At 37.6% G+C, this 144,179-nt stretch overlaps 2 protein-coding genes across 25 annotated transcripts; one reads left to right on the plus strand and one right to left on the minus strand.

Annotated features, from left to right (window-relative positions):
* Positions 1-34,925: 34,925 nt before the first annotated feature.
* PJA2 (praja ring finger ubiquitin ligase 2) lies at positions 34,926-85,864 on the minus strand. 22 transcript variants are annotated; one of them, XM_087885955.1, is made up of 11 exons: positions 85,702-85,857; positions 76,685-76,797; positions 72,989-73,189; positions 70,075-71,122; positions 65,384-65,569; positions 60,613-60,798; positions 59,518-59,629; positions 50,268-50,309; positions 41,934-42,048; positions 41,607-41,728; positions 34,926-39,453 (listed from the first exon to the last, which is right to left on the minus strand). In XM_087885955.1, the coding sequence occupies exons 2-11, from the start codon at positions 76,725-76,727 to the stop codon at positions 39,325-39,327; spliced, it is 2,184 nt and encodes a 727-aa protein (XP_087742081.1). In that variant the 5' UTR covers positions 76,728-76,797; positions 85,702-85,857; the 3' UTR covers positions 34,926-39,324. The 22 variants fall into 22 exon arrangements, with proteins under 22 accessions (XP_087742081.1, XP_087742082.1, XP_034288620.1 ...); XM_087885956.1 differs by lacking the exon at positions 85,702-85,857 and adding an exon at positions 85,544-85,683 and having other exon boundaries at positions 41,607-41,722; XM_034432729.3 differs by lacking the exon at positions 85,702-85,857 and adding an exon at positions 85,544-85,683.
* LOC117674625 (uncharacterized) lies at positions 85,190-108,843 on the plus strand. 3 transcript variants are annotated; one of them, XR_004593917.3, is made up of 4 exons: positions 85,190-85,419; positions 97,092-97,251; positions 105,046-105,118; positions 108,218-108,843. XR_004593917.3 is itself a non-coding variant. In XM_087885971.1 (3 exons), the coding sequence occupies exons 1-3, from the start codon at positions 85,194-85,196 to the stop codon at positions 108,312-108,314; spliced, it is 396 nt and encodes a 131-aa protein (XP_087742097.1). In that variant the 5' UTR covers positions 85,190-85,193; the 3' UTR covers positions 108,315-108,843. The 3 variants fall into 3 exon arrangements, 2 of the variants coding, with proteins under 2 accessions (XP_087742097.1, XP_087742096.1); XM_087885971.1 differs by lacking the exon at positions 97,092-97,251; XM_087885970.1 differs by lacking the exons at positions 97,092-97,251; positions 105,046-105,118; positions 108,218-108,843 and adding exons at positions 93,942-94,088; positions 95,358-97,010.
* Positions 108,844-144,179: the final 35,336 nt, after the last annotated feature.

Consider the following 144,179-nt stretch of genomic DNA (forward strand, 5'->3'; position numbering starts at 1 on the left):
GAAATAATTATTTATACTTCATGCAAGAATTCATATCCAATGTGCTGTTTCTTTTCAGATATGAAAGATTAAAAAAATTATCAAAAAAGAAAAAAAATATTAGGCAGAAGAAGTTAAAAGCAACTGAGGAGAGAAACGGCAAAAACATCTGATCATTATGAGATTTAAGAGAGAAAAATGTAAAGTTGGGGAAAAGGAATCAAATTTCCTTTGGAAAAAAACAACAAATAAAATGGAGAGGTTTGGGATAGGAGGGTTCTGCTGCTTGGTGAAAACATGTGGAAAAAGTATCCTGAAATTGTACTGGGTCACAAACTGAATTAATTTAACAGTGGGACATATCTGCAGAAAATGTAATTTTGGATACGTCAAAAGAAATATACTATCTGGAACAGGTGCAAAGGAGAGAAGCAAGACGATCAGCGGACTGAAAAGCAAATCCTACAAAGAGAGATTGAGGTCAGTGAGAATGTTTAGCCACAAGGAAATATTTGTTTATTAATCTTTATACCCTTGGTGATTATATAACCCCAAAACACGACTTGGGTTGATATGATAATGTACTTCAGATACCTGAAAGACACATAGAAAAACACCACAGTCTTTTCTCTAATCTCCCACGAGACTGGATGAGTGATAGGAAGTGGTAGGAAGTTAAATGTTAGGAAAAGCAGCTTAACAGCAAAAACATTTTTATAGAGATAACCTAGCTGCGCATGCGCGAGATGGCAGTTTCCCGAAGTGCCGGCTGAGATCGGGATGAAAGAGTTACGACAGGAAACCGGGGGAAGGCCATTTTTCCACTCATTGGCCCCCTGCCCGATATGTTGAGCCTTTGACAGTTCAAATGAGCCGTCTCCGACAGAAGACGGCTCTCGGATGACCCAGGGACGGCGATGAGAGGATTGCATCAGCTGGGCACCGTTGGGAGGGCGGCGTCGGCCCTTGCAATCGCGCTGAGGCCGTTGGAGTTTTACCGGCCAGATCGGCGCTATTAAACGCTGCAGACACTCGGCGATTTTACATCTAATCGGGGGAGGCTACAGGCGCTATGGCTGCTGTAAGATCGTTAGCCCCCCCGATGAATCTGCTGAGGTTAAGGCAGCAGGTATTGTGGCAGCCTTGTCGATGGCGGTGAATGTCACACTGGAGATGAGAGGCCGGGAAGATCTGGGCTGTAACTGCCCAGCGAGGACAGGCTATGACTGTGGGGCGGATGGTCCTGAAGAAGATCTGGGGGGCGGGGAGTTGGCCGGAGGGGAAGTGATAATTATCCATCTTGCTCTTCCCTGGGGTCTCTCCCTCCCCCATTTTTTTGTCGCCCCCCCCCCCGGACTGTTGCCTGCCTGGTTCGGCCTGTTTGTTTTACTCATCTTCAGTTGTCTGTTGGGACTTTTGTCATCTCCCCTCTTTGAACTGCTATCTGACTCCTGGCTCCTCTCACACCGTAAAGTGTTACATCTTATCTTTTCACCCCTATTACTGCCTTATTGGTCTCGTTGTATTGGACAGAGTTATGGAGTTACAGACTGATGAACTATGAATCCTGGTGGACTGCTGCTGCATCATGTTCCTAGGAACTGCTCTATGACTCCGCCGGTGGATGTTCCCCACCTAGTCACCGTGAGAGGGTGGCTGCGGCTGATTCCGTGGGACTCATTCGTTGCAGCCTTGGATTCTCCACCGCTGTGAGAGAGCGGTGGTTATGCCGGCCTGGGTTGACTCCTATTTTACCATCATTATCCCTCTTGTTTATCATCTCGGTTTCCTGTTGCTATTTTCCATCCACTTCTCATATTTATTATGGCTTACACTTCGGCGACCCTCCTTGCTCTGTGAGTTGCCCCCCTCTCGCAGACATGGCCTTCGAATTTATCGAAGGCCTACCTCAAGGACGGGTTTTGGAACCCCGAGTGGTGGCATGCTTCTAAGCGTGGTTTGAGGGGTTTTTTAATTAATGTTTTTAATCAAATTTTAAGGGGACCCGGGAGGCGGGTGGTAAGGGTTGAGCCGGGGGCGGCTCCTACGGTTCAGCAATTGGGCCCGTCGGATGGTTGTGGGGGGAGGGAGGGAGGAGGAGGGAACAAAGAGGCTCAGTGGAGAGAGGGTCTTCTAATCCTTGTGACAGTTGGGAGACGCAGAGGTCGGGAGAGGGGGGGGCTAGGAGGGCGCCACCGCTTCGTTCAAGCGGTGGCGCCCTCCTGCCCCCTCAGCTCATCCTGCTCCCCCGACGGCGACAGAGTGCGGAGCCCTGGACTCCGACTGGTGTACTTAAATGCCAGGTCCGTGGTGAACATGACACTCCTCGTCCGAGATCTTATAGATGAGGAGGACATGGACCTGGCTTGTATCACTGAGACCTGGCTGGGGCCGGAGGGCGGTGTCCCTCTCGTGGATTTGTGTCCCCCAGGTTTCTGGATACTACACCAGCCACGACTCCAGGGGAGGGGCGGAGGAGTGGCGGTAGTTATTAAGGAAAGTCTTAGGCCTAGGGAGGTCACTGTTCCTCAGGTTGGCGGGTGTGAATCCCTCCTTTTGAAATGGGACCCTGGAGTTCAGTCTGGGCTGTTGATCACGTACCTCTCCCCCAGCTGCGTGGCCTCAGCCCTGCCTGCACTACTAGATGTCTTAGCCAAATTGACGATGGAACTCCCCAAACTTTTGGTTGTGGGAGATTTCAATCTGCCATCGGCTGGTGAGTTATCTGAGTTGGTGCGGGAGTTCATGACCTCCATGACGGCCATGGACCTGACTCAGATTGTACAGGGCCCAACTCATATTGGAGCTCACACACTTGACCTTATTTTTCTCTCTGGACAGTGGATAAATGATCGTGGGGAGGGGACTCTATTTATTGACCCTCTGTCATGGACCGATCATTCCCTCCTTAGACTCGACTTTTCCTCCGCCATCCCCCATCGCAGGGGTGCGGAACCAGTAAGATGGTTCCGCCCCAGGCGCCTGATGGAACCCGAAAGTTTCCTGATGGAGCTTGGGTCATTTCCCGCCTCCTTAGCCCACGATTCATCTGAGACCCTTGTCGCAGCCTGGGAACAGGCTGCGGTGGGGGCCCTGGATCGAATCGCGCCTTTGCGGCCTCTGATCCGACGCAGATCCCGGGCGGCTCCTTGGTTTACCGCGGAGCTCAGGGAAATGAAGCTTCAGAAAAGACGACTGGAGGGTGGTTGGAGATCCTCCTGATCCGAGTCCGACCGAACACAACTAAGAACCCATATTAGGTCTTATCTTGTGGCGATGGAAGTAGCGAAACGTAACTATTTCGCCACTCTCATTGCATCTGCAGAAAATCGCCCAGCAGCCTTGTTTAGAGTGACCCGCTCCCTCCTTAATCAGGGAGCGAGGGAGGACCCCTTACAGGGCCGTGCTGAGGACTTTGCACAGTTTCTGCAAGATAAAATCACTCAGATTCGGACTGGGTTGGACTCCAACTGGACAGAGTCCGTTGAGGTGACAGGGCCTAGTCTCAGTGGAGACATCTAGGTTGAGTTTGAGCCTGTTTCATTGGATGACGTGGACAGGATTATGAGTAGGCTGGGGTCTTCCAAATGTTTACTGGACCCTTGTCCCTCCTGGCTTGTTTCCGCAGCCAGGGAGGTGACTGGAGACTGGATCCAGGCTATTGTCAACGCTTCACTAAAGGAAGGGGTCTTTCCCGCTGTGCTTAAAGAGGTGGTGGTTCGACCCCTCCTTAAGAAGCCTAACCTGGATCCTGATGTACTTAACAACTACCATCCAGTCTCCAACCTTCGCTTTTTAGCGAAGGTTGTTGAGTCCGTGGTGGCATAGCAATTCCCTCAATTCCTGGAGGAAACTGACTACCTGGATCCTTACCAATCTGGTTTCAGGCGTGGCCACAGCACAGAAACGGCATTGGTCGCCCTAGTAAATGATCTCTGGCGGGCCAGGGATGGGGGTTGCTCCTCCATCCTGGTCCTTCTTGACCTTTCAGCGGCGTTCGATACCATCGACCATGGTATCCTGCTGCAGCAGCTCAGGGGGATAGGGTTAGGAGGCACTGTTTTACAGTGGTTCTCCTCCTATCTCTCGGGCCATCTGCAGTCTGTTTGGGCGGGGGGTCAGGGATCCTCCCAGAGGCCTCTCACTTGTGGGGTGCCTCAGGGCTCGGTTCTCTCTCCTCTGCTCTTTAATATCTATATGAAACTGCTGGGTGAGATCATCCGTGCTTTTGGGGTGAGGTATCATCAATATGCTGATGATACCCAGCTTTACATTTCCACCCCTGACCACCCTAGGGATGACCTTTCCGTGATGTCCCACTGCCTGGAAGCGGTGCGGGTTTGGATGGGGAGGAACAGGCTTAGACTCAACCCTTCCAAGACTGAGTGGCTGTGGATGCCGGCATCCCGGGATCTGGAGGTTCCATCCTTAATGATCAGAGGTGAAACCCTTGCTCCCTCTGATAGGGTCCGCAACTTGGGTGTCCTCCTGGATTCTCGGCTGTCTTTAGATGACCATCTGACGGCCGTAACCAGGGGGGCCTTCGCACAGGTCCATCTTGTGCGCCAGTTGCGCCCGTTCCTAGACCGGGATGCCCTCGCCACGGTCACTCATGCCCTTGTTACCTCTAGGTTGGACTACTGTAACACCCTCTACATGGGGCTGCCCTTGGGATGTGTCTGGAGGCTTCAGCTAGTCCAAAATGCAGCCGCGCGGGTAGTTATGGGGGCGTCTAGATACTCCCGTGTAACACCTCTCCTGCGTGAGCTGCACTGGCTACCGGTGGCACTCCGGATACGTTTCAAGGTGCTGGTGCTCACCTATAAAGCCCTTCATGGCTTAGGCCCGGGGTACTTGCAGGACCATCTCCAGCCGTTCTCCCATCGTCCTGTGCGCTCTCACAGAGTCGTCCTCCTCAGGGTGCCGTCGGCCAAACAATGTCAGCTGACGACCCCCAGGGGGAGGGCATTCTCTGTGGGAGCCCCGACCCTCTGGAATGGATTGCCCACTGAGCTCAGGACAGCCCCCGACCTTCTTTCCTTCCGTCGCGAGCTGAAGACGTGGCTCTTCCGCCAATTAAACTGATCCGTTTGGGGGTACACTGGTATAATTTTAAATTGTTTTTTAATTGGGTTACTGATTTTAATTTGTATTGTATTGTGATTTGTATTGAAGTTGTCATTCTGTAAGCCGCCTTGAGTCCCTAGGGAGAAAGGCGGCATCTAAATCGCAATAAATAAATAAATAAATAAATAAATAAATAAATAAATAAATAGAGGGACCAAGTGCCTTGAGAAGAAGTGGCTGACCTTCACAAGATGTATTTAAGCAGAAGTTGGCACAATGATGTGTTTGGAATATTTTAATTGGATTATTGACCTGTATTAGAATGTGCATTTAGTTGTCTCTTGCAAATCCATGGTCCATCTTTGAATTATGGGTTCTTTTGGAAAAGTAGTTGTTGTTCAGTCATTAAGTCCTGTCTGACCCTTCACAACCCCATGGATCACAGCACACTAGGCTCCACCCCTGTGCTCCACTGTCTCCTGGAGTCTGCCTCCATGTCATCCTTTGCTGTCCTCCTTTCCTTTTTCCTTCAGTGGAAAAGTAGTACTTATTACTAGATAGGCAATTGAACATGGAAATTGTCAAATACAAATGCTTTCTTGGGTGAAGTTTTTCCTCTTTGTTGACAAAGTATAAGTACTCATCCTTGTTGGCCTCCAAAGAATGTTACACCCTCTGCAAATTTTGATCATCTTTGTCAATAAAATTCATACTCTGGATTTTTAAAACATGTTGGACTATAACTCACACCATTCCCAGTAGGGATAGTGTGTGTTGTATCCTTTGTATCTGAAGGACACTTAATTGTGGGAGATGATAACATGTTTAATAGGAAACAGAAGAAAATTCTTGATTCCCAACAAGAATTGCAATGTACTTAAGTATAAAAAAATAATATATTTGTTTTAAGGCTGTACAAGTTTTTCCCACAGCATTATTGAGGTTTAAGTCATGCAATTCAGTGTAAAAAGAAATGTTAATGTAATAGTAGTAGTTGTAATTCAGGCTCTAGGGTTGTGATGGTTTCAATATAAGAGATCATGATAATAAAAGTGGAAGTGTTTATTTGATAAGAAGAGAAGCAGTTGGATTTCATGCTTTGAAGAGGATAGTTACATTATACGTGCCTATATTATCTTCGGTAGTATGGGGACAAACGGGCTGTATTTGTACATAATTAATTTTTCTAAAACACCGAACTGCCTCAAATCCAGAAGAAACTGCATTTTACTACATGAGAGGAGGTATTTTTATTTCCACCTTGCGACATTTCCCTGCCAGCAAATACTTTTCCATTTTTTATTTTTAATCCTTTTAAATGTTCCAACAAGAAAAGATGTAAGTAATAAAGGCATCTGCAATGGCCCCAAAGAATCCCATCATTTAAACAAACTCTTGAGCGTTATTGCTTGCACCATCGGCAAAAAGCTTTTCAGAAGGTTTCTATATGCAGTGCCTAGAATCATCTCTAGCGTAAAATAGCAGCCCTCTGAATTGCTCCAATATATTTGCAGTTTGGCTTTTAAACAGGTTGTTTCCACTCTACACTCAAAATGGAAAACAATCTTGCACATAAAAAAGGGGTCGAGGTTTCGATTGAGCAGCTGTGGCTACCATCTTGATTTTTCTGACCTACTTGAGCCTCTGGCGACTAGTTAGAAATGAAAAGATCCATTGAATCCAGCTATTGGCAATGCCAGCCATGGGATTTTCAATCAAGTCTTAAATCAGTCTTGTATGGCTACCATTTTTCTTATAGAAATTGCTGGAAGATGATTGCTGTTGCTATATTGAACATTAAACGAAGTAATGTATTATGAACCACAACACACATCTGGAATCCCTCTCCCATCCAGGGCACTTCTCTTATGCGGTCTTTTCGCCTTCTTTCACCTTTTTCTTTGATATCATGTGTCTTTTTTTAAACTGAAAGTCAGAATTGTCTTGATTTTACTATTACTTTTCTGAAGTGAAATATAACTGCTTCCTATAAATACTTCCTTGTGCATTCAAAAGAATGTGTTTAAGCATCTCCAGATGATCACAGTTCTCTAGTAGAGGGAAAAGATGAGTTCTGAAGTTCAGAAGCCATCAAAAATTGTGGGTGCATCATTGGGGGCTTTCAGAAAGAGATTGGACAGTCATTTGTCTGAAATGGCTTGAGTGGGAGGTTGGCCTAGAACAGGGGTCTCCAACTTTAAGACTTGTGGACTTCAACTCCCAGAGTTCCCAGAATTCTGGGAGTTGAAGTCCACAAGTCTTAAAGTTGCCAAGGTCGGAGACTCCTGGCCTAGAAGACTTCTAAGGTCTCTTCCTACTCTATTATTTTATGTTCTATGTTCCATTCAAATAAAGACATGCATTCCCTTTTCTGGCATTTCTCCTCAAAGTATGTAAAGTCAACAGCAGAACCAGGATGCATGCTCCTTTGCCTCTTTTGATTCCTCTCTTCTTTCAATTGACCAGAAAACCACTTCTGAGAAGGCGTATAAGGTAGTAGCAATTGGAGACTGGTATTGCTGTACTTGAGGACAATTTTTGCAGTGATTTATACGCTTTCTGTTCAACACTGGTCATTGATACTCTGCTAGATCTCAAATATTGTGCAAGAAGCAATATTCTATTGTATTTGTGCTTCGCTCCAATTCTTAAGTCATAAAACTATCTGTCAAAAAAAAAAAAAAACCACCATTGAATTTGAGAAAGAAAATAGCAAACGGTGTATAAAAATTAAAGCAGGGGTGAAATATTACGGGTGGTTCGCCCGAACTGATAGTGAAAATGCTACTGGTTCGCCCAAACCGGTAGTAAAAAAATGCTTTAAAAAGTAAAAAAAAGTTCCGACGATCGCACGGCACAGCTGATTGTCTGAACTTTTTTTTTTTACTTTTTAAAGCATTTTTTTACTATCTATTGCCCAAACTGGTATTTTTATTTATTTATTATTTATTAGTCCAATTTATATGCCGCTGTTCTCCGTAGACTCAGGGAGGCTTACAATGCATTATAGCGATAGCCTGCATTCTTTTTTGTATATACCTGCTTATTAGGGCTTTCGGGGCCCCCTAAGCGGTGTTGTTCTATATAAAGTTGGCTTATTGCCTCCACAATCCGGGTCCTCAATTTACCTACCTCGAAAGGATGGAAGGCTGAGTCAACCTTGAGCCTGGTGAGATTCGAACTTGCACTAATTGCAGGCAGTTGGCAGCTTAGTGCTAGCACTTAACAGCACTTTAGTCCGCTGCACAACCGAGGTTCTTACTCTTACTTGTGTAAAGTGTGATAGTTTGTTTTTGAGTTCTCTATGAGGTTCCTGTTTGTTGCAGGGGCCATTTTGTGTGAAGTCCAGCTGCTTTTGCATTGTGTGTGAGTCAGTTGTGTAGATTTTGTGTTATTTTTGTGTAAAGTTTGATAGTTGGATTTCCTGGTCACGTGACCACCAAGCCACACCCATCCAGTCACATGACCACCAAGCCACGCCCATAGAACCAGTAGTGAATTTTTTTAAATTTCACCACTGAATTAAAGTCAGAATAATAACCTTTTTTGTATTTCCACAGGCCTACGTCTTTCTATACTGAGAAATGAAAGGGCTTCTATAATCGTTGGCATATTTGCACATGGAATTACATGTCCATCTTAAAGGGGAATGCTTTCACTTTCCAGACAAAGAAAAATCATTTTGCAGCTGCCATCAGTGCTATCAGAGCAGGATGCCCTGGTGTAACAGAAATCAATTGGAACAATGTTAAGAACTCCTCTAAACCAAATCCAGGTTAAAAGAGTACAATCACAATGTCTGGCAAATTTCTGTGCCATTAACGGAAATGTTTGAGACAGAAAGGAAAATAAAGAAACTTTCTATTACAATATTTAAGATTGTTTGAATATATTGTCTTGTACATTATAAATATTTTCTTTATGCTATCGGCTACAGCAGTGGTGGGTTTCTCCCAGTTTGGCCCGGTTCCGCTGAGCTGGTAGCAGTGACGATAAGACATCACCAAACCGGTTCTGCCTCCCTGCCCCCCTGCCCCTCACCCCCCACATTATTCTTACCTTTTATATGGTCCCACCTCCAATCTATTGCTGCCTCCTGAGTCCCAGCTGATGGCTAGAGTGGTAGATTGGTACAGCTCGGTAAGCAGTTAAAAGCCTGGTAGACCAGTACCTCTGCTAAATCCTAAATAATTGTCACATGACCATCAAGCCACGCCCACAGAACCGGTGGTAAAAAAATTTAGAACCCACCCCTGGGCTACAGTGAATTTCTTTCCCAAGTACAGTAATATTAGGCAAATCACTTGCCATTTCATTTGATTCGTGCCCAACTTTACAAAAGTCTTTCATGGCATAAGATCAGGCGCATTGAGATGGATCTGACGAGACTCTCTTGAGATTAACGCAACCAGATTCAATACATATTTAGTCAGAAATAGAGCTGGCTGAACTGAAAGTGCACAGAATTATAGCATTGGGCATTGCCTTAAGAAATTTGGGGGAGGGAAGGTTAAGTAAGAATGAAAATCCAGTGAACTCCGTAAGATTTAACTTCATATACTTGTGCTGAAGGATCTGTTATATCCCCTCAAAAATAAGTCTCCAAGTGTTCAAGATGGCATACTTCCAGATAAGTAGGCTTAAGACTGGATCCAAATCCTATGGTAACTAACTGAAGTGGAAACCTAATTGTATACAGTGAGGAGAGTGTGTTGTGGTTATGTCTGGAAACAAATATACAAAAGACAGAGCTGCATGTTTACAATTTATGATATATTTTTAGGGAGTGCTTTTTTTAAACTACTGAGTTGCAGCAATTATTTCTGAGTAAAAATCAGGGTCATTGTGTAACTATTTACCTACGGTATGTAACTAACAATCTTTCACGGTTTAATGTAATTCTCTTTTATTATCTATTGTTTATTGTCTGAATATTTTAATGCTATATTAGGGCTATTTTAAGTCGGTTGCCTTTGGGTATATTAAATAATTCATTCGCCTTTGAAAAACTGAAAGATTGTTGGAAATAAAATATACAACTCAGAGATATCTCGGTTTCTAACTTTATGTTGCTCTTTGTGTTAGGGTACAAATCCAGTGGCATGGTCTTCAGCACCTTATAACCACAAAGGGGTGATAGGGTGTCAATAGAGAAGGGTTTGGGGTTTTTTTCTGTTTAATCATGTATGATACTCAGAGACTGCCTGGATAAGTTCCTGCAGTTTTTTGGCAAGGTTTTACAGAAGTGGTTTGTCATTGCCTCCATCCAAGGGCTGAGAGAATGTGACTGGCCCAAAGTCACCCAGCTGGCTTTGTGCCCAAGTTGAGACTAGAATTTACAATCTCCTGGTTCCTAACTTGATACTTCCCACTTATTACTACACTTATTACTATACTTATACATTTATTACTATACTCTTCCCACTTATTACTATAACCATCTTGCTAGTATTTTTCAATTTATATTGTTTTTACTTGTTTCCTAGTATGATTTGATAGCTTATTAGTAACCTTGAGTATTACTAAGTGTTGTATCTTTTTATTAAATGAATGAATGAATGAATGAATGAATAAATAAATAAATAAACTTTATTGTCATTTTATGTGTATACACAATATACACATACAACGAAATTTACTTGACACCCAAAGACCAGGTCCCACACACATAATCCCCAAACACACTCCCACCCACCACAATTCCCCCCCCTAAACCACCCAAACATCCACACAACAGACCAAGTAATACTGTCCAACAGCTCACTGATGGTGGCCCTTTAGTTCATTGTTGAGTGCAATTATAACTCTGGGATAAAAACTATTCAGAAAACGTGTGGTCTGAGTTTTAATTGTTCTGTATCTTCTGCCAGAAGGCAACAGTCCAAAAAGATTGTAAGCAGGATGGCAAGAGTCTCTGAGAATGTTATGCAACTTCCTCAAATAGCGAGATTCAAAGATCTTGTCCAGGGCTGGTAGCTGGAGTCCAATAATATTCTGGGCAGTTTTAATGATTCTCTGTAGAGCTTTTTTGTCCACTACAGAGCTGCTTCCATACCATGCAAGAATGTCGTATGTCAGGATACTCTCAATGGTGCTGCAATAGTAGGACGGAAGTAGATGCTGAGATAGATTATTCTCAATGAATGTATTTTATTCTCCTTATGTACACTGAGAGCATATACACCAAAGACAAATTCCTTGTGTGTCCAATCACATTTGGCCAATAAAGAATTATATTCTATTCTATATCTTAACCATGACACCAAACTAGCTGTCATATAGAGAGTTAATGCAAATTAAGAGAATTAATTTATGTCCTCTATCTATCATACTGCCTGCTCTTTATCTAAGGGATTGTGAATATGAAGTCACTTCCTTTCACCTTTTTTTGCCAAGTCCATATGCACAGATGCTTTGGACTCTCCTAGTACATATAGCTACCTGGGTGCTACACTTGGCTTTCAATATCCCCATAATTTACTAATTTGGAAAGCAATACCATTTCTGTTGTAATAACAAATCCTGCTTCATTAATCCTTAACTAAAGTTGGATTCTACTCTCAAGAACAATCATGGGCCCACACCAAAAGTTCCACCTCTGATCCCTTCTAAGTGCCGCTTTTATTATGATGCTGCAAAGCAATGTGGAATTGAGGTAAGCGGACAAAAGAGCCGTTACACTTTTGTAAAAAAGTGTTCTCAACCAGAATTTCCATTGCTAAGTAAGGTGGTTTCGAGTAAATAATACTCAACATTACAAGCTTTTTTGTTATGGTTGTTAAGTGAATCATACAGTTGTTAAGCAAATCTGGGTTCCTCCATTGACTTTGCTTGTCAGAAGCTTAGAAAAATCATAAATGGTGACCGCATGACCCTGGGATGATCTGACTGTTGTAAATAAATGACGGTTGCCAAGCACCCGAGTTTTGGGGACATAACCATGGGGATGCTTTGATGATCATAAGTTCAAGGACCGATTGTAAGTCCCATATTTCAGTACCATTGTAACTTCAAACAATCACTAAATGAATGGTTGTAAGCAGGGGTGAAATGCTCTCGGTTTGGACCGGATCACCCGATCCAGTAGCGATGGCAGCAGATGGTTCGTAGAACCGATAGCAAACATCCCTGCCCCCCCCAATGCCTAGCTGAGCCGCGCAATCATCAGAGGCTTTTTTTATTATTTTTAAAAGCATTTTTTCTACAACCTCTTCGGCCAAAGAGGTTGTAGAAAAAATGCTTTTAAAAGCATTAGAAGAATGCTTTTTTTAGAAGAAAAAAAAGCCTCTGCTGATCAGGCAACTCAGCTGGGATCGTCAGAAGCTTTTACAAGCATTTTTTTTTACAACATCTTCGGCCAAAGAGGTTGTAGAAAAAATGGTTTTAAAAGTTAAAAAAAAAAAGTTGGCAATGCCCACCCAGTCACATTACACCCCCCAAGCCACGCCCACAGAACCGGTAGTAACAAATTTTACATTTCACTACTGGTTGTAAGTCAAGCACTATTTGTATATAACATGAAGTATTTTTGTCACTCTGTATAAAGTAGAACAGCAAATTGTATCCATGCCAGACTTCCTGGGATATATAATAGAATACAGAGTTATTATCATATACAAGTAGTCCTCGACTTACAACATTTCGTCTAGTGACCGTTCGAAGTTACAATGGCACTGAAAAAAGTGACATTAACATTTTTCACACTTACGACCGTTGCAGCATCCCCACGCTCATGTGATTTACATTTGAATGCTGGACACCTGTTCATATTTATGACGGTTGCAGTGTCCTGGGGTCATGTGATCACCTTTTGCGATTTTTTGACAAGCAAAGATGATGAGGAAGACAGATTCACATAACAACCTTGTACTAATTTAACAGCTTTAGTAATTCACTTAACAAATATTGCAAGAAAATGGGTCAAAACTCACTTAACAAATTTCTCACTTAACAACATAAACCTTGGGCTCAATTGTGGTCGTAAGTAGAGGACTACCTGTATAAATATGATATCAAGCTTAGGAATAAGCTAAATGTTCAAATTCTCCTCTTGACTTGGGACATCTAATGAACTCATTTATACAACATATGGTCTTGTTATGCACAGCAGAATTTTGGCGTCCCCATCCTGTGTCCTGTAAAATATTGTTTTTGATGGTTTCCTTTATTTTCATGATGCAGCTGTTAGGCGGTTTAGACTGGGAAGCTTACTGGGTGGACAGAGAAGCCAATTTCTCACTGGGTCATGTTACATTTGAAGGTTCATTTCAAGTTCAAACAAGCAAGCATGTACAAGCAACTGCCCACTGTTTTTTTGATCATTTGGTCTGACAAATGCTCATAGATTTTGTACCTTGAAACTCAGTTTTCTGCTGCCCACCTGCTGTTAAACTCAGTTTGGCTGGAGATCTGATAGTCTACATTGTTTTTGGCTTTGGATTCATTCTGTAGATTCTCCTGAGCCATGAATGATTGGAAGAGTTTGGTTTTACAAGCTTGGCAGTGCCGTTGCCGTATATACTGGGTACATTCTTTGAGTTTTTGTAGAATTATCCAAATGCACCATTGTGTTTCACTGCTATATGCTATACTTTTGGTATAGAGAAATAAAAAACAAGCTTTACTTTACCCAGAGCTGGGAATTCAGCAAATATTCAATTCCAGATTATTTTACTTGTCTAAATTAGAATGCAAATTCTTATTAGAAGGAGATTAATTGTAACTATGGAAGCTCTACGTAACAGAATAACAGAATTGGAAAGGACCTTGGACGTCTTTTAGTCCAACTCTCTGCTCAAGCAAGCAGGAGAGCCTATATCATTCCAGACAAGTGGTTGACCAGTCTCTTCTTAAAAGTCTCCAGTGATGAAGCACCCACAAAGCCATTTTCACTGGTTAATTGTTCTCACTGTTAGGAAATTTATCCTTAATTTTAGGTTGCTTCTCTTCTTGATTAGTTTCCATCCATTGTTTCTTGTCTTGCCTTTTTGTGCTTTGGAAAATAGGTTGAGCCCCTCTTCTTTGTGGCAGCCCCTCAAATATTAGAATATTCCTATCATGTCACCCCAGTCCTTCTTTTCACTAGATTATATACATCCAATTCCTGCAACCATTCTTCATATGTTTTAATTCCCTAATTATCTTTGTTGCTCTTTTCTGCACACTTCCCAGAGTTTCCACATTTTTTTAATAATATGGTGAGCAAAACTGGATGCAGTATTCTAAAAGTGGTCTTACTAAGGCTTTATAAAGTGATACTAATATATTGGATAGTTCCCTATGAAGTTCATAGATTAACTAAACCCTGGATCCTTAGGTTTGCACAATATGTTGAACCATGAACAGTTCATTAACAAATGCTATATTCATGAATCATTTATGTATTTATTTATTTATATCCCACCTTTATTATTTTTACAAATAACTTAAGGTGGCAAGGATGTCTGCTTCCTTTCCCCACAACAACACTCCTTTGAGGTGAGGTGAGCTGACTGGCCCTAGGTCACTCAGCTGGCTTTCATGGATAAGGTGGGATTCGAACTTAAGTTCTCCTGATTTCTAGTCTGGTGCCTTAACCACTAGACCAAGCTAGCTCAAAATAATGGTCAGGTTAACCCAACAGCTTAAAAAAGGAAATAGTTTGGTTGCCTCCTTTTTAATACTAGTTTTATTAAAAATTGCTGTTACAACAATAAAACTAATACAAAGTACAAGCATATATAAAAAAAATAAAAATAGAAGGTGCAGAAAAGAAAAAAGGAAAGTAAAAACAGAAAAATAATAAAGAAAAAATAAGAATGTAGTATATAAAAAGAAAATAAATATATAAAGAAATTATTTTCCTCTTTATCACAACAATGGTAAACAATTTTAGTAATTTATCACCTTCTCTTAAAATACAACAAATACATTTTCTTCCCATATCCCATCTGATATCAACAAAGAAATCCTTTAAAGCCTTATTATGTAGGTCCTGATGTTGACAAAATTCCACTAAGGGTTACCAGAAATAACAACTTATCGATTTTAAGCTTGGCCAAATCAACCAACTTTATATTCCTTCCTTTTACTTATAACAATGGGATATTTAATCAGTCAAATAATGTCCTGGAACTTGATTTCTTTTTATTTTTTCTTTGTCTCTTCTCACAAAATTCTTCAAAGTTTTAACAAAAGTGGATTTCATAATGGGTTTCTTTCTTTTTTCTTTTTAGTGCCTTCAAGTCAGCATTGACTCTTGGCAACTGCCTGGATTAATCCCTGTACTTTCATACTTTCTAGAGCTGAAAGAGACTGGCCCAAAGTCACCCAGGTTTGAAACCAGTGGTGGGATTCAGCCAGTTCGCACCACTTAGGGAGAACTGGTTGTTAATTTTTTGAGCATTTTGGCAAACTGGTTGTTGGAAGAAATAATCGGGGCAGAGAACCGGTTGTTAAATTACTTGAATCCCACCACTGATTAAATCTCACTGTCTCTGGATTCTGGTGCCTTAACCACTATATCACACTGGGTCTCTGTAGCTTTACCCATATCTAAAACAAGATTCCAGTCTGAGAGAGCAAAGCTTCCAGAAATAGAGGAGAAAAACTTCTACATGATAGGTTTCTACTTGTGACTCAAAATAATATAAATATATTGCTTTCCCCATTGCCAGACACTCCATGTATTCTGTTCCAATAGTGGCCACAACTTTCATGTAATTATTATAATTGAATTGGATCTGTATGTAATTACTTGAATTACATTGAATTAAATTACCTTCAAATGTAATTGAAATTGAAGTGAGAGGTTGCCTACAATGATCCAGTGTCTTAATAGCAAAACTCAGATCTGAACCTCCTGTAATTTCTGTCAGACTCTGATTCTCGGTGCTACATCTGCTCATTAGTCCTCCTCTCCAGCATTAACATATTGCTCAACAGGCTCCAGGGCTTCTTCCCAAGAGGATACCCAGGACACAATGCAAGTATTTAAAGGAATGTAATTCTTTGCTAAATTCCAGTGTAAGTGACACTGTGATGAAGGGAAGGGGGAAAAGGAGAGAGAGGAAGAGTTACATAAAATGATATGGGAGGGGGGAGAGATCACTGAGTCATTGTCCATTTCTGTTGAACAGTTAATATCCTAACAAACTGAATCAGAGGATTAGGAACTTTCTGAAGCTGAGTTGAAGAAAATATCAGGAGCTGTAAGGGAAATGAAAAAGAAAAGGATAGATCTGCTTTGCATTGAGAATTCTGCACATATGTGGTGGGATTTCAGTCTTTGGGGGATGTGTGAGCAAATGTGTGTGCATGCCAATTTTGTGTATTATCTACATGGCCAAAGGAAGAAAAAGTTAAATCTGAAGTGGCAATTTCCTTTCATCTTTTTAAGCTTTTCTAAATAAAAACACAGCCTTATCTGCATTGCCAAGTTATTTCATCATATAATGGCCATGAATCATTCCTGGAAAGCAGGAATGGAGACAGTCATCCTCTGTTTGTCTTAAATTCCCCTCCGCCTATGTGTTTCAGCTTATTCCAGCTTGAAAATAATATTTTCCAGAATGTGCCAGCCCAGTTTATCTCCTCTGCTTGTTAATTTTATGTAAATATATCTGCATGTTGATTGGCTGCAGCAGGGGTGTCAAACTCATGTTGTCATGGCAGTGTTGCACGACATTTCATGACTTTTCCCCCCCCTTCACTAAACCATAGTACTACAGCAGCATCAGTGGTAGGTTGCTACCGGTATGCCCCGTATCGGGCGAATTGGTAGCGGCGGTGGTGGGAAGCTCCGCCCACCCACCTAGACGGCAGCGACGGGTTTTGAAACCCGCTTCTGAGCAGCATCATGTTTATGTGTGCTTGACAAATAGATGGTTACTGATTCTAAATTCAACAACAGAACATTTTTAAAAATATTGTTTTTCTTTCACTGGGCTTTTTTGAAGGTCCACTTGTGTGATATATTTATAAAGATATATGTTAGAGTTATTGAAAGTGTGCATGCAAATAATTACATTTAGGATTTCTGCCTTGGATTCCTTTGTAGCTCTGGTGATTCAGAAGTAGATTCTACTGTTTAATGAGACCTGTTCTGACTAACACTCCCTGGCAGTGCCCAAGTTGGGTCTCCAGAACCTTTGATGCAGGTGTAATGTCTGCATCTCCTAATATTTTTTGTGTTCACAGTGCAGCTTTTGAAGCCTAGCTATAGTAGTCATTGCTTGATTATACCCGGGAACCTACAAAAATTCAAAGACCTTATGAAAATTAAATTATCAAGTTAATAAAAGTTTGTGTTTCTCTATTGCAAATCTACTGAGGTCCTTATTTACTAGAATGGGAGACAATCCACTGGCAGTCCACTTCTGTTTCTTGTTTATCCACATATACCACAATTATTAATGGATGAAATACTTGTTTCTACAGATTAAAGTTACAAAATGTTTTACATTTACTTCAGAATTAATTCTAAAACCATTACAAGTAAAGTTAGAGAAGTTAATCACAGAAATACAAGCCCCTTTTCAATGTTATTTGGTATAGATTTCTTGAAAGATGCACTGGAGGTTGACCAAAAGAGAAAGGAGAATGATTTTCTGCTTGTAACAGGCAGAAAAACTGTTCAAGTAGTTCTGAGCAAAATATTTCTTATGGACTGAGCACAAATCAGTTGTGGGACACCCCAAAAAAGTAATGGACACCAATGCAATTTAGATCAAGTTCAATTTTGCTCAGAACAAGAAACCAATTAGTGTAGAAATTACTACTGTTATTTCATGCAACCTTTGCTGTTCACCTTGATTTGTTGATAGTGACCTCACTTTGAGGGTATTGGAACTGGCAACAATTGTCCTATAAAGTAATTCATGTTTTTTGTGCTCCACTAAACTGTGTTCAAAGATGTGCCTGCTTCAAAATTAAATTTTCCACCAGTGATTGGTAAATTCTAAGTTAGAAGTGGTAGACTCAATTCAGTAAATGGTTAAAGCCAATCAGATACTTTTATTGAAATGTGCTTCCTGTTTATATCCTTTCTACACAGCAGTTTGTTTCTGGAACAATATTTGTTGAGCAGGCAAGATTTTTGAATTTTTACTGTATATGTATTATTAACCTATATTACTATTTTATATGGTCAATGTTATTGCTGTGTCTGTATTAAATATATTTCTTTTTTAAAAAAAAATCAATAAGTTTTCAAATTAAAGTGGCACTGCCAAAGTTACTGACATAAGCCCCATGTTTGAATTCATGGAAATGTCCCATCTATATTTTAATTATATGTAATTAACAATATTTATGACTTAAGCAAATGCCAGACCATAACCAGATATATTCCCTCCATTCATTTACCACGCATCACTGATGTATTTAGTGTGGAATTGTTAAATGTAAAACAAACCTCTGGCTATATCCTAATTATTATCGGTAATGACTTACAAATGCTAAACTAGGATGATCAATTTTGCAAGACCTGCTTTGCAAGAACTGGAACTTATTGCTGAAAGGAAATTCCTGGATTTATTTTCTAACCAAATCCCAGTATGGCTTTCAGATTCCCCCTTTCCACTTTTGAATGGTTTGTATACACAATTCAACTAGTTTAACTAATTACAACATTTCAACAGCATTTGTTCTACCAAGCTTGAGAAAAGAACATGTTTAAGTGAACACACCATCTGTTTGTACTGCTTCCCCATCTTAATGTTGTCATTTCACACTTCTTTGATGTACTATCTACATGCATGGGTGCACAATATATGTTAACAGGCAGCCATGCAAACAGATGCTAAGATTTCAACCACACATACCCAAATGCAACAAATTAACATTTATTCTTTCCCTCTCTTTCTCACTCCTTCCCTCCCTCCCTCTCTCTTGTCTCTGAGATCTTAAAAGTACTCTGATAAATTCAGTCATGCTTTAATTTTAAAACTTGGCACCTGGTGTGAAGTTATTAAATATTGAGCTTTTAAAAATCACAATGGAGAGAGATAACTCTGCCACCCATTAGCAGCAGCTGATCCAGCATTAATTGCAAAAATGAATGCTTTCAATGGTTCAATAATCAGGAACCTTCTAAGTTGTAGAACATGAGCAAATATAAATAAAAGGGAATTGGGGGAAGAGGAGAAGAGAATGTTTGTATCAACCAACATACATGCTTGTATTTGACAGCCTTTCCCAGCCTGGCGTCTTCCAGATTCCCATAATTCTCAGCCACCAAATTCAAATGGAATTGGAATTCTGGAAGCAATATCACACTGCATCTAGAGTGCACTTGACTGAGAAAGCTTTCCTGGAGAATTATTCATATGATTAGTGTATTAACACAATTTCTATCCTTATCAAAACATTACAGATTGGATAGTTTGGAAATTATTTTAAATGGACAATTGTAGTATGCACAAAGGTACTACTAACTATTATTAGTAATAGAAAAATGAGATAATTCAAGAAAAAGGATCAGTGGTATAAAGAAATAGTTCAGTCACTATTTTGATAACTTCAAGGTTTGGAGTTAGGACTCCAAAGTGAATTGTGACTGGAGTAAAAAACAAAAAACAAAAATGGATGGACCAAACAATTTAATTTCAATCAACTGAATGTAAATTAAATAATTTGCAGTTAATATAATTCTTTACTATGTATTTTATAATTTTATCTTTCTGTCACATTGCAAATTTTTTGAAAGGACTATGACTATCCCTTGGAAAGGGGATAGCTTTGGAAAGGTATTCATGAAATCCTAGAATTTCAAATTATACGCCTAAGAGGAAGTCCTTAGGCACCACGAAGAAAGAGTTGGAAGATTTCATGGATAATTAATTGTCCTCCCACCACTATCTTCTGGTTTGTTCATGCCTGATACAACTCACACTACCTAAGAAGACTCTTCTGGACACTAATCCAAGTTTGTAGGTTGCAATTCCAAAGCACTTAAGTTCCAATAAAATCTGCTCCAATTTTTCCATTGATCTTCTGATCAGCAAGATCTCAATCATGTATGCCTGAAGCCAAGAAATTCCTAGCAGTATTAAATAAGGAATTATTGGTGAACACCATTAGAAACAATTGGTGAAAAAACATGAAGGTTGAATTTATTGAAGAAAAGCTTGTAAAGATTATCTTTTTTTTAAAAAAAAAAAGTAGAATTCCTCCTTGAAAGGATCTAGAAATTGGGTAGTGCCAAATGCCATTATACAATGCTTATTAAATGCCTGAGTTTTAAAAATTAAATTATGCTAATGTGATGAACAACGTAGATTACTATTCTGGGGGTGGGAGGAAATTTTATAATCTTCATACCATTCAAAAGATGTCTTGCTTGAATGAACACTAATTCATCTTATTTTGTTTTTCAGAGCTTGGCTGCAACATTTTTAGTGGCTTGTCCATGTTTTCTAGTACTGTATATTTAATTTTCTGTGATGGTTGCATTTGGAGATTAATATGCTTAAAACAATGTGTTAGTGTGTCTGAGATTCTGAAAAAGGAAAAAATAAGTATATGGTTTATCATGCTTTTAAATCCAATCTTCACATTCTTTCAAATCCATTAGATTAGAAGGCAATTGTTGAAAGAGCCAGATTTATGATTTAGATAATGCCACCAGATGATTATCTGTGATTATAGCAGAGCTGGTAATAATATTGCTATTCCAACCTGTGGGGGAAGGGACAGAAGGGTTCTGCTGTCATCATTCCAACTTGACTGATAGCCAAGTCACAGGTCATTTAAATTGCCTCAAATTCCTTTCTTTGTCAGCTGTTTTGAATTATACTACCATTTTTTTCATTACTAAGTTGAAAAAATGATTTTCCCATAGAAGAAGGCCAAATATATGCAGTTCTATATGCAGTAAATTTTCTCTCTTGTTTAACCCTTTCTTGTCCAGGGATGAAGAGACACAAATGATTAGGCTCTATTTATCTGACCCTTTTCTGGGGCAGTTTTCTAATATCTCTTCTTTACTATAACTGACTCTCATATGCCCAGCAGAGTAAGTTTTCTACTACAGATCTTCTTAGACGATCATGTAATTGTACATGGTCACATAATCTGCTATAAACTCGTTTTAGAGTCTGCATGTATAGCACACACACATTAAGTCTCCCTCTCCCTCTCTCTTTCTGTCTGTCTGTCTGTCTGTCTCTGTCTCTGTCTCTGTCTCTGTCTCTGTCTCTGTCTCTCTTTCTGTCTGTCTCTCTCTCTCTCTCTGTCTCTGTCTCTGTCTCTCTCTCTCTCTCTCTCTCTGTCTCTCTCTGTCTCTCTCTCTCTCTCTGTCTCTCTCTCTCTCTCGCAATGTGTGTGTGGGGAAAAAGGTACAAGAATTTTAATTTTAATTGTTCTATCTATAGAACTTGCAGGAATACATTCATGATGAAATTCATTATTAATCCTGTACATGTCCAAGCTTCAATCTCTTCAAGAAATGAAATTCAGGGTTTGAGCCTTTGAGCTGGATGTCTTAAGAAATATGTCCAACAACACCCAACAACAGCTATATAACAATAAGCAAAATAAATGGGATCTAAAATCTAATTCTGCCATGAAACAGAAGACAGAAAAAGAATATTCCAAAATGATGGTTGTTAATTGAGTTTTCTAATAATGAACTTTTGTTAACCATAAAGTCAGAAAAATCTGTCAGCAATTTTTCCTAATTAAGGTCATGAGGCATATCTCTTTAATGAGAACTGTCCCCACTCAAATATAGATGACAAAAGTGAAATAACTGTCTTTAGGCAAAAAAAAAAAAAATAGTTTGAAAGAGATCTAAAGTGGATTTTCTAGAAATAAAGTATACTACTTTGCTGGTTCTTTTCTATCATATTTCAAACTGTGTGCGTAGTTTCTTAGCCTTCTAAATATTTTAATTTGATGTGAAACTGGAAATACTGTCAGTACTAAAAGTAACAGCTTATTCTGTGTACATCTATAGACAACATTTCTTCTAAACTCAGAAGATCTCAGCCTGTATCTTCCTGTTTTTTAAGTACAATACAAGTTAGAGATATCTGAATGTTACCAGAACAATAGTGCACAGGGAGAAGTGACAATCCCATCTTAAGAGACCTGATCACTGATCTCTCATATTCTACAAGTGATGTAATTGAAACATCTAAGGACCTTCCTGTGGACAATTGCCTCACTCAGCCTATTGATAGGAAAAACAGATGTGGGTAGAGCTGGTGTTCTCATTAGGTTGAGTGACATGGCTGTCACAGTCAACTATTTTCTAAGTGTTATGAGTGGAGAAGAATATTAGTTATTACAGGATGCCATTACTATTATTTGTCTCGTTATTGTCAGAGATGAAGAAATGTACCTGTCAGATTCTCTGCAACAAGTTTCTAAATAATTTAACTCCTGTTGGCCACTTTACATCTTGGCTGAAGAGAAATATGAAGTAGGAAAAAAAATATGGAGGGTGCTCCAAACAAGGTCTTTGGAATATGATCTTTTAGTCTGAGAGCTCTACACCAAAATAGGTAAAGCCTTCAATCCTAAGAACTTCTTGGTTGCTTGTATGATTTAATTAATTATAGTTGCCCACCTCACATTCATGACTTGCTTACAATTAGCTTACAGTAGTTTACAATTAAAGCAGGAGTGAAATCCAGCAGGTTCTGGAGAACCGGTAACGGAAATTTTTAGTAGTTCCGAGAACCGACAAATACCACCTCTGGCTGGCCTGAATGGGGTGGGAATGGAGATTTTGCAATGTCCTTCCCCCTGGAGTGGGATGGGAATGGAGATTTTGCAGTATCCTTCCCTTGCCACACCCACCAAACCGGGCCCACCAAGTCACACCCACAGAACCGGTAGTAAAAAGAATCTGAATTTCACCACTGAATTAAAGTATAAACAATATCAAACAATAAAAAAATCAACCATGCAAGTAATACAAAATGTTAAAACATTGAAAAAACATATAATGCAATCACAGGGAGAGCCCAATATTTCAAGATGCAGTCATTTTATAGGCTCCACACCACTGTGGTCTCCAGGCCAGATGACAAAGCCAAGTCTTCAGGCCCTTACAAAAGGCCACCAAGATCAGGGTCAACCTGATCTCTAAAGGGAATGATCTTCCATAGGGCAGGAGCAGCAACACCAAATCATGGAGTGCAACCCATGAAAGTATTCATGTGCAGATAAACACATGCCAATTCACATTAGCAGCTTCATGATAGTCTATGAGGGGAGACAGTATATCACCCCTTTCTTTCTGTTGCTGCAATATATTGTTTTGGGAGTGTTGCTAAATCCTTTCTTCCTGTCTGGTGTCTGATGCCCTGTCTCCACAGGATGCTCCAGAATAGCCTGAAAAACAATATGGAGATTGTATCATTTGGAGATCATATCAGGAGAAGGAATGAAAGGAATGAAACATTTTGGAAAATTGACTTATTAACACAGTTTCTGTAATGCCAAAGAAGTTTCTATGATGGGAAATTAGGCGTAATCTATCTTTAAGAATTCATAAAACAAAATTCTGAGTTTCTAGCAATGTTACTCATTTTACTTGTGAAAGATAAAATAAATTGTGAGATTTTATATGTTATAAATAGAGATGTTATCTTCCATGCAGAAATTCATCAAGTATCTATTCTTGTTCGGTTTGAGCAAGTTCTAAACATTTTTAATTTAATTAGGGAGAGTTAAACAATTTTCCTTTTCTAATTGGTAAACCCTCATGGCTTCTACTTTAATGATTCTTGTTCTTCTCCAATCAAATTTGCCAATATTGTGATCAAGAGGCAATTCAAAATGTATGCCAGCCTATCATAGTTAATAGATAAACATCAGATTTTGACAGGATTATTTATTTTCTGAAAAAAAAATTAATAACGTTCATAGGCTATCGTCTTTATTTAGAATATTGCACCTGGTTTGTGAGTACCGGTAAGTCATGGCAGATCGTTTAAACTCAGTTCTCCTTTACTCTTGTTTGACTTGATTTTTGCCACATCAAATGCTAAGAAAAAGCCTTTCAGATAAAAAAAAATTGTATCCCTTTGAGACAACCTCTCTCTCAATTTCTGCCATATCCAGATTCTTGATGAAGATGAAGGAAGATGAGTGGAGCCATGAAGTTTCTAAGCATTTTATGAACAATCTAGTTGTGGTTAGCATTATTGCCTGAATTGCAGAGGGAGGATCAAGGGCCCAAACTCTTACTCTGTTTACTCGGCATCTCTCTTAAGAAGGGTATTTTGAAGGGCATGGTCTGGCTGAGCCTGGGGACATCAGGTTGGGCTCAAAGTTCTCATGAAGGCCCCTCTGTCTTCTCTCCAAAATGAGAACCTGAAAAGAATGCTAGCAACTGGAGGTGAGACATCAGCAGGTTGGCATTTTACTGATTATTACGATGTTTAATTTAAGTATTGCCTTACTTATAATAGAGCTTTTCCCTGAAAAACAGCTTCAGTTACACTGTCTTTTGGTCTGTGCTACAGTGTCACTGTGCTGACTGGTCTTCAGTTTGCTATCAGTAAAACGAATCAATTACTTCCCTCCTCAAGAACATCCAGCTTGATTTGCTGTGCTCCTGGAACAATAAATTACATCTAACTAGTGCTGAATAGTCTCAGCTACACTAGCTATTTAATTCCAGCTATTGAAACTACCAGGGCTTTAAAAAAAAAAAATCCTGATGTTTTCAATAAGAATGCTACTCAATTAAAGTTGCTCAGTTAATTAACTGTCTTGCTCCTAACTCATTAACAGACACACAGCACAAGGGCAAAGAAAACTGGGAGGCAAAGTCACTCTGGTTTTTGAAATTCTACAGGTACATATCTGACACCATGTTCATTTTCATAAATGGACAAAGCTTTATTTAAGTACTTCTCCACCTGTTCACTGAAGTACATATGTCAAGGGAAAAATGCAGCAGCAAAAGAGCAGATCTGCCAGTGAATAAACAATAAAACATATCCAATTTTATTAGAAGCCCATGAATTATGAGATATCTTGGCACTCAAAGGTCTTTTTTCAGCAGGCAATAAAGCAAACCAGGATTTGCCTGGCCCTTTTCTTCATAGCTGGCATTCCATGACCAACCAATTATAGATTGTGGTCAGATTAGCTGTTAGTCAGAGTAAGGTAGCTATGAATTGAAATATATATGGAATAAATTACATTTCTCCCAATGTGCTCTATTGAGTAATGATGGAAATGATTTAACAAGGCAAATTTAGACATTTTCTTTTATTAGAATCTTTACTGCATTTGTCTTCACTGACTGTGACCTTTCCCAGCCAGCTGTTGGCAACATGAATGCTGAACAAGATGGCCACTTAATCTTGTGCCACCATATAAGCAATTCTCATACACATGCTTCACAACTGCCAATATTTTTTAATTGTACACTGCACAGAATTGCTCTAGGTGAGACTCAGTCTCTAAATTTAATAAATAAAATAAAGTGAATAAACGTCAGTTTGAGAAATATCTTTAAGAGGGTAGATGAAACTGTGTGGTGCTTTTCATTTTTCAAGTTTTATTCCTCCAGCCAGCGATGCAATTCTATTGTAGCATAAAGAGCCCCGAAAAGAGTGACAGAGATGATGAGGTGCTCGGAGGCTAAATTCTGATTAAAGGAACATGGTATGATTTGCTTAGAGAAAAGAAGGTTAAAGGAAAACATAATAGCAGTCTTCCAATACATAAGAAGTCCCATGGCAAAGGACATGGATTTATTCCTCTGAACATACAAGAGTAAGACAAAAAGCAATGAGTGGAAGATCCAAACCTTCCTAAGGTTTGTCAGAGCTAATAAGGAATAGAATAGCCTGCTTTTTGAAGTCATGGATGCCCCATCAGTGAACGTTGGACAGTTAATTTCCTAGTACACTATGATTAATTGTGCTGACCATCAAGATCTGTTCCAATCCTATTCTACATTGCTATTTTGCCTTGATTTGATAGAAAGTATCTTAATATCAGATGAACTTGAATAATGACCTTTATCTTCACATTTATAGAGATTATCTCTTCATAGATAACGTAGTGTAGCTGATTACTATTCTATCATTTGGGAGATAAAATACTCATGGCCTGGAATTCTTTTTAAACTCAGCAGGTTTTCCAGTTTCCGAACCATCAAAGTGGCTGCCTAGGGATTATTGATCAGTTTTGTCATTGTAAGATTGTATCAACACCATTTGATTTCTTTTAATAGAATAACTGATGCTCTACAATATATTCTTAAGCAAATGAAAGGAACAAAACTGTATTTGGCATAACTTTCAGAAATGGACAAATAATAAATTCTCTGTGGGGGCACCCGCCCTGTGGAACGAGCTACCTCCTGGAATACGACTGATCCCGGACCTCCGGACCTTCCGTAAGGCCCTGAAGACTTATTTATTCCACCAAGCCGGCCTAACCTAAATAGTTCTTAATTGGGATTTTAAATTTTATAGACTTGGGGGTTTTAAATTGGGAAGCCAATGATTTAATTCTTTTTAATTATCTTAACTTTTGTATTATATGTATTTTTAATTTTGGCTGTTCACCGCCCTGAGTTCCTTCTGGGAGAAGGGCGGCATACAAATTAAATAAATAAATAAATAAATAAATAAATAAATAAATAAATAAATAAATAAATAAATAAATAAATAAATATTTCAGAGATCCCAAGAGCTCTGTCTTACCAGACATCTCAGAATATGTGAACGCTATTCAGGGTTGCCACAGATTTATGGCTGAAAGAAAGAAAATTCCTTTCACATTCCCAAAAAAATATTTTCCTCATATTCACCCATTTGCATTTACTTATTTACATTGCATGTAACACTGCACTCAATTCTATTACATGTTACCAAACTGAAATTAAAGTAGCAGTTACTGCAAAAAAGACAGAATGACCTAAAATACATAGTTGGTAAATTTGCACACAAAAGGTACACTGCATATCCACCTACCCATGGTTTAAGCTAAACATGCACGCAAAGTTCAGCAGACAGTAAAGGTAACCAGGGTTTTCCTGAGCCCTTCCTCCAAAGCTAGTAGGCCAGCAATCTTTTCCCCTCTTTTATACTAGTCCTCTATCCCATATCCCAAACTGGAATAACTGCCTGGATAGGATTTATATATTCACTTATTCAATTTATATAGCTGGCCATCTCACATTTATAATTCTGGATGATTTACAATTAAGACATAAACAGTACTAAAGGAAATAAACATAAAACGGCCATACAAATATTTTTTTTTTGTTTTTATGACCCTGGAATCCCTTTTATTGGGATGGAGTCGGGGTGACTAAATAAAGCTGAGCGATTACTGGCTGGATGCCTTTCCTGACGCCTAGGCAAAGTTTGCAGCAGATACTTTCTCTTTATACAATGATATAGAAACATCTGTCATTGCCTAGGATTGAACTCTTAACCTTCCAAGTGGGAGGTGAGCATCGTCACCTCTAAGCCACTGCGCCAGTTATAAACAGCCATACAAACAATACCAATATCAAAAAAAGAACAGTATAGTCATTTTATGGGCTCCACACCACTCTCTGAATACCAGGCCAGATGGCAAAGCGAAGTCGTCTGTCCCTTCCAGAAGGCTATCAAGGTCAGGACAGCTTGACCTTAAGTGGAATGATCTTCTATAGGAAGGTTGCAGCAGCAGAAAAGATCTGCTTCCTGGATCTCATCAGATGACATTAACTAGTGGATCAGTGGTGGGATTCAAATTTTTTTTACTACCGGTTCTGTGGCTTGGCTTGTTGGGCGTGGCTTGTTGGGCATGGCAGGGGAAGGATATTGTAGAATCTCCATTCCCACCCCATTCCAGGGGAAGGTTACTGCAAAATCCTCATTTCCTCCCAATCAGCTGGGACTTGGGAAGCAGAGAATAGATGGGGCGGAGCCAGTCAGAGGTGGTATTTACCGGTTCTCCGAACTACTCAAAATTTCCACTACCGGTTCTCCAGAACTGATCAGAACCTGTTGAATACCACCTCTGTAGTGGATGGAATCTATATCAAGTGAGAGAGATGGTCCCTCAAATTACCTGGCCTTTTGCCATATAGGCCTTTATAGGTTATCACCAACATCTTAAATTGGTTGGTAATTATCTTTATTTTTTTCTTGTATAATTCAATGGAATCAGATAACATGAAAGCATCTGAAACATTAGGATGGGAATGGTTCTTGAATTTTTTGCCATCTTGCCAGCAATCTATAGACTGGAGAGAGAATTCACCATGTAATGCTAATTGAATAGATCTGAATGCCATCTTATTATGAATCATGATTTTAGAGACTGTTCAGCTTTTTTTACTGTAACTAGAGCGTTAACTTTTTATCTGCAACATGTTAAACTTAACTCTGCTATGGCTTAGTAAATGTCTTCACTACTACTCTACGTTAGCTACCTTCTAAGGTCCTCGAGAATGATAGGAGAATGATAGGTAATATAGCCTGTATTATGAATCCCTTTTCAATGAGATTCTTTAGTTGACCTCAGTGGCCAGAGGTCTGCATACATTTTATTTATCTACTCATTTTTATCGCAGCAATTCAATTTATTTTTTGAATGTTTTGCTCTTAGAGGCCATCTGAAATGTAATAGGAAATAAAACACATTTCTTTCTTTTTTAAAAAAGAAAGATTTCAAATAAATATTTTGATCTCTTTCAATCAGAAACCTATGATTTAAAATGTCTATCTCTGGCTAGTGCGGTGTGATAGAAAATAAATAGCCATTAAAGGAATAACAAAGATAAATATTTTAGATAAATGGAACTAGTGGAGGATAAATGGTGATCATTTAATTATAAATTTGCCTTCTCATAGCAGACAACGTCCCCACATTTAATCCACAAACCCCATCATGCACAGCTAGCATGGTCTGAAGAAAACCTCCAAAACACATTATTTTTTTTTGAAAATTTATGATTAAATATATATTTTAAAAAACAACTTTTCAAACACTGCCTTTAATCTTACCTAGCCTCTTCTTCCTCCCTTCCTCTAGTGTCTCTAATGGCAAAAAGAATTAGAATTGGAATGGAGGACATAGCTTTGTCTATTGCAACCCTTCCTCAGTTAAAAAAATATTAATAAGATACTAGTAGCAAAGCCAGAGGCTACTGATAAAATACATTAATTGGGAACAGTGGAGAAAAAAAGGCCCAGTCAACAGTGCCATGGGAGCAGTAAAAAAAAAGCCAAGCTGGTTGCAACCCATGACTAAAGCCCACTGTTCTATATGTGTCTGTCGACATCAATTCATCTACCAAAATGTAGGGGTATCAGTTGCAACCTTCCACTTGATTTGGGGTTTTTTTGATAGCACGAACCAGTGGTGGATCCTAATATGATACACGTATTAGCCTTTCAACGCCACAAGACTCTAAAGTATGTTTGCATCAAAAGATGAACATGGCTGCCCATTTAGAAATAGCATGAAAAGTGAACATGTATTCTGATAAATGTATATATAATATGGAAATTTATCAACCAGAATTACAAATTCAGATGGGGAAATCATGGTCTTTTGATAAGTTTTCTTTTAGCCAGCAGCTAAAGGTTGGTGAAAAGTGTGAAGCTGAGGCTGTTGGCTATACTTCTATTATTGACTCTTTAACTTTCTCTTTAAGTGAAATTTTTAAAAATGAAACCAATTGGAAGTTTATAACTCTGAAAATCTGCAACTCATTATTTGAAAAACAAAGGCTGCAATCTTCTTCATTTACATCGGAGTAAATCCACACTGAATGCCTGATAGATGCATATTGGATTGCACTGTATGGTCAACTTAAAATGAAATTTGTTTGAAATAGAATGGAGCAAGATTAATGGCAGCCATCTTGAGGCATTAAAGAAATAACCCTTAGATTGTTTAAATTTGAGAAGATCAAACATTTGGATGGATATGAGAGAGAGTGAGAGACAGAGATTGCACTATAGTCTTTCTGGAATCTTTACAATAAAAAGATTGTTTAAAATATGTAAACTCAAGTTTTGTGACAGTACACTATTATCTGCAGTACTTTGAAGCATTTTAGGAAGGCGTGGGGGATAAGTCAGGAGGAGGGAAGGGGAGAGGAGAAGAAAGGAAGCTAATACACACCTGTCAGTCGTACTAGGTGGACCAGGCTAGGAAATCAATTCCAAAGGAAGGGTAAAACTATCTTTATTGAGATTGGCTATAAAAATAGAATATTGCAAGTCTGATTGCTGGACTTCCTCCCCTTACTTATATATCTGTGAATAAGGGAGTTGGCTGTCTGAGTCTCTTCTAATATTATCTGCCTGTTGTGGATTTAAGATATGCTTCATCCCTTATTGCTAATAGAGCTTGCATACTCCCATCAAAGTTTTCTTCCTCTCTACACTTGATGAAGGTCGAAGGGCTGAACTGAGACTAGCCAAGAGGGCAACAGATTGGTAGATTAGGGTACTTGAAATGCTGTTTGCTATGAGTAAGGCAGGGGTGTAGGCCACTGTTAACTGTTAAGGATAGGATGCTATTGTTTCTGCTGCTGCTGAAGGCCAAGGAGACTCATGGAAATTGGAAGAAGCAAAGCTGGTGTCACTGGATGGGGGTAATCCCAGCAATAAGCCTGTTGACTCTTGTTACAATCATGCTGTTGTTGAGACTGCTATAACTGTGGCTGTAGGAAGAAACTATCCCTTTATAGTAAAAAGAAAAACAAAGCTACTGTCTGTTGTTGCTGTCCACTATTCATAAAGGCCAGTGGAAAGTATGGTTGTAATTAGACAGAGTATTATTTTTGGTCATGGCAGACTGATTGGCTTCCCTGGAGTGAGAAGGGAAGAGAGTCATCCTTAATGTGATACCTTAAAGGGAGTAGGATGTGGTGGTTAAAGCAATTATATTATTATATTATATATTATATTATTAAAGAGCTGTGGGGGCACAGGGGTTAGAATGCAGTACTGCAGGCTACTTCTGCTGACTGCCGGCTGCCGGCTGCCAGCAGTTGGGCAGTTCAAGTCTCACCAACTCAAGGTTGACTCAGTCCTCCATCCCTCCAAGGTCGGTAAAATGAGGACCCAGATTATTGGGGGCAATATGCTGATTCTGTAAACCACTTAGAGAAGGCTGTAAAAGCACTGTGAACTGGTACAGTATATAAGTCTAAGTGCTATTGCTATACAATGCTCCAGGAGATTGGGAACTTCTTGCTGCAGTCTGGGCTGCAGTCATTCCAAGTAGCTTTATTTATTTGCAGAAAAACCACAGCTATTAGAATTAGATGTCAGTGCTATTTTCCAATTAATCAAATGAACCACACAGCAAAAAAGCATTATAGAGGAAAATTAAACAAGACTTCTAATTAGAAGGCTATAGAAATAGTTACAGAATTATTATAATATAATATAATATAATATAATATAATATAATATAATATAATATAATATAATATAATATAATATAATATAATATAATATAATATAGCCAGATTATCCTGGTGAAAAAAAAAAGATCTGGGTCCCCTGAAGGTTTCCTGGATACACAAACAAACAAATAAACACAGTTACTTTTGGGGAGACTCTGATGATCCTAATTTCTCACTCTTGATTGGTCTATAGGTCAAAGTGCCATGTAATTTTTTTATTTTTCAAAATTCTACGGAAGTACTGTCCATACTTGGCATCTAACATTCTATTAGAAGTTATTTTCTTGTGGCTTAAATCTTCATTCTGGAATGAGAGAGAATGGGCCTTGATCAAGTTTTAATATAATCCAGTTTCAGGACAACTATATCCCCAACAAAAGAATAACACCAACTCCGTAATTTTTTCTCTCATCATTTTAATTGTCTTTTCCCTTAACCCTAACCCTAAACCTTTTCCAATTTGTCTGAAGTAGGATGTAGGCCAGGCCAGGAAACAAAATACGAAGTGTGATCTGACAAATACAAAATAACATTGAATTATTCTTTCCAAAATGTTGAAATGTATGCTTGTTGCTTCAGCCTAGCAATGCATTTACCTTTTTTTTGTAGCCACACCACCCTGATCTTATATGTAAACTGCAATCAGCTATTACTCCATTATTTTTTCGACAAATGCTATAACCAAACCAGGAATATTACACCCTATACAGTACTGTGCAAAAGTGTTAGGCAGTTGTGTAAAAATACTGTAAATTAAGAATGCTTTCAGAAATAGAAGTGTTAATAGTTTATTTTTTTTATCAGTTTTACAAAATGAAAAGTAAATGAACAGAAGAGAAATCCAAATCCAGTCAATATTTGGCCTTCAAAACAGCATCAATTCTTACACTTGCAGAAAGTCAGGTTTTGTAGGAGGAGAGACAGATGTACAATTAACCAATTATACCAAGCAGGTGCTAATAATCATCAATTTCATATGAGAGTTGAAACACAATCATTAACTGAAACAGAAACAGCTGTTTAGGAGGCTTAAAACTGGGCGAGGAACAGTCAAACTCTGCTACTAAGGTGAAATACAGGTCATATATCATGGCAAAACTGAGCAGAGGAACAAGACAAAAGTAATTTTGGTTTCTCCCAGGCAAAGATTTCAAAGCATAAGGGTTTCAAGATGTGCTGTTCAAGCTCTTTTGAAGAAGCACAAAATAACAGGCAATGTTGAGGACCGTAGACCAGGGCTGTCAAACTCACGGCCCATGGGCCGGATGCGTCACTCACTGGTCACTCCCATGCCCAGTTTAGTGAAGGGGAAAAAAAGGCATGATACATCATGTGATGACGCAAGTTTGACACCCCTGCCATAGACACAGTGGTTGGCCAAAGAAATGTAATGCAGCAGATGAAAGACATCTCATGAAGATGTCCGGTAGTGCTATCAGCACAAAACTGGCCACAATCAGGTACACCCATCTACTATCTGGAGAAGGACTGACCAGAAGTAGACTTCATGGAATAATTGCAGCCAAAAAGCCACACTTCCAATGTGGAAACAAAGCTAAGTGACTTAACTATGCATGAAAACATAGGAACGGAGGTGCAGAAAAATGGTAGCAGGTGCTCTGGATTGATGAGTCAAAATTTAAAATATTTGGCTGTTAACAAGAGGCAGTTTGTTTGCTGAATGGCTGGACAGCAATAGAATAATAAGGCAATGGCAAAGCATGGTGGAGGTTCCTTGCAAGTTTGGGGCAGCATTTCTGCAAATGGAGTTGGAGATTTGGTCAAGATTAATGGTGTCCTCAATGCTGAGAAACATAGGCAGATACTTATCATTGTGCCATACCACTGGGGAGGTGTGTGATTGCCCTAGTAGTGGGTTTCAATTTTCTTCGCTACTGGTTCGTTATTAGGCGCACACAGCGCTTCTACACATGCGCAGAAGCGTCTGCACATGTGCAGAGCATTTTTGATGATGTCTGGGCAGGTGGGTGGAGCCTCCTGCCCCCGCCGCTACCGGTTCACCCAAATTGGGGCGAACCGGTAGCAACCCACTACTAGATTGCCCCCAAACACACAGCCAATGACATTAAGAACTATCTTCAGTGTAAAGAAGGACAAGAAGTCCTGGGAGTGATGGTTTGGTCCCCACAGATCCCTGATTTCAACATCATCAAGTCTGTTTGGAATTACATGAAGGGACAAAAGGATTTGAGTCAGCCTACATCCACAGATGATCTGTGGTTAGTTCTCCAAGATGTTTGGAACAACCTTGCCAAGTTCCTTCAAAAATTGTGTGCAAGTATACTTAGAAGAATAGATACAGTTTAGAAGGCACAGGGTGGTCACACTAAATATTGATTTGATTTGGATTTCTCTTCTGTTCGTTTACTTTCCATTTTGTTAATTGATAAAAATAAACTACTAACACTTTTATTTTTGAAAGCATTCTTAATTTTTGCACAGTATATATATATATATATATATGTAGCATTTTTTATTTCTTAAGTGAGTTTGCACTTATCTCTGCTAAATTTCATTCTGCTACTTCTAGCCTATTTTGTATGTCAATATCATTTTGAATTTTATACGTCAGTATCATTTTAAATTTTGTAGCTATCTTGCAAAGTTATTGCAAAGTTATTACCATGGTGATCCTAGCTAATGTTGTAATGGGACCTGTCACTCATGTAGATGCTTAACTAGAAGCCTTCAAGCTGGAGCTTAGATGTGTTCACAGATCTTGAATTAAGGACTGACAGGATGCAGTGAAATTATCTTGGAACAGGATTGAAGTCTTGCTCAATTTTTCTTATTGACCTAGTTTCTGCAGCATCAGAGTTATAATAAGAATGAATCTACTTTCAACAGAGATTGTAAATGTGTATTTTATAGGATCTAATGGAATCTGTAGCCAGGAATCCTACCTGTATGGTTTCATTATATACATTCTGGGATACTTTTACAGGGCTAGAATGGAACTGAAGAAGCCACATTTTATGTGGAGGGCTTGTTACCTTCTGAAGTGATAGACATTGTCTTGTAGAGCTGATGGCTTGGATCCTAATGTGAAGTGAAAAGGAGGAGCTTCATCTCCTTTTCTAGCTGTTCCCATGCACTAGTCTGCTGCTGTTGCTAAAGATTCCTGTGCACATGGACCAGTGGTGGGTTGCCCCTGGCTCAGACTGGTTCGCAAGAACCAGTAGTAAAACCGGCAGGAGGCCCCGCCCACCGCCCGGATGTCATCATCAGCCATCTGTGCATGCGCACGTGCGATCCTGTTGCGAACCGGTAGTAAAGGTAAGTAGAACCCACCCGACATGGACGTGTATATTTATATATTTATAAGCCAAAGAGATGGATCTTTGAAATGCAGTGCAATGTAAACCACAGCTAATTTGTACTCTGTTAATTTTGCACTTTGGGAATAGAAATATTAAGGGAAACTATTTCAGATTCACTTTCTACATTAACAAGCAATAGGAAGAATTAAGTCAGAGAAATATTAATATTCAAACAAACAATTTATTTATTTATTTTTTACACACAACCAGAAAGCATGGAGAAAGGAGTTCAATTTTACAGAGAAAGTTAATTTAGTTTACATGCTCACATCATAGCACAAGGTTGTGCAACTTTTTAAAGCTAGGGAAGTAATTCCAAGAGGCTTATATCCTTCTAAGAGCTTAAAGGGATTGTAGCTAAAGATTGATGTAACTAGAATGGAGGCGTGTACTAGGATTGAAAGGGTGAAACTGGTATCATCTTGCAGGAGCACATGGTATCTGTTGTGCTCAGTTGTTCTTTATCTTAATTTGAGGAAAGCTATCATTTAAAACATGGGTCCCCAAACTTGGCCGCTTTAAGACTTGTGGACTTCAACTCCCAGAATTCTCCAGCCAGCTATGCTGGGAATTGAAACCCACAAGTCTTAAAGCGGCCAAGTTTGAAGACCTCTGATTTAAAAGGTCTCTATTGGGCCTTTAGCCTACACAAAATCTGAGGCACCTGTTCAAACAATAAAACCCATGTGGCATCCTGGTTAAATTGGTCTAATCAAGTCCAACCTTAGCTATGAAGGCCCAATAGGTGACCTTGGGCCCACCATCTCCCTTAGCCTAACATGTTTTGCAAGTTTGCAGAATGCTTATACATGTCATTTTTAGCTTGTAACGGAAAGGTGGGCTATACATCTGGTAACAATAGAAATACACCCACAATATAATCAACTCTACCCACTGTAGGTGTCCTACTTAATATTTCTAATCCTAAGGACAGAAAAGGCTAAAAGAAAATTCTCAAATTCAAATTTGGATGAAATGACACTCTAGTGAAATATTAAAGCTGTGAACGAGAGTTTTACAGGCCAAGAAAAAATTGATTTCTAATGAAAGGGGGTCAAAGTTTTAGAGACAACAGAGGAAAGGCAGTTTACCTACGGCTGAAGCAGCATGCCAAAGGATTTCTGTAGAGGAAAATGCTGCTTGCAGTATTTGGGACTTACTTCAATATTTATAAAAGGCAACATGTTAAGTTTATATAGACATCATCCAAAAGGCTATTATCCAGAAAGTAAGTTTTCTAGGAAATAAAACTGATGGTAGCATTAGGACAAAACAAGAAAAAGCTAATCTAATACTAGAGCCACACAAGCCCAAATAATTTAGATTTAGAAATAGTGAATAGTTCCTATTGGTCCAAATCAGCTCTTGGATTGGTGGACTCATTATTTGCCTGCTAAAAGCTATTTCCCTGAGCACTCAACATCTAGTAGATGCATTATTTTTCAACAGAACTTTCAGCACCCCAATTCAAATGGTTGAAATCTTGATAGTACAGAACCTTTCTTCTATCAATGGAGAGAATTACAAACTTTTCTTCTCTATGTACAGTAGCTTCTGGTTGTAAATGGTTAGGATTGGTTGAGAGTTGCAGCCATTTTATTGAGATGAAATCTCCGGATGGACAAGAGGAACCCAAAATTTATGGCTACTAACCCTGCTTTTTTGCTTTCTAACACTATTGACTTTATTTACTTCGGTTACATTGCATATACCATGTTTTCGCGAAAAAAAGACCCTGTCTTATATTTTTTTGAACCCTGAAATAAGCGCTTGGCCTTATTGCCGTGCACTCAAAAGCCCGATTGGGCTTATTATCAGGGGATGTCTTATTTGGGGGAAAACAGGGTGTGTGTATACAGTGTAGCCAGATTTTACCTACGTAAACTAAGTTGTTCTACAGCCCTGGTTCTGTGAAATCTCATTCACAAGTTTCTGGGCCTTTTTTCTGCTGACAAACTACAACTCTGTGTTGCTCTCTGGGAGACTCAGATAGCTATTTCTGCCTTTTAAGGCGTCATCGGTGAGCCACACCCACTTCTCAGATATCCTCCCTGTAAAGGTAGGATATCTTAAAAGGCAGAAATATATATATATATCTCCCTGTTTGTATGACCAGACAAGAATATAAAATTTGTTCCCATATTCTCATGGCAATCATTACCTAAGATTCTGTTTCTGTTTCTATAGATACAGTACTGGTTGAATGGATGTTCAGATGCAAAAATGCAGGGTGGAAAATTAACATAAATGACACAGTAACTTGTGTACTCTGTTTACTGAGTTTTCCATAAGATTAATAGCTCGTCACAGGTGCTAGGATCAGTCTTTGTATTTATTTCCTATGAAGTTTAAAGAAAGCTGTTTTTTGCTTCTTTCGAGTTCAACTTACAGACTTTACGTCCTCAAATTGAAAGAAACATTACAACATGGAATCTGCTGTATGCTTACTCGTCAGTTTACAGGTAATTACAACTTAATTAACCATTGTCATAATATTGTTTAAAGGTACTTCTTTAAACATTGGAATCTGTAAGATGTTAAAGCAATAAAGCACGTAAGCCTGCTTAGTAATAGCAATAGCACTTAGACTTGTGAGGGTATCCTAATGAAGATAGAAAGAGCAGAATGTAGTTCTCTGCAGCTTTATTTCTTCAATACGGAAGATATGTGAGCTGTATGATCATATATTTTAATCATATCCCTAGTTTATATACTTGTACAAAAAGTCACACAGTTGCAATACAGTTTAATTGCAGAATGCCTGTTTATTTGGGAAGTCTATGAAATTTAATTTTCACGAAGCATCTTTTATATTGCTGAGAATAGAAAATGCCCAATGTTTGTCATCATAGATTTATGTCACCAAGAAGCCAGGGGAACTTAGCCTTCTGTGGCTAAAAACGGAATTCATCTTAATGTCCACTATGCTAAAGTTTGTTTTTCTGCACCAAATAGTCTATGAATTTTTACCTGGTCTTTTTAGAAAAGATGAAAGAAAACATCTTGTAACTAGGCAACTGAGAACATAATTTCCTTTTCCTTTAGTCCTGAAAAAATTGTAAGGTTGTCTCTTCAGCAATGCAAGAATGGGAGTGCAATAATGCTCTGGAAGTCTTAATAATAATTAGTCTATTCCATTTTGAAACAGAGCCCAACTGTTTTTCTCTTCTACCCTAGAAATTGTTAGCTGATAGCCTTGTGGGTAAAACACTGGATTATTCCCTCACTGATTTCCACCCCCATAATCCTTCACTGTGCTTGTTTTATTGCAAAATGTATTTTTCCTGGAAAAAAATGGAAAATAGATTCTAAATACAGTGAAGAAGAAAAAAATGTAGTCATTAAATAGACTCTTTTTCTATAAAGGCTCAATCCAGCTAATATTAAATTAATTGAAAAAGACCTGCGTAGGACCTTTGAAAGCATATCTTATGGCACTGTACAATAAAATAACCTATACCCTATCTCCATTTAATGTATGCTATATCTCTATTTAATTATTAAGAAACTAATTTCTAACACTCAAAAACTTTTGTTTTGATTAATCTCTCTGTAATATATAGTAGTGAATACAGTTAATAGGTTATTTCAGTATTTTACTGAAATGAACTGCAGTTTCACTCAAAACAATATTATAAGGAGGCAGAGACTAAATACATTAAGAAAATGCAATGCGAGGCTATTTTGGTGTTCTAATAACAGCTCACCTGATTTCCATTGTGTATCAGTATTATATGGATATTACAGCTTTGCAATACTTGTACTTATGAAAATGTGCCTATCCTGATTTCAACTCCTGTCGCTCCAATGAAAGGCTGTTGCTGATTCTTCTAATATCAAGTCATTTAGCTCTATAATCCTTCTATAATTCTATTGCTTTTTCCTCAATTCTTATAACGGGAATGTGAAAGTGCAGATTTTGAACTGTGTAAAATAATCCAAATTAAACCTATTTTGTACTAGTCACAAAAGCTCTCATGCACACAGAGGTCATGATGAAATCACAGGGTAATTCTTTGATTATATGCTGTTTATTTTCAGTGAAACCAAAGTATGCTACTGATGTTATCACAGAACATCTTCACATTTGATGCAAATATGAAAGAGTTATATACAAAGTAATTAAGTGGCACTATTTTAAAAGAAATAACCCCAGCCTCTAAAATTATATTATGTAAAACATATCATATGCATAACTTGTGTAAGCTCCAACTGCACTGCAGCTGCATTACTTTGAATATAAGTGCCACATTAATGATCATTTTTCAAGACAAACTGAATAATTACCATTAGACATTAGTTAAGAGCAATAGGTTTATCGCAGAAAACTAGTGCAACCTTTTTGTTTTTCAGTCTGTTATTCTTACTTTAATTCTAAACCATTTCGTAAGCTGTATATTCTTGCAAAATGTGTGTGTTGGAATTTCTACATGTTTTTGTGTATGTGTGTACAGTATGCCACATACACAGGCGCACATACAAAACCAATTTCATGTTATCATTAAATAAAAGAACTTTACAGTACAATGTGATGGGCTAAATTCTTGTTCAGGTATTCCTTTATTGTGTTCCCGAGGCACTCTGGACTGAAGGAGTAGAATCCTGATCGGGCAAGAAGGTGAATATGGGAGCGGATGACTCTGAGAGCCCAGGAGGAAGCACATGGCGGCACACAGGACATGTTCCAGACTAGGCAAGAGAAAACACCACCGTGTAAGTACAATTCAGGTCAGGAATTCAAGAGTAGCCAAATGTACAGCCTCAAATATATTTAGGGAAGGACTGCAAATTAAAGAAAGAAAGAAAGAAAAAAAAAAGCTAAAAAGACCAAGATTCATCTTTATGTTGCCTCCTTTAAAAGGCTCATGTCAGCTTCATAGTGGTTTCTATGGTATAAATAAATATTATTTTTGATAAAGGTATTAATTTTAATTACACACAAGAGAATATGTTCATGAGAGATGGTTGTTCAATCACGAAGCCATGACCGACTCTTCGTGACCCCATGGAATATGCCAGACTCCCCTGTCCTCCATTGTCTTCTGGAGTTTGCACAAATTCATGCTCATTGCATCAATGACACTAACCGTCTCATCTTCTGCCATCCCCTTCTCCTTTTGCTTTCAATGTTACATGATATCGTTAGGTATTTTAATAAGGTGTTTAGTATTAGACATTACATAAGATTCATGTTTTTAAAATAGATCATATATTATCCTAGGAAGCAGGCAAATATATTTAAATTAAATTGAGATATTTTCTGATCAAATGGCAATCTCAATGTGACACCTAATTCATTTCCCCCTAGCTTTTTACACACACATACACACATCAGAAGTGCTGTGAGATCTGGAAGGGACTGTAAATTCTCTACATTGGGTAACTATCAATTTGAAACTGTTAACTAGGTAGTGTGAGTGTTCTTAACAGTATTCACCTCGCTTATTAGGACATATGAAGATGTATTTAATTGCCTGGTACTTAGTGGAAATTATATTTCCGGTCTCTTTCATAGTGATCCATAGCATGGAATCTTAAACCTTTGAGAAATAATTTAACTCTTCAAGGATACTGCTTTGATCATATAACTCATTTTGCAAAGCATCATTTCAAATGCTTTGCCCAAGCCTAGAAAACATTACATTTATTTTTTTTTAAATTTTATTTATTTGTATCCTGCTTTACTACTTTTACAAATAACTCAAGGCAGCAAACATTTCTAACACACCTTTCTGCTCCTTTTTTTACCCACAATGGCAACCTTGTGAGATATCATACTAATACAGCTAATCATCATTATGCACATCAATATACAGTGCTACTGTTGGTGTGTTTCCAACCAAGACTGAACTAAAGTAAGTCACTGATCTTAAACAGCAAAATCAATGGGCATTTCTTAGTGCCTGGTATACAGATCTAAAAGAGATAATCTGGATTCAGATCAACCCTAACAAGACTCAATGGCTGTGTGTTTTCCCCCCTCTCCCCCTACCTAGTGATTTGCCATCTTAAACTTTGCCTGGAATTACAATTACACTCCACCAGTAGTCGGAGATGGTGCACAATCTGAAGATTCTCCTGGGCTTAATTGTGGCTAGGAGAGCCTTTGCTCAAATACATGTATCAGTTGTGTCCTTTCCTAGATCAGGAGACCTTGCTCAAGGTCACTCATGCCTTAGTCAACTGGACTACTGCAAATGCTGCATGTGGCGATGTCCTTGAAAGCATTTAGAAGATACAGATGCTCCAAAATGCAGTTGTTTGGGCAGTAGTGATCATATCATAGTAAGCTCAGGTAACACCATCCCTTGATGAACTGCACTGGCTTCCGGTAATCTTCTGAACGTAATTCCTAATTAGATGGGGTAGGAATGCAACAAATTCCCTTATGAAATGGTCACCTGTGGAACCTTGAAAGCATGTCTTGTCTGTCATAGTGCCTATCTTATGGAACAGCCCACCTTAGAGATATGGATGGCTCCAACCCTGTTGGCCTTCCAGAAAACAGTTCTTCAAAAAGATCTGGCTTTTGCCAAGGTACTGGGACCAGGATATGGATGGGATCAGCTTACTACGCTTGATTGATGAATACAAGTTTTATCAGAGTCTCAACATTATTGTTGTTTGTATAAAATATTTTTGTTCTGCATTTTTTATTATTGCTGGCCAAAAGTTTCTTGTGATAGGTGGGTGGCCACAGAAAATAGATAGATATAGACAGAGACAGAGACAAAGAGAGCGAGAGAGCGAGAGAAGATAGACAATGATAGAGATATAGACTTTTTTTAAAAAAAAAAAAAACTAGTTTTAAAGCAGCATGAGAGTATAACATAATTACACACCTTTTGTAACCAAAGTGTTATGCATGTCACGTGAAAGAAGTGGCGACATGGAAGCTCTGTTACAATTTCTTCTTTGATGTACTCACTACAGCAAATAGCACAACACTGCTCTTGCCCTACAGCTTAGGAAAACAATGTGCATATTAGTATACAAATGTAAAACTAGGTTATTAAAAATTATGGTGAAATAGTTATATTAATAAATTAAAATAGTTTTGAAAATAGTCACATTCGACCAAATTAAGTTGCAAAAGATAATAACATATCATATTATTAGATCATATAAAGTTACTTGACCAAAACAGTGGGCATGGAATTTATCCTTACCGTTGTGATCTTCTGTAATAATAATTTGGGGCAGACAATCTATGCTCTCTTTACTAGCTGGTGGATGAGCCTGCTCAACATCAATTGCAAGAGACTCTAGATGTGCCAGAGCGGTCTAGAAAAATACATGAAAAGAAACAAGCACATAATTATATATACATGTAAGTATGTGTCTCTGTGCAATCACTGTGTAGGATTCAGTATATAAACTGTAAATTAGATATAAATTAATTACTTCTATTTTTCAGAAATAAAGGCCATATTAATATACATGACATTAACCAAATTCTATAGTAAAAATTAATTAAATTATGAGAAATTATAATATAAACCTTGTTAATTAACTTGAGTGTATTTTATTAAGGTAGGTAACTGTCTATTCCAATTTCAATTGCTTTAGTAACAGTGTGACATTGTCATGAGTTATGACATTTTTTTCAATTACTTGTAGTTGTAACTTGAAATTGGACCATAAAAATAGTGGCTTCAATAATCTAACACTAAGGAAGTATATATAAATAATGTCATCTTTTGAAATGCCACACACAGAGACATTTCTCTTTCAGTTTTCTTCATTTTTAAGCAACAACCGTCTCTCCTAATGCATGCTTTATTGCTCATTAAGTCAAATCTTTATTTCAGTCATTGATCAATGTAAGTATTATTCAGGAGAAAAGCACAGTCCACCACACATGCTTATATGAAGTAGTTAAGCAGCCACTACTATCTAGTTCGTAACTTTCTAAAAAATCTTATCACCACCAAGCTGATAGCCAAGACAAACCTATGTAGAATAATTGCCTATGATATAAAGAGCAGTTCCATATATTTGGGATTGAACACCCCTTTTCTCAAATTGCAAACATAATTTCCATACTAGTTAGAATTGTGGAATTCCAGTTCAATGTATTTGGAAGACAGCAAGTTGGAAAAGGCTCATTTTTCATCTTGTTTCCATTTGTTATATGTTTTTAATTTATCAGACCCCAAATTTATACGGTATGAAAAGATTGCCAAGTTTGGTGAACAAATGCCAAATTTCATATTCAATAATGGATCAGAAAGCCTAGGGAATGGCTAGTACATTTATTTTATGTCCCTGAGAAGATACTGGGAAGATATTCTATCCATTAATTACAAAGCACTTTGCAGTTCTTAAGAATATATACATCAGGGGTCTCCAAACTTGGCAAGTTTAAGACTTGTGGACTTCAATTCCCAGAATTCCTCAGTTGGCTATATCAAGCCAAATTCTAAAGTTTTTGTTCTTAGAAAGTTTGAAACCAATTCTGACAATATAATTATCTGTGCTTCCATAAAGTCCATTTATTCATTTACATCCTTTCACAGAATTGACATTTTTACATCACTTGTGTCAATGGCATAAGTATGTCCATTACATAATAGCCTTCATAACGTCATTGAGATAAATTTCAATTTAATGGCTCTTTGGATTTAACAGACATCCTTTCCTCTAGTCTGTTAATTCAAGATTTTACAGTATTTCATTGAAGTTGTTCATACATATAGCAGAATCTCACTTTGCTGGGTCACTAACAATAAAGTACATTATTGTAATTATCTATGCATTTAATAAAACATTCTTTACCTATCTAATGAAAGTCCGTTCATACGGACATTTTCAAAGTTCAGATAACTATTAATCAAGTAAGAAAGTTACTAGATGAATTCATTTAGCTTGTGTGAATCCAGAATGAAACACTTTATGCTCCTCAATTCATAATACTAGTTGGTTACCACTGCACAGAAAAATTTCAACTGATAAATTCCACTATTGGCAGTTTATAAACATGATTGTTTACAACAAAAGCAACACATTCAAAACCAGCATAGCATAGTACATAAGATGACTAGGATAGCAGCTTCTGTTTAAAAAAGCAATGAAATAAAAATAACATTTACCATGGAGTCTTAATATACATATATCATTTTCCTCTTTGCCTGTGCACACAGCAAATGAACTAATAATCAAATAAAAAGCAAGAGCTAGTATTCCCAAGGGTCTACCTGTGCATTGTAAAACTAAGAAACCATCATATAACTAATCCAGTGGTGGGATTCAAAATTTTTTACTACCGATTCTGTGGGTATGGCTTGGTGGGCATGGCATGGCTTGGTGGACATGGCAGGGGAAGGATACTGCAAAATCCCCATTCCCTCCCCACTCCGGGAAAGAATACTGCAAAATCCCCATTTCCTCCCGATGAGCTGGGACTTGGGAGACAGAGAATAGATGGGGGCGGGGCCAGTCAGAGGTGATATTTATTGGTTCTCCGAACTACTCAAACTTTCCGCTACCAGTTCTCCAGAACTGGTCAGAACCTGCTGAATACCACTTCTGAACTAATCTAATAAAATAAGTTTGAATATTGTTCAGAGTGAGAAAGTACACACTTTGAAAATGTAATCTTCTAAGCACTTTTGAATTACATTTTCTTAAACTTTATGACAAGTATAATAAATTAAAACTAAGCTATACTGTAACATTTACATTCAATATGGTTCTGTAGTTAGTATATGGCAAACTTTCTGAGAAAAAATCACAACCCAATCCAACAGTGTTAGATGGTAACACTGTTACTTCATTGCTAAGATGATTAATTAAATCTTTGATATTATGCTTTCATATGTTGCACAGTAAGAATTTAAACAGTGCCATGTATCGCTTTTATATAGTTGGGCCAATGTTTCTGTTTCCAATTAGACATGCCTTGTTTTCAATTGCCTGATTCTTCTGCCTTCTGCACAAAATGAAAAGAAACTGATGAATATTTAAACGCCCTTGTGCACACAACATTGATGTAGACACAATCATGGGAAAGTGAATACATGAAAAGAATTGATAAATTATTTGTAGTTCAATTATATATATATATTTGTATGTTATCTGAAGGTCAGAATTAATTCCAAATTAATACACCTTTCTAAAGTCATTTCTAACAATGCAAGCTATAGAAACTGCGGTTGTCAGAATGCACAGAAAACTGATCTATAAACCAGTATTTCCAAAATGTGATCTTTGACCCAGTACCAGTTTTTGTGAAAAAAAAATGCTACTTCTTAGGAAATATACAGATACTCATTTTCTTTCTACTCTGAAGAGCTGCAAACTTGCCAATATTCTGTTCATAAGAGAGTAAAGTAACCATTGCTTTGAAAATTTCCAACTAGTAATCAGGCCACTTAAACCTGAAAAGAATTAACTTTATGGATACACAAAAAGCTGACTGTCAATTTGTACATGAACTAACAATCCTACCCCCTCAATCTGAAACAACTGATAAAAGAAACTATGGATAATGAGAACTACCTGTGCATCTTTTGAAGTGAACTAATAGGATGCTTCCCTAAAAATAATCAAGTACCTTTAGGTATGATTCACTAAGAGCTATTGAAGAATTATTTTCTACTTTTAAATAATTACACTTACTAATGTATTCTTCTAATAAAAAAATATTTTGGTTACATATGAACTTTCCAACCAATAGCCAAGACAACTGATCTATTTCCTATTGGCAAAAAGTTAATTTATTAGATATGGTTTCAAAGGCTTTATTCAAAAAACATCTGAGGACATTTTGGGACATCAGTGATTTTATTATTCAAAGCAATATTGACTGGAAAGATGTCTTGGAGCAAGCAGTTGTGGGATGTGAGCAATGGCAGAGTATTATACTGGGCTTACTTTGTAGAATGTGTGCAGTAGTGCTAGACTGTTCAAGACTGTATTGAAGTGTATACATTCTATAATTTATACTTCAAATTATATTATTATTGTTGTTATCATCATCATCTCAGGCAAAAAAGAGAAATGTATATGAGTATCTCTTTATACTTCATGGCTCGATGGCTATCAAAAGAAAGACATGTTTTTGAAATTAAAGATGAATTTTTGTTCTTCCTTGAGTGACATCTTCTATGATGTGAGGGTGTAAGGGTCTCTTCCCTGCCGCCTTGAAGGAGGCGGTGGTGAGGCCTCTCCTCAAGAAGCCTTCCCTGGACCCGGCAGTGTTGGCTAATTATTGTCAGGTCTCCAACTTTCGCTTTGTTGCGAAGGTTGTTGAGAGTGTGGTAGCGCGACAGCTCCCTCAGTACCTGGATGAATCAGCTTATCTAGATCCATTCCAGTCGGGCTTCAGGCCTGGGTACAGCACAGATACGGCATTGGTCGCATTGGTCGATGATCTCTGGAAGGCTCAGGACAGGGGTTGCTCCTCTGCCCTGGTCCTATTAGACCTCTCAGCGGCTTCTGATACCATCGATCATGGTATTATGCTGCACCAGTTGGAAGAGTTAGGGGTGGGGGGCACCATGTTGCGGTGGTTCTCCTCCTTTCTCTCTGACCGGTCGCAGTCTGTGTTGACAGGGGGGCAGAGGTCGACCCCAAGGCCCCTTGTATGTGGGGTGGTCTGTCCTCTCACTCCTTCTGTTCAACATTTATGTGAAGTCGCTAGGTGAGATCATCCGTGGTTTCGGGGTGAAGTACCATCAGTACGCTGATGACACTCAGGATCTCCACCCCGGATCACCCCAATGATGCCCTTGAAGTGATGTCCCGGTGCCTGGAGGCTGTACGGATCTGGATGGGGAGAAACAGACTCAGGCTCAACCCATCCAAGACCGAATGGCTGTGGTTTCCGACATCCCGATATAGTCAGTTGGTGCATCACTAACTTTGAGGGCGAGTCGTTGGCCCCCATGGAGAGGGCTCGCAACTTGGGTGTCCTCCTGGACTCACGGCTGTCTTTAGAAGAGCATTTGATGGCTGTGGCCGGGAGGACTTTTTATCAGGTTCGCCTGATCCGCCAGTTGCGTCCCTTTCTGGATCGGGACTCGTTACGCATGGTCACTCATGCCCTTGTCACTTCCCGCTTTGACTACTGTAATGGTTTCTACATGGGGCTCCCCTTGAGGAGCACCCGGAGGCTCCAACTGGTCCAGAATGCGGCCACGCAGGTGGTTATGGGAGCGACGTAGCGCTCCCATGTGACTCCCCTCCTGCGCGAGCTGCACTGGCTCCCGATGGTCTTTCGGGTGCGCTTCAAGGTTCTGGTTACCACTTTTAGAGTGCTCCATGGCTTAGGACCTGGGTACCTACGAGACCGCCTTCTGCCACCAATAGCCTCTCACCGACCAGTATGCTCCCATAGAGAGGGTCTTCTCAGAGTGCCGTCGGTCAAACAATGTCGACTGGCGGCCCCCAGGGGGAAAGCCTTCTATGTGGGGGCACCTGCCATCTGGAATGAGCTCCCCCCGGAGATACGGAGGATCCCGGATCTGCGCACTTTCCGCCGCACCCTCAAAACATTTTTATTCCAGCAGGCTGGTCTGGCCTAACCTCCCTTTTTAATTGCTTTTAAATTGGTTTTATAATTGGGGTGTTTTAAATCTGGTCAAAGTATTTAATGTATTTTAAATGGTTTTTAATGTTTGTATTATGTATATTTTACTTTTTGGCTGTTCACTGCCCTGAGTCCTTCGGGAGTAGGGCGGTATATAAATTTAATTATAAATAAATAAATAAATAAATAAATAAATAAATAAATAAATAAATAAATATAAACAATGCTAATTTAAACTTAGAGAGAAGTCTCATGAGTTTGGTTAACAATAGTGATTTATTTGTTGACATATTTTGGCTTTTAAGTTAACTACCAGTGATGGGCTGGAACTGGTTTAACAACTGATTCGGTGAGCGAAGAAGTCACCTGTGCCACCTGAATCAGCTGAGCCAGAAAGAAGGAAATATAGGACAGGATAGGGCAGGGGCAGGTGGGTGAGGCCATCTGATCGTTGGAACTACCGGTTCGCCTGAACCAGTCCAAACCGGCTGAATCCAACCCCTGGATATTTTAATGGATACTGGTAGTCCTTGATAAATGATCATTCGTTCCGTGATTGCTGAAAAGTACAAGAGCCTGAACAAAGATGACTTAGGGTGGCTATAGTTGGGTGGTCACAGCATTCTTGTAGAGTGATCACACGCTCGGTACTTGGCAACAAGCTCACAATTATGACACTGCAGTGACTGTGTCCTGAAATCATGTGATCACTATTTGCAACCTTCACTGCCTGTATCTGACAAGCAAAGCCTGTGGGGAAGGAGGCAGGAGGTTGTAAATGCCAATCACAGGGTCTTGAGATGCTGTGCTAATGCAGGATTCATAGTCTTGTATAGTTACAGCAGCAACTGCGACTTCCATAACAGTTGTTGTAAGTGGGCATAGTCATGTGATGTGCTTTATGCATCACTTGGCAACAGAGTTGCCAGTTCCAATTACCATTGCTAAGTGAAGAGTTCGATTTAATATATGCTGATATCCGTAGCCTTTAAACTAGAATATAGTAGTATTACTGCTGAAAGGGAAAATACCCCCCTGCTGTGACGTCAAGGAGATCAGATAACTTTCTAATTGAGCCTAAAGTAGGGGGCTTTTTTTGATCACTTGCATACCACTGAAAAAATGAAAGTTTAAATTATATGCGAATTGGGAAAACTAAAAATCAGCTAAGTTAAAGTGCCCATCCAAATATGATAGATAGATCCCTAGTGGCTCAGTCGTTAAACTGCAGTATTGCAGGCAAACTACCCACGGTCTGGAGTTCAGTCCTGATAGTGCTCAAGACTGACTCAGCCTTCCGTCCTTGGGAGGTTGGTAAAATGAGGACCCAGATTGTTTGGGGCTCTATGCAAATAATGCTTATCTTAGTATTTGGTTTTGCCTTGTTGCAGCAAACAGCAAATAGCCTGCTTTACATTTTCGTTTTCAGCATAGCTTGATTAGCACAAGAAAAAAAAAAATCTGCTCCCAGCAATTTACCTCCTTGCAGCAAGCAGCAGAGGCCCGGGCAAAACAGCTGAGAGCAAAACAGCTGAGAGCTGGGAGGCCGATCCAATCAACTTGTTCTAATTAGGCTGTGCTGAAGCTGAAATGAGCTGTTTCTTCTTGCTGCAAGGAGGTAAATTGCTGGGAGGTAGAGGCCAAAGGGTGGGGGCCAGTGGTGGGCGGGGCTACATTTGGTGTTTAAAACGCACCTAAATTTTCACTCCCCTTTAAGGGGAAAAAAGGTGCGTCTTATACTCCGAAAAATATGGTACATTGTAAACTGCCCAGAGAGTGCAATATTGGGGCAGTATATAAACCTAAATGCTATTATTAGTTGTAAGGAAATGTTAAGATACAAAGCATACCTTGATATCTTAACATTTTACTTAAAGTAACTTAAAGTTATCATCATAGCACTATAACATAAGGCTAAAAATGTACTTAGTGGCATTCTTATGCTAATCACCTCTCTAAATAATATAGATCTATGTAGCAGTAATACAGAAAGTAGTAAAGCATACAAAAATCCCATTTATGAAATGATATGAAATAATCTCCCTAAATTTTCCTCTTGTTCCAAGCCACTGAAAGCCTCCTCGCAGAGTTCTGTGGCCTTAAAATGCACAGCAATTTCATATTTTAATGCTAAATTGGATTAAGATAAAATAAGTGGAAAATCATTGTAGATAACAGTTATTACAGGTGGTAGGCAAAGCATCAGGACTTCACTCCTAATCCTTCGATATTGATGTAGCTAACGTATCATTAACGGCAGAAGCCAAAATGATGTTGTTGCTGGGGTTGTTGGTTTTTTGGTTTTTTTTTTTTTTTTTTTGCTAATTTCTATATTAATTCTACATGAATGAAATCAAACTGTCAAAATCAGTCAGTCTCCTTCTCCATTTGTAAAATTCAGGTATACTTGTCCTAGATGCTATTATCATTACAATGTGCAGAGTTTTAAAGTATGAATACACAGTTACTGTTTCTAAAGCAGTTTTATTAAAGTATAGTTCTTATGGAAAGGGTGTATTTTCAGTTGAGGTTCTAAACCTTTCTTAAACATATAGAAATTGGTTGCTTCTGGTGGATAGTCTGAAGTAAAACCAAAACAATATCTGTCTGGATTTTTGTTGAAGGTACATCTAATACGATTTCCAATATATATACAAGCAGAATCGTAGCAAAGATAGAACTGAGATAGCTTAAATAACTGCAAGAATCAATACCAATAACATGTACTAATTACTTCATGGTACTAACATTTCAAACTATGTCATTTTAAAGAAATTAGAATGTTTGGAATTCCAAAACCTCCATGCAAAAATTTCCTGCGGTGCAATGCATTTTAAGAGATCACTGCTACACACTCACACATAAGTGACTTACTCAACCACAAAAATAAATACAAATAAAATGCTGCCTACCTCTCAATTTAAGTATATTATCTACATGTGGAATGTAGGCAATCAGAAATTGCAAGTACCTGTAGACGCTGATAAGTCATTTCCATGAACATGCTTGTTACCTGAATTTGAAAAGATTCAGGTTAGTGAAGGGAGGAGCACAACTTTCTTAAAAATTGTACCCCACGCCTAACTATAGAATTTTACTTATGAAAATTAGAAAATACTTTTGCTTTGGGATTAGCACAATTGAAGGGATCTACCCGCGCCCCTCCCCCCCCAACTAAATAAAAGCTTACATTTAAATGGACAATTGTTTTGTATCTGCTGGTAATCTATTTTAGGTTGTTTGCTTCAAATTATAACTTCCAAGTATTAGGTTTAGCTAGAGGTGTTTTTATTGTCACTACCAGAGTACAGATATATTAAAACTATCAAAACTAATAATGTTCATATATAAGGTTCTTCAAACATTTTCCGATCAATGAAATCTGGAGAGAAAATTCAAAGCACGTCTAATATGACTTAATACAGAGAAAATCTCAAATTACAGACGATGCAGTTGAGTCTTTTTTTCATCTACCCTTGTATTTCATCTTCCTAAGATTTCTTACCATTTGTCAAAATTTACATAATTATTTGAAACTTCAAAAATCCATCCAATTCAAGATGCCAAGTACACTTTACTAAGCTGGACATGATGCCAAGATAGTTATTTAAATTTACAAGGGCAGTATAAAAGACAAAATGCATTAACTATGGGAATTTTCCTCATGTCGTGAATTGCTGCCTTGGCTTCTTGGTGTTTTTTCTCAACAAATAACAATTTCTATGCATTTCAGTTAGTGTTAATGATATACTGCATGGGTGTCAAACTCGATCGCATCACGTGATGTATTGCAATATTTTTTGCCTTTTTGGAGCTAGGGTAGGTGTGGCCTGCACATGACGCATCCAGTCCATGGGCATCCAGTTTGACACCCCTGATATACAGCATCTTATACCTTACTCTCAGTCATAAGAAGAGAGGAACAATCTTATTATAAAGTCGACTGATTCACTTAACGTATCACAAGCAACTATTGAAATGTTGAAAGCTAGTTATGAAAGATTATGCTATTTCATAATTTTACAATATAGCAAACAAGCATAATTATTATTTTTCATAGAATAGATTTATAGCAGCAGTTTATTTGGCTATAATTAATTTTTATTTTTTAGCTATAACTATAAATACTTTATTGAAAATCTCTTAATATGGATTCAAGTTGCTTAAAGCAGTATCTTGAGAAATGATAATAATGAGAAAATAATATTTGACTAGCAGTTTTACATTACACTGGTGTTTGGCAATATGTCGATGAAGATTCGCAGTAGCTGTCTGGAAGCCGAGTCATGGCAACTAAGAAACTACTCGAAGAAGCAGTGAAAATTTTTTCAAACCACAAAAGAAAACAAGTTCAGTTGCCATGACTCAACTTCTTTAACATAGTCTTTAGCGGGATGGCCCCTCTGTCTCAAAGAAACCAGTTCCCCCTCGGCCTGTTGTGTTCTGGAGTCGTCCTTGAACCTAGCTCTGAGGCCCTCCAGAAACAGTCCAACATTGGTCAATTCCTGGGCATGGTTGCTATAGAGATCCGCTACCCAGTCTGCCGCTTCTCCCGTCAAGACGGTAATGATGGCAACCACAATTGCCCATTGGGACGGGTAGAAATGACCGTAGAGGTCCATATAGCTAATAGCCTGACTTAGGACACTTAGATGTGTAATGTTGGTTTAATCCTGTTAGCTCTGAAAACGCTGCAGTTGTAGCGATGTAAAATTGGTGCTACGAGCGTGTGGCTTGTATTGTATTTATTCACCCTGCGCCTATCAGCTGTGGGGTGTAGCCCACACCCCGCCCCGACAACACCTTTGATCAGTGAATCAGCAAACGAATCGGCGGGCGAGGAAACAGGTGAGGAATCAGCGCCTTTCTCGAAACGTCCCGTCACAGGAACACTGATCATCTGCTAGCAGAAACGCCCCCTCGGCGTTTCTGTCCTTCAAGCTGTCTCCAAGACAGCTTGAAGGAGACAGCTTGAAGGAGCCGTGAAACTCCTGGCCCCGACGCACCCCACCCCCACACCCGACCGCCTACCCCAGTGTTATCACCACCACCACCCCATGTGCTTGTATGTGCCGTAGTGAAGCATCCATCTGCCGACCACCCCTCCAATGTTAGCTACGGAATGGGAAGCTCGTCAGAGGTAGAATGCCAGGTGGGATGGTGAGTCTGTTCACGCCCCAGCCTTGTGGTGTCAAGTGTGCTGGTGGGCTCGATACCATGTTACATTGGTGCTGTGTTTTCCTACCGAAATTAAGCCACATACATCAAACATACAAAGTATTTTCAAAGAATGTACACTTTTTTAATGTATAGACTCATGCATCACTTGGTTCAAATGTTGTACAGTATTGCTTTTCACAAAGCTCAGGAAGCTCAAAATCTCCTAAAAGCAATTATTACTATTAGCAATTAACAATGGTTTCTCTATATAAAAGATCTAAAGTGTGGTAAGGAATAGGAATCCATTTTAATGTAAGACATAGAAGGAGTCTTTGGCAACAGATTAAACAGAATGGCTTTTTTTTTAATTCAACTGAAATAGATAATCCATTTACTAATAAGATGACCTACTTTAAAACAACTGAAGTACTGTGCTGGGATAATGCTAAGATGGTTTTAAAATGTTTTTTACTGCCTAGCATTATACACTAGAATAAAATATTTAATTTTATTTAACTGTACTTAGAAAAAAGGGATTGCAATTATTAAACTGTAAAATCTATTAAAATAGAAAAATAATTTATGTGTATTTATTTAGGGATTTAAAATATTGTGTTTCCTGTATATTTCAAGTTACGTTTAACTTAGGAGCGAAAAAGATGCCAGTTTTTTTAAATCACTATTTAAAAAAGCCCAGAGAAGAATTACCATATTTTTCAGAATGTAAAGATGCACTTTTTCCCTCTATAAGAGGGTGGAAATGTTGGTGCGTCTTATACACCGAATACAGACATTTTTGGCCTCCAAAGCTCCGCCCTGCTTGTCCCATTTTTGTGAAAAATGGGCTCGTTTTTCACAAAAACAGGGTGCGCAGGGGGTTTGGGAGGCCTGCAGAGTGCTCCTGGAGGTTGGGGAGGGCAAAAATGCCTCCATTTTTGTGAAAAACAGAGCCATTTTTCCAAAAATGGGGGTGTTTTTGCCCTCCGCCAGCCCCCAGGAGCACTCTGCAGGCCTCCCAAACCCTCTGCATAACCTGTTTTTCACAAAAACGGGTGAAAAAACGGGGCGCACAGAGTGTTTGGGAGGCCTGCAGAGTGCTCCTGGGGCCCGATGAGAGCAAAAATCTCTTTTCTTACTTACCTCTTTGAAATCTTGGTGCGTCTTATAGTCCGAAAAATACGGTAGCAAGATTTTGAAACAACCGCAAGTCCAATGCCAGAACATGACAAGTGTCAGAGCTTATCAACATTGTCAGCAAATTGCTGTTGCTATTAACATCTTTGCTATTAACATGATTGCAATGGTAATGAAGAAGCATCTTGACAATAAAACTGATCAGAGATGGCATCTGCTTCTTTGACATTTTAAATACTTTGGAAGCTCTTAATATGAACACTGGAGGCATGTGTGGTAGAGTTTTAAAGACCTTTAAACTGTCATTAAGTAATAGAAAGCAAACATGATGCCAATGCTCTGAATAACTCATATTTTTATTTATATTCTGACCATTTTTCTGATGGTTTATAAAAATGTCCATATTTAGAATTTATATATTTAAGCACACATACAATCATTTTCAGAAGATCCAGATGTGACATCTTTCTATTTATACGTATATTCAGATTCTAAAATTGCAGTTGGGAAAGCATTCAAATGTCAGCATAAGTTGACTTAAAATAAAAGTATTTATTGCGAAAAATACAGGCAGCATGGGAAAAAGTTAGCACTATACTATATACAATTTTGTATTTTACAATGGAAAAAATATTTGCATTTGTTAAAATCAGTTAAGCTTTTTTTTTTAGTGAAAATATGTTGGCATTGAAAGTTTTCAGAATTGCTCACTTCTATTTGTCCACTAAAACAAAACAAAAATTTATGGGAATATTATAAAGTAACTTTTTATTTGCTAAGTATTCAGTGACAAACTTTGATCTATAATTTAAATTACTCATGATCAATGTTATTCTAAGAATAATCTTCAGAAACCATATTATTTATATACTACTAGAACACTTACGTCTAATACTTTGTAATCTTCAATTGAACAAAATGCTGCATCGTAAGGCAAAATTTTGCCAACAAAGATCTCTCAAATGGGCTAATTTGCAGAATGCTGGGAACTAATACTCCCAAAGGAATTAAATTTGGGAAACTGTTTTGCTTCTGTTCAGATGGCTTTCATACTGTCATGATCAGCCACAATAACATGAACCTCATTTTCAATGTTTCCTGTCACCTTTTCACAAGTCAGTGGGGAGCCCACAAGGAGCTGATATGATTGCCAATGATCCTTGCCACCTTCCCACTATTAAAGTCTTTATTGGTGGGAAACACGCAGAGAGAAACTCAATGGAGAAATGGTGCACCCTCCACCAGTCCCTCTGTACTTGCACTACACTGGCCAGTTGCATACTTCCTTACTTCCACCCATACCTGTCAGCAGCCACATATCTGCCTGAAAGGAAGGGAAGAACAGGGAGGAAGGAACGGTGGGAGGGAAGGAAGAGGAAGGGAAGAAGGGGAGGGAAGCAGGGAAGAAAAAAAGGGAGGAAAGTGGAAAGGAGGGATGAAGGAGAAAAGAAGAAGAGGAAAATGGAGGGAGGGAGGAAAGGAAGGAAGGGAAGGAAGGGAAGGGAAGGGAAGGGAAGGGAAGGGAAGGGAGGAAGGAAGGAAGGAAGGAAGGAAGGAAGGAAGGAAGGAAGGAAGGAAGGAAGGAAGGAAGGAAGGAAGGAAAATTTCTGATGTTCAGAATCAGCTTCCCACAATGAAACTCAGTGGGGAAACCAACAGAAATTTGGAAGTTGCTCATATTCCCGTGATCTTTTGCCTTTTTTCTATTTATGTAAGGAAATATCTCTGAAACAGGTCATGGTTGTCTAGTATTTCAATAATATTTAATAACTTTATTGCCTTTCAGTTAATCTCCCCAAATAATATTGAAATATAAAATAAATAAGAAATGTTATGAAAATAACACGTGACAAATGCTGATGCTAAGTACTGTATTCAAACTTTACACAAAGACAAAGAATTACTGGAAGACAACGAAACCTACACCTCAGTAAATACCAACCAATGCAGAAATCAGGCAATCGATCAAGATCTCACTCAACAACTTAACAAAGATTAAATCACGAAAGAAAAACAGTGGTGAATGAAAAGCAGTGTATCCATCCTTCCATGCTTCTATGGATTTCTCAAAATATACAAGTCCCACATACCTCTTTAACCAATTTTATCATTACCAGGGACCCCAACATACAACATATGAAATAATCTCCTTAAATTTTCTTTAGGGAGGAAGAAACACAGCCATACAAGAAAGAAACATAACATAAAAGATAGTCAAAGAACTTACAAAAAAGTTTGGACATCCCACAGAGGGGAGTCAATATTCTATTAAATCCCCATTACAATGCTTACACAGAAACCAAATACTTAGAAAAATATGAAATAGGCTTTCATTTGATGTCACAGTATTTTTACATCCATAGATCCAGAACTAGCAAAAGAATCCATGGCATTGGTACTACACAACATAGTCGACCTAGCCAAATTCACTAAGATCGAAATACCTGTTTCCCTACCTACTTTCTGTTTAAAAACTAATGCTCTGCAGCAACCCAGTACACTAGGAAAAGGAAACGGACCATCTACACAATGTTTTCCAACAAAACAGATATCCACACAACTTTATCAGAAAGTGCCTTACCACTATAGCACAACCAATACAAACTATGAAAAACCTATCACTGCCATACATCACAAATATCTCAAAAATAATCAACAGAGTTACAACCACATAGTATCACCATAGCACACAAACCAACTGAAGTCCTTCAATGCATCTTAACCAGAAAATCTAATAGCACAGAAGAAAAACATAAGTCATCTACAACATACAGTGTAAGGTCTATAACAGCTACTATGTAGGACAGATAGTTAGAATACTAGCAGAGTGCATCCATGAACACCAAATAGCAGTCAAAAGATACAATAAAAACTCCTTAATCCTACAACATATTGACAGACCAGTCATAGTTTCAACTGGAAAACTGAGCATCCTAGACCAAACTAAATCCAAAAATGCTAGGAAATTCCTGGAAGCTTGGCATTCAGACACATCAGCCATCCTCTCCAGCAACCTATACTCAGATAAACAGGGATTAACACCAGACCACCAATCAAGCAGAAAACAATAACCTAATCAAAGAACTATCAAGGAGAAAACCATACACCCATAATACTGGCAGAACAAGCTGCTATATATAAACAAGGAGCAAACCCTGTATTAATTAGTACAGATGATATTACCTAGTCGGGTAATGAAATGTCTGTCAGCAAGCAACCAAACTGTAGACCTCAAAGCTCAATCCTGAATTATATATATTCTCTTCTATTGGAAATAACCCATGCACATAGGTTTCTCTGTTTGCAGCAGAAAACCAGAGACCCTGATTTATGCTTTTACAGGCTTGCCCTGCTGAAGTTAATTCTTCGCGCGTACTCACATTTTTGGTTCTGGGCGAACTGGTTGTTACAACCGGCAGCAGCCCAACCCTGGGTTCTCCTTCTGAGTTCTGCAGGAGGATTCTTGGTCAATTAAGATGAGCTCAAATAGCTTATAACAGGCTAGTGAATTTTAATATCCTTTAACTTTTTACTCCCCCTTAGGCAGAGAAATATAGCTCCCTTTTAGATTCTGGCACAACTGCTAATTTCATAGATGAGACTACAGTGCATCATATTAAATTATCTACCCAGTTATTAGAAAACCTCATGCCAATTGAAACAATTGATAGGCCATCACTTGGAATTGGTCCTATCTTATAAAGTACAACTCCTCTGCAACTAAGAATAAATGATTGTACAACATTCTTGTCACTATATTCATATCTTTCTTAAATTACACATTCCAATAATTCTAGGCACATAATTCCTAATTCATAGGTCCACTGGAAGCAAGGGAAGAAAGATCTATTTTCCATGTCTAAAATATCAATCCCACTATTTGTAAGCATCCCTCTTCCCCTCTCCCTCCTGCACTGCTACCTGCATCTCTTTCCCTGCAAAAAAAGTACACTGATTTTGCTGATGCTCTGAAGAAAGAGGAAGCAGTTAATTTGCCTCTTCATTTAACTTGTACCATCAACTCGAAGCTCCCAGCCCAGCTCACAGGCAAAAGGCAACATTCCATATATATTCAAAAGTTTGCTATTTTAAATGAGTTTCCAGACTACAATTTGAAGGAAGTTTTCATTTATCCTTCTTTCTACGCACCCCCATTTATTTTGTACCAAAGAAAAATAATTCCTGACAGCAGTATGCAATTGTTTCTGATGTTTTATTTTTTGATGTGCCGTGTAGAGTGCTGTTTTGTAACAATTCTGCATTTTGTTCTTGTCTATTTTGCTGTATTTAGTTTTTTATATTTTTCATTATTTTGTCAGCTGCCAATAGTCAATTGGAGTTGGGCAACTTAAAAATCAAATTAACAAACAAGTAAATAACACTACAGGCTTCCTAACTCTGTAACCATTACAAAACAAAATCTACTGCCTCTTATTTCAGATCTGATGAACAGTCTTCACTCACCTAATTGGACTTATGAAGCACTTACAATTAGATCAAAATGAATGTGGATTCTGAATATAATAGTGTCTGATACTAAGTCCAGCAAATTTGAGTACATAATATGAATTGGTTCATTGTCCAACTGTCTTCTTCAGGTTCATGAAAAACACACTTTTCAATATTTTGCATAAGTGGTAGTGCACCTGAGTAACATTCTGATTCCTTCTCAGAAGACCACCATTGCATGAGACTCGCAGTAGAACTGTCTTGGAGCAAATATATGAACACAACTTTTTGGCGGAGTTGGAAAAATATGTTTTTAATTTTCCCCAACAGGAGTATTTGGATTACTTGCCTTGTTCATTTTATTTTTTTCCCAATTGAATGGAACTGTTATTTTTTTTAAATAAAAAGCTTCTGGCTGCAAAAGTAGCTTTTAGCAAGGGAGACATTTTTTTAGAGGATGCAAACCATCCAATACAGGTACATGCATGTTGCAAAAACTTGCAGCACATTTACAAATTCATAAAGTTAAGACCTTCAGTCCACATTAGATTCAATTTTTAGAACACCTATACACTTGACTCATAAAACAGTCAGGTGCATCGTTATCATTATATTTTTATATATGCCTCCTATTTCCCTACCCAAAAAATCCTGTGAGATAGATTGGGATGAGAGAAAGTAACTGGTCCAAAGTCACCCAGCCAGTTTTCATGCCTAAGGGGCACATAGGCTGTTAGTTTGTAGGCCAGCACCTTCACTACTATACCAAACTAACATTCTATGTAACCTTAAATATCTTTGCCTGCCACTCCTTACCATAATTTTGAAGCCATGCTCCCCTCTCCCCCTTCCCAGCCAGAAAGCTAGAGAATGCAATCTTTATGAATGATACTAAACTTTTCCAGCCTTCAAGGATGGTTCATGACTAATTATTCCTGAGTTTCTTATAACTTCAAATGGCTGTTAAGTGACTGGTAAGTCAAAGGCTATCTACAGCGTTCATCTACTGCAAGTAGAATGACTTGTCTTGCCAATTGGCCATGGAATATTCTCTTAGTTATATCTGATTCATTTCATAAATCCTGGAGTCTGTAGATACATGTGTCAACAGCTGTCTTCCTAAATTATTTTCAACAGAGGAATGGCTATATGTGTCATCTATTGGGGTATGCATGAAGGCTAAAAAGGTATGGCAACATTATCACAACACTGAATGGTACTACAGATATTATCAGCATGCAGCATAGTGACTGGTAAATAGTAACTGAATTTTAAGGAGGAAACATAAATACCATCAATATTGCAGTTACTTTTTCTGTGGTAATTGTGGTACAGTGATTAGATAAAAAGATATATTGCATTATTATTAGATATATTACATTACACACATAAAAAAAAATCTAAATCCACAGTGGAAGTTAGTGATAAACAGTCTTAACCCATGTTTTTTCTTCACCTTATCTAATCTTAAAATTTACCTCCATAGCCTGTGCCAATCGTTCTTCCAAGGCCATATAAGTAAGGAACTGGGGATCCACATACGAAATTGCTTGAGCAACCCCAAGACCATCCCCAAATTCATCAAGTAGCCTATAGGAAAATATAGCATTATTTTTTAATCTCTAAATAGGGATGAAAACATGTGCAACGATGCTTAAAAGTTTGTTTCTGAATAAATATGATCTTACATATATGAAAAAATACAATTTCTGCTATTTCATATTCAGATATGAAAATAAATAGAATGTTAGCTGTTTAATGAGGCTACTTCTAGAATTTCAGGACACAGCTTTGCCAGGAAAACCCGTTTATCCCCATGTGAGATAAGATCCAACATATGAGTTCAGTTCTTCAGACTGGAATGACATGGAGACATAGCAAAATAATATTTTCTTATTTTGTCTCTCCCACCTCTTTCAGCATTCTAATTTTGTAACTTTTTCAACTTACTCAGAGCTCTCTCAAACCATTAAGCATTTGATCTATGTAAAGCAGGGGTGTCAAACTCGATTTCATTGAGGGCCACATCAGGGTTATGTTTGACCTCGGGGGGGCTGGGGTGGAGAGGCCAGGGTGGGAGTGGCCAACTTGACGTCACTCACCAGGGGTGCCTGTGGTGGCCTGAGTGCTCTGTCAGCAAAAACAGCCCTCCCTAGCTCTGTTTTCACTGGCAGAGGGTTGCAGGAGGCTGTGGCAGCTGAAAATGGAGCTTGAGAGCCTGTTTTCGCTGACAGAAGCACTGCAGGCCAGTCCTTTACTGTTTCTAGAGCAGCCCCGTGGGCCAGATTTAATCACCCCGCGGGCCGGATCTGGCCACTGGGCCTTGAGTTTGACATCCCCGGTTTAAAGGATGACAATTAGGGAGCAAATGGCAACTACTATTAAGTCCAGTTTGATTCTGATGGCCACCATTGTCATATATTTCTGATACATTAACCAGAAGCTCTTACACCTATCATGGACCAAGGGTTTCATTATGCAATTCTATTTCAAATAAAATATAAAACAGATTATGTTCCCAATCACCATTTACCTAGTTTAAAGTACCAAAGATAACAGAAGCATCTACCAACCTCCATTCAACATCTAGGTCTTCACTCATACTGGAATCATCTTCTAGATTGTTGTTCCCATCTAACATAAAAAAGCCAGGATGTACAAAATGGCTAGCTTGATCATTTTCTTCATCACTGCTACTTTCAATTTCTTCATGGTACTGCAACCAAGGAATCTCTCCGTCCTCTAGAGAGGTCTGTTCCCTTTATATAAAAATGAGAAAAGCTATACAAAATATAGCAAATACGAAATTTAAACTACATGTAACCAAATAGTATAGAAAGTACAGAAGCCTTTATTTATGCTGAGTACTAACAGTCAAATACCTGCAATCTATTTTCAACAGACATCACTTTAAAAATAATAGCACAGTTCAACAGCATAGCTAAAATGCGATGCTTTATGAACCATATTTATATGTGACATGTATATAGATATATATTATCTTAAGATACATAACAGCATACAGCATAGCAATAATCTAAAATGTTTATTATGTATTTTTTTAAAAAAAAACATATTGTTTTTGCTATGATATTAAGAGAATGCAAGACAGTAATTTTATTCTGGTGGGAATTGAAGAAAGAAATACATTTTATTTCTATGGCTGCCCATCTCAGATACATAACTCTGGACAACTAACAGTTCACAACAACAACAAGCCAAAAATCCATGTAATAAAACAATGTTATGGTTAAAAACAGCCAAAATACTAATAGCTTAATGAAAAGAAGGACTAGGGGAGACATGATAGCAGTGTTCCAATATCTCAGGGGCTGCCACAAAGAAGAGGGAGTCAAGCTATTCTCCAAAACACCTGAGGGTAGGACAAGAAGCAATGGGTGGAAACTAATCAAGGAGAGAAGCAACTTAGAAATAAGGAGAAATTTCCTGACAGTTAGAACAATTAAACAGTGGAACAATTTGCCTCCAGAAGTTGTGAATTCTCCAACACTGGCAGTTTTAAGAAGAGGTTGGACAACCATTTGTCTGAAATGGTATAGGGTTTCCTGCCTAAGCAGGGGGTTGGACTAGAAGACCTCCAAGGTCCCTCCCAACTCTGTTATTCTATTCTAAAACATCTATCTTTTTATGTAGTTAAATTAGTCCAGTACAAAAAGAAACCAAACTATGGAAGTCATAGATGCTTAATACTGTTAAGAATTGGATGTCTAATTAAATTCTAGAGCTTTCTTGCTGATAATTTTTTATCTCAGAAAGAAAAAAGAAACAATGGTGCCTTAGGTTTTGGATTGGAGATATTTTGGTTAGGATTACCTGGATAGAATTTCAAAAGAAAAGAATTCATTACAGGTGGAAGATTTTGAGAATTAGTATTGGATAATACCTCCATTTAAATCTGAAAAAAATGGAAACTACTATAACTGCATAATGAGCTGAAATTTTAAAATGATATATAGGAGAAAGAAGGATGCACATAAAATCAAGTTTTGAGTGTGACACAACAACCTGAATTTTTATGTACAGTACCAGAAGCTCAAACAAAGCTGAAGCCTGCAAAAAAATATTAAGAAAACAAGGATTAAGTAGATTTGCTGCTTGAGAAAGCGAAACATCAATTTGTAAGCAAAAGGCTGAAACGATCATTTTCTATTTTGCAAGATAAAACCTTTTACTACTTTTACTTTCTCACGTTTCTGAATCCTTTTGAATAATATTTGTATAAATATGATCTAAAATCTTGTTTTCTACAAAAATCCTAAAACTAGATAAAGAGAACCTATTTATACAAATGAGTGAAAAAGTATACATGTTCATTCTTTTCTGGAGAAAATGATCCAAAACTAAGTCTAAAAAACTTTAATCAATTTGAGATTTTATTTTGATAAATCTGCAGATTTTTCCTATTTTTGTATCTGAATGTAATATAACATTTGATGAAATAATTAAATAATCTGTATTATTATTCTAAATATGACTTTGCACTATTGCCAAATATTGTAAGCAAGATAGTAACATTAAAAATAAGATCACTATTTTTCAACTGTTTTAGACTTTAGCATTTTGAACTAGGAGTCTTAACTTCTCTGGTAGGAAATATGCACTCCAACCTAGAGAGACAAAGATAATCTGATTCTAATTAAATTTCCCCTAAAAAGATTCACACCATAAACATGCTTACTATCTGTGTTCCCATAAATGATTTTTCATATTTGCTCTATTCATTAAGGTTTATATTCTTTAAGAGCAACAAAAATTAAATCATTAAGAGAAATCATTGACTTTAGTAACACCATATAATAAACATGTTACTATATGATTAAAGTCTTGTCAGTTATAGGCAGCTGTAAGCAGACTAATTAAGATCACAAAAATGACTTGTTAAGTTGCAGTTAGCACTTTTTAAGGAAGTGCTGCACTGCAGAGAAAAACCGCTCAGAAAGAGATTGTTTGTTTAGGCAATCTCTTCACTCTGTGAGGGGAAGATTAAAAAAAAATGGGCCAGGCACAAAAGAACAACGCCAATAGTTTGCAATAGCAAATATGTGATGGAAAGAGAGATGTTGCAAACGTACTAAATGTGGGCATTGATTGCAAAGTTACAATTTCATCTTTAAAACTCCAAATATTTGCTGACTATGTGAGGCTATGTGAGGTCTGCCTGGAATAATGTGATGTTTCAAAATGCATATGAAGCAATTCCCTTCGTTTTACCCAAAACAGGAATGCAGGTTTCTCCTTTTTTCTTATTTTCTAAAGTGTTTAAATGCTTTAAAAATACTGTGCTGCTTGCTATTTTGGCATTTCTGACAGTAATACAAATGGCAAAAAAACATATATTACCAGAAAGGAAAAGCAAGACAGTAGTATATATATATATATATATTACAGAACTCCTTGTTAATTATTAAGGAATAAAACAAGAGTATAATATATTGTAAAAATGTATTTTATGGAAGCCTAAATCTTTGTGTGGTGGTGATTCTCTTATGACTTATTCCTTCAGTTACACTTGCCATTTTGTAAACCAGTCTCATTTCATGTAGTGATGGGCCTAGTGATAAGTTACAGATACAACCCTATGTATCTTCACAACCCATACAAGTTATATTACTAGAAGAATTCCTTATTAGATAGCATTAATTACATATAAAGACCTAAAAAAATATAAAACTTATTGATACCATAAACCAGTTTTAATGAGCACGTAGTTAGTTATTCTAGAGTCAGTTGTAGCGAAATAGATTCAGTTTGATGTGCTTCCTTATGCCCGTGCACAGCTCCTCCTTTTAGCTTTTTTTAGAATCTTTTTAGATTTTAGATTTATATTTTTAGCTTTTCATATGTAATAACTTATTCTGATGTATTTTTCTGCTTTTTAGCTGTATCCCACCCTCTTATCCTTGTCTTTGCCTGTAATAAAAATATTTGATTTGATTAGTGCACAAAAGGATTTGCCCTTTTATTCCATGGCTGTTAAGCTTAATGAAAAGTCTTTAAAAAGGGACGTTATCTAAGGCTTTTTGAAAAATCTAAGCAGACGGTTCCTATTGGGTCATCCTTCCACATGCTTATTAACACCCTCAAAAACCTCTGTTCAATTAATTAGATAAGACTTTCCCTTAGAAAACCCACGTTGGGTATTCTTGAACAAGTCTCCAAAAGTTTGGTAATTTTATCTTTAATAGCGATTTCCACTAACTTCCTTAGAACAGATGTTAAACTGACAAGCCTATAATCCAGTGGTGAAATCCAAATTGTTTTACTACTGGTTCTATGGGCGTGGCTTGGTGGGCGTGGTGTGGCTTGGTGGGCGTGGCAGAGGAAGGATACTGCAAAATCTCCATTCCTACCCCACTCTGGAGCCAGCCAGAGGTGGTATTTGCTGGTTCTCTGAACTACTCAAAATTTCCGCTATCGGTTCTCCGAACTGCTCAAAATTTCCGCTACTGGTTCTCCAGAACCTGCTGGATTTCACCCCTGCTATAATCCCCTTCATCTCCCTGTGAGGCATTCTTAAAAATAAAGAGTTACATAAGCTAACTTTCCAGTCCTTCACGCAAGTATTGTAAGACAGGTTGCATATTTTAGTTAGGAGGTCTACAATTTCAACTTTAAACCCCTTAATAATCCCTGGGTGGATGCCATTCAGGCCTGGTCATTTGTTAATGTTCAATTTGTCAATAAGTCTAGCACTTCTGTTATCACCAGTATGGCTCAATTCATCTGATTCTTTTCCTGAAAACAGAAACTCGGGTTCAGGAAAGAGATTGTGCAAAAAGCACCCTTCTGAGGCTGTCATAACTTGAATGGTGGTAATTGTTTGTAAGTTGCGGACTACCTATGCAAGTTATATATTTATTTAAATTTAATATATGTTTAGCCTGTTTAAATATATTTTGAAAATTCTATTTTAAGTTTTTGTTATGTTAGGGATTTTTAAAGAATATTTTAAATTTGAATTTTAGTCCTTCTTCTCACTCAAGGATTCTGTGATTCTATTGCTGTTGCTAAGGACAGGAAGATCAGCAGCTAGCTCAAGTCAGAAAAGCATTCCAAAACTGTATCAAACACATCTTCCCCCAAAAATCTCACATGCAACTCCTTAATCCATACACCTCCCTTTATGATCAATTTCCACCCAATTTCTGTTTCTCCTTTGCTCTCAGTAACATTGTATATATACAGTATAATATAATGCAGTAGTACACAATATAAACATATGTGTATGTAAATTTTCTACATTGTGTGTAGATTATATAGTGCATACGGTATGGCATAGTTTTTTGTTTTTTAAAAAAGCACTTCGTTATTAGAATGACATACCGTGATTGGAAACCAAATTCATTATGTTCCTCTTCCACACCACTGCTATCACTCTGCTCTTCAGGTTCCTGTTCCTCTTTGCCTGGAAGTGTCTCCCAGCTTTCATCACTGGAGGACTGATCTTTCACAGTCACAGAAAAATAAGAAGGCAGGGATGCCGACCATTCACCATCACTGCATTCTGAGCTGCAATTTGAGAGAGTCCAGTTGCACTTAAAGATTGATAGAGTTAATAGTTGCCATGATTCAATCAAGCTGAGCATAAAATGGAAAAGATCTAAAAGGATGTCTAGTTTCCCCTTTGGATATGAACATGCTCAAGTTTGGATGATTCTGTCCATAAGTCTAGGGGATCATTCCCTAGACTATCATACTATGAAAAAAAAAATCCCTTAAGAATTCTCCCAGGTGAGATCGAAAGAAAAAGCTACTACTTCTTTCATCCTGAAATCCTAATCTTATCTCTTACTAAAGAAATAAAATACAATATTTGTAATCTGAAGGAGCACCAAGAAAATTAGGATCTATTTTATTAAAAATCCCCTCTTGGGTACTAGACTTTAGATTCCTCAGCAGCATCAGACTAGAACAGGCCTGATGCAAAGAAAAATAATACTTTCTTTGAGCTAATTTCTGATATGAAAATGTGTATTTAATAATACAGGACTAGCAATAAACACCTTTTAAACTTCTAATAAACATGCTGAGAACATGATGAAACAATTTGATGGACATTCATATATTATTCTCTTTTTCTTCTTACACATACCTAAATTTTAAACAGAAATTATAAATAGATAATAAATGAATAAGCAGTTGGTAGCTTGGTGGAATCAAATTTGCTAAACATAATTTGCTCCTATAAACATCAAGATTATCAACCATATCACAAGGCGCTAGATACAGAATAGAAATTGCCGAATATTTTAAAGCTTTTATTTTTATATATAAATTATGGTCTTTGTACTATTTTTCATTTATCCCTTGTCCTCAACATTACATAATCCCAGTTCTGAACTATTTGCTAACAGGACACCCCTGTAAAATTCCAGTACGTTCTAATTACATTTAAAATCCAAAGCCTTTTCCTAATGATATTGGACAGCAATGCCTGTAAGCACTAAGGGAATGATTAACCGCAAACTTGGAATGCTGCCAGTTTTAAGATGTATTATGAATACTTCCATTATTTTCTATTTTTCTTGTTAAATAACTTATATCACAAAGTAGATTTAATATGCAAAATAAAAGAGATATAAATCTAATATAATAATATGAACAGAAAAATAGCATTGGTCTTTGTGACAGGTTTTTGTTTTAAAAAAATCTTGAAAATTTCATTTTCATTCAAATCTAGGTAATATTTTTACTATAAAATATTTTTGCCATCCTAGAATTATGAAACTAAAGCCTTCCTATTTAAATACTAAAATGGTAGACATAATTTCAGAATATTTTTGTTTGTGTTCCAAATCTACTATCTCCTTACTTTAGGTATATATTGTACAAACAAATCTACAGTTGCAAGAAAAAGTATGTGACCCCCTTGGGATTATGTGGAGTTTTGCATGAATTGGTCATAAAATGTGCTGTGAACTTCATCTAAGTCACAACAACAGAAAAACACAGTCTGCTTAAAATAATACTACACAAACATTAGATGTTGCCATGGTTTAATTGAACATAACATATAAACATTCACAGTGCAGGGAGGAAAAAGTATGTGAGCCCCTAGCCTAATGACTTCTCCAAGAGATAATTGGAGCCAGGAGTGAGCCAACCTTGACTCCAATCAGTGTGATGATATTGGATGTGTTGCTGACAGCTGTCCTGCCCTTTAAAAACACACACCTGTTTTGGGTTTACTGGTTTCAAGAAGCACTATCTGATGTGAACCATGCCTCGCAGAAAAGAGCTCTCAGAAGACCTACGATCAAGAATTGTTGACTTGCATGAAGCTGGAAAGGGTTACAAAAGTATCTCCAAAAGCCTTGATGTTCATGTGTCCACGGTAAGACAGACTGTCTACAAATGGAGAAAGTTTAGCACTGTTGCTACTCTCCCTAGGCGTGGTCGTCCTGTAAAAATGACTGCAAGCGGACAGCGCAGAATGCTTCATGAGGTAAAGAAGAATCCTAGAGTGTCAGCTAAAGACCTACACAAATCTCTGGCACATGCTAACATTTTTGTTGACACATCTACAATAAGGAAAACATTAAACAAGAATGGAGTACATGGGAGGACACCACGGAGGAAGCCATTGCTGTCCAAAAAAAATATTGCAGCACGTTTGAAGTTTGCAAAAGAGCACCTGGATGTTCCACAGCACTACTGGCAAAATATACTGTGGACAGATGAAACCAAAATTGAGTTGTTTGGGAAGAACACACAACACTATGTGTGGAGAAAAAAAGGCACAGCACACCATCATCAAAACCTCATCCCCACTGTAAAACAGGGCGGAGGGAGCATCATGGTTTGGGGCTGCTTTGCTGCCTCGGGGCCTGGACGGATTGTTGTCATTGATGGGAAAATGAATTCCAGAGTTTATCAAGACATTTTGCAGGAAAACGTACGAGCATCTGTCCGCCAACTGAAGCTCCACAGAGGATGGGTGATGCAACAGGACAATGACCCAAAGCATACAAGTAATTCAACAAAAAAATGGCTTCAACAGCACAAAATACGCCTTCTGGAGTGGCCCAGTCAGAGTCCTGACCTCAACCTGATTGAAATGCTATGGCATGACCTTAAGAGAGCGATTCACACCAGACATCCCAAGAATATTGTTACACTGAAACAGTTTTGTGAAGAGGAGTGGTCCAAAATTACTCTAGATCATTGTACAGGTCTGATCTGCAACTACAGGAAACGTTTGGTTGAGGTTATTGCTGCCAAAGAAGGGTCAACCAGTTATTAAGTCCAAAGGTTCACATACTTTTTCCTCCCTGCACTGTGCATGTTTACATGTTATGTTCAATTAAACCATGGCAACATCTAATGTTTGGGTAGTATTATTTTAAGCAGACTGTGTTTTTCTATTGTTGTGACTTAGATGAAGTTCAGAGCACATTTTATGACCAATTCATGCAAAACTTCACGTAATCCCAAGGGGTTCACATACTTGTTTCTTGCAACTGTAAATCAGTTTGAGACTTCCAAAAATCCTCAGCCTCCATCTTAAGTCTTCCAAAATTTTCTTTTTATTATTTATTTGAAAGTATGTTTCATCTTCGAGAGACCCCAATGGCATATTCCTCACCCCCAAGGAAAGCAAGGCAATCACCTGGGAGAAAGGTTGGAGTAATGTTTTAATGTTAGGTTAATGTTTCTTTCTTTGGAAGCCAGGTTCAAGGTAAGCATTTCTCAATTCTTCAACACAGATTTAAAGGAGGAGGAACATTTCTGGCAGATTTATATTTGACAGAGATATAGTGAAAAATAAGGAAATGCTTTCAAATATTCAGAAAAAATATTGTAAACTCTGATGTATTCCATTCACCCCCAAAAATCTTCCTAATTTATTAGGAAGTATAATCCTTTAATAGTGATTATGTATCATGAACCTTCCCTGCAACTTAGGTTTCAGAAGTAGTTTTGGCAGATGGAACATTTTAGTTTGAACATATTAGTGCTACCACAGGTTGTATAGTTTTGTATAATCTTCAGCTTAATCAAACCTAAGAAGTGCATTAACACTGCATTTACGCAGTTAAAAGCAAATAGAACACAATGGAAAGTCTTGAAGCATAGAACTAATTAAATAAAGGGGTGGTAATTGTTTACCTTGTACTTGCTCTGGAGAGTTTCCCAACCCTTTGGACCAACTTTTGAAGGTCTGAGAATTAAGAGGAAAACTCTCTTTGATCGTATGAAATCGGATATTACCTATGCATTTAATCATGTCTTACACTTTTCAGTTCTTCACTGCTCTGTATTTTTTTAGCTAACTACAGAGACAGTACTGCACATAGGCAACTTTCTATCAGATCCCAATATATCTTATAAAATTGTTAAATGCTCTTAGGATGTTTAGACAATACCACTGAAGAAAACATAAAGTATGTTTATGCTATTTTGTTGTTAATATTCGATTCAGAGATTACTGAGCAGAATTCTTATGTAACAGTTGTCTTCTTACTTGTTCCCTCAAAAAACATTTCAAAAGACTAATGGATTTGCTATAATCTTAAAAACTAGCCACACTAGTTTATACAGGGACATAGGATTGTAAGGAGTTTGGTGGGATTTCTCTGAACACATTTGAGTGTTTATCTATTCCAGTAAGATGATTTGGGATCCAAACCATGTTGTTGTAGAAGTCACCGCAGTATTCTTCTTGGTAAAATAAATTTATTTCCAAAAACAAAAGTACCGCAAACCATATTTTTGTATAGTTTCTCAAAATATTTATTTGCTTATTGATAGAAAAAATTAGATGAATACATTTAGCTGAAACTAAATGGATTGTGATATTTAAAGGTACAGTGCCTGATCCAGCCACTTGTAAGTACAACACACAATTGGAAGAAATACACTGTTCAGATATCACTATGATATCTGAAAAGGAATTATAACACTGCAACATTGAGGATTCAGGAATTTTTTGGTCAATTTTACATGTACACATATTAACCAAAAATAATCAAATATTTGGAAAATGTAAAATTAAACTTCTTTAAAAAACTTACCTGTCATCTTCATCTTTGTTGGAACTAGATAGATTTCTACCACAATCTTCAAATTCGTCCCAAAAAGCACTATCATCTATTTTACTTTTTTCTTGAAGACTTGTATTTTGTTTCCTTGGTTCATTTTTTCCTTTCTTTTCAGCCAATTCATACTCTTTGGGGTCAAAAATCATATTAGATTTTTTTTCTTTATTATGCTTTGAGGTAATTTCAGCATTGCATTGATGGTCATTCACATTATCAGTCCACATTTTACTACTTCTCTTTTCTTCCTCTTCATTCATTACAGACTGTTTTTTATCAATCTCGCTAACAGGATTCTGTTTTCTAACTTTGGGTCTTACTACCAATTCAGCCGAATTCTCTTGGTCCACCTTCATGCTTGTAGTACTCAGTGCATTACAAATTCCTACATGTGTTCTAATTGTAGGCTCAGCTGTACTACTGTTTCTCTGTTCTAAATCATAAGTAGAAACAAGGTTATTTTTTGCTAAAGTTTCTTCATTAGATAGTTTTGAAAGTGACTTATTTTGATAAACAGTATCTGATTCTATGCTAGAAAGTCTTCTAAAAGGCACCAGTCTAAGATCTTCAAAACTTTTACTTATGGTATGACTGAAACTAGGCAGATGTGACTGCAGATCACTGAAGGAGTCCATATCTTTTTCTAACCTGGAAAGCATATTGTCCAGTTTTTCTTGAAATAGTCCTGTTTCTTCTTTAGCTAATGTGATAGCACTTTGGAAGCCATCTTCCTCTCCATCACTGCTGTCTGGTTCATAAGAGTCAATGTTTACAAAGGCAATTCCATTCTGGCCGTGAAGATTATTGCACTCTTCAGAAGTAGACTCCACACTGTCATTAGAACTCTCATTGTTGGCAACATTTTGGTGATCACACAAATTGTAGCATGTTGGAGAAAACATGGAAGTATCTATGTTGATAGCGTGGCTAGAATCAGCTTCACAAACAGGTTCTTCTGATCCAACATTTGGTAATAATGATGCATCTACCAATGGAGAACATACTGGAACATGTGGATTGGAACCTTTATATAGAATTATAAAGATACATTGGAAGGATAAGACCAGTTATTGATTATATAGTAAAACAGATATGATAAAATCAGTAATTAAAGATGTATCAATCTACAGCTGCTTTTTTAACTAACTAGCAAAGTGGTATAGACCCAAGTATAAATCATTTATACTGTATATAAATAAATATATACAGTAAGTCATTTAGAAAAAGTGGTTAGATATAAAAGTAACTAAGATATTTCTCATTTTTGGAAGAAAATCTATTCGCAATAATTTGTAATACTACCTCATCTTTCAATACTACATCAATAAAGTTACTAATATGCCATGTATTGGCATGATTCCAATGGAAAATTAATTTTAAAAACTTTTGGTTTGTTGTGAATAATCAAACACATTGGTGGATACAGTTCCATTGTTCCAATTAGTCATATCTTGCCAGCAAAAATGACTAAGTAAATCGGGGATCTTCCCTCCATTTTGTTCAGGGATACATAAAAAGAAAAATGTTCAGCTTGTTAACTTGTTCAACGAAATATATTAGAATTATAGAACAAAGAATGACTTCATAGGATCAGATATAGCACTAAAGAAATAGTCACCTCAAGATGAGATGGGTGGCAAACAAATCAATAAATAAATAACAATAAAGATTTTTTTTAAAAAAAACCAAAAAAGAGGCATAAAGAGCAGATGCTAGCAATAAAACTGCATTCACTACCATGCTTAACTATAAACCAGCATTTTGACTTCTCTCTACGGCTGAATCAGGCTACGTATTTAAAAAATGAAATTATATAATTAGTTGTAGCATGCTATATATTTCCAGATCATTATATAGTATTAATTTGCTGCCTTCATTATGAATAATCTTTTTCTGAAAATCTTATGCAACTGCCCACTAATTTTCTTATAGATTAGGAATAGGGTATTTTATCATTACTATTAAACAGAATCACCCCAAATATATAGTATTTCATTTAACATGGTACAAGTAGTGTCACTACTTTGTGAACAGTTGTTTCATTGACTGATTTTATTTGATTCTAGATTTGCTTTCTCTTTCCCTTTATCAAACTTCCTCTTTAATGTTTCTCATTTAGAAAAAAAATTATGATCGAGTTTGAAAAATTTAGTTAATGATATTCGCTTCTGATTATTATTCTAATGGTACACATAATATCCTTTTCACATTCTATGTGTTGTGAGTCAGTTTGGTAAAGTAATATTATATAAATGTGTTAAATAAATAAAAGGCCATCTTACGTAATATTGCCTCTATGACTGCAGTAATATAATTGAGGGATATTATTTTGTACAATTTGATTGAAGAAAACTTCTAATAGTTCTTAGAAATTTAAAATGCAAGCAGATTTAGCAAAACCAATCACAGAAATTTGATAGTATTCCACATGGAAAGAACCAGTCATATAATGTTAATAATTTTGAAAGGCAAACTAACATAAACTATACCAATTAAAGCAACTCAGAAAATAATAATGAATTAGAAATTGCAAGTATGGTAGATAATAGCATAACTATGGATACCCCAAAATATTAATATTCAAAGATATGATCTTTGAATGTATAACAAAAGAAAATGAGCACCGATGACCTACTTTTATCATCTATTTTATATAAGTCAGGCTGACTAAAATTAAATAATGCAAACCTGGGAGCAGACTTGGATTACACATAATAACTACATATTATTCAAATAAGGTTCAGATATATGTTATAGATAAAAAAGATCAATACGATATATCCAAATTATGTTAAGTTCACAACATCCTAGCTTTTTGTACAATGTTTGCCCAAAGTAGAAAGTTTTCTCTGAATCAAATAATAATAATTTTTAATTATGTGACACACACACAATAAATTTTCTTTGAGAACACTGTCTAGTTCTAATCCTTCACATTCTTCTGTGTGTTGGTTTGAATATCTTTCTTGATTCATCAGAGATGGTCTAAAACTGACATAGGCATGTCTTCTTCCATATCTTCTCCCTGTAATAGTTTGATAGCCTCCTGCTGGTTTTGGCCATGTGGGTTTTCCAGCTTCCTGACCCATCACTGCAAGAGAGGGGGAGAGGGGAAAAGAGGAAAATGTAATTCTAAATATGATAGAACATAGTTTTAATTAATTAAATTTTAATTTTAATACTAAACATATTTGTGGTATAAATATAAATGCTAACAAAAGAATATCAATTAGCATGAAAGCAAAGAATCAATTAGCACAATTATTCTAGGGACAGTAATATAGGATTCATGTATATCAGAGATGACAAACTCAATTTTATTGAGGGCCGCATCAGGGTTGTTTGACCTCAGGGGGCTGGGATGAGCATCGCCAGGGTGGGCATGGCCAGCTCAAAGTCACTCGTGTTGGGGGCTCCTATGGTGGTCTGAGTGTTCTGCCAGCAAAAACGGGCTCCCGAGCTCCATTTTCACCTGTGGCTGCCTCCTACAACCCTCTGCCAGCGAAAACAGAGCTTGGGAGGGCTGCCTGCAGCCCTCATGAGCTCTGTTTTCATTGGCAGAGGCACCACAGGCTAGTCCTTCACTGTTTTCAGGGCATCCCTGCGGGCCAAATCTAAACACCCCCACAGGCCGGATCCGGCCCCTGGAGTTTGACACCCCTGATGTATATCATAATATTGGTGAACGCCCTTGGCACAATGTAAAGGATTTCTAATTTTTAATATTTTAATATATAAAGTATGCTTTTTAAAAAAAATTAGGGGAGCCGGAAAGCAGAATAAGAACTGTCAAACAAATCACTCTTCACTTTTCAAATTCTAATTAGTTCTCTTAGTACTAAGCAATCTTCCATTAGAGAAACAATGACTCAGCTAGAGGCGATTGCAATATCTTCTAGCTTTAACCATATTAGACTTTATAAAAGAAAAGGGAGAAATGGGGAAGTAAAGAAAGTGTTTGCATGTGTGTGCGTCTCTTTATAAATCTGGGAGCTATGGGAAATAAAATGAAGAGACCTGAAAGTTGGGGACATAGCAAGGGAGTAGGTATACAAAAGTTCCAAACTGAACTAGATAAGTGAATTATTTTATAAATCCATACCAGGCAGATACTAAGCATAAACTTAGTTTATTTATGTAGTTTATATCTGTCTCAATTAGCGAATGGTTTAGAATTCATTTGCAGTATCATAGGAAGATTTTCAATATTGTTATAAAACTGAGTTTTGGTATTGCCCATTTTGTTAAAGACTTACCATTTTGTGATACTATACAGTGACTTAAACATTTTCATAGTGTATATTAAATAAAATCTTATCATACAAATCTTATACAGAATATTTAATGAAAGATTTTGCTCATGTTCTTCAAAATGTTCAACTATCTTTTGGGAGGAAAAATCACTTAATTTCTCAAAATGTTCCATAACTATATTTGGAATAATGGGAAAGAACCTGACTAAATAAATAAATAAAGTTAAAAACTGTTTTGTATTCTGAAGGTCAATAACTGTCTTTTTTTATATTTGTAGATTTATAGACCATTTTTCCTTCAGGATCCCAAGGATAACCTATATAGTATTTCCACTGGGTTTTTTAAAAAAAAATAATCATGTAAGATATGTTGGGTTGGGAGATAATATTTTTCAAGACATCATTGAAACTATAACTAGGTATGAATCTGCTCTTCCCTAGTCCTAATTTATTACCATAATCACCATGCCAGTTACTTATCTTTTAGCTTCATTATAATGTCTTCTTAAAACTGGTATTTTGCATGTCACCATTCCCAACATAAAAATATTTTTGCATACTATAGGCATTCTGATGGTAAACATTTGTAATAGAATGTATAAAACCATTCACAAAATCCAGCAAGTCCACTAAAAAAATTAGGGTTGAAAAGATGAAATATGAGTATGTTTGTCTTGAAAAATTAAATGTATAGGTCAATTTCACTTTAAAACATTTGAGTAGCATTATATAAATTATAATTTAAAACTCAAATTGTATTCCAGCAGATGCATCAAAACTCTTGAGATACAGAGGATGAGGCTAGTTGCCTTTAATCAATATAAAGCTTCAGAACTTAACTGATATCTGACATCAGAAATGGAAGAAGTTAACTCTTCTTCCAACACTTAAATAATAGAGATAAATAATTCTAAAATTAAGAATTTTTTGGGGGAAAAACTATGTGTGTAATGAAACACACGTAAAACACAGGAGGATCAACACAAATAAAAATATTTACTTCAGTATTTAGTTCCTTCTGCAAGTTATCGTTCTTCCAAATTCACATTGTTTGTGTGAAGTTATACCTACTCCAAATTGGATTGGATGGTCTATCACAGGGGTGTCAAACTCACATTGTCATGGCGGCATCACGTGACGTATCAGAACTTTTTCCCCCTTCACTAAACCAGCCGGGGGCGGGGCCAGTATGTGACTCATCTGGCCCGCGCGGCCGCAAGTTTGACACCCCTGGTCTATCACATCTGAATGAAAATTTAATTCATAATTTTTCTAATTCTTTCACCTTTTATTGTTGAAATGAGAATGAACCCTATGATATGGAATTTTGGGCAGGACATTGAAGATTTCAATAGGAGTATTTGTATCTTCTTTGCAGGAATTGAAACTACGTTCGTTTAAAAGGAAAATAAAAGAGTCGCAACTAGCAAATGTATCCAGCTACATATTAAGATGAAGTCTAAATATAATCTTGCTAGTTGAATGAAAAAATTTAATAAGCATATTCTCTTTGACTATACAGTTTTAATCTATTATATTTAATCTATATCATGTTAATGCTAGTAATATGATTTCTTCATCTATAATTCAATATATAATATACATTGGATTTATATTCAACCAAATATACATATGTATACATGTCTGTTTCCTTAGTATACACCTATAATGCCATTATATATATTTCTATCAAAAGTAAATCTTACTGATTTCAGCTGAAGTGCTATAAAACATTGCCAACATAACATAAACATAACATAAAACCTTGCCAACATTTGCTTAATACGCTTTAATTTCTGTCCACATACTCCACTTTACATTACAATTATAGTAGTGGGATGTGGAATTACAACTGAAACAAAAATATACTTTGAGTAACAACATCTAGATCCCACCTGTCCAATAATTTAACAATTTATGATGTATAAACTAATTTTTTAGGTTTAGATAAATTGAACAGTTCAAATGCCCAATGTTTATCAAGGCACGTTTCATGCTCATATTTAATTTGCAGTCATTATCTTTTTTACATCTTGATTCACATCACAATGCCAAATCTGGGGTTCTATGATTACTCCCAATCCGTTGCATCTCTGAATAAGATTGTCCATACACTGCCGCTAAAGAGGTTTTCTGAACTTTGATTTAACATTAACCAAAGATAGCCAAAGAACAGAGGAAGAAAGAGTCCTCTCAAAACAAAATCTATGTAAACTCATGATGTGTTTTTAATAGTTTTCTCTGCAACATCTGAACTGTCCTTTATATGTAGAAAGTTGTTCCTGAGTTCCATGTATATTTTCATCAAAGTCTGATTATTTCAGAATACCTACAATTCAGAAGGGTCCTGTAAGAAAGTACTTCAGTCTGAGCCATATTTTCCCAGTATGTCTCTTTCTGCCATCTGTCTGTCCATCTGATCTATCATTTTATTTGTCCATGAAACCTGTATGATGCCAATCACATTATTTTAATTAGCACCTTTTAAACAAAGTTTAAAAGTACTTTTAAAAAAAAGTGCCTAAAAGAAATGGTACATTGCAATTAAGTTGTCCATTGCTTTTTATAAGGTTATTTCTTCTACAGAAATCTAAAAAAGATACTGACCATATGGAAGCCAGAATGGTAAGTATGTCATCAGAACATTTCCAATGATTATAGAACCATCCATATGAAATTCAATTTGTTTGGTTTTAAAAATGTATGGACTTATTGCCCATAGATTAATAACATCCATTCCTAAAGAATGCAATGACTTGGGTTGTAAACTGAATATTCAACAAAGTAGGCTGTTCTATAAAGGTAAATGATGAATTAAATTCTGTTACTTATATGCGCGATCATATAAAATTACTTAATAAATAAATAATAGTAAATCAACTTTATTGTGATGACAATGGAATAAGCTCAATATAAACAATCAAAGGAATACTGCCCAGAAATATTAAATATTAATATTAAGTATTAATATTAACCTTCAAGCTATCTAGATATTCATATTAAATATAATTTGTAGTTTTAAAAGTAATAAAATAAGATTAATTACACTTTAGTCAAGCACCTTAAATCATGTTTCAGATCACATGAAATTTGCCATTAGCTATTACTTCAAGCTATCTAGGTATTCATATTAAGCATAATTTGTATTTTTAAAATTAGTAAAATAAGACTAATCACACTTTAGTCAAGTAAAAAAATATTGTTATTTCTTGTTACTTCTTATACTGAGAATTGTAAGAGGACCAAAATACTATATAGTTTAATATTTGAAATCTACCCTTTCCAGTCCGTACAGTGGAACAATCACATATTCCTAGTCAAGCAGACATGGAGTTTCATACTGAGGCACTCAAATATGCTAGTTTTGAAGATTAGGCTCAGGATTATTTAAAACAGTTGAGCAATAAATAATCAGCAAACTACAAACTACAGTTAACATGCTGTCTTGGATTAGCATAAATAAAGAGGGCATTTCTATCTTTTAAAGCAACAGCCTATCTTGGTGCCATAACACCAGGGGTGAAATGCTACCCGTTCGCACCAGTTCGGGCGAACCAGTAGTGGCGGTAGCGCGTGGTTCAGTGAACCGGTAGCGGTGGCAGTGCGAAGCTCCGCCACTCACTCGGATGTTGTTACTTCCACAATCGCATGTGAAACACACACACAGAGCGCACATTTCCGAACCGGTAGGGAAAGTAAGTAGATTTCACCCCTGCATAACACATATAATTAAAGAGAGCTTCGGTTTAGAAAATGTATAGATACTATATGAAAAACATTCTGGTTAGTCCAGATTTTCTGTGGGCTCCTCCCTTCCTGTAAAGCAGATGGCAGAGATTTTTTTTTTCTGTATGTTCCCATGTCCTTGCCTTCATCTTATCTCCAGTCCATGAATAAAACAGTCTTATAGTAAAACCTTCCTTAAATGTATTTTGTTTTCCCTCTTAAGGTGGTACCATCCAGAGACATCTTTGTGATGTGTAAAATCTATAATGTTTTGTTACTCATCACCTTAGAGGCTGGAATGACTTGAAACAGAGCCAAGAAAGGCAAGATAGAGAATGGGAATAGTAGGGAATGAGACTAGAAAAATTTATTCCAGTATGGCCTTCTGCTGACTGAAAATTGGGGGAAGGGAAGGAATAGTACTATAACTCTAATACTATAATTCAGTGATGAGATCTATGCTTGAAAAATAAGGAATTGCTTTTTTGCCAAAAATATGATAGATTTTTTTGCATATAATTTCTTAGAGTTTAGTTCCCTAGGATTTGCTAGTTTATGGCCTTTGAGCTACTAAAAGCACACCTTAGAATAAATGAACAACAGTCAGCAAGCAGACTATTTGTTTCCAGCTGATTAGTTAGTGCTTTATTGGAGGATGAAAAAATTGCTCCAGATTACACTAATTTCCCTCTGCAATCCACTTTCATGTGACTTTTATAAACCAGGGATACAATGGCATCTGGTAAGTTTTCCATCACCCGAAAATGGTTATTTAACAGTAGCAAAAACAAAATACTTTTATTTACTGAAATTATGGTGAAATGTATACCATTTCAGATTAACAGGATGAACCCTTATTTTTTAAAAAAATTGAGAATATTCTGGCTCTGATCTCTTTGGTCAGAATGCAGAAGCAAATTAATTGTAAATATGCATTTTGCATTAGTTGAAAAATGTTGGATTTTAATTTTTAAAAAGATAGCTGGGAAAGCTTGAAATTTCACCCTCAAACTACATGCAGTTCTCACAATGAATGCACCAGGAGAGAGGATTGTGTTCTAATTCAGCATTTCCTAACCAGCTGATTTACAGATATACTGTGAATACAACCATAGAATTCCCAGCATATCAATTGTCTGATAACTCAAGTTACAATATACCTACAGGGTATTTCAAGATTACTGTCTAATCTAATCATTACATCCTAGAAATCTTGTATCTGCAAAGACTGTTCACCTTAGTAGGCCATTGATCAATAGTATAGCATACTATTAACTTTGACAATATCCTATTTTGATAATACCCAGTACTTACATTCTTAGTACATACATATTTTTCTAATCCTCAGGACCTTAAATACTGACTTAATCACACTGAAAGCCTGGTAGTAATGAACCATTTTTGTTTGCCTTATCTGGGAATTATTAGGAATCTGATGAATCTGCTTGATCCAGGTGATAAGATTTGGAATACATATAAAGTTTCTATTATGGACAACATGCATTAGAATCATCATTTGCAAATGCTCCTATATTCATTACTTGAGACACCTTCTTGTAGCAATATATCTATACTACATTGATGTAGTTACCTTTTGATAGTAGAATACAATCAGCCTTAAAAGAGATGAGAAAAATGATCCTAGCCCAACATCTAATAAACGATTCTTCCCACTACAACTAAAAAAAAGCAATAAAGAACAACTCTTGTGGCTATAAAGTTATAAGATCTGTCTCCTGTTAGTTTTTTATTTTAATGAAGGCAAAAGGACATGTTCTAATATCATGCAACAAGTATGTTTTGCCTGTATTATTTCTCCTAGGAAATTTGATTGTCTCTTGTAACTCTTACTGAGGAAATAACCCACCACACCATTCCCTTTCAGGATAAACAATATTATGCAAAGTACAGAGAAGTGGAGAGATATAATGGACAAAGAAAATTAAAGGCAAAAAATGATTTTTAAAAAAGTAATACAGATTTGTTATTTTGTACCAACACTTTTCAATATACCTCCCCATGCTTCTCTATCCTTGCAAAGCATTCTAGTTTCCACCATATCCATGTACTGTTTTATACATTGTCTTTTGTTCTTAAAATTTCTAATTCTCTCTTTCTGAAGAACCAACTCCATTCAAGGTTCCATGTCTTTCTGACTTTAATGGAAGTTCTCCAGCTAGATTCTTAGTACAGTTCAGCCAGCTAAAATAAATTCTGTTGAACCATAGGTGTTCTTGTATATTCAAAGGATGGGTAGACAATGTATATCATCGATAGTATATTATATATAAGTGCATGTTTTCTACAACAAAAAAATTTAATGCCTTAAATTGAGTTAGTATCTCTTAATATGTGATATACCTTTGTTAATTAAAACTATATAAACAAATAATGTGCATACCGTATGTTTTGGAGTATAAGACGCACCTTAGTTTTTGGGGAGGAAAATGGGGGGGGGGGGAATTCTGCCTACCAGGTATTCATCTGGCTCGCGTCCTTAGCCTGGTCAGCTTCAGCACATTAATTTGTTCGCTGGTTTTGAGGTTGGGGCTTGTTGGGGCTAAAAAACAGCTTCTAAAGCACAGCTGATCGTTGGAGGGAGCAGCAATTAGAAAAGCAGGCAAAGTGCGGAAGATCACTTCACTCGCAAGCAGTGTGTTGGGGCTGAAAAACAGCTTCAAAAGCACTGCTGATCATCAGAGGGAGCTCCAGTGACTAAAGCAGGCAAAGCGCGGAAGGGGTAAGAGAAGGCAGCAGCTGTTCCAGGTAGCCATTTTGGGCACCATGCATCGCGTTTTCAGCCTCCAAACGTATCGTATTTTCAGGCGGTGATGTGCTTTGGCGATCCCCGCAGTCTTGAGGGGCTCTCAAACGGAGCATTTGGAGTCTGAAAACATGATACGCAGAGCCCAAAAACACAAGCCATTATCAGTGGCAACCTCTGCAGCCAGGAAGAGGACACACAGAGGCCAAAGGGTGGGGGCCAGCAGGTGGGCGGGGTTACATTCACAGTATAAAATGTATAAGATGCACCCAAATTTTCAGCCTCTTTTAGGAGGGAAAAAAGTGCATCTTATACTCCGAAAAATATGGTAGTTATAGTTTCAAATACTTTCAATATAGTTGCAAATATTTTCAATAGATCAAAATAGATAAATTGAAGCGTTTTGTTATGAAAAAATGTACACGGACTGCATGACAAGAACATTCCAGGAATCATAGAGTACTTATTTACTGCAATTTCCCATTCTGCATAAACTTCAGGAAAAACCACAGCAGTGTTTTTTTTAATTAAAGTAATTCTAATGTCAGACTTATTAACACCATATCTGAGCTATTCTTCTAGCCTGCCAGGTGGTGCTAAATATTACTTCCTCCTTGTGGCACTTTCCTGCCAATTCAGGAGCCAATGCAATTCTATTTCTTCAGTATCTTTAAAACCTTTAAACAGTTTTCCCTTGTACTATTTAAGAGAAAAACACAGCTGACATATGGAGGACTGAAAGCTAAGTAAATAAATGCACACCAATATCAATGTTATTCCCTCTTACTATATTTGGTAGTCTTTCACCATATTCTCACTGTACTGATAGGACTATTCTATTGGTGGTTTAAAAAAAAACCCTCAAACTTGGAACATTAGGCCAACCCATTCTCATATTTATATCATCTCAAAAGTATTGTGAATTACCTCCACTGATCATAATATGCAGTTTTTGAGGGAAGATCCTTCCTTGCCCATTCTATGGAAGCTAAGCTACTTCAACTCTATCTTACCAGGTTTGCTTTCATTCATTTTGTCCCATTACTGATAAAGGTAGTCTTTCACCCTGCTTTACAATACATCCGGTCCTTGCTTAATGACTACTTGTTCAGGTATATTTGAAATTGTGACAGTATTGAATAAGCGGTATTTATGTCTGCTCCTCAAAAGTTCTGGCTGTTGCAACATCCCTGTAATTACATAGCTCCAACCTTTACTGGTTTCCTACAAAGTCAATTGTGAAATTGACAGGAAATTGCAAATGGTGACTTTGTGACATCCTCGCTAAACGACATCATGAAATTCGCTTAAAAAGGTACACTTTTAAAATAAATCCTTTCAATAAACAAATAAAATTTATAACCACCATTTATTTTTCTTTTTATAGCTAATTTTCTATCATTAGGACTTTGCTTTTGAATCAGGGGTTCCAAAAATGTAATTAACAGGTTCTGCAGCCTGAAAGAGTTGAAAAATCATACTTTCAAGCTCGTATAAATGACTAACTCTTTTTTTCTACTTTTTTCTCTGTAAATCTTTTAGAACTTTACTTTAAAAGTAAGTTTTCTTTCTGAGGCATTTCTGTAAAGAAAATCTCTTAACAAATTTGTGAATCTGTTCATCTGTTTTCTTTTAAGATAATATTTTTCTTATATTAGTAATCAATTGTAAGAAACTCTTATACCTTATTTTACACCGCTTAAAACTATTGGAACATTGATACTGAATTACGGTATACAATATTTCATTGTTGCCAGCTGAAAAGTGAAATGCTCTTATAACTACAGCATCAGCCATTTTGAGATAACTATTTCTATTACATTGCTCTGCCTCCAGGCAATTTCATTTTTATTTCTATAAAAAATATTGTACACAACACACAAATGCATCTTAACTTTAAATCACCACATAAGAAGTGCCTAACATCTTATCCTGATATTCATTACTTATTATGCATTAATTCATTTTGTAATATTTCATTGATTCAGATTACATGCTATTAGGTCCAATACAGACCTATTGCCTTCCTCCATCCTCTCACATTAAAATTTCTCATGAGTTCTTCTTTTTCTAACCACTCAGTTTTACAGCCTCAGCATAATCATTTACATATCTGTGTTTCAATACGGATTTTATACAATATATGAAATTATTCCTGATACAACAATTATATAATTATTTATTTATTTTGCATATTTTCTGTATATTATAAATATCAAGCCAGTCATGACTTGGATCAGCGGGTACTGTTTTCCAATAATTACCAAGCAAAAGAGGATATATTATTTACTAAACCTGTGCAAGCACAAAACAGCTTCATGTACTTTTACCCACATGTGGACATATCAGAATTGGGAGACCTTACCTTCATTTTAACTTTGGCAAAAGAAGAATAGGTTTAACACTCTGAACATAGATCTTAGAATGTAACAATAATTGACTTCAATAAAACCTACTACATATTAACTGGCCATCATATAGCACTTTTTACTATTAAAACATTTAATGTGAGTGCATTAAAAAGGTAAATGTAAAGGTTTCCCCTATCCAGTCGTGTCCAACTCTAGGGAGAAGTGCTCGCTATAAGGGGTGGTGCTCATCTCCATTTTTTAGCTGAGGAACCTAGGATTGTCCAAAGACATTTCTGTGATCATTTGTCCAGCATGATTATACACGGAGGTGCACTGAATGCTGTTATCTTCCCACCTAAGTGGTGGTACCTATTTATCTATTCGCATTTGCGTGTTTTCAAACTGCTAGATGGGCAGGAGCTGGGGCAAGGATGGGAGCTCACCCCATCATGCAGTGCTCGGGTCTCAAACCTGGACTGTCAGCTTTCCAGCTGACAAGCTTAGTCTATAACCATTGAGCCCTCGCTCTCCTGAGTGTATTAAATGCAGGGATAAACTCTGGACATTATAAATCAACATATAAAAATGCATCTTCAATTAAGACATTTTAAAAATTATGAAGAACCCACTTTCCATTTATTAAAAGTGTACAACTTTTAGAAGGTATTGCAATTAATCAAAATCAAATGAATGTATAAATACAAATAAGCTTTCTCATTTTTATTTTAACCAATACACTAAACCTTTACCCATATGTTTAAGTTCAGTACTTTTTCTTATTTTCAGCTAAGGAAAAAAAAATGTCACTTGCACTTTTCTGAGATAGCGCCTAGCTTTAAACATCTTCAATTCTGGTTCATGGATGACATAAGTCATCACTTGCTTGCCACATAGAAACATTTTTATAAAAGAACATAACCTTTTCTGACAATATATTAGATCTCACAGCTTGTTGGTAAGAGTGAAAATAAAATGTTTAGCAAGACTTAGAATAAAAGACTTAGAATATGAAATACTAGTTAATGGCTAGTTTTGGTCAAGAGGTAAAATGATATACAGGGAACAAATATGGACTAGGAAAATAGAATCATTCCGTGTACATTCTGCTCAAATGTGTAAAGCTTTATGAATGCATACATGATGCAAGCCAAAGTGCATAAGAAATATCTATCCTACATACAGGCAACAGGAAGGACTCACTGGAGAAGAGCCTAATGCTGGGAAAGATTGAGGGCAAAAGAAGAAAGGGATGACAGAGAACGAGGTGGCTGGATGAAGTCACTGAAGCAGTAGGCATGAGCTTAAATGGACTCCAGAGAATGGTAGAGGACAGGAAGGCCTGGAGGAATGTTGTCCATGGAGTCGCGATAGGTCGGACATGACTTCGCAACTAACAATAACAATATACAGGCACAAGATGTAAAAGGCGTGGGGGGGGGGGGGGAATGATTCAGAACTGTTTGATTAGCAGGAGTTAATATGCACAAAACAGATGTGATGGGGCCAGTCTTTTTTCCATTTACCCAAAAGTTTTAGCCATCTCTTGATACGAATGATCTGGTATCAAATTAGAGAAAACATTCTGATATGAAAAAAAAAACCCACAGTAAAGATACTGTACACATGTCTGTCCCAATTAAAGAGTCAGATAAAAGAGAAAAAACAGATTTATGCCCCTCCAGGCCGCTTAAAACAATCCCCTCCCCCCCCCCGCCTATCTAGTTTCTGGTGTACTATAAGCAAACACTTTCAATGCGGAAGAGAGCCCACTGAGTTGATTCTGACCTAAGGTGACCAATTGAGAAGACGTCTCCGATCTCCCCAACCCAGCACTGGAAACAGTCCAAGCCTGGCAAAGCTGTCAAGTGAAAACCTCAGCCCACCACATTCTCCCCGTTGACCCGAATAAAGGCTCTTTTCAGAAGCGAGGCCAGGATTCAGCTCTTCAGGTCCTCCAGCCTCCCTCCCACCCCCTCCATCTCCCCTGCCTGCCAGAATAGGATGCCAGTATCGCGCGACCCTGTCACCGCGCCCTCCCGGCGCCGTCAGCCGCTTCCTCCCCTCAGCTCAAGCGATCCTGAGGATCAGCCTCAGAATAACGCAGGGCGCCAGGCCAATCCGAACCCGCTCTCGGGCTGCGGCGACCCAGATCAGGCAAAGGGGAAAGCCGGCCTGGAAGGCGCGGCCTGCTTTCCCTCCTCCAACACAGGCCGCAACGCCGAGACAGGTAGGTGGCGGAGGACCAACCCGCGCCCCCGCCTTCTTCCCACCCTCCCCATGGACACAAGCATCTCCGGCCCGTCCGTCTTCCAGCCTTCGGCGGCCCCCAAACACCGGACGCAGCCACTTACCCGCTTCCCAAGCCAAAGGCCGAGAGGGCACCACCAGCGGCAGTCGCAACATACACACACACGCACGCACATACACACACAGACGGTCTGGGGATTGAAAGCTACCCGAGCCAATCCCGCCCGCGGCCTGGGCAACGCCAACCAATCCTGGCTCTCACCTAGCCGACAGGGGCCAATCGAGGAGGAACATAAGACAGAGATTGGATGGAACAGGCCGGCTCTTTGTGGGCTGGGGTGGTGGGGGGTTTGGTTTGCGGATGTCTGTCCCCACCGCCTTTCCCGGGCCCTCGCCGCATCTGCGACTCCGCCTATTCGGAGCGATGCACAGCCGCGTCCCGTCCTCTCCTCTTGGTAGAGCGCGGAATTGTCCCCTCGCCTTCCCATCTCCTCCCCACCCCCCGGGACGCCTGGAGAGGATGGGCGGCTTGCTGTCATCTCAGCCAGAATCTTAGAACCGAAAGGGGCCATTTTGGCCAGTCCCTGCGAAATGCAGCTTAAATGCAGCTTAAAAGAAAGCCCGCTGTCCTGCAGTGATAAACCCGCCAGCTGCCTAAGAGGTAACTGGCTCCACTGTCAAGATCCGCATTAGGAAGTTTGTCTTGGTATCCAATCGGAGTCCGACTTCTTATAAATATTGATAATAATAATAAAAAAATCAACTATTCCGTGTCCAGCTCTCTGGGAGATAAAGAACTTGTACTCGATCTGTGTGATTCTTCTTCAGGTATTCGGGGAGCGCTGCTTTCTTTCCCCTCCGTGTTCTCAATCAGGCCATCTCGACCAATAGAGTTTTCATTGTCCAGCAGCAAATTCTCCGGGGATTCAGGCAGGATTTTTTCCGATGCCTTCGTGTCAAATCAGCAGAAACAAATCTTTATGCAAAAGGCAATAACATATCACAGGAATCCACTGCTACAAATCAGGCGTAGATTATTCTTGAATATTTTGGCCAGCCTCCACTCCTCATGCCCCAAATGTTTAATGTCTTGATAATTTCCACATCTTGGTGTATAATGAGGAATACATGCAATGTTATGCAACTATCAGCCTACTGAACAGTCCTGTCGATTTAAGTCGCAAATGTGGCAAAAATAAAACAAGTCCAAGCCGCATAACTGAAAAGTTCTAATTCGTTATTTTTTTTTTCCTAACAGCAAGGTAATTTCATCCAAGTTTTTAAAATGTCCAGTACACATGAATATGTTTTCATATAGATAGTTTGTGAGTGATGATGTTTCTTTAAATATGTCAGTGATCAAATAAGTCTTAATTTCAAAATCAGGCAGCTTTACAAGTCAGTGGTGAAGAAACTTAAAAGAATATTTCCTTCCCTTAACACCTAATTTAGCTTACAGTAAGAGTGCATAGTCAGGAAGAATCACTTTATACTGATTAATTTTCTGCCTGTAACTGGGACATCTGAAATAGACACAGTGGCTTTGAAAATATAAAATACATACAAGGTTGAGAGGCATTTTACTTCTGGTGTAAAATAATGGCAATTAGAAAACTGATCAATTCACCGCATCATGGAAAAACAAGTATCACCCAGATGCTACTAAGGGATATTTAAATTGCCTTGTAGTAGGTTAAATTATTTAATCATTGAAATTCTCTGGTCAATATTGTTTTAACATTAGTACTTGCAATCTGAGGTTTGTTTTATTAGAGATTCAAAGATCTCACTGCAGACCTACATGCAAAACAATTTTAGTCTATAACTAAGCTATAAATAAAGCTATAAAATATATGATGGTATTGCAGCAATACCGTAAAATTTTTTTGCTACTGCATTTACTTTGTTTTCATAACATCTACATAAGTAAGAGAATAACAAATATAGTTTTTGTTTAGTTCAGATACAGTATGTAGAATTAGAAGAAGGCATAAAAATAAGATAAGAAACGTCTCGTTCCCATTTTTTTGCAGCTGAATGCTATTTATCAAATTTATAATAAAATTGAAGCCTTTGATTCAGGTTCACTTCTGGTAATTCATGAATGCCAGTGGTGGGTTACCCCCGGTTCGCACCGGTTCTATAGAACCGGTAGTAAAACCGGTGGGAGGCTCCGCCCACTGACCCCAATGTCATCAGAATGCTTCTGCGCATGCGCAGAAGAGCATGCAAGCGAAGCGAGGGTGCATGCGTGGCCCCGTTGCAAACTGGTAGTAAACGTAAGTAGAACCCACCCCTGGTGTATACAATCATAGAGTTTTCTTGGCAATAATGTAGAAATGGTTTGCCAGTCAACCTTACAGTCCTGGTATTCCCAAGAGTTGTTTCATTCAGCTACTAAACTGATTTGATCCCATTTCAGACATTTTTACATGACCATCTAATTGGGCAGAGAAATAGCTTGTGTTTCAGGAAGACATAAATGGATGAATTTGTTAACCCTAACCCACCATGAAAGCAACCTCATCTTTTCCTGTTCCAGTTTTAAGGTGATGTTTCCTGCCTTTAGCCAATAGAAACCTAGCTATTTGGAAAATTTGTATGTAATGCCTTGAGGTAAAATTAGGAATGAGAACCTGCCCTGCTTTTATTGGCTTCCTAAGATTGCTGCGGGCATATATATACCTCTCAATCTCTGGTTAGTATTTCCCAGATTCATATACCTTTGTGCAGGTGTGGGGGAAAAGGAAGAAGTTTTTTTACCTCTTTACTCATCAACATCCCTAATAAAGTTGCCCTATCCACTCTTAGCACTGCTAGATGCATCAAAAACTTGCAACACCAAGTCTTAACGCTGTCAGTTCTCTGATCCCAGTCAACTGGGCAGACTAGAGTTAGAAGTTAATGTTGCCGGATTGTGCAAATGGGTCAGTGGTTGAAAATGCATTGGAGCATACAGCTGATTATATAAGCATCAACATGAATATTAGCATTAAGCTTTTCCCCATATATTATATGAGGAAAGATGCATAGAATAAATCTAATGGCAAAGAAAAACATTTGGATTAAATTTTAAAATACACATTTTAATTTTAAGAGGTCTTTAAAAATGAAGGCAAAGGAAAGGCATACATGAATACATTTATAATCACCTTATTTATCAAAAAAGTGAATTTTCACATATTTAAACACAAGAGCATAGAAAGAAGTGGTTACTTAATTAGGGAATCCCTGCATTTTCTGACAATTTAATTAGTAGTTGCTGATTGTAGAAAATTTGAGAAATGCTGGGCTATGGTAAAACTCATATTACTTACCCTTAGGATGGGTATGTATAACCTGATGCCCAAGGCCACTAGTGCTCTTAAAAACCCTGGGGGTTTTAAACGTTTTTAAATGTTGCCACCAATTTAAATACATGGGGTATAACATTTTAATGACATTTGATTGAATTATTATTTTGGACTATTTGTACTTTGTGGGACATTCACATCATTATCAAGTATTTCAAGAAGAGTCTTCCTCAAGCACATATTTTACATTTCAGTTCCAAAAATGTGCAGCCACAGAAGAAAAAGATTTGAAAGCTGGAAATGAGTAGCTCTATCCTGATCGTAGCAACTCTTGAATTGTAATTAACTTTCAGAGAAAGAAAAGAGAGAGAGAAAAGGAGGGGGGAAAGAGAGGGAGAGAGAGGTGAGTTGGTGAAAGGCAAAATGATAGGCAAAAAAGTCTGAAATCACAAGTCCAAGAAAACAGCAAATATGTGAATATAATTTTAACCATTACACTATGACATCATATCAGTTTTAATTCTGTTTGTGAGATGAACAAATACCTTAATCAAAAATTGACCAAATAAAACAAACGCTAGTACTAATATGTCAAAACAGAAAAAAATTGGATGCGGGTTACAGAAAAATTGAATTATAGGCAATTTTTTTGCTTGGAGATCAATATAAAAAAAAATAAAATGGTATTTGTTAATATGTCTGCTTTATAAATATACCCGAATAGCCAAAGTCTTAGAAATCCAAATCATGTCTAGTCTTCAAAAATATCTGTCTTTTAGAAAAATAAGTATATTCTTTTGAATCACTCCTTTTATATCTCCATGCATCAACAAGCGCCAAATAATCAATTAAATTAAAGTCTTTTGTATTTTTTCCTTCTTTTCTATCTTTATTTTTTTCCTCTTGCACCTTTTGCTTTTTTGTTTTTTTTTCTTTACTTTTTATTAGTTTGTGTTAGTTTTTAATATCCTTGTTTAAAAGTTTTAATAAAATTATGTATATAAAGATGCACAAATATATGCATGAATTTTAAGTATGTTAAAAACAAAAATAATTACCTGTGGTCACAAATGTTTTATTTAAAAGAACTCCGAAACACATAAAAGTTACCTATGCAAAGTAATTTCTAAAATACTAGATAAATGGATATCCTACTAATTATAAAGGTAAAGGTTCCCCTCACACATATGTGCTAGTCGTTCCTGACTCTAGGGGGCAGTGTTAATCTCCGTTTCAAAGCTGAAGAGCTAGCGCTGTCCGAAGACATCTCTGTGGTCATGTGCTGGCATAACTAAACACCAAAGGCACACAGAACGCTGTTACCTTCCCACCAAAGGTCCCTATTTTTCTACTTGCATTTTTTACGTGCTTTCGAACTGCTAGGTTGGCAGAAGCTGGGACAAGTGACAGGAGCTCACCCCGTTACACAGCACTAGGGATTTGAACTGCTGAACTGCCGATTTTTTGATCGACAAGCTCAGCATCTTAGCCACTAAGCCACAGCATCCCTCTTGAGCCACGGTGTCCCTCTATTTATAGCTACCCTCAAAACTATAATAGCTTTAATAACTCAGACAAGTTTAAAAATAAAATACAGGAATTAACAAAACATCCAGTAAACTATAAGGTAATTTATGTATAGAAAACCAACTAAATGTATAAATGAAATGTGTATAGAAGTGTAGGAAGTTAGCACCCACCCCTTTCCTAGAGGAATGAAATATTTTGGGAAATATTAAAAAGGCAGAATATTATGTTTCCTGGATGAGAAATGGAGAAGCATGTTTTAAAGATGAAGCAGCTCCCATCTTCCTGCCCCCACCCTTTGTCAATGGGCCAGAGGCAGAAACTCAATCTTTGTCAATGGACCATCATCTGCAACACAATAGGACCCATCTAGCAACAGAAACTAACACAATAGGATCCATCTAGCAACAGAAACTCACCGCATGGCACCTGGGAAGATTACATCAGCCAGCACGGCTAGCTAAGACCCCCACCCCCTGGGAGTCTGACAACCAATCAGGATACTCTTTCTGGGCCCCAGGAAGTTCAAAGCCAAAGAGGGCATAAAACCCTGGGACACACTGTGTCTCACCCCTTTTCTGTTCAGGAACTCAAACCATATGATCCTATCCACCATTAAACCATCTTTCCAAACAGTCTCCATCTTTCCAGTGTCTTTTTCCCCACTTGGAACTGAACCCAGAAGGATATTTCTTCCTACAGAAGATAATGTAAAACATCAGACAAGCTTAACTTGTCTGATGTTTTATTGTTGGTGCTCTATAAATTTTGCACTGGCTCCAAAAGGAAATATCCATGTCATAGCAACCAAACACTCTGACAGGCCTTCAGGCCTTATTATCTTTCTCAATATTGTTTTTGGAAGTAAGTAAGGTTGGAAAGTACTCAAAGTGCCAAATAATGGTGCTTTTATATCTTGAAAATTATGGGATTACAATTTTGACAGGGCCACACTGCTCTTCCACAGTCCTCATACTATCTTGTATTCTTTTGAAAACCATGTTGTCTTACTCTGGAAACCCTTTGTATTTGGAAAACCTTCCAAATGTCTTGGCCTACAGTTAGATCTCAAGCCAAGGTTGCAATTATAATGTTAATATCTTACAAAGAAGAATTGAGCAATGAATACAAAGAAAAATGTCAAATGGCCCGGAAGGTTTGAAGAGAGGAACACATGATCAGATAGCAAAAGTAAAATGGATAATGGCTAATAAGTTATTAACTATAGCAAGGCCTTTGAATATGTCAATCATGTTAGTATGTGGAATATATTAAAATTAATGGGTGTGCTACAATACCTGATTATTCCTCTGAGGAGCCTTTATAATGGGCAAGGAACTACTATAAGAACTGAAAGGGAGAAAAAGAGTGCTTCAGAATAAAAAAAAGACAATGATGTATATTGTTCCCATATCTTTTTAATTTAAATAGAGAATATATAAGAATGGCAGGATTTGAAAGGATAATAGATGGAAACAAATTTAGGGATTGAAATGCTAACAGTTTGAGATAAGATGTCACTTTTTTGTTGAATATAAAAGATTTAGGAGAGCTCATTATGAAAAAAAATTCTGGGTCACTGTTAAATGGTAAAAATATCAACTAGCATGCTTGGAGATTTACAGTTGTTAGTTGAAAAGTATAAACTATATATAATTTTGTTTTCTTGAATTCAACAAAAATGAATATGAACAGCATGCTGGAGAAATAAAAGGAAATTAATTTTAGAGAGAAACGTTCTGACAAACATACAAAATATTGAAATATACAAAATGTTCAAAATATTGAACATACAAAATATTGACAGGACTGAAGGCCTGTCAGGATGTTTGTATGATATAAAACTCAGAATATTTATTTATTTTATTTTATTTTATTTTATTTTATTTTATTTTATTGATTGATTGATTGATTGATTGATTGATTGAATTTGTATACTGCCCTATTCCCGAAGGACTCAGGGTGGTGAACAGCCATAGAATAAAACATATAAATACAAAATTTAAAATAGATTAAAACGAATTAAATAATTTGGCTGAACAAATTTAAAACCCCAATAATTTAAAACCAGATTTAAAATTTCCATTTAAAAAGGGGAAAGACTTAGGTCAGGCCGGGTTGATGAAATAGGAAAGTCTTGAGCGCGCGACGGAAGGTATGCAGATCTGGGATCCTCCGTATCTTCGGGGGGAGCTCGTTCCAGATAGTAGGTGCCCCCACAGAGAAGGCTCTCCCCCTGGGGGCCGCCAGTCGACATTGTTTGGCCGATGGCACTCAGAGGAGCCCCTCTCTATGGGAGTGTACTGGTCGGTGGGAGGCTATTGGTAGAAGCAGGCGGTCCCGTAAATAACCAGGTCCTAAGCCATGGAGCGCTCTAAAGGTGATAACCAAAACCTTGAAGTGCACTCGGAAGACCACCGGGAGCCAGTGCAGCTCGTGCAGGAGAGGTGTTACATGGGAGTGCCACGTCGCTCCCGTCACCACTCGCGCGGCCGCACTCTGCGCCAGTTGGAGCCTCCGAGTGCTCCTCAAGGGGAGCCCCATGTAGAGAGGGTTACAATAGTCCAGACGGGAGGTGATGAGGTCATGAGTGACCGTGCGTAAGGAGTCCCGATCTAGAAAGGGACGCAACTGGCGAATCAGGCGAACCTGATGAAAAATCCTCCCGGTCACGGCCGTCAAGTGCTCTTCTAAAGACAGCCGTGAGTCCAGGAGGACACCCAAGTTGCGAGTCCTTTCCGTGGGGGCCAATGATTCGCCCCCAATAGTCAGCGATGGCACCAGCTGACTATATTGGGACATCGGAAACCACAGCCACTCGGTCTTGGATAGGTTGAGCCTGAGCCTGTTTCTCCCCATCCAGATCCGTACGGTCTCCAGGCACCGGGACATTACTTCAAGGGCATCGTTGGGGTGGTCTGGGGTGGAGATGTACAGCTGGGTGTCGTCAGCGTACTGATGGTACTCCACCCCAAAATCACCGATGATCTCGCCCAGCGGCTTTACATAAATGTTGAACAAAAGGGGCGAGAGGACCGATCCTTGTGGCATCCCACATATAAGGGGCCTCGGGGTCGACCTCTGCCCCCCCGTCAACACAGACTGCGACCGGTCGGAGAGAAAGGAGGAGAACCACCATAGTACCGTGCCTCCCACCCCCAACTCTTCCAACCGGTGCAGCATGATACCATGGTCGATGGTATCAAAAGCCGCTGAGAGATCTAACAGGACCAGGACAGGATCAAATATTTATTTAATCCAACAGAAACCTTGTTGGAGCTGATGTCTAGCAAAATAAAAAATAATTCATAATGGAGATAGCTGGCAATGCATGTCTAGTGCAACTTTGGAAGTTAAAACAAAAATATTATTATAATCAGTGGTGGGATTCAAGTAATTTAACAACCGGTTCTCTACCCTAATGATTTCTTCTAACAACCAGTTTGCCAAACTGCTCAGAAAGTTAACAACCGGTTCTCCCGAAGTGGTGCGAACTGGCTGAATTCCACCACTGATTATAATGTCTGAAACTATAACAATACTTTTCCCCAACAGCAGAAAAATGCTTGAAATAAGGGCCCAGAATGTACATACTTGCTGGCAAACATCTATTATGACCTCTGGTCCACAAATTCCTTACTGCAACTGCTAAAAATTAAATCTTATTTTGGTTCCTTCTTAGGTTTCCATAGGCAGAGGAGATTTCCTGCTCACAGTGCTTTGCAAACCCAATTCAAAGCCTATGCCATTATCCATATTGCTGTAATTCTAGCCATTTTCCTATGTTGGAAAATTTCCTGTTGGAAGCAGCTTGACAGGCAACGAGCAGGTGAAGTTATCTTCTGAAGGGGGATGAAAAAGCTTAACTGGGGAAGTTTTCTTACTTTTAATAAATAAGTACTTACTAATAAATAAGTATTTACTTTTACTAAATAAATCCAGGGCTGTTGTACAATAACTTACACCAGTGATTTGCACACCTCAGTAAGTATGAGAAGAACAGGAAGCATATTTTCTTTCACAATTGGTTGCCTTAGAGCAACATCCTGCTGTGCAACTTTCCCAAGGCACAGAAGCTATACTTGGGCAAAATAATTGGCAATTTGATCCTTGTCATTTTCAGAAATCTGCTCAGAACTGTTTAATAAGGACTTTGTGAGTTGGAATAGCAAATAGGAATATTGTGCCAGTTTGATAATGTGATCCAACTAAGATTTCTCCCTCGGCTGCTCTCAGGGTTTTTTGTTTTCTCTCTTGAAATACCCTTTACTGAAAATGATATGAGGGAATCTATGTTAAAAAGAACAATGGAATAATGTAGTCCAATAAAATAGTATTCTTCTACCATCACACTTGTGGTTAGTTATTATTTACATAAAAAATAATTTGTTTACATGTAGCCTCCAAGCACATGACACCTTATTGAATGGCATTGACTCATCTGTACCAATTCTAAATAGAATTACTTCTATTACTTGATGCTTCAAGTAAAAAATATATTATTAAAAATTAGTAAAATTAGTAATATATTAGTAAAAAAATATATTAATAATATTATAATTATAGAGGCAAATGAGGGAATTTAATAGATTACATTTTCAAATAAGTAGCTTATATTGATTTTTTTCAAAACATTTCTAGACTGATGCTGCCAAATGAAAATATGCAATAAACCTTTGAGCTAGATGGCCCCAGAAGGAAAGCAGATTTACATCCTTCTGAGAAATGATTTTTGTTAAGTGTGTAAACCTCATGATGTACTGCTAAAAGGGCTTGGGCAAATATATGTCCATTGCTGGAGAAAAGTGATTTAAAGAGTCATTTATTTTCATTTTCTCTTTCAAATGTTTCCCCTTTATTTTCAGATTAATTGCTGCTCCTCCATATGTATTTGTTTACTAAAACCGTAAAGATATAATTGACTCGATCTGCATATTGAGTTAAAGAAAGAATGTGCAAATCCTAGCAGCTTGTAGGTCACATAGACTTAGCATGATATGTAAAGAATACATTCAGAAAGTAGGTGGAACCAAGTCTCATTCCGAAGGAGACTTTTAATTATGAAGGTTTAAAGTACTCATTTTCTCTTTTCACTCAGTCAAAGAATGCCAGACCCTTCCCTTCCCCACATTTACTACGGCTTCAAGTTTGATATATGATGCCTAGGCATGGAACAACAGCTTCATCTAAGCAAACTTACAGTGCTTGAGAACAGAGTGTGACCAAGGGATTCCTTATCAGCTTAAAATCCAAGCCTCTCAAGAGAAGGGGGAGAAAGATATTTGCCTGGACTTGCTGAACTGGTTCTCCTTGCTGTTGGTGGGAACTCTTTGCCTTAGGACAAAGCAGAAAGAGATGTAGCTGGTAGAGGTGAAAGGAAGCAAATAACTTGAGAGCAGAAAGAAGGAAGAAAGGGATTTTATGGTAAGATGTAGATAAAATGTAAGTTGAAAACAGTCACATGGTCTTCAGGAGAAATAGAGAACAAAGTAATGTTCAACTGGCTGGAAAAGCAAGCTGGGGGGAAATTTTTCATCTTGACATTAAAGTGAAAGTTCTAGGTCAGGATCTGTACTGATTTCATTGTTTTCAGGTTTGCTAGTGTTGAAAGAAATATCCTTCTGGGTTCAGTTCCAAGTGGGGCAAAAGACACTGGAAACATGGTGGCTGCTTGGAAAGATGGTTTTAATGGTGGACAGGATCACATGGCTTCCTGAGCTCCTGAGTAGAAAAGGGCAGAGATGCTGAGAGTGCCTTGGTTTTATGCCCTCTCTTGAGCCCCACCTTAGAATTTCCTGTTCCTGTACAAGAAATGTATCCCATTGGCCATCAGACTCCCAGGGTCTTAGCTAACTTTGTAGGCTGTCTGCCTCCCAGGTGCCATGTGTGAGTTTCTGTTGCTAGATGGGTAGAGGGCTAATCCTATCTTTGTTATGTAGAATGGACTGGCTCAGGCCTTAATGGCCCATTAATAAAGGTGGGGGCAGTTTCTGTCTCCCTTTTAGGGGGAAATATTCTGTCCTTTTAATATTTCCTAAAATATTTCATTTTCTAGGAGAGGGGTGGGTTTTAACTTCCAAAACTAGTCTGCTCCGTGAGTTCTGATATTTGGAAAGTGTCTGTTAATTATCTCACTTGCCTTTAGTATCAGAAGTTAGTTGTCTATTGTAAATTCCATACTTATAGATTCCATCAAGCTATTTGAGCTGCAGCTTCCACTCATCTTTTCGTTCTGTGAGAAACTGATGTTTGAGATGCCATTTGTATTTTATCAGTGCTAAATACTTTATTCTGTCCAATTTGTAATTGGGCATTTGGCTACACAAATTAAACAAAACTTTTTTTTAGCTTTTTAAAAATTATATTGTTGTAAATCTTAATACATTACACTGTTTCAATATGACAGTATTTGTAAAGTATTGACTGAAGTGTTAATACTTTAGTGTTAGATAGCTTAGACTGTTGAGAATAAAAAGAAAGAAATATTCACACTATATTAATTACAATTGAGGCTGTCAGTGTTAATGAGTGTAAGATTATTTGGCATTTCCATCCAAAATTGAATGTAACATTTTAAAAAATCTGGTGAAGATTGCATTAAAATATTTGTGGTGCAATAAAGGTTTCAGCATTAAGCTAATTACTTAGTATTAAAATCCCCATTACTTTGTGTATTGTTTTATACATGTTAATAAGAAAAAGAAGATATGTTGTGCAAATTTCACAATAAATATTCAAAAATAAAGAAAAATATGCTAATTTCTAATAAATTTTGCTTATTTCTAATAAAACTTAAATCATAAGAGTGCTTTTGTTCTAATCTCTTCAATAGGAGGCAGAACTGCTGTTCTCTAGCCACATGCTCAAAACTATTAAGTGCCAAGAGGTTATGCTAGAGTGGGTTGTTACCATGTTATTTTCAACCCAAGTGTATGGATGAATAAGCCTTATCTCTTTTACAAGCTTGAAGGATGAGGAAGAGCCTGGTCAAGGTATGTCTTTCCTCCAAGAAGATGGTGGTGACAAGTGGGAAATTACTATATGACTCATAACCCAAAGCTGTGCCATATACCTGAACAGGAAGAAGATGAGGTCAAAGACCATGTCCAAAAGGATTAGGACTTGCCCAGCTGCAATAACCTCATTCCCTATACTTCCTTAATTCTCTTTAAAACACACACACCAGAAGTAAAATATTTTCTCTCTGTTGTTTGAATAGTCTGAATCTGTAGAAGAGAAGATGTAGTTTTATGATCCTATGGTATGCTTAACCATAGAATTCTTTTACATCGAAATTTTAATTTGTTTTAAATTATTGGGATTTTTTAATTGTCTTGGGCGAAATTATTTAATTTAGTTTTAATTATATCTTTTAGCTTTTGTATTTATGTATTTTATTTTGTGCCTGTTCACCGCCCTGAGTCCTTCGGGAGTAGGGTGGTATACAAATCTAATAAAAGAAAGAAAGAAAGAAATCATCGACTAGAGCAAATTTGGCTGGGGTTTCATAAATTGCTAAGCCAGACTTGAACCAGCTACTAACTAATATGCAAATATCTATGGAAGAACATTATGTATCTGGAATACATGAATGTGCTTTGGCACCGGTTATATGAAAATGAGACCTGTGTATTAGAAGAAACATACAAATAAGCCAAATATAGAGGGAATGGGTTACTTCAGAATAAGTGATGTAAAATAAGAGATAGGGTCAAGAATGAACAGGTGCTGAATGAATCTGGATTGAAAACAAAAGTGAGTTAACACATTAAATACATTGAAGCTGCTTAATCACAGAAAATGAATATAGATGAAGTTGTAAAACACTCATGAAGGAAGAATGAGCAGGCTGGGTGCAAGGGGAAGAATGAAAACAAATGAGTTGGCTCAGATGATGAAAGTTTTCATCTCCCATTTTTCTGAAGATTCTAGTACAAAAGACAATATTTTGAAGTGCATAAGGAGGTGAAAGAGTCAAAGATATTTGCAAGAAGAAAAGTTTAGAGAGCTGTAATCACTGGTATTGCTGTACACTCGAAAACACTGTACATTTAATTTACTATTTCTTACTTTTTTTGTGTGCTTTGCATAACTCTATTTACTGCAAAAGGGAACATTATCTTATTTCTTTTTAAGAATTGGAAACAAAAGCATTTTTCTATGGGAAGGATTCTTTGTAATTAATTCCAAACTCTTATTTCAAATTTATTTGGACTCAATCCATTTGTAACTTTCTAAAATCAAAGTTTTAATCACCTTTTACTGTTTATTCCAGAAAAAAAAAACACCTTAATTTCTTAAACTTGTATTTAAAACTCCCTTTGCTAAGGATTGAAGGAAATTTACCCAATGCTGTAAAACTTGTTTGATTCCAAAGTTCCTAACAGCTAAAAATAAGTTAACATGTAATTTCTGAAAGTGATTAGAAAAGGAAATAGGTGCATCCAGTGTCCTTTTAAAGACACCAACCTTGTTTGGGCAGAAATGCTATACATTCCTCTCTCAGAGCTCTAAACCCACCCGAAATCATTGTCTTGCAGACTCCTCAGAAAAGCAATTGCTTGGAGCACTTGTGGCCAATCTCAAGTACTCACTTTGTCCAGAGAGGAATTACAAAGAGCTGATTTACTTGCTGACCCACCACAATGATTTTGTGGAGCTATTGTCAGTTCACCATTTCTTCCCTGGAAGTAGCTGCAAAAGGGAACACAAATGTATGCTTCTGTGTATAAATCCACATGCTGAATACCAAACATTATTAACCTACTGTATATTCTAACTTTTCCTGAGAATTAGTATAAACAAGTATAGTAAAGGTCCTACAAATATTTCTGTGGCATGGAGGATTTAGAAACGAGCAATTTTCTGCAACAGAAGCTTTAATAATTTATATATTTAACAGTACTGAGGTGTTTCCATAGCAGCAACATTTTCATTAATACTGAATGTGAGAATAAGGTGCCATAAAAATTGCCTACTGATAGCCTAATATGAATATTTATGCTATCTTTTTAAATATATAAGCAATAGGAAACTTGAACACATGCAAAAAATAACCACCGTTTTAGATTGGTATCCTATTAAGACAGGCAAGCCAGTATGCTAATCGGTTTAAGTTAACTGCAAGCTCAATTATATAACAACGTTATTACTGGCAAAAATTGTAATATATCTTAGAACCATATATGTTTGAATAACCATACTACAGAGAATGACAGTGATGTAAATTGTTTATAAAGCTAAGATGAATATATCATTTAAAAACACAATTATACACTTCGGGGTTTCAAGCATGTGAGAGAATCTTTGGTTATTGACTCTGCTTATTCCAAAATCCATACTAGAATAAATTTTTTTCAGGCCAATCTGTGATCATAAAATATTATACAAGCTTACAGATGCTCTGGAACTTAGTGTAAGCATACTGGCAACAAAGAAAAAAGAGGGCAAGGAGGACAAAGTTGGAACTGATAGCCAAGCCATAGGGTTATAATTAGACTGTGGAGGAGGCTGCAGATAGATCAATTAGAGTTTTTAGTTGTTATGCTAGAGAAATAAACAGTCTTGTATTTTTTAAAAAAAATATTCAGAACTGAACCATTTCCTTTTTAAAGTTAAATATAGAGTTAGTTTCTTTGAATTGAAACTATACTGATTTTATTTTCACCTGAGATTACTTTGAATAATGATTTACTACAGTGATTCTCAACCTTTTCTTCACCAAGGACTCCCTTTAAATACCTTTTGTGGCCATGGACCCTGGCCATGGACCCCCAAGACTTAACTCTATATTTAAAACAGGGATGAAATCTAGCAGGTTCTGACAGGTTCTGGAGAACCGGTAGTGGAAATTTTGAGCAGTTCAGAGAACCTGTAGCGGAAATTTTGAGTAGTTTGGAGAACTGGCAAATACCACTTCTGACTGGCCCCAGAGTAGGGTGGGAATGGAGCAGTGGTGAAATTTAAAATTTGTTACTACAGGTTCTGTGGGCGTGGCTTGGTGGGGGGGGAAATGTGACTGGATGGGCGTGGCCAATTTTTTTTTTACTTTTAAAAGCATTTTTTCAGCGAATAGGTTGTAAAAAAATGCTTTCAAAAGCCTCTGATGATCCCAACTGAGTTGCCTGATCAGCAGAGGCTTTTTTTCTTTTAAAAGCCTCTGCCGATCAGGCAACTCAGCTGGGATCGTCAGAGGCTTTTAAAAGAAAAAAAGTCTCTGCCGATCAGGCGACTCAGCTGGGATCGTCAGAGGCTTTTAAAAGAAAAAAAGTCTCTGCCGATCAGGCAACTCAGCTGGGATCGTCAGAGGCTTTTAAAAGAAAAAAAGTCTCTGCTGATCAGGCGACTCAGCTGGGATCGTCAGAGGCTTTTAAAAGCCTCTGACGATCCCAGCTGAGCCGCATGATCATCAGAGGATTTTTTTTTACTTTTAAAAGCATTTTTTCTGCTGAAGAGATTGTAGAAAAAATGCTTTTAAAAATTAAAAAAAAAGCCTCTGGTGATCACACGGCTCAACTGGGCATGGGGGGGGAAGGGGCAGGGATTTTTGCTACCGGTTCTCCGAACCACCCGCCTCCATCGCTACTGGATCAGGTGATCCAGTCCGAACCGGGAGCATTTCACCCCTGGAATTGAGATTTTGCAATATCCTTTCCCCAGGAGTGGGAAGGGAATGGGGATTTTGCAGTACCCTTCTCCTGGAGTGTGGTGGGAATGGAGATTTTGCAGTATCCTTCCCCTGCCACACCCACCAAGCCACACCACACCCACCAAGCCACGCCCACAGAAGCAGTAGTAAAAAAATTTGGATTTCGCCACTGATTTAAATCATAGCATTTCCTGAAGCCTTCACAGAACACACACACCCCATAATGACATTGCATTCCCCCCCCCAAGGGTCTGCGGACCGCAGGTTGAGAACCACTGGTTTACTAGGTTAAAAAAAGATAGAACAAGGTAAAGTAGTTTTATGTAGGACCTGGAAGAAATGTCATCATCATCAATTCACTCATGTCCGATCCTCAGTACTCTCCATGCCGTCTATCGTGTACTGCCTCTTTCAGATCTGCCATGGTCATCCTAGTGTCATCCTTTGTAGTGTTTAGCCAAGAGGTAGCAGGGTGGCCCCTTCCCTTTTTTTCTCTCACCATTCCCAGCATGATTAATTTTTTAAATGAGTCAGCTCTCATGACATGCCCAAAATATGATAGCCTTTGCTTAGGAGAAAATGTACCCTCAAAGAAAAAGCATCACAACTTTACACATTTTAAATTCCTTTTTCCCATAATGTATCAGAGCATTTTCTTTCCTGGAGTATAAAATCCAGTGCCAAACTGCTAAATTCAGTCTTTTCTAAAGCAAAAGCAAAAGTATCAGTAATGCCATTGAAAAATCTCCATTAGAACATATTAGAAAATAGATGTACAGAGCTGAAAATAGTTGATTCTCATGTGTTTGCTTATTTGCTTATTTAAGTTAGCTAAAACTGAAATACTTCCTGTCCTTGGGAATCTAATGAAAGACTCATTGTTTTGTTGCTTGTTTTAGGAGTCTGGTCATTTTTAATAGGCTATGCTTGGCTATTTCTAAATAAATAAATTACAAAGACACTGTAAATCAAGTTTATGGGAACTTTTCCATAATAGGAAGCTGGAAGAATATTTGTTTGAGTTTTGTTGGGAGAGCTAATTAAGAGTTTCAAGAAGATCAGTAATAGTATGTAAGGCAGGGCTTCCCACACTGTGAGGTGTACCTCTCTTGGGGACGTGTGAATAACCTTTTAGCTGTACATTGTTACAATAAATCCACCTTTGCCAGAGTCATTGAATTGCTTTCATTGTTCATTTGTGTTCGTTTTGGTGTTTGGACATTTTAGGGGAAGGTGTGTACATTAAGATTACAAGAAAGGGAAGTGTGATGGCAAAAAGTTTAGAAAACCCTGATGTAAGGTACATCAGATAAGCTTATTTCTCCTCCTCTCTATAATTCTTATTCCACTTTCTCTACAATCCTTTCTTTATAATTATGTCTGCTGCAGTAAATCAAAAGAATTGATTAGATTTCCAAGATGATTGAAATGATAACATATTTTGCACAACCAGTTTAAGGTTATAGGTTCAGTAGCTTCACACTGCAGAAGTTGAAAAAGCAAAGAAAGAAAGAAAGGCTTTGATTAATTTGTCATGTATACAGTGAGAGTCCTCAATTAGCTGAATTGCTAAAGTCTGAGAATACAGTCCAGGGTTTTATTACAAAACATTGTGGAGCATAACTAAGAATCATAATCACTGTTGTTTGGCTAACAATCAAATCCACCAAACAGAACAAAAAGCAGCAAGTCTCTGACAACATCACTGCCTAAATATTGGCAAACAAAAGGATCACAGTACATTAAAAGGATGTTAAATATAGTGATCAGTTATTTCATGGTAGTTATTTTGAGACGGCAATTAATTCTTAGGCTAATGATTATGAATCACCTAATTGTAATGGGCCTTGATTCATTCTCTTCTCTACTAAAATAATAAAAGAATGCCATCCATTTCTGCTTTGAAAATTCATCATTTGAAGATAGGCATACAAGGATAGATAAACTTACAGAAGTTTTAAGTGAATTCAGTGAACTGTTCACTAAAATACAGAGCTTTATTAGCAAGCATTGCTGAAAATGCTTGGTGAATTTCCACTGGTGCTTACGAATCTTTATTAAAATCCCTGAAATACTTATACTATCATCTGATGCACCATGCAACCACTGAAATTGAATCAGCATTTAGTATAGTCCAATAGTGCCTACTAATTTCCAGTGGTCAGTATAGATCAATTTTCCCCTTTCATTTCATGCATAATCTATACCAGGGATGTCAAACTCGATTTCATTGAGGGCTGCATCAGAGTTGTGTTTTAACTCCAGGGCGGGATGGGTATGGCCAACACGTCACTCGTGTCGGGGATGCCTGTGGTAGTCCGAGCACTCTGCCAGTGAAAATGGAGCTCAAGAGGGCTGCACACAGCCCTCCCCAGCTCTATTTTCGCTGGCAGAGGCACCATGGGCCAGTCCACTGTTCCCAGGACAGCCCCGCAGGCCAGATCTAAGCATCCCGTGGGCCGGATCAGCCTTGAGTTTGACACCCCTGATCTATACAGACTAGGTACATTCAGGAACACAGTAATTCCTGTCACATCTGAAAGTTCATCTGATATTTTTTCTATCTTGGGCTCAATCTATATTGCTTCTTCTGTGGTTAAAAGGCAAATAAAGGCTGCTTGGGAAGAAGGATGGACAGAAACACAAAGTTGGGAGTGTTGGAATCAACTTGGCGGGCTCATCATGAATGGCCAAATTAGAGAATACACAAATGCAGGTGCTTCTCGGGATGATGGCGCAGCGAACAAAAGCCTGCCATCTCTTTTATTAGTTATCAAAATACAGCGTCATCAGAAGGCGTTATTATGGCTACACATCTCATATTACATACAAGAGATAGAAAAACATCCATAAATTCTCCAAATATAAGTTTCACATTCTTACCAATTACTGAAAATCACATGATTTCTAGGAAAGCGATACTTGAGGTGTGAAAAACAAAACTTAACTTTAGCTATATGGTACCAGTTACTACCAGGCGAGAGGCCCATCTCCTGCTATCTGATTACCTCACTTTTCAGGAATGTTCCGCCAAGAGATGTCTCGTATCTTTTCAAATACAGTCTATGTTCTTAACAAAGAGAGAACAAAATAGGGCCCTTTAGAGAGTATCCAGCTGAACCCGCATTCCCACAGGGAGAATGTCACCACCATTGTCAGAGGGAAGGAGCTCCAACCCCTTTCTCCAAAGCTATCCCACTTGCTTTTGCATTTTAAATCAAATATCAATAGAAGAGAATATTTGTACCTCGGGGTTAAGCTGTGGGGTCCTTGGTCCTCTCTGAGCTTGGTGGTTTTCTTGTGGACGTTTCATTACCAGACTAGGTAACATCATCAGAGCATCGAGGAGCCCATATAAACCAAATATAACATTTAGCACAGTAGTAATTTTCCTATCCCCTTTTTTCTCTAAATATTAAATACCCACTTTATTCTACCCAGCTACCTGGTTAGCCACCATCTCAGACAAAAAGAAACCAGATGAAAAAGAGGCAATGAATAAAGAATTTACAACTAAGTCATTGATATAATTTCTCAGTCTCTCATTATTTCTCAATTTATCTCACCTTCTCACTAACAGATGGGCAAAACTTACCAAAAGGTTTGGGAGAGAGACTAATACATTTGATAAGATTCATTCCTTTCATAAACTCCTAGTGATATTTTAGCATAGTAAGACTGTTTATGAATAAGTTGCAAAACAATGCAGTCAAATTTAAAACATGCTATATGGTGTAAATCGGCAACTGAGGTAATTAGAAATGTGGTGATATTTTCCTGTGAAATGTGTTCCTGTATAAACAAAATTGGGTTCACATATCTATCATCTCGCTCATTAATTAAACATAAGGGACTTCAGGCACTTTTTCCTGCCACTTTTATAAACATCATGGCCAACAATAAACATCATGAGCTCAATAAACATTTCAGTGACTGAATTCACATATTGTTTTCAGCCAAGGATTGCCTAATCATCTTTTACTGAATAAACCACAACGTTATTCATTATACTCAGCCAATCACATTTGACTAGATTTGAATATATGTTACGTAGATTCAAGGATCAAGCCCAATAACTCATAGAAGTCATTCCTTTTCTAATAAATATATTTATTGTTTCTATTAAACATCTTAACAGGTATCATGACAGGAGAGAGAGCAAGGGATGAAGGAGCGGGATGGGGCTTATATACTAAGGAGGCGGAGCAAAGGTAAGGAGGAGTTATGAGGGGGTGGTTATTGGAAAAGGGAATTAATATTTACATCCTTTTGATATATACATCAATCAATCACAGGATTAGTCATTTACATGTGACAATATACTAGATGTAAATCAGCAAGCAACATTGTAATTTTGTAAAATATATAGAAATGAAAGATGGGAAAACAAAAATCTGTATTTATCTCTATTTCTCTAATGCAATTTATCCTTTGATATTACTTCAAATATGATTCAGTAAAGATTGCTTATTGTGCAAATTTGCATTTACTAAAGTATTGAAATTAATAGCATTATTTTTTTTAGTAGCCTTTGGAAGCACTACTCAACGCACTGTTGTTTAGACAATATCACTCAGTGGAAATCTACCTTGTGTTCTTGAAAACAAAGTGCTATTCATTGCATGCAATAACATTTTGCAGTCTGGCTACATTATACATGATTTGAAGTATTGATAAAGAATGCAAATTACTGCTCTTTTAGGAAGAACCAGAGCAAGAAAATTGCAGGTAGTCCTCAACTCAGCAGCTCATTCATACTTACGAAGGCTGCAGTGTCCCGGGAGGGATGGGGGGTGGGGGGTCATGTGATCACCTTTTGTGACCTTCTGACAAAGTTAATGGGGAAGCCAGACTTATTTAACAACTGTGTTACTAACTTAACAACTACAATGATTCACTTAATAACTGTTGTAAAGTGGGGCTAAACTCACATAACAAATGTCTCACTTAGTAACATAAATTTTGGGCTCAATTGTGGGTGTAAGCTGAGGACTACTTGTATAGTGAAAAAGTATTGAAATGGAAGTGATTGCCACATGACTGTCAGTTTGGTCTGTCTAGTAAGAAAGGGAATGATTCTGCATACTAATGCAGAATCAATATTCAGTGCGTAGCCTCCCTTTCATTGGAAATATGGACCAATGTGGAAAAACATGGCATGAACCAAATCCAAAACACACAAAAAGTACAGAGGGTGAAACCATCACACAGAACAGATTCTGTCCGTACCATTAAAAAACTGCAGCGGAGACATTGTGAGCTCATAGAGCAGGGTATAATATGCCATCTGTTGTGTAGGTGGGTAAGTGGGTAGGGAGCTTCTCCAACTAAAAATCCTTTTAACTCTGGGAGTTACCCGTTAACTTGGTGCTTGCAATTTTATGCATAGTTTGCAGTAGCTTCACAGAATTGTTGCTTCTGTTGAAAAAGTAATCAGAAGCTTATAATATTCTTCACATTCATTGTGTGTGAACAAAGAGTTTGTAGAAAGAAGAACAAACATTAATTAGTTTTTGGAAAACAAGCCAGCATGCTATAATGGATGGTGCAAAAGCTCTATATGCTGGCATATTTATACGGCGATTCCATTTTCTTTGCCAAAGAAAAATGACTAATTTGTGTTGTCATTTCTTATTTGTGGTCCTTCTTAGCTTTGTAACACAGTTCAAGAGTCCCTTGAATTCGTGATAAAGCCAAAGGCAGTTATTTCGTTTAATAGTTTTAATGCTCAAGCTAGTTTCAGCAAATCAGGTTTTATTTCTTTATCTGCAAGCTTCAAAAATGGATGGAATTAAAATAAACATGAAGAAAGAATAGCTAACAGTATTTCTTGGCATGACTACTCAGAGGACTTCCTACTGAATTAAGCGGGGCTTTCTCATAAATAAATGCAAATGGAGTATTAGACTTATTATTTAGCCCATTGGAAGATACTTTATTGAAACCTATTCCTCTTTCAGAACCTCAGATCAGTCTAAATAGCTAAATGTGATTTCGGTCAACTGAAACCTAAGCCAGACTTGTATCCAATAAATTATGCATCTAACATCTTGCATTGAATACTCAATACAATAGTCATAATGTGTGGTTATCAAATTATATTCATGGGGAAAAGTACATTCTATCATACAGTATTGAATTTGCAAAGAACTCTTCTGGTCTTGAAACATCTGAAAAGCTGTAATATTTTACCTGTGTTGATTCAGTGCAATATAATTTTGTTACACAAAAGAATGCTGTCATGGCTAAGCATGTAAGAATATATGTTTCATGGGTTTGTTTACTTCCCATTAACAAACCCTATTATCTGTCATGGTTGGTTTCTAGTCTGATATAGGGAACTGATCCAAATAGCAAATTGCAAGTTTTCTCCATTATGAATAAAAAGAACTGCTTCTCCACTGGAAGAAATAAAACAACATTTCCCCTATAGTACATTGGTTCTAAATGAGAAATAGTGAGGTTTCATCATATCATTTTGTGGTACCGAAATGCGGACTGTTCTAATAGCTCTGAGAATAAAATTGAAAGTTGAATTGAACATGATGGAAACAAGAGAAATAATTTACCATAGAACGAACAAAAATAATGGGTACATTCCATACACTGTTTTTAAAGTATGAGAATGTGCTTGGATCCCAAATAACTAAAGATACGGTGTTTTAAGAGAAAACATTATATGCTGTCAAAATTGGAACTGCTAGCAGTATTCACAGCCCAATTTTCAAGATGGGTCCATTAGTTGGGTTTTGGCAAGTACCATTGGAAAAACAAAGAACATGTTTATGTAAGTTTAGTTGGTAAACATTTGGAGCATATTGCTTGGGTTGGCCTGGCCCTGGAAGTGTTTTGTCACACCATGCAAAAGCAGATGGAAAGCACTGTAGGGATTAAATATACACTTATATCAATCTCTACAGAACAACACAATCATTGATTAAAACTAATAGTAGGAAAAGTAAGATCCTTATAATTCAACAAAAACAAATCTTTCAAAGTTCAAGAAATGCAGTGTCTTGGAAAAATATTAATGAAATGTACTAAAAGTAAAACGATAGCAGTTCAGAGGAAATTAGGAACGATAAATTATGTCTCAGAATTGATCTCCAACCTAACTGTCTATGCCACTAATCTGAGGCCATTACTGTGCAGAGTCACAGTCTGGCACTGGACTGTAGAACATGACAAGAAGTTAAATTACATTAAAAATACTCAGTAAAGCAACCAGTGTACAGTGTTTTGTTCCACCTAAAAGAAGTAGACCATCTTCAGATGCATCCCCTAACAGCTTGTATTCTATTTTATTTCAGGAACATGACCTATTTTGGGTGCCAGGTGCATATACAGCATGTGCATTATCCCTCACAGAGTAAATTTGCAGAGTTAGAAAAGGAAATTATAGTATAATTGTTGAAAACAATGTTGAAAGGGGGATACTTCACAGAAGGAAAGCTGGATAATAAGAAGCACTTTAATCCTGAACGTTGCATAAATGCCATGAAGCTAAGCCATTCCAAGAGTCATTCCATGAGGAAAAAAAAAAGACTTGCTGGGGTTACTGCTTTAAATCTGTGAACAATTGTTCTTTGTTGGTATAAATGTGTGTACAATCAGAATTACAGAATGCAAGAGTTGAAAAAGCTGTAGAAAATCATTCTACATGTAAGCATATACAGTATAGAATGTTTGGGAGAAATGCAACTTTTTATGATTTTGTAGATATAAATATTGTAGATCATCATCACTGGATAAATAGAAATGCCAAGGAATAATGCATTCATAGTTTTTAATGTATCTTCCATTGATATTTTACCCTTATCAGTACATATTGCTTGATTGCTATGTAATGAATGTAATCTTTTTCAAAGATGTACATCTCTTGCTACATTTCAAGGTTTGGAATATTAGAATAATAAAAAACAATATGAATGATAAAGAACAAAAGCCGATGGAGGTATCTTTGCTTTTTAAAAAAATTCTGATTACCAAACTTGTTGGTGAATAATGTAGTGGCCTAGTGGTGAAGATGCTTGCTTCCCACTCAGAAGGTTGAGAGTTCAATCCTACATAGCGGCAGATGTTTCTCTCCTAGGGTACTAAGAAAAAGAATCTTCTGCAAACTCCACATAGGCATCAAGAAGGGCATCCAGTCAGTAAACGCTCAGCCCCATCCAGTTGTTTCTAGTTGCCTCTACCCCAAAAATAGGGACTACAGGGTCATTAAAAGGGAGTGTTAAGGATTTTTAAAAATCAAACTTCTTGGCAGAGGAAGTATTATATTAGTGAAATGTGTCCTAAATATATCATAGTATTTTCATCAATATTTTGGAACAGTGAGCTGGCTTTAAACCTAAATAGAATGCTCCCTTTTAAGTATATATTACGTCAGTTGTGAATTCCAGAGTTAACTTTCATCCCTCTCCCTATGCACTTAGCCATTCTGTCCTAAAATATGTGAGAATCAAAATGGGTTGAGGGCTGAAAATATTGAAGAGAGTTGAGGTCATCAAGTAGGTCATTCCTAAAAAGGGCATCACCTGCTGAGATGAAGTAATGCAAGGTTGCAAGATCATACTTATTCCACTGAGTTACCAATGGCAGAATTACAATAGAATGCAGCATGCCAACTTTTATTTCTGAGTTTTGTGCTCTTGTCCTCTTTTGGAAACGGTGTTCTTGGCATCTGGCTGCATCCCATGACGGGAGTCCAGAAGGTCAATGGACATGTGGTGAAAAGACCAAGAATTGAATAAAGTGGAGAAGGCAATAAACTGTCAAGAGCTGAGTTAGTATAAATAGCTTTCTTGGAAAAAAGGGAAAGATACTAAAGCCAGTATTTTATTGCTAACTTTTTGATTTAGGTTCGTATTTTTATATGTAGACAAAACTTTAAAACAGCCTGAAATCCTTTCAGTGGAGAATTAGGACTTAGAAGTCCATTGCCAAGCAAATAGGGGTGCTTGCAGGAAATATCACTCTTCATGTTAAACATGAGTCTCAATTATTGCATACACATAAATTGAGATGGGGCTTCAATCATTACTTGCTCCTGCCATTTTGAAGCTGGCTGCTTCAAAGTGTGCCTCTGATAGGAACCAGACCTTAAATTCCCCTTTCAACCATTATAATGTATTCTTTCAGGTTTCTGTTTTATTGACTCTTTCATCCCTACAGAAATCTGGATTGATGGGAATCATCTACATGTACTGTATTTCTCCAAAAAGACGACCCACCTTGAAAAGAAGCCCTATCATGTTTTTGAGTGCATGTGATCAAATTAAGCCCTACCCACAAAATTAGCCCTAATTAAGACCCCACCCATCCCATGGTGCAGGGGATGGGGCGAGGCACACAGGTAAAAAATGAGCTAGGTGGGGATGCCCTACTTACCAGGCCTCGCAGACCCCGACACCTGTTACATCGGCTACAGAAGGCTTTCCGGAAGGTATCTGAAGGCGAAACGGAGGCTGGGGCAATGCATGCGAGTGGCAGCAAGCGGCTGCAGAAGAAGTGGGCTAGCAGCGGGCTCCTGCTGGGTGGGGCTGTCAGTGCCACTGCTGCAAGGTGAGTCAATAATCAGAACCCTCCAAAAAGAAGGCCTAGCTGTTTTTTCTGGGGTCAAAAGAAAATAAGACCAGGCCTTCTTTTGGGAGAAACACGGTATAGTTTGCAAACTTCTAAAACAGCCTCCTTTTCTTGGCAATGCACTTGGAGTTGTGATAAAACAAAGAAATATTGGGGCCAGATTTTTGTCTTAGAATCATCAAATCATAAGCCTGGAAGAGAACTTGGAGGTCTTCTAGTTTTCTCAAGTACCTTATACTATCCCAGACAAATGGTTATCCAGTCTGTCCTTGAAAACCTCCAGCTATGGAGCACCCACAACTCTAGAAAACAACCGTTGACTAATTGTTCTCATTGCCAGGAAATTTCTCCTTAGTTCTCTCTTTAATGAGCTTCTACCCATTGCTTCTTGTCCTGCCCTCAGGTGCTTTGGAGATTAAGTCAACCCACTCTTCTCTATGACAGTCCCTCAAGTATTGGAAGACAGCTACCAATCCTTCTCTTTGATAGGCTAGACATACTTAGATCCCTTAACTGTTCATCATATATCTATGGAGATACTCAGTTATCCAGGTCATGGTTGTCCCATGAGGCAACCATGACCAAGAGGCAACTGGACTTTCTGGTTTTTCTTTGAAGACATCTTGTTTATCATACACAAAGCTTCTTCAGCTTCACGATGAGAAGCAAAACATCTTCAAAGAAAAACTAGAAAATCCAGTTGCCTCTTGAAAAAACACCTTTGGGATGTTCAGCATATGGTTTAGCCTCCAGACCTTCAGCCTTATTATCTTTGTTGCTCTTCTCTGCACACTTTCTAGGGTTTCAGCAGGAAATGGGTTGTATCTATTAGAAATGTAAAGCAAAACTTGAGGTTGCAATTATATTTATATTATACTACACCAAAAACATTTAGAAGTCAATTTCCTTTTTCTTTTGCATTCTTTTCCTCTTTCTGATCTTTATTGCCATTTGTACAATAAACTCTAATAAAACCTTTTTTCAAAATTGCTAATACACTGGGCAATTTTATGACATATTTTAATAAGTGTTCATATGTTTCTTTCTAGGTCAATAAAACCCCAGTGAGTATAATTTTAACCCCATCTGCAATTTCCTAACACACATACACTCTGTCAGTCTCCCCAGAATTGTCATAGGAAGGCTGAGAAGGATTGGAAACTAAATCCTGTTCCCCTTCTCAGTTGGTACTCTGGTTGAAATCCCCTCTCCCCCTCCCACATGGAAATTAGCTGCTTTCCCCAGTATGAGACACTTTTTAAAAATTTGAATTGCTTGAATGTTGGGAATGATGCCATGAGAGTAAATATTGACTGGAGGTCATTTATGGCCAATTCCGAATTAAAAGAAGGCTGTTCAGTTGTTCTTAAGTCATTAGATGTCTAGTGTGGTTGAGGTCAGTTCCATGTTACTATCTTGTTTTTCAAGAATATATGATTGTCTTCTGCTGTGGGTCTGTGTGTATGTAACCATTTGAGTATATTTTAATATAAAATACAGAATGGTGTTTTCAATTTGAAAAAAAAATCATATAATAGAAACTTTTCATTTTTCCATAAACTATAGCTAAAGTTTGAGATTTTAAAAAGACTCTTCTTCCTTTATCTGGCAATCATGAAAGCAATCTGATAGTTGATCCCATCTGCTATAAAGAAGCTTGACAAGAATGATACCAATTATGACTAATCATGTCAAAAAGCTAACTGGAGGGAGGAAAGAACTCAAATGAATATGAGAAGTGATTAGATTTTATAACAAGACTGTAATAATTGTAAAGACTATAACAATGACTGCAATATGGCAATTTTGGGAGAGGCTGGTGATAAAGAGATTATGTGCTCAGTGTTTAGCTATGATAGCTATAATTCCCTGTGATGGAGAGCTCTGAGACCATTTAATAGCCTCTGGCCCAGCCAAAGTTCCTACAGCAAATGCAGAGAAAGGCTGAATGTTGATGGCATACATTGTTTGACTATGCAGGGGAAAAAAATAGGAGAGAGGTCAGTAGCATTCCTTTCTCTGATTCTCCCAAGTTCTACCAGAATAAAAGTCATTGTAGAAAATAAATGCTGGTGTAATTGTGAATATTATACATATTAATTTATAAAATTATTTTTTTATTTCAGGACACAATTTCATAATTCATTCTATTGTTTGCATTGTGTATTATCTTGCTACATGATACATTAAGTATTATTGTACGTGACAGAATAGAGGAGCAAAGCACTTTGTACCATCCTGTCATGTAGTTTCCCAAACAGACTGTACATGTAGTTGATATGCTTGGTCTAGGAAAATATTAGGGATGTCTGTGGTTTTCACAGAGAAAGAACTTCTCATGTTGGGTGTATAAAAAGCTGAAATGTGTCAAAGATCTAGCAAAGAAATAGAACTGCCATTAAGACTTCTTGAGAAAGTTAGATTTAACAGTTTGGGTTGCTGAAGAATTGCCGATTCCACAGCAGACTGAAGGCCACTGATGAATTCTGGAGTGATGGAAAAAATACCAGAGATGAAGGATCATGCCTATCCTTCCTCTAGGGAGGAAGAAGATCAAAGCAAGACTCGAGAAAATCTGCTAACTATGAGAGATTCCCAGATAAGGATAATGTCCTGTCCCAGGTATGACACACACTCACAGATCCACAAAGGAGTATATTTCAAAGGCTTTACTTGATTTGAATCATTACAGTAGCATGTAGATTCCAAACAGTTCCAAATCCTTTGAAAACTTTCAAGCAAAGTCCCAGTAAGCCAGGGGTGTCAAACTAGTGACCCACGGGTTGAATGCAGGCCACACCCACCCTGGCTCCGCAAAGGCAAAAAAGTCACAATATGTCACATGACATTACATGACGTGATCAAGTTTGACACCAGTGCAGTAAGCAAAAGTTCCAAAAAGCAGGTAGAAGCATCATTAGTCTAGTGATTGTAGAGTCATTGTATGTCATCAGCTAATTCAGGTTCAAAATCACTGAGTTTTCACAGGCAGATTTTTCAGGGCACAAAGAAACAGCATATCCAGCAAGTAGATTAATTGTTCCTAACAAGGTAATCTGAGGTAACATACTGATCCTTCAGTTCTTCAGAGTGAGAGCTAGCTGTGACAGATAATTAATACGCTTGATCAAACTCTTAGATGGAAATTTGTCCATAGCCACACCTGTGCTGTGTTATAAAGTAAATAAATTGACATGGTAGTAAAACATTACTTCTGTAGAAAGAGAGAGACTTTAAACTAGGAAGGAAATCAATCTATAAATCAAGTTGGGTCATTCCAACCTCTATTTTGAAGTCTTGGCTGGCTGGAAGGGAAATGTACTAATTTGCTTAAGGTACTTATTTGAATTGCACTCTCCTGTTTTTGAGTTAAGTCATGAATAATAACAATTTCATATGAAAGGCTTTGTTTGCTAGAATTGGTGTGGTTGAATTCTGAAGATTCGGTTGCTGGGCATGTTACAGTTACAGATGAGAGCTGAGCACTGGGTAGCAAACAAAGGTGAATAAGCAGCCCTAAAAAGGGCACAGCAGGTCCTTCAATCAAAAGTACCAACTCTCCCTGAACAGAAAAAGCCACAACACAAGGCATTTGGAAAGTCAAGCTATGATGAATTATCATTGAATGGATTAGTGTCCACTTATAATCATCTAACTAGGCTGCGGAAAACAAAAGTAGATGGAGAAAAGGATATATGTGCTTTGAAGGGGGGGGGAACCCCTCAAAAAGTGTTTTGTACTATGTACTATTAAATTCTGAGAATAGACAATGAAAAATAGGCATCAGAGGTGACAAATAAACTTGCAGAACCCCAACCAAAACATGCTTGTGTTGTGCAATATTAAAAATATCTGATCACGTTGCTTTTGAAGGTTATATATATTATTTTACATAAATTGGCTTTCTTCCCAAGTCCTTTTTCAAGATATTTATTGTTGCTTCTTGTATTCCCATATAACAGCTTTCTCTGCTATCCTCCAGATATATTAGACTTCTATTTCAATGAGCCAGCATGAATGATACTTTAGGGAGTCACTAACGGGTACATTTTTATCTGGAAGCAAAGGGCCCTCAATATGATTTCAAAGCAATATGTGAAAAATGTTCATGTTTTCCTATGCTGTACTTCCAGTATATGAAATTTATCAACAAATGAAGGAATTCTTCATAGCAGGGCAGCTAAGAAAATTATGATACAGGCTTGTTCTGAAGTGTTATTATAGATTTTTTGTTAAGGGTTGAAGTGATTTGTTTAACAGTAAGTAAAAGAGGACTTCCAAGCCACTTGGTCAAAAATTTTTGGGGATGCATTCATCTATAACTGGGGCTTATGCAGCCACCCCAAATTAAATAAAATAATTAGAGGCCAGTGCAACATTATTTGGTCACATGGTCAGTCCAGGAACTCTGTAAGAAGGGTTCAAACAATATATGTCTCTAACTTTATATTTAAATTTATATGTATTTATATTCTTACAAATTACAATTCTTACAAATTGATATATGTAGCAGTGGTAAAATGTAAAATTTGTTACTATGGGTTCTGTGACCGTGGCTTGGTGGGGAGGGTAATATGACTGAGTGGGCATGGCCAACTTTTTTTTTTTTTTTACTTTTAAAACCATTTTTTCTACAACCTCTTCAAGAGGTTGAAAAGGTTGTAAAACAAATGCTTTTAAAGCCTCTGATGATACCAGCTGATTTGCCTGATCAGCAGCAGCTTTTTTTTTTAAAGCCTCTGACGATCCCAGCTGACTTACCTGATCAGCAGAGGCTTTTTTTCTCCTTTAAAACCATTTTTTCTATAACCTCTTTGGCCGAAGAGGTTGTAGAAAAAATGCTTTTAAAAGCCTCTGATGATCCCAGCTGAGCCGCGCGATCATCAGAGGCTTTTTTTTTTACTTTTAAAAGTATTTTTTTGGCCAAGAGGCTGTAGAAAAAATGTTTTCAAAAATTAAAAAAAAAGCCTCTGATGATTGCGTGGCTCAGCGGGGCAATGCCCCCCCCCCGGAAGGAATTTTGTTACCAGTTCTCCGAACCACCCGCCTCCATCGCTACCAGATCAAGCGATCCGGTCCAAACCGGCAGCATTTCACCCCTGATATGTAGTTAAATTATTAGCAACTGCTCCTTATCTGTTAGAAGTGCCAATTTTAAAGAGATATGGAGAGTACAGGTAGTCCTCGACTTACCACAGTTCATTTAGTGACTGTTTAAAGTTACAATGGCACTGAAAAAAGTGACTTATGGCTGTTTTTCACACTGACGATCTTTGTATCATCCCCATGGTCATATGATCAAAGTTCAGAAGCTTGGCAACTGACTCATATTTATAGTGGCTACACTGCCTTGGGGTCATGTGATCACTTTCTGCAAACTTCTGACAAGCCCAATTAATGGGGAAACCAGATTCACTTAACAACCATGTTATTAACATAACAAGTGCAATGATTCACTTAACAACTGTGGCAAGAAAGGTCATAAAACTCACTTAACAATGGTTTCACTTAGCAACAGAAATTTTGAGATCAGTTGTGGTTGTAAATTGAGGACTGTATCAGGCAGTGGCACACAAACATAACCAAGATACATCTTGACAACATTTATCAGAGGGGGTAAAAATCTGCAAAATGGTAGGTTTGGTGCCATAGTCCAAGTACCATCCCTTTTGTATTTGCATGTATATGGAAGTTAAAAGCTGAGAAATCTAAGAAAGGAAAATAGCAGGAAGAGGGGAGAAAGTTAAGCTGTAAAATGTCTGAGAGGAGAGAAAATGGAAGGAGGAGGAACAAGAGGGAGCCACATCTCACTCTGAGGAGAGGAGGAAACATGCAATATTCCATGGATTCTTTCTTTCCATTGGATTTCTTCAGACTAGACCAGTATTTTTCACACTTGGCAACTTTCAGATGAGTGGACCAACTTCTAGAATTCTCCAGTCTGTAGAAGGAATTCTGGGAATTGAAGTCCAGCCATCTTAAAGTTGCCAAGTTTGAAAAACACTAGACTAGCAAATGAGAAAACTAAAGCTACCATCAGTCCCTGGCCAAGTAGATATCTAGACAACAAATGACTTACTGTTCAAAGCTTTGCCTTTTCTGGAAATGAGCTCTTCTGTCCATCTGATTATAATAAATGGAAATCCCTCTTACCTAAATAGCTAAGCAGAAGGAGAAGTGGAAATGATCAGGAAGCCAATGTTAACTTGTGAAGTTGAATAGGAGCCTAATTTTCTTTATACATTGGCTACACATATTGCCTATAAAGCGATAGGTACAGTATTATCTAAGAATACCTAAGGGCCCTTGTGGGGCAGTTACGTTCTTTGAAATAAAAAAAAATAACCCAAAGGCTGGCACTTTGCATTGCAGTATGCCAAAAGTACCGGGTTATTAATTTAATTAAAAGGATTTTAACAAACAGAATAATGTGGAACAGGAAAGTTGGCAGATGTTGTGAAGTCTCAAGGCTCATTTAAATAACCTCAGGATGGGGACATGTGAATCTCAGGAAATATCATTCCGATGATGATTTACAGTATTAAATTTGTATCCCAACCAACTCTCACCAGCTCAGGGGCTATGGGGGAGAAGGCCTGCTTCATTCAATCTCATTATTCCAAGTGCCATGTAAATAACTAATAACAATGTTATTAATATTCTTCCGCTTTCTATAAATGAGTTATTGGCTAGGAGCCATAGCTCATGCCTCCAAAACTTAAAAACATATGGAACTTTTCTGTTGCTGTTCCTATCCTTTGGAGCATCTCAGTCCCCTGAGATTCAGTTAACTCCAATGCTGTCTCCTTTTGGAAGGCATTAAAGACTTTTTTTTCCTCCCCTCAAGCACTGGGTCTGAAAATGGTCTGATGTGCTGGAGTAGGATATGTATGTATGTGCTTATTTGTGATGTTTATGTGTTTTTATGTTGCTCCTTTTGATTCTGCTTTTAATATTTTATTTCATTATGTCGTTTTTCTTTATTATTCCATTATTGATGCCACCCTGGGTTGTATAATAAGTAGGGCAGCTATATAAATTGATTAAATAAATGGTAAATAAACTCTGAGAAAAGCAATAACCTTGGATTATACAAACTGAATAGCAAATGCATGAGTTGAAAGCCAGGAAGCATAATTGGATGAATCAGGTTCATTTTATAATATTTTGCAAATATTTTTAAAGAACTTTCTCAGAATTTTTTTTAACTCAGTTAAAGAAACTCAGTTCATCCAAACTATGAAGCTACCAGCTACATTAAACCAGTGGTGGGTTGCCCCCGGTTTGGACCGGTTCTTGTAAACTGGTAGTAAAACCAGCGGGAGGCCACATCCACTGCCCCAGATGTTGTCATCGGCTATCTGCGCATGCGCAGAGGTAAGGCACATGTGCGAGCAATGCAAGCACGTGAATCTGATCCCATTGCAAACCGGTAGTAAAGGTAAGTAGAACCCACCTCTGATTAAAGCTGGATAAACAGACCAAAACTATATTGTATATGCAATCCAATATTTCTCAAAATTACCTTGGCATTGTCCACATAGTAAGGTTCATCCCCACACAATAAAGGATCTCAATACTTGTCAAGATTTCAATATTAACTCTTAAGTGCAAAGATTACCATAAACTGAATTCTGAAGTTCCTTATTTTACCCAATGACTGTAGCTGTAATAAAGGCCTAATTATATGTCTAAAAGTATGAAAAGTTAAACTCAACTTTTCCATCTTTGGCAATTTTTGCAATTCAAAAGCCACAGGCGATTTTGCTGAATAATTGTTTTCAGTACTCTACATGTGATAGAATAAACAAAGCGGCGAAGGGTAATTACTTTTCTGCTCTTATCGTGTCGGCAGATAATCGCCCAGCTGCCTTGTTTAGGGTTACCCGTTCCCTTCTCCATCTGGGAGCGCGGGAAGATCCCTTGCAAGGACGTGCTGAAGTTTTTGTGCATTATCTGCACGATAAAGTCGCTCAAATTCGGGAAGACTTGGACTCTGACTGAGTGGGTACAGGCGGGTTGTCCGAGGTGTGTCTTGAGAATGTTATCTGGGATGAGTTTGACCCTGAGGACGTGGACAGGATGCTGGGGAGGTTGAACACAACCACATGTTTATTGGACCCGTGTCCTCCTGGTTGGTGCTGGCTACCCGGGAGGTTACACGAGGCTGGCTCCAGAGGATTATAAATGCTTCCTTGAGTGAGGGTTTCTTGCCTCCCACCTTGAAAGAGGCGGTGGTGAGGCCCCTCCTCAAGAAGCCCTCTCTGGACCCAGCTGTTTTGGCAAACTATCGTCCAGTTTCCAACCTTCACTTTCTGGCGAAGGTTGTAGAGAGTGTGGTGGCACGACAGCTCCTGCAGTACCTGGATGAAACCGTCTATCTGGATCCATTCCAGTCCAGCTTCAGGCCCGGGTACTGCACGGAAACGGCATTGGTCGCGTTGGTCGATGATCTCTGGAGGGCTCGGGACAGGGGTTGCTCCTCTGTTCTGGTCCTATTAGACCTCTCAGCGGCTTTTGATACCATCGACCATGGTATCATGCTGCGCCGGCTGGAGGAGTTGGGAATGGGAGGCACTGGTTTACGGTGGTTCTCCTCCTATCTCTCTGACCGGTCGCAGTCCGTGTTGGCTGGAGGACAGAGGTCGACCTCAAGGCATCTGGTTTGTGGGGTGCCACAAGGGTCAGTCCTCTCGCCTCTCCTGTTCAACATTTATGTGAAGCCACTGGGCGAGATCATCCGTGGTTTTGGGGTGCAGTGCCATCTGTACCCTGATGATACTCAGCTGTACATCTTCACCCCAGACCACCCCAACGATGCCCTTGAAGTGATGTCCCGGTGCCTGGAGGCCCTGCAGGTCTGGATGGGGAAGAACAGGCTCCGACTCAACCCCTCCAAGACTGAGTGGCTGTGGTTGCCGGCATCCCGATATAGTCAGCTGGTGCCATCACTGACTATTGGGGGCGAGACATTGGCCCCCATGGAGAGGGCGCGTAACTTGGGTGTCCTCCTAGATGCACGACTGTCTTTAAAAGAGCATATGACGGCCATGGCCAGGGGGGCTTTCTATCAGGTTCGCTTGATATGCCAGTTGCGCCCCTTTCTGGATCGGGACTCCTTATGCACAGTCACTCATGCCCTCGTTACTTCCCACCTGGACTATGCAACGCTCTCTACATGGGGCTCCCCTTGAGGAGCACTCGGAGGCTCCAACTGGTGCAGAATGTAGCCGCGCAGGTACTTATGGGGGCGACATGGTGCTCCCACGTGACACCTCTGCTGCGCGAGCTGCATTGGCTTCCAGTGGTCTTCCGGGTGCGCTTCAAGGTATTGGTTCTCATCTTCAAAGCGCTCCATGGCTTAGGGCTCGGTTATTTACGAGACCACCTTCTGCCACCGATAACCTCCCACCAGCCAATACACTTCCACAGAGAGGGCCTCCTCAGGGTGCCATCGGTCAGGCAATGTTGGCTGGCGACCCCCCGGGGAAGAGCCTTCTCTGTGGGTGCACCTGCCCTCTGGAATGAGCTACCCCCAGGGATATGACTGATCCCAGACCTCTGGACCTTCCACCGGGCTCTGAAGACTTTTTTATTTCAGCAAGCCGGGCTGGGTTAAAAAATTTTAATTGGTGAATTTTATGGGTAAGGGGTTTTAAATTGGGGGAAGCCAAAGATAAATTTAATTTTGTTTTATAGTGTTTTAATGTTTATATTGTATGTTTTTTAATTTTGGTTGTTCACCGCCCTGAGTCCTTCAGGAGAGGGGGCGGTATAAAATAAATAAATAAATAAATAAATAAATAAATAAATAAATAAATAAATAAATAAATAAATAAATATCTCTCAAAATGTTAGCAAAATTTAAAATTAAATTCAACTTAACCTCATTTATCTTATCACATTACTCAAAGGAATTCTGACAATCTGTCTCCATTTTCTTTCATTTACATCAGCATGGGATAAGTTTAGAATTACCAATTAAGAAAGCTGTCTGGGAATTCTCATACCAAGATGAACAATTCTCATAGCCTCACATCAAGATAAACAAAGAACATAGTCTAACTTCCCAATCCTTAATATATCCCTAAACTGTTGCCATGCTTCAGTGGTTTTGAATCTGATTTATTTCAATTTATAGAATAACAATGTAGGATACCAAACATATGCATTAATGAAATGGAAAAGAGGAATAAAAATCTCTGGTCTATCTCTAAACATACAATATTAATGACATAGAATAAATTTATGCTCTGCCTTCTCCATTGTAATTCCATTCATGTTTTTAGAATTTCTAATTATACACCAAGAGGTTCTAAAGCCACATTAAAAAGAATGGAAGAAATGGGCCATTCTTGGTATGATTTGGACATAAATATTAGCAAGGACGAAGAGCACTGTTAATAAATCACCTGTGATGTAGGTGTTGATTGGAACCTATTAATCAAAAATATAAAAGATTAGGAAAAATCAAAATAAGCCAAAACCTACTCACAAAACTTTACACCTTCCCCCCCCAAAAATTCAAAAACTTTCTGAAAGAAATGATGGGTGCTGAATACCGTATTTTGTGTTAGAGCAAGAACATCATTTAAAAATCTTATACTATCAGATTTTTGGCACTCCTCTTTAAATTCAGTTGGAACTGAATGCACAACAGTTGGAAGAACAAACTGTAATCTATGGTCCAAAGTACTCTTAAAAACATTTTCATTTCTGAAAGAAACAGGTCTGTAATCAAAATACTTTCCCAGTTCATGAATGATATAATAGTTGCTCCATTAAAACTAAAAAAAGAGTATTTGAAAAAGTATCATTGTGAACCTAGGTGGCAGCAAACAGGAGACTTTGTCTGAATTCAAAGCTAAGCAGGATGGGTTTGACTAGCACTCGGATGAGAGATAACTAGGCTTTACCAGAGAAGACTGAAAAGTTGAAACACATCTGGGATGAAGGCAATGGCAAATCGTTTCCATGCTATTGATAAGAAAATGATGTTAAAATGTTCATGGAACAACTAAAATTGAAGCTAAAATTGAAGAACAAATAGCAAAGCAGCCCTATACACACGCACACATGGGGAGAGAGAGAGAGAGAGAGAGAATACCTAATGTACTAATTCATTGGAAAACAATCAGTATGGAAAACTATGTTCCCCCCAACCTCATAGTTTTAATAAAATAGAATTGAATAGAATTTTTTTATTGTCCAAGTGTGATTGGGCACACAAGGAATTTGTCTTTGGTGCATATGCTCTCAGTGTACTTAAAAGGAAAAAAAAGGAAAAAGGAAAGAAATACATTCATCAAGAATCATAAAATACAGTGATAGTCATAGGTTACTAATAAGCAATCAAATCATACTAGGAAACAAAAAGAACAATATAAATCGTAAAAATTACAAGCAACATGGTTATAGTCATGAGAGGGAGGAGATAGGTCAGTGTTGCAATCAACCATGGTATGCTTCTTGGTCATCTCTGGGAATTGGAGATGGGCAACATGGACTTATGCTTGTTCTCCTCCTTCCTCCACAGCTAGTCCCGGTTGGTATTGATGTGGGGAAAGGTCCAGCTGGTGACTCCTCTTTTATGGAATGCCACAGGGCGGAGTAACCACTCACTGAAGTTCCTTGCCAAGCAAGAGAGAGGTAGTCTTAATTGAAGATAGCTGGCTGCACTCAGATTTAAAATGCAGTCCTGACCGATGATTCTCTGTTGGAAACAGCCAGTGGTGGGATTCAAGCAATTTAACAACCGGTTCTCTGCCCTAATGATTTCTTCCAACAACCAATTTGCCAAACTGCTCAGAAAGTTAACAATCGGTTCTCCCAAAGTGGTGCGAACTGGCTGAATTCCACCACTGGAAACAGCTGTATTTGCTTTAGAAAATTAGTCATTAGTAGGACAATATGAGATGTTGGTCACCAAATTGGGTAAATGTTTAAAAGCAGCCTTTTCTATCTGATACAACTTCTTCAACAATATGTTAAGTCATCTAAGTAACAGTAGATTTTCTAAATACTGTAGCATAAAAACACATCCCTGTATTGTAACAAAGGCCAGTAAAATACTCAGCTGTCTTATTAAACTTGATGATGAATTGAGATGACCTTCTCTTTTATATCCCCCTATTCATGGAAAGTGCAGATTATAAATGTACATCTTCTTTTATCTTCCCTTGCCTTTTTTGATGATGGCTTTCTCTTTTTCAATGCATCAGTGACCACCCTAAAAGTCAACCAGAGTAGTAAACATTCTCTCTTAGCACAGCAAATTAACATGATGAACAATAGCCTCATTCTAAAGTTGTTACTGTGATAGACAGAAAGATTACATATTTTCAAAGAGATAGAGTTTAATTATCTAGCAAAGCTTTCAAAGAGAAAGTGTTTACAACATTTTATCTTTTATGCAAGGGATTTATTAGAGTCACATGATTAAAACGATCTGAACCCATTATTTTATTTCTACTGTCACTAGTGATATTATTTAGATGGATGCCTAAAGAGTAAGAATATGTGTGTGAACATTTGCAACTCAATTCTAAATATATTTATGCTCACTCAAAACTAACTTTCACTATTTTTAGTGCAATTTTACTGGTAACTGTGCACACATAATAGATAACAGTTTCAAACAGAGCTTCAGACAGTAAGACAAAAGTCTGAGGCATTAATTTTTATGTGTCCTTGATCAAAGCAGTAAATGAGAACTCATAAACTCAAGTGTTCCCTTATATAGTACAGCAAGAAATTTATTAAATAAGTTTAAATTTATTAAACAATGCATCCAATAATATATTTAAATGTTGCATATGGTTATGCTTAAATAACATATTCTATTACATGTTTCAGTAGAAGCAACTATGCACTTTGAAATGAAAGAAAATAAAATATGTCTTCAATTTGATTGAGAGCAGTTATGTAAGAATTAATTTGATGGGCACTTATCTGGAAATAAGCCTACTGAACTAAATAGGCTCAGGGTGTGCTTATCAGATATGTGATTATAATGGCATTCCTGCTTAGTTAATGAAAGCCCAGTTAACTGAAAGAATAATTACTTGGCCCTTTCCCATTCTGCAAATGATTAGCTTGTTCCATCTCTTTCCAGAGGCTTGAAAGAGGTAGGTTCGTATGTTCATATAATGGAAACCTCAAGTTGTGTAGCATTTCTGGATATATTTTGAACACTTGGCTCAATACCAGGAGAGATTACAAAGACAGGGCAGCGTTTGTTTCCAACTTGTATTAAAAAAAAGGATGAGAAGCCAGTGTTTGAAATCTCAATCTGAGACCTTATTATGTTTACCCAGAAGTTTAATCTTTTGCCTAAACTGGATTCCATTCTCCCTCCTATTCAACACTTGTAGCAGATGGAGCATAGCAGGTTGGGTGTTGCAATAATATTTCTTTCAAGTATGCTACTGTGCTTATGCACTTGAATTATGAATTGGATTTGCATACCAATGTTGACACTGATACAATAAGAGACTGGAGACTTGAGATCTCCTTTCCTAGGGCCTTCTTTCCTGGCCCTACCTTCTGCTCTGGGATAGTTCCCATTGATATCGTTTGATATATATCACTTGATATCAGATTGATATCACTAATGTGGAATTCTCCCATTGATAGTGTTAAATTTATGTTTTACCGACAAAGAAATAAAGGGAGACTAGTATAGATCTATTTCAAGCTATTTAGGTCTCATCAGCTAGCCATACCCTTCTGGGATTTGAACCTGGGCTGCTTGCATATTAGGTAGATGTATTAATCTCTAAGCCACGGGTTCCCTGTCAGCTATACCAGGGGAAAGTTTACGTGTTTTTTCTCTGGTGGGACTGGTCTATCAGGGCAACCTGGTCTACCCAATTATGGGACAGAGCATACGGCTTCCATTTTGGAAGTGGAAGCGGAAGCAATATGCTCCATCCCATAATTGGGTAGACCAGGTTGCCCTGATAGACCAGTCCCACCAGAGAAAAAACACTTTTTCCCATTGATAGTTCTGATTGATATCACTAGTGTATAAGAGAGATAAGAAGGTCAGATAGTATGGAAGGAAGGAAAATTGATTACGTGGTGCAAAGGCTTGTGATTAGATCTGTGGTTCTCAGATTGTGTCATAGCATCCCAGAGTGCTACTGTAAACTTCCAGGGATACTGCAGTTTAACATAGTGATACTGGACATTTGTTGGACACTGAATGAATTGCAAGACTAGGGATTTCATGAAAAAATTCCAGAGCTGCCCAGATTATAATAAATCGTATGCTTTCAGAAAAAAACAAACAAACAATGTTACAAATGACCTGCTTTGGTCTCAAAGACATATAAAAATGGGTTTGATGATAGAACATTTTCTTTTTCCCCCACTGTCCACATTCATTGATGGAATTATGTAAGAACGGACCTGTCTTTTTTGTCAAGTAAAATTGACAGAAAGTCTTCCCTTTCCCCCTTTTTAGCCCATGCGATAGGAAAATGATAAAGCTGTGAGCTTTTTAAAAATTTTGCTTTATCATTCCAGGACTGGTAAAAGAATGGGAGAATGTACCTATTTAGGAGCCTTGGGAAACACATTTGGACAGACCATCAAATCATTGTAGCCAAAATGAAGAAAAGGGTTTTCAGCCTCTAGCTGGAAACAAGTAGTTGAAGGCTCAGTAGCAGAATGTACACACATATTGTTTTGTATGGGACTACAGTCTTGGCCAGCCTATTTCTTTTCTTTTCTCCTTCAAATCTGTAAGACGGAACAGGACCATATGACTGGGGAGGGCTGTTTAAAGGTAGACTCCTCTCTAAGATATGTTTATTATTGTTGCTACTGTGTTTATTATTATTATTATTATTATTATTATTATTATTATTATTATTATTATTCATTAAACATAACATCCCAGGTCTTATAATTTACATTTCTGAACTGTGAATAAATCAGAATGTACTAATCAGTAGGTCAGAACAAGGTGGATTTCTAGAACTAGAGGTCAAACTATGAAGCAGGTCACATTCTTACATAGTCCTAGTTCCTATATCTAAGGAATGAGGTGTGGAGAAGTGTGGACCATTTAGATAAAAACAGCATAAAATGCATAGAATAGTATTCATATGATTGCATTTCAAATGGCCGCTATGCTTCACAAATGTCCTTCAGCTGAGTACAGATTGTGCTCTTAAAGATTATTCTAGATTTGCACATAATTAAATCATGCTTTGACTGGCCATTATGTTGTCCAATAAATTACACGCTAAACAACTGGACTTTTCCACAATAAGTTTGTGTTAAAGCACTATAGTCAGCAAATATATTTTCTTCAAGGGTTTTCTAATATAACAGAAAGCTGTTGAATATTCTTTTTAATCTGTACTGTGCCAAACTGACACCCAAGTTTACTGTCTTCAGTAAATAGTTTAGAAAATAAATGATTACTTAGCCATAACTTTCTTTAAGGAAATAGTGCTATGTTTGAGTAGGATTTTATAAGGTTTTGTTGCCATATCTTAAACATCCTTAAGAAATAGTTAGATAGGCAGAATAGAATCACAGAATCAGAGACTTGGATGGGGCCATTTACACTAACTCCCCCCATGTCCACTCAATGTAGGAGTCTAAATTAAAAATTCCCTGATAAATGATTGTCTGTCTCTTGCCTAAATGTGTCCAATGAAGGGGAACCTATTACTTTTCTGGGTATCTGATTCCACTATAGAAAAGCCCTTTTTTCCTTGGAAGGAATGTTTCAGTAACATTGATTCTTGCAATTCACCTTCCTATAACTTAAATCCACAATTTGTCCTGCACTTTGGAACAAAGTGGAAAGCTGCTCTTCATCTTTATTTTTGTGAATAAATATAACTCATATATTCTTTTCACAAATCATTTTCAGGGTATCAAAGGGTAAGAGCTATGGTGGTGCAGTGGTTAGAATGCAGTATTGCAGGCTGATTCTGCTGACTGCCAATTGCCAGCAGTTCAGCACTTAGATTCTCAGCAGCTCAAGGTTGACTCACTCAGCCTTCCATCCCTCCAAAGTCGGTAAAATAAGGACCCAGATTAGATTGTTGTGGGCAATATGCTGACTTTGTAAACCTCTTAGAGAGGGCTGTAAAGCACTGTAAAGCGGTATATAAGTCTAAATGCTATTGCTATTGAAGTTAGACTGACTGGTCTACAGCAGTTTGGATCCTTCTTTTCCCCTATTTTAAAAGATAGGGACAACATTTGCCATCTTCAAATTGATTGGTATTGTTTCTGTTCCAGTATCCACTGTACTCAATTAACTGAATATAAATATTCAAACAGATTAATCTTCAGTATCCTAAGGAGAAGTTAATCTAGCCCTGGTGTTTTATACCAATCGCATCACACTTCTGTCAGAGGCACCGAGGCCCTTGTGGGTTGAAAGGATTAGCCAGTGACATCACATTACCTAGGGGATAATCCAGTTGGGGGCTCCTTTCAGGTTCCCAGCAGCAACTGGAGTGAAGGACAAAAGATCAACCTGCCCGACTTCTGGTTTGCTGCTTATTCCCGCTGGACGCTCCTCCGGGATCGTCGAACCCACTGCCTGTAAGAGCCGCCTTTTTCAGCGGAATGGCGGCTTGAAAAAACTCCGTTTCCATTAGGAAACGGAGATAGAGCCGGCTGGGGTGGGTAGAGTCCTCTGCCTAATCCCAAAAGTTTTTTATTTACTTTTGGGAGGGAGCGGAAGAGACTCCCCGTATCCCCAGCCGATGCTCCGGGCTCTGGGAAATCTCTGCTACACGCAGAGCTAGGGGGCAAAAGCAAGCCTGTAAATCTGTCAAATAAATTAATTAAAGAAGATATGAGCTGGACCTCTGATCCTGAAGCGCAAGTATTCTTTTTATTCTATTTTGCCTAAGAAGTGAAGTGAAGGGGAAAAAAGTTTTTTTTTAAAATGGCGATTGCTGCTGCAGCTTGAAGAGAGGCTGAAAGGGAAACTCCTTCCGTTTTCAATTACAAAGTAGCGGAATGAATACTTTTGGCTGTAACTGAAGGCAAAATCTCACTCTCACTTCTGTTTTTTCTTTTCTTTTTTTTTTTTTCTCTCTTTGAGGATCTGATATTGATCTTGGTTGGAAAAAAAGTTTTTTTTCCTCTCTTTTCCAGTAAATTTTGTCTGCGTGGAAAAATGGCACTGAGACTTATAAAACTAGACAAACAGGCAGTGGGGGGGGGGATTCCCCCATTAATAAATTACATCAACAAGTTTTAACTCTCCAGTCTCAGAAACCTGACTTTAATATAATAGAATTTCTTCTTGAGGAGATTGTAAGAAGGGATGAGATTGTGAATCAGCAACTTGAAAAATTTAAGTTGGAAATCAAAGAAATTGGTGAATTGGTGAAATCTAAGTTTGGCTTTTTGGATCGAAAGATTTTAAAAGTAGCTAATGGCTTAGCAGACTTTATGACTCAGTTGGAAGCAAATACTAACTCTAAAATGAAAGAAACTGAGGAGAATTTGGATGACAAGATCCAAAAAATTAAAAAGGATTTGGCAAACATTCAGGATAATAGTTCAGAAGACAAACTTAAAATGGAGGCTGATCAAAAGACTGTTAATGAAGAAAATGTACAACAGAGGATTGAAAGAGAAGTTTTAATGATCCAATACAATTTTACAGAATATGCAATTAGACTGAGAGGTTTGCAGGAAGATGACAGAGATTTAAGGAAGATATCTTCTGAAATTCTGGCTGGGATTTTAAAGGTTCAACCTGATGAAGTGTTTTGCAGGATTGACAGAATTTATAGAATAAACTCCTGGTTGGCAAAACAAAGGCAATTGCCTAGAGATGTGGTGATTTATTTTACAGACAAAGAAATTAGAAATAATATTGTCCAGAATTCTTATGATTCTGCTTTGCAATTTCGTGGAAGGAAGATCTGGATTTTTAAGGAACTCCCGCCCAAGATGTTAATGGAGAGGAAGAAATTTGGTTTTCTAGTGAATGAGTTAAAAAAAAGGAATATTCTATTTAGGTGGGACGTCCCAGTTGGTTTAATATTGAGACACCAAGGAGTAAGATACCAACTGAATACTGTCGAAAAAGCGGAAGAATTTTATCAAAAAATTTTAAAAATAAATCTAACATCTTTAGGCATAACACAGGACAAGCAAAAGGAGTTGGAAATAAAGGGAAAACATCAAATTACAGAGGCTGTGGTAGATAAACTGTCTTTGGACTCCTTGGATACCCCAGCTGGACTGTCTATAAATTTGAGAGCAGTGTCATCTGATTCTAATGTGATGAACTATCAACTTACAGACAAGTGCGTAAATCACCCAGTTGATATACAAGTGATGGAAAAGACATATGAGATAATAAAACAAAACCAACAAGATCAATTTACAAAGCAGAATGATAAAAAAAAAAAAAAAGATCAACCTGCCCCATAGTAGCATTTGGGACTGGAACATGAGCTTGCTGCTTATCCAGCCAGCATCCTAACCACATGAGCCACTATGCTCCTATTTTATACTGATTCAAAATAAGACCTGACCATGTTTCTATCAATCTCAAGCTTTTAATGCTGCCTTTAATGTTACTTTTCAATATTTCCTAAAAGAACAATTTCTATCACTAATCTTGGAAGTGGAAAGTCAAAATAATGATTGAGTAAAAATGCATTGAATAAGAATATACAATCTTCATTGAGCAGTATTTATTTATTAAACAGCCACCTTGTTCTGAAATAGGACAAGTCTATTACAATTTATACAGACAGAGAGAGACACACAGAGTAACTGTTTGCTATTAATGCAATCATTTAATAAAACTTCAACAGTCTATAAACTGAAATATTAGCTCACCATGAGAAAGCACAGTTTAAATTTGAATTTAAATTCCAAAGGAGTTTTTTCATGGGACCTACAAAAAAGTATAAAACAATCTCTTCCCTTTGATTTTAATAGATCTTATAGAAATTTTTTTGGTAGGCTATAGCCATATTTTATTAAACTAGGTTTAAAGGAGGGTAAATGTACATGACATTTTCTAAAGTTGTTTGTGAAGATAGTGAGTGTTCTTCACTAAGATTAAGATCCTTAGATGCTTTAGTGAACTACTATCTCCAGGGTTCTATAGTTGAGCTCTTTGATGATTAAACTGTCATGAACACAGAATAAATGTGCAGTAGAGATTCACTTTTTTCTGTGAATCTTGTTCTTCCGCAACATTTAAAAAACTCTGTGAATGTGCCATGGAAATGGTACAGTGGGAAGCACTAACTCTTAAAATGAGCTGCTAAGCTAAAAAGCTAGTATTTTATAAAACTGTCAAAATGGGGACTTCATGACCTCAAAAGGTTAGGCTATATTACTGTTGACAGCACAATGTAGCCAATAGGAATTTGCAGTAGTTTTGCGCCTGCGGTGTGGATTAAAATGAAATCTATTAGGAAAGTAAAACAGTTTACCATATTTTTCGGAGTATAAGATGCACTGGAGTATAAGACGCAGCTTAGTTTCTGGGGAGGAAAATACGGGGAAAAAATCTGCCTACCAGGTATTCATCTGGCTAGCATCCTTAGTTTGGTCAGCTTCCCCTGCTTGGGGATAAAAAACAGATTCTAAGGCACAGCTGAGAGGAAGCAGTAATGAGAAAAGCAGGTAAAGCACAGGGAGATCACTTCACTCGGCTAGCAATTGGTTTGGGCTGAAAAAAAGCTAAAGAACAGCTGAGAGTGAAGTGGTTCGGGAATAACGAGAGGCACAAGCAAGCAAGTGACAACAGCTCTTTAATATATAGTGAGACTTCAGCAAAAACTCAGAGGCTGCAGCCCTCCTTATATACAATCCTGGAGGGACTGTCAGCCAATCAGAAACTTAGGCAGGTTTGAAACTCCCGCTGAAAAGTATCAATACATAACACCCCTCCCTTCCCAGAAGGCACCAACATTCAAATATTTACATAAATACACACAAAATCTCGCAGGTGCCCTGGCCGAGTTCTCGTTCTAGTTGACCTGCGCAGTTCAGTGTTTGGTGGGGCGTCGAGCTGGTCAGAGGGACTTTCTGTCTCTCCCGGCTCCGCCAATGGAACCTCCTGGATTTTGTCCGGGGCTGATCTGTCCCTGTACCCACACACACACATCCGTTGCATCTAATCATAGAAAGTGTTGGGAAGCAGTTCCAGGGATTACTAACTGTGAACAGGTTTCTTAAAGGAAGACAAAAAAGTGCATGACCCTGAATTGTGCAGTCAATAATCATATGGGACAGTTTATTGGTTTTTGAATATGGCCACTGTTATCCAGGCTTCACATTTTAAGAAAGAACAGTACAACTACCAAGTCTTCTGATGCATGGAAAGCAAAAGCCTTATGTGTTGATAATTATGAGAAAATTAAAGCATGTTGAAATGTCAGTTCTTTGAGGTATGCCAGGTCAGGAAATAGACACAAGAATTAGACTCTATTGTCACAGAATATACATTCATTCATTCTTTCTCGTTTTTTCTCCCTCTCTGTTGCACAAAAGAGAATGAAGGTCGGGCAGTCTTGAGCTTCTAGGCTAAGTTGATGTTTTTGTAATGGTTCTTGAAAACTTTCTTCAAGCTATCACTATCGTCCTCTACAATTGCAATGAACAGAATACCTTTCTGTAAGCAGCTGGGCTTTTCCAGAATTTTGGGATAACTCTTTTGAAGACTTTCTCAGGACATCTTCTACATTTTACCAGTCATAGCAAAAGGAATCACGTACTACTTGCCAGCAATCTGGAAAATCCTTTAAAACAGCTATGCTCAGCCTTCTGGATAATGTATCTGCCTTAGTACTTATGCAGGGAACATTTTGTTCATGTCAAAGCCCTTTCAAAAGTCCCCCTTTGAATGCACCTCACAGTCCTCTTAGAAAGTATTTTGAACAGATTAAGTAGCCAAGTATCTTATTATATAGCACCTAGCATGAGTATCACATGCAACTTACAAAAAACCATGCTGTAGGTCAGGGGTGAAATCTATTTGTTTTTCTATCAGTTCTGTGGGCGTGGCTTAATTAGTGGGCGGGGCTTGGTGGTAAGGTGACTGGGTAAGTGTGGCCAAGTCAATGTCACTTCTTTTCCCTTTTCTAACCTACAAAACACAACACAACACAACTGGCTCACCCACAATGTAAAAGCAGCTCTGCTAGACCCAAAATGGCCCCTGCAACAAGCAGGAACTTCACACAGCCACAAAAAGCCCAAAAAACCAACTTTCACACTTTACACACACAAAATTCCACATACAGCTTTGTGAGATTTTGTGTGTTTGTGTAGTTAGAGTGAAACACTACAGAAATACACTAAATCTCAGAAAGCTGCACAAATATTATTTTATTTTATTTTATTTTTATTTTTATATAAAAGCAGCTAAATTTAAAACTTCCTAAACTTTAAATGGCTAAGTCTAAAAAAAGAACAACTAAAAAAACCCCAATTAACTATTTTTTTTAAGCTCCCAAAGGGGAAAAAAACTTACCCTATAGAACAGGGGTCTCCAACCTTGGCAACTTTAAGACTTGTGAACTTCAACTCCCAGAATTCCTCAGCCAGCTTTGCTGGGAGTTGAAGTCCACAAGTCTTAAAGTTGCAGATAGAGCTGCTCACCGATGAGCTTGATTGCAGGCAGGGAGATTCAGTTGCTTGCTGATGCAATGGATTGCAGGTATTACAGCAAGCAAAGCAAGGCAGGGGTTGCGACCAGCACCTAAGGTAAGCAAGCTGGAGGCTGGGGGGGGGGGAGAAAAAAAGAAACTTTCTTTCTTTTAAATGGGTCTGACAATCCAAGCTGAGTTGCCTGATTAGCAGACAACTCAGCTGGGATCGTCAGAGCCATTTAAAAGGAAAAAAAGGCTCTGATGATTGCGCGGCTCAGCTGGGCATGGGGGGTGGGGGCAGGGATTTTTGCTACCGGTTCTCCGAACTACCTGCCGCCATCGCTACCTACTCACCCGAGCTGGTCCGAACCGGGAGCATTTCACTCCTGCTGTAGGTGTTTGCAGGAAGGAGTAGTTCAGCAAAATGTGATGAGCCCAAACCCTCACTCTGGTTTAAAATAACCAAACATGCACACTGTGTAGGAGATGAGAGGAAGAGGAAGTGGTGTGGCGATTTAAAAAGCATACTTAGCTGAGTGCCCAAAGTGCACACGTACGTGCGAATGCACACGTGCATGTCCAAACCCTCCAAATGCAATGCAAATACTGCCCATGCATGTGCCCTGGCCCCTGTGCCATGTTTTGGCTTCCTGGTTGGTGCAGGAGGCTCTCCAGACCCAAAACGGGGCTCGAGAGGGCCTGTGCCTATGCCTCATTTTGGGCCTGGAAAGCTTCCTGCACTAACCTGGAAGCCAAAACACGGTGGGCGGCTACTTCTGGCCCTCATTGGTGCAGCTGGGCATGACTCCACCCTGAGACACTGACCTGTTACCACAGCTGCCTCTTTGCTGGTGCGAACGGCCTGCACCCCAGCCTCTTTGCCAGCGTAAATGGCCTGCCACTGCAGCCTCTTTGCCAGCGCAAACAGTCTGCCGCTGCAGCCTCTTTGCCGGTGCGAATGGCCTGCACCCAGCCTCTTTGCCGGCATGAATGGCCTGCCACTGCAGCCTCTTTGCTGGCACAAACAGCCTGTCGCTGCAGCCTCTTTGCTGGTGTGAGGGGCCCCCTGTGCCTTGTTTTGGGCCTGGAAAGCTTCTGAACCAACTGGAAACCAAGATGGGGTGCGGGTGTGCCTCTCACAGTGCCCTTGTGCTCCATTTTTGCTTCCAGGTTGGTGCAGGAGGCCTTCCAGGCTCAAAACAGGGCACAGGGTGGTGCGCATGCATGCGAACCCCCAAAATGCAATGCGTGCACGCTCCTTGCATGTGCCCCACTCCCCATACATAAGCCCCACCCCCACGCATGGGAGTGCATCTCCTGTATGTGCCCTGCTTCCCACACATGCGCAGCAGAGACCCAAAGACCAGCTGGCCGGCGGGAGGTGCGCACACATGTGCGGTGGATCTGGGCTGGGGATTGGCTGGCATGCCCGCAGACAAGGCTCTGCATGCCATCTGTGACACACGTGCCATAAATTCACCATCATGGCTCTAGACTGATTCTGCCTACTCACCTAACAAGCCTAACCAGATTAGGTGAAAAATGAAAACTGAGATCATATATATAACCAACTTTGCTCAGACTGAAGAAGTTGCTTGGATAAGCAATAAAATGTTTCGAACCAACAAAAACAAATTCCAGTTGCAATGACTCAACTTCCAGACAACTTTATTTGGATGACTGATAATCTTCATTGACATGTAGACTGTGGATATTATTTTATGTACATAAATTTTAATCAATGCCCAATTTTTAATTATTTGGAAGTTATATAAATGTTTTATAGACATTAACAATATTTCATCACAGCAAATGGAAATTAATCTCCTTCACAAATTTAGGAGACATTCTTGGTAATGTTACTTCTTTAAGTTTTACAATGTCTCTAATATCTTCAACTATATTCATAACTTGAGAGAAAATCAGTGCAAAATGCCAGTCTGTTGAATCTTACAGAGTAGCTCAAATCAATCTAGATGATACAATCAAATTGAATAAAATCAATATTAATTTTTCCTCAGGTAATAGCAAAAGAATTTGGAAGATAATGCAGCATTCTTCTTGAAAACAAAATCTGAACTTGTTTGTTTTTCATCCAATCCACCATTTTCATTCCATTACAGCAAGTTACAAAGGTTTTTAGTTAACAATTGTTTATAGGAAACACTATCCAGTTAAAGTGAGTGCTTAATGAAAGCTGTTAGTTATATATTTCTCTACTGAAATGAATCATTCTCTTTTTAGAATCAGCCATTCCAAAGGTTTTGTTATATTAAATTGGTACTATGTATAATTTGGCAGTTTAGTTTATAATGCAGGCTCATTACCATACTCATTATTGTGAATTATAGAAGTTGCTTGGTTTGCCTTCATTAACCATCTGGTAGCTAAACACTGAAGTGTTTTGTATTTTTAAAAAGAAGTTAATTTTAGGGAACCATCTGAATATATACCAAAAATGCTGATCTCATTTACTTTACCATATTTGGGGAGATAAGGTATAAGAAGTGTTCTTCAACACTTTATCCCAAAATTACATGGTCTTTTTGTCTCACCTTCCTTTATTTCAAAGAATAAACTCAACATATTATCATAGAAAGGTAAAATACTGGGGGAGGGGTGGGGAACAGCTCCTTCTTACTCAAATTTTCCCGTGACATAAAAATAATCAGTTTCATATAGGTGATCATTCATTGATCAACAAAATGTGTCAAGACTGCTGGAATTGCCCCAATTTGATTTCATTTGAAACCTGATTCTCAGAAGTTTACAGGTACATTGTAATACTGATATTTAGTAATGTACCAATTCCAGCTGATGTCTCCAAGTTTATGATTCTATATCAGATTTCTTTGAAAATTTCAAAAGAATTCAAGGGTGCTTTCAGAACCAATTTATCTTTCTCTCTTTTTAATGTGCCTTTATTCAAACCATAATCGAATAGATTTTTAGCATTATGATGCCAAATCAATGTCAAACTTTCTTTTCTCTCTCTCTCTCTCTAAAACTGTTCTTTCCTTTTCAGAAGTTTTGTTATAACTGGTAATGAAAGCTATCAGTTAAGTGTACCTAACAAAAAGAAGGAAGTGGTCACTTAGGAACAAGCTCTAAGCTCTGATCTGATATGCCTCAGATAATTTAGTAAGATACAAAAACCCAATCACAAAAATCTTAAACTTGGGAATGATTCAATTAAAAGATACTCAATAGGTAAAGTGACTTCTCAACATAATTTGGATGGTCTTGTTGTAAACTAATTGCAACGCCTTCCCTTTTCACATGGCAGAAAAATGGCTTGGATGTAAAATTAGTGGACATTAGCCAAAAGGTACTGCTATTCATGTAATATATTCCTCAAAATTTTCTTTAGTTCTTGACCCATTTTATTCTTAGTGCCATTTTATGGGAGTGAATAAAAATCTGCTTTATACTTCTTTGAATCAAAAGATGCATTATTTTATATCTCTATATCTATGAATTACTAATTAATTACATCTACATTTCATCCTTTTAACAGTTGAAGATTTTCAGTCATAACAGCAAGAAAAACACCAAATGTTCATTACTGGTGTGAAATATATTCTATTTTAAACAAGTTACAGATATGTTTTGCATTCTGTATAACAATGTGCTCAACTTACTTAGAATGCCACTCATATAATATTGCTGATTCTTTATTGTTAATGTATTAATCTTTGGCACAGCCTTGTTTCCTTGACAGGATCAGGAAAAAAAACCAATTTTCATTTGCTTGTTAGCAACATTTAGTCAGCAGATTGAGTCATAACAGGTCACTGTGTTATTATACACATGAGCACTGAAGCAATCTATCCACTGGTTTTTCTTTCTATGCTACTTGCTATTGAAAAATGTAAAGTCTACGGAAGACATAAGAATAGTCTTCTTAGAAAAATGGTAGGCTCTTATGCTGCCTTCATGCCCTCCTGTTTGAGTCTTCTCCCCAATCTCAGCAGGGCAGAGTTGCTAATAAGGCTCAAACCTTGAAAGAGGCAGGAGAATTGAAGAGATATGTGTTTTTGGAAGCTCTGCAACCAACAGCAAAAAAAGGTAAAGCTGCTGAGTTTTTTTTTCCTGGTGGTAAATGGTCTGAAGGAAAAGAAGTATAAAGGCATAGCAAGGAAAAAAGTACAAATATACTGTAAAAGCATAACCTGCAAAGTTGCAAGTATTATACATACAGTTCAGTAAGAGAGAAGAAAAAAAAATTCTGAAATTCCGGAGAGAGGTATTAAGGCAGAACAGTGGTTGTATTAAAAAAATATTGTGTTATGCTAGTATTATTATAGAGCGCTGTATTGTACTTGACTAGTAATACAATAAGCGTAATTGTTATAGTAATTAGTGTAGTAATATATATTAATAATTGTAATAAGAATAGAAGCAGTAGAAAATGCATATAGACTTGTAAGTTTATATTCTTTTTTTGCATCTTGTTTTTTCTTAAAAATAAAACATTGCCCAAAGTTTATAGGGAGGTATAAAAAAAACACCTGTCCAGGGTCCACTGCTTTTGTGGCTGTTTTGAGTCCCATTGTACTGAAAAATAGTGTTGAAGCACTATAGGCCCTGCCACCAGAGGTGGGTTGCAGCAGGTTCTAACCAGTTCTGGAGAACCGGTAGTGAAAATTTTGAGTAGTTCGGAGAACCGGTAGTAAAAATTCTGACTGGCCCCACCCCCATCTATTCTCTGCCTCCCAAGTCCCAGCTGATTGGGAGGAAATGGGGATTTTGTAGTAACCTTCCCCTGGAGTGGGAAGGGAATGGTGATTTTGCAGTATCCTTCTCCTGCCACGCCCATCAAGCCACACCCATCAAGCCATGCCACGCCCACAAAGCCACACCCACAGAACCAGTAGTAAAAATTTTTGAAACCCACCACTGTCTGCCACTACCCCCAGGCTGATGCTGTGTATCTGAGTTATATATTTGTGATGGAGGAACCCCCGCCAGGTAAGGTAAACTAGGGTTAGGAAACTCTGGGGACTTAGGGATGGGTTTTTGCATCCTAGTGGTGATGGCAAGGGATGTTTCAATGGGAGACAGAGGGCAGGCTGCACCAGGAAAGATGCCCCCAATGTCTAATATTGGTGGTGTGTTCCATCCATCTGTGTTCACACCCAAGGTGCTGGTCTGCAGACCGATGGGGTCCAGGATTTTTGACTGTTGCTACTTAATGCCAGATTGATCAATAACAAGGGTCCTCTTATTAGACCTAGCTGGACTCAGGAAGGAGGGACTGCCCTCTCAGAAATATGCTCAGTTTCTTTTGCAAGTGTAAATATATTTTCATCTCTGTATAGAAAAACATATTGTTAATTAATTTGTATATTAAGTAATCACCTTTAATGATTTGTTTGTAGTATTCTCCTGTTTTCCCACCTTGCTCAACACTGATTATTTCTGTAATTGGTATTGTAATGATTTTTGCTATTTGTTGCTGTCAAGGGCCAGCAATTCCTGTGCAAAAATAAAATGTTTGAGATTTGAGCAGCTTTATTTTCAACTATCAACAATTAGTTTATATCTTTCAGACAGGAAACATTTGAAATCTACTTACAAAAGTTCTGTAAATGGCACATTGTGCCTTGGCTTTCTCATTTTTTCTAGGTCAAATGACTGGGTCAACTTTGTAACTTTATATATGCTTTCACATATACATTATTATCTAGGGATACTGTTCATTAATGCTGTCAGCATTGTATGTCTGACATTGTTTTATTTTTTCATGTTACAATATCTGTCTTTTGGCAACTAGTGCTGCTTCTTTGAATCAAAATTTTACACTCCATGTATTTGGGATATGTCAACATTTTTAATGACTACTTTCAGAAATGCTTAGAACTAAATTAATATATTTAGATTAGCCAGTCTCACCCAAATTGGCAGATGTTTTTATACTAAACTAAATTTTCTAAATTAGAAAGTGTTAATGCTATGAAAGGACAGGTCTAGTCAATCCAATAACAGCACTCAGAACTAATTTTCTCCCAATACTTCAGCAGTCCTAATCAGCAATTTATATTTCATTAAAATAAGAGTCACTGCTTTGAAAGTTTAAAAAAAATGCTGGGCACTTACCAATAAATGCATTTAAACATCTTTAGGGCAACATAGATTTTACCATTTACAGACAGTATAAAATTATGTCCTACTAAATCTCATTTTATAGTAAATATGGTTTCATTTGAACTTCTGTTGTAAGTTTACAGCATGCCATTTTTATATATTAATTTAAGTAAAATTGGAACTCCAATAAAATTAACATACAGTAGCTTCTGGTTCAGCTGAAAAGAATACTGTATATCAGCATATTCAAATCCTACATAGATTCACACATGCGATTACACTTATATTGCAATTTTTTCAAGGTAAAAATCTATGTGCAAAAAAAGGTCTACAATTTTGGATCTTGCAATGAAAACCCGGTAAAACCTAATGTGTTGTATATGTTTGAATTTTAGTTATGTGAATGTGGTATAGAAATGAGATCTCAGCTCATATCAATACAGTTGACAATTTATAAAATTAAATTTTGTGCATGCAAAATGCAATGCAAATTCAGTATCACAGTCATATATACAATATTCTTAAAATAATTGTTCTTATCCTTCACAGAACTATGCTTTCTCAATAAATAACGGTTGCTACTCACAATCCTCCTATTTACCTATTCTAACTCCTCTGATTACTCTAAAGTATGCTACCCAGCTTACCTTTGGTTTATATTCTCTGATAATTAATTACATTTCCAAACAAACCAGTACATTTCAGCCACTTACCCACCTTTCAGTTCTTTGTGATTTGGCAAATGTCTTTCTCATGCTGAACTAAACAAGGGATGGTTCTGGGACTTTCTGCATGCAAATCGAGCACTCTATCACTGAGCCATAATTTTTCCCCTTCAACAAGGAAAGGGAAACCTTTATTTAAGTCCCACTGGACAAAGTTAATCAAAGCTTTATTTCCGTTTTTGTATACAGTAGTAAATAATGTAGGAAGCCTCCCCCCCCAAGATAATGAAATATTTTGGGGGATATTAAAAGAGGTGGAATATTATATTTCCCCAAAGGAGAAATGAGAAAAATATTAATAAAGGCAGAAAGCAGTCCCAGTCTTCTTGCCATATAGCCTTAAGTCTTTAGAGATGCATATTTTGTACCTATTAAGAAAGACTGGGCCAATCTATTCATAAACAAAACGCCTTCAGCCACAACTCCCACAGAAGGCTGGAGCTGATGGTATTAAGAATTTACATTCCCCCACCCAAATTCTAAGAACAGGACACAATAGGATTTACCCACTATCATTAGAATAGCAAAAGACACAAGGCTCACTACATTGCACAACCCCCTGGAGCATCTCAATCACCAAACCCCAGAACTCTATAAAAATCCATCCACTCACTCAGCCATTTTGTCAGCCACCCCAAAAACATGCTGCTGTCACTGAAGTTTCTGAACTTCACTGAAGTTTGGCAGCATTCCACGTAAGATAGATGGGTGTTGATAACCTTTCTCTGAAAGACTGTTTATCAAGCCTTGCGGACTGTAAATGAAAATAATTTACAGCCATATGAATTAAAGAGGTTTGCGGGACTAAGTTTGTGCTGTTTAATTTCTAAGGAAGCCTACGTCAGAACAGTAGCCATAAAAACCTCTCTTGCCAACCCCCAACTGCCTTTTTACTGCCTACCTCCTTTTTGAGAAAACACAGATAGACAAGCAATAGACAGAGCTCAGAGAAGATAGAGATCTTGCAACCTTTGTCATTATCAAAAAAAATAATCACCATATCTCCTAGGAAACATAGCTATTGTATTATCCTCTGCTTACCAAGTATTAGAGAAAAACTTCAGTCCTATGTTGCCTGTGAAGATGAAACATATGTTGAGCAAAAGATCTGTACTTTCCTCTTTACATTTCTGTCCTCTGCTCTTTAATAGGAAATTATGTTCTTCAGTACAATTAGGTGTGTCATCTATAGTTAAGGAATGTCTGGCTTACTTTCTACTACCTTCAGTGCATCCTCCCTATTGTTGGTTACCTGCATTTTGTATCAAAAGATTTTTCTTTGGAGAAAAGAAGAATGGGGAATTGGCCCAGAAAAGACTAAGTAGATACAGATTTGCTGCAGAAAGTTTAAGAATGTTCACTTTACTATGATCCAAATCACACAATTTTATATCATCATTATTGTTAAGTTTAGAGCTTGTGGACTAACCATTTGTACACATTTGGTTATTTGGTTATTCCCAAAGCAAACACAGAAAGTGTGAAAACAGAGCATGAATATCCATGTATCCAGTAGCAGCATATCTGGAAGTTTTATTGAGGTGTAGCTCAATAAAATGTATATGCAGGCTTTAAAAAAGATAAACACCAGTTTCATGAAATATGAAGCTACTACTGCAAATGTATTGCATCGTAAGTATTATATCTAACCATTTCCTATTTTGAAAAATTGAACCTAGAGGTAGTCCTTAAGTTATGAACCACACAAAATGAACCACACAACCTTGTTTGTAACTCATCATGGTTGTAAAATGGGTTACCATGTGACCAGATTTTATTTTACAACTTTTTTTTGAAACAACCATTAAGAACAAAAAACAACCATTAAGCATGACTGTCATAACGCAAATGCCATGGTCATTAAGTGAGCACAGCGATCATTAAGTGAAGATATTGTTTGCTACAGAGTGTTGCTCAAAACCAGAAGTAAATGCCAGTTACTAAGTGATCAGTTTTAAGTTGAGAACTACCTTTATAGAATGTTACTGTGGCATCATGTCCTTATGTATATTACCTCAGGAAAGGTATATTACTTCAGAAACTGTGCTGCGTTACATAATTAAATCATGAATTTATGCCATGTTTTGAATAGCCTTACTAACATTTACAACACGAGTCTCTGGGTGATTGTTAAGAGATGTTAACGATTCACAGTGGTATTTTAAATTGCTACAATTAATTCTCTAGAGAAAATTTGTCTTTTTATCTATAAAGGTAATTATGCTTCGAAGTAACTCATGATTATGAAATGAAAGACTATCAAGGACATCTGAAATTTTAGTAATTGGAGATGGATGGCCTACAGTATATTATTTTGCACAATTCTTAGTTGTCAGAAAAATGGTCTCTTACACCATAAGGCCGTGGTGGCATGTGAAGCCATGTCGCCAGGCACGTGCAGCCTTCCTGGTTTCTGGCCTGCATGCGCACGCGACAATCAGCTGTCCTTCACGCACGTGGCAGTGCCAAAAACAGATGTGACCGTCATGCGCGCTAGAACCCAGAAGTTCGGCTTTTCCGGAACATGGCCCCGACGAGCACACATGCATGAGTGTGACGTTTCTGCACAACCTTTTTGGCACTCGGTGCCAGAAAGGTTCGCCATCACTGCCATAAGGTATGGCAAACTATTTATATACTTTATTATAATAGTGTTTTACTTGTATTCCATGGAAAATCTTCTGTATTTTCATCTAGAATTCTTTGGTTATGCTTTATGTTGCCCATTTATTTTATTTGTAAAGCATTTTCCTTTTGTTCCTAATAGACCTTTTATTTTTGCAGAGTGTATAAGACTCCTAGCAAAAGTTGTGTTACATTTCAAAGATGGTAGATTATGACATCATAATTCCTGTGATTTTAAATAATTGTATTTAAAGTTTGCAGTCTGATTATAAGCACATTTATGGATATTCCATTGCTTTCTATACAGGGGTGATTTATTATAGATATCTAGAAATAATAAGTACAGAACCCACTTTTTAACAAGCACCCTTCCCCAAATATCCTGTTATCTTACTACTGTGCCCTGATTAGGTTACAAATAAGAATGCTCTGCAATGGCTCTCCTGCTTCTCCCTTTTCTCAGCCTAAAGATGTAGCTCTTTTGCTTTCTTCAGAAGATGAATTCCTACATATCAATGAAGCAGAATATTTGTAAATCAGGGTTTAAATGAGGGGTCCTTGGTGCTCTCTGAGTTTGGTTGTTTTCTTGCAAATATTTCATTACCCGATCTAGGTAATATCATCAGTGCTAGTCTATCACTGATGATATCACCTAGTTTGGGTAATGAAACCTCTGCAAGAAAACAACCAAGCTACATTAGATTCCACATTCATAAAAAGACACAGACTTCTCTTTCAGAGAAGAATGGACAGCTGTCAGCTAATGTAAAATTATTTCAGTTTTCTGTTGAGACAGCTCCATTATAGCTTACCCAGCAGGGTCCAATTATTTCTGCTGGGAGAAGTCAACAGGCCAGCCCAATTGACTCCACCCATTCTTTGATTGTTTCTATTTCCCTTGCAAGTTCTAAGTTATAATGAGACAAGTTACAAGGTGTTCTTTAACTGGAATCACATTGCTTACAGCTAGTTCAATAAAATCCAAGAATCCAGAACGAAATTGTTAAGCATAGGAATGGGATATTAAAAAACAAAAAAGACAGCAGGAAACGTAGTCAAGAAATCTAAATACCTGGCAAAATAGCATTGAAGTAAACTTTCAAATGAGCTTATGTGGAAAGGAAGTTCAAGAAATGGGAAAGCTTTCTTCAAATACATTTTGGTTTTTATTGTCATGGGTATTTTATTGGAAAAAGATAATAGTTAAAATATAACTCTAGCAAGGTCAAGATCACATACATTTATTTGAACAAGGTGAATGAGATTTTATAGGCATTATGAGAAAGGAGTCTGGGAAAGAAGAAAACCTTCTTCCAATAAGAGAAGGAAGATTGGTCCATTGCATTCTATGTTACTACATTTACTTTAAAAAGATGACATACAGTTGTTTAAGTTGATACTAATGCATCATTATCAACTTGTGAAGAATTTATGCTTAAAAAATAGGCATATTAATTTTCTGAAACAACAAACCAGATTTTAAGTATGTATGTATGTATGTATGTATGTATGTATGTATGTATGTATGTATCAGTGGTGGGTTGCCCCCGGTTTGGACTGGTTTGCAAGAACTGGTAGTAAAACTGGTGGGAGGCCCCACCCACCACCCCGGATGTCGTCATCAATGATCTGTACATGTGTAGAAGCTTCGCGTGCGATTCCGTTGTGAACCAGTGGTAAAGGTAAATAGAACCCACCCCTGTTATATATATATATATATGCATGTATGTCAAAAGTAACAGCAGATCATTGAGGACAAAACTAGGAGATACATTAATTTTAAAGGGGAAATATTGTAGTTCAATGTTTGTTTTTCAAAAGAGGACAAAAAACACAAAGAATTATCAAAGTAAAATTTCACAGAGGTCGAAATATGTTATGAATGCAGATGGTGCTTCATACTGGGATTATACAGTAGAAAGAAGCAAATTTAATCTATGCATATATAGGACTTTTAAATCTATTTCTATTCTTGTACATATAGTATATTTCTTTGTATTTCAGGTTGGAGATCAGAATTTCATTCAGATTCAACAATTCAGATAGAAGAAGATTTCCTTTCTTCCTTCAGTCTTTTGAGTGCATTTATAATCTTATTTTTATTGTTCTGTATAACCTTGCTAGAGTTATATTAAGATACTGAAATATGCAGTTTTTAAAAAGAATGGGAATGTACATTATTTTGTTTCATCCAGCTTCTGTGCATATAGTTCTATAAATTACTCTTGGTATTTTTGTGTTTATTTCAAATTGTAGAATTGCTCGTATATAAAGAAAGACCTCAAACTGGTCTTTCTTTAGTTAGCTTATCTTCTCTGATTATTTTTGAAAATCTGTTTTTTTTTAAATAAAATCTCTTCAGAACTCTTTCTCATACATTACAATTTTTAAAAGAGGGAGAGAGGATGTGATTTCTTTTGGTATAATGTCCTTCATACGTTGTATCAATGAGTACAGAGGTAGCAATATGAGATAGCGATAGCGACAAAAGTCTTGCTTGAGTAGCTGAGGTGACTTTGTACAAACTGAGACAAGGATGTCTGAAAAAGGGAGCAAAACCACAGGACAAAAATGCTAAAATGCCAAATAAAAAGGATACAAATGTAAATGCAATGCAAAAGTGAGAATTAGAGAGAATC

The sequence above is a fragment of the Pantherophis guttatus genome, chromosome 2 (genome assembly GCF_059756535.1).
Source record: "Pantherophis guttatus breed Tessera chromosome 2, ASM5975653v1, whole genome shotgun sequence".
NCBI classification, from domain to species: domain Eukaryota; kingdom Metazoa; phylum Chordata; class Lepidosauria; order Squamata; family Colubridae; genus Pantherophis; species Pantherophis guttatus.

What these genes read in the sequence shown, in the direction of transcription:
- LOC117674625 (XM_087885970.1), top strand. Translation starts at nt 85,194, where the DNA reads ATGCCAGTATCGCGCGACCCTGTCACCGCGCCCTCCCGGCGCCGTCAG. An exon ending in AGGCCGCAACGCCGAGACAG is followed by an intron (nt 85,420 to 93,941) that starts GTAGGTGGCGGA and finishes GTTCCTTCTTAG; the next exon opens with GTTTCCATAGGCAGAGGAGA. An exon ending in GCTTGACAGGCAACGAGCAG is followed by an intron (nt 94,089 to 95,357) that starts GTGAAGTTATCT and finishes CTTTTCACTCAG; the next exon opens with TCAAAGAATGCCAGACCCTT.
- PJA2 (XM_034432728.3), bottom strand. Translation starts at nt 85,595, where the DNA reads ATGTTGCGACTGCCGCTGGTGGTGCCCTCTCGGCCTTTGGCTTGGGAA. An exon ending in GCCTTTGGCTTGGGAAGCGG is followed by an intron (nt 73,190 to 85,543) that starts GTAAGTGGCTGC and finishes CCTCTCTTGCAG; the next exon opens with TGATGGGTCAGGAAGCTGGA. An exon ending in TATTACAGAAGATCACAACG is followed by an intron (nt 41,729 to 41,933) that starts GTAAGGATAAAT and finishes TGTTTTCCTAAG; the next exon opens with CTGTAGGGCAAGAGCAGTGT.